Source organism: Lytechinus pictus, chromosome 19 (assembly GCF_037042905.1).
Source record: "Lytechinus pictus isolate F3 Inbred chromosome 19, Lp3.0, whole genome shotgun sequence".
In the NCBI taxonomy this organism is placed as follows: Eukaryota; Metazoa; Echinodermata; class Echinoidea; order Temnopleuroida; family Toxopneustidae; genus Lytechinus; species Lytechinus pictus.
The window spans coordinates 412,441-556,619 of NC_087263.1; the positions used below are offsets into that span (position 1 = coordinate 412,441).

Sequence of the window (144,179 nt, forward strand, 5' to 3'; positions counted from 1 at the left end):
TTAACAAAGATCGATGGTAAAACCACCACCCCAACTAGTTCTTGTGATGATTTATTGCACAGCAAAAACGGTGGTGTTAACCAGTCACTGTGTACATAGAGGACCACACCAGTTATTTTACATCGGTGTTAAATTGGTGATGTTAGTTTTACACATATAGGTGTTATGGTTGTTACATTTACACTCTTTGGTGTTATGTTCAATCTCTAGGGTGTTATTTAACACCTCGGGATGTGGTCCTCTATTAACACCAATTGGCGTCAGTTTTGACACCACAGTGTTTACAGTGTGCATAGGCTTCTTTCTTCAATTCCATTCCAGCTAATCGATAAGCAAGTTCACAATTTAGCTCATGATCATCTAATCTCAAATGACCTTTTTAATTTTCACAAAGATGAGCACTACATCTCTTTAAGGCAAAACATTCAAATTCTAAGAACGGAAAACGAGTGACAAGAATAGCACTTGAAGGGTAAAGTTTGGAAAGCTGTTTATTTTATTTTATTGTCTGCTTTTGGCACATTTGACTAATAGTTTGGGCTACTGTCATATACCAGTGGTTATGAAGAATTTGGGTCTTCCACACGTGAATCTTGAATCATCATTGTAATGATGGTTGCTATTGTAATTGTAATCGTGACTGTGATTAACGTTCATGATTCTAATCATGTTCTAGTTTGGTTTCACACGTGCTATGTATTCGTCATTAGCCTTATTTTTTTTACTCCAATCATCATTCAAATTACGATTTTATTTACCGTGTGAACGGGTGGTTTGTTACTCTTCAGCTTGGATGTGATTGAACAAATATTTTAAAAGTAATATATGAAAAATCATCAAAACACAATTAACAATGTCAGTGAATTTGAAAACCACCTTCATCAATTCATGGTTTTTGACCTTTTACTGCTCTTGCGCAGTTAACTACCATGAACAGGCCTAACAAATCAAGTTCAAGATTACAAAATTATTTTGGCTCACAAATAGTTTCAAAGGTTTCTCTCAAGAATGATTATTCTTTATTCCTTCCAACCACCCTTGAACTCATTAGAATAAATTTGAAGCAGTCGGAGTACAATGCTCAATTCGTTGCTGTATTGAGAGATGGGGGGGGGGGGGGGGGGAGAAAGAACATAAGGGGAAATTCAGATTTAGGGACGCACCATTAGATATCCAAGAATGGGGGGGGGGGCTGGAAGTCTTTCCAAAAAACACATTGACTTGCTATATGAGCAAAAAAAAATTGACTCAGAGTAAAAAAAACAATAACAAAACTTGGCCCACTGACAAATCATCTGAAGGGGGGGGGGGGGGGGGCTTGTCTCAATGAAGTAAGGAAAAAAAAATACTCAAAGAAGAAAGGGGAGAAAATTACATCAACCCAAACTTCCAGCCCCTCCCCCCGGTATCTAATGGTGCGTCCCTCTACAATAAATACACAAACTGCTAAAACAAACATCACCTCACTGAGATTCTTCCGTGTTTTTAAATTTTAATTTAGACCATTTTTCTATTAAATGTTCCAAGTATTACGTGTATTATAAATTATCTACTTACCTGTATAGATGCATGCGTTCAATGTTCTGTTATGTATCCGAATAAAAGAATAGGCTACAATAACTAGTTTAGTCCTGTATTTCACTTATTAGGCCTATTCATATTTTGTCATTACATTTACTTTGAATTGAAATTAAAAAATAGCGTGGCGAGGGGAAAGACTGAGAGAGGGAGGAGGAGGAGGAGGAGGAAGCAGGGTTGCCAGATCGTCGCTAGTCTTCACGGCCAAACTCAACAGATTTTGCGGCCAAATTCGGCCAAACAATTTTTTTCACGGCCAAATTTCACGGCCAAATTTTATCTACATTAGGAACAAATTAGGCATACCCCTATACTCAATTAATGATGCTATGTGCTTCCCTAATAGAGCCTGCATACTTTAAAAAGTATGATCTGATGTAAACCGTGCGGAACGGGTGCTGGAGCGGAGAATAGTTCGCAAAGTCGGGGTTACTAGAATACATCTCTATGGGGTATACCTACAAGTGGGCGTTGTGGCGTGCGCCTGTAACCCAAGCTTGTGGGGAAGTTACAAATTGATGCAGAGGTTCGAGGTTCGAGCCCTGGTCACGTCTTTCGGATAGTGACGTTAAAGGTCGGTCCCAGACGTAAATAGTCATATCTGATTGATACACGTCTGACAAAACTCAAATACACACACACACACATACATTGGTGACTATAATAGAGTTGGATAAAGTGTATTATCCAACTCTATGGTGACTATATCGACTCGAGGAAAACGGGCCGATGAAAGCACCATTTCGCATTTCGATCTAGTTCATCAGTTACTACCCAGCTATATTCGAGGAGCATTAAAAAGATTGAGCTTTTTTGTTTTGTTTTGCCAATAATCCCCAATAATCATATGCCAAGCTTCAGTTCATGGGGGATTTTCAAAACTCACGACGAAAAAAATTACAAGAGAGAGAGAGGGAGAGAGAGAGAAAATTAGTTGAGGAAGAATTGAGAAAGAAGAAAACAGAAAAAATAGAAAACGTAATATGTAAAGGTTGGGCTGCTTTTGATTACTTTTAATCACATATAGCCAAAAACTGTTTATTTTGCAATTACATCTTTATATGGTCATGACTAACCAAACATGTACAGCCTTCAGATAATTTCCTTACTGTTATATTTAAATGATGAATAGTATGCATATTGATATATGGACCCCCCCAACTCACCCAACGTTAAGAATATAATATATATGATGGCGAAAATATGACGATGGTGACTGGTTGCCAAATAAAAATAAAAATCCTCTCACCCACACGCAACTAATCGCGCGTTTTGAGAATGCATGCTGTGATTGCGGTCATGCGTAGACAGACATGCAATATATGCATAATTAGCTAGATCAGGGGCCCGTTTCATAAAACTTTTGACTTAATCCATGTAAAGCACACGCCGTGGCACATGCGTGCGTAGACCTGACTGCATTTGGATACATAGACCATGGATATAGATTATCTATCTCTAATGACGTAGATTTTCTGATCAAATTTTGTATCTGATTATGAAAAAGGCCAGAAATGAAAACTCAAGGCCAAGATTTCTGTTTTACGGCCAGAATACGGCCAAATTTCTTTGGCCGTGAAATTATTTTTTTTCACGGCCAAGCAACTTTTTTTACGGCCAGATTTCGGGAATCTGGCCGGAAAAAAGGCCAGTTGGCAACCCTGGGAGGAAGAGGAGGAGAGAGAGAGAGAGGGGGGGGGGGTTGAATACGCTTGCTTAGGCATGATATATTTTGAAAATATCCCTCGATCGCCAAGAATTATTTATTTTGCATAAATAATATTATAGTATATTTTCTCCCCCATTTTTCTCCTTCTCTTTCCTTAGTTCAACTTTCCATTTCCCTTTCCTTACACCCACGAGCGGATCCAGGATTTTTCGAAGGGGGGGGGGCACAAATTTGACAAGCAAAAAAAAAAGGATTTTAACCAAAAATTAAGGGGATCGTTCAGGAAAAATTTTGATAAGCAAAAAAAATAACCCCAAAGTTTAAGATATTTCGTGCACAGATTTTAATTGTGCCTCTCTAATTACCCCCTCCTTCAATCTTTCTCTTTCCTCCCTTGCACTCTAAAAAAGGTTTACCCAATGGTGGGTAAAAAGATACCCAGTATTTTGCAAATTTTACGCAATGTTGCGTTGAAGTAGCCCAATATGGGGTCAAAAAATACCCAGCAAACATGCATGTTCCCTCTGTACCCAACATTTGGTAAAATTTTACTCAGTTTTTTTAAGAGTGTGTACTCTCTCATTTCACTCCCTTTGTCTTTCTCTTTCGCATCCATTTTTCTTTTTCCCCACGGTTTTCCTTCTGTCAAAAACTACCATCTTATATAATTATACCTAGAACCTATAATTGAAAACCATATAAGGCAATGAACTAGGAGGATCTATCTTAGAGTGAACCCAAATAAGTAGTTATTAATAAAATTTATTAGTAAAATAAAAGTCAGATAAGTGGAGAGGTAAAGGTTTGAACATTATCGGACAAACATTAAGAAAGTTATGTCGTTCAGGGGGCACTGATGACGCTACTCTGGGAATCCCACATTCAGCAGATGGTTATATTTATCGATCGTGGGGAATCCCCACAATGATTTCGTCGAGCTCGTCTGGGTTGGAGATGAGACAAAATTTTACTCTTAAAAAATGAAAAAGATTAGACCGTAGATTTCGAAGTAGTCTCTGCGTAGGCAGCAGAGTATCAGAGGGGGGGGGGGGGGGGGGGGGGGGAGAGAGAGGTAGGAGAGAAAGGGAGAATTGAGTGCGCTTGTTTAAAATGCTAAAAGCATGAAATATCAAAATATGCCTCAAGTGCCATATATGGTTTATTTTGCATAAATAATATCATAGGATATCATTTTTCTCAAGATTTCTTTTTCTTCCTCATCTTTCTCTTTCCTTAGTTATTCACCTAATCCCTCCACTTGCCTTACACATTATTCTTTATGTCTACTCTCTCTTGCTTATCATTTCAACACTTATTCTTTATCTTTATCTTTTAAAGGGGAATCCAAACCACATAAAAAGTTGTATTAGAGGGGAAAAATCAGATAATTCGTTAGGTGAAAGTTTGATCAATATCGGACAAACAATAATAAAGTTATGAATTGTTAAAAGCTGTAAAATTTTGTAATCATTATACCCCTTCAAATTGGCCGCATTTGTAATGGCATAGTGATATAAGGCAAGTGTTAATCTTTCCTTATACTACAAATGGCTAATATGTCATTTTTCTAAATTTTTCTTCAAATTGTATTTTTCTTTCATGAGGACATAAAACAATATACCTGGCTTATATTTATATTACCGCCCCAGGGAAATATACGCATACATTTGTAATTCCGAAGCTTGGTTATTCCGAAGGTTCGTAAGTCCGAAAACAAAGTGAGGTTCTTAATTCCGAAGGTTCTTTAATCCGGAAACGAAATGAGGTTCGTAATTCCGAAGGTTCGTTAGTCCGAAAACGTAATGATTAACGAACCTTATTTAGTTTTCGGACTAACGAACCTTCAGAACAACGAACCTTATTTCATTTTCGGATTAACGAACCTTCGGAATTACGAACCTCATTCCTTTTTCGGACTAACGAACCTTCAGAACATCGAACCTTATTTCGTTTTCGGATTATCGAACCTTCGGAATAACGCCACAAATGTTCGGATTAACGAACCCTTTTACGTTTTCGGATTAACGAACATCGAGGTACAGGCAATTTACGTGTTTCGGAATTACGAACCTTTGGAATTAGGAAGTGTAACCGAAATATATAGGTACTTGTGAGAAACCTACAACACGGGCCTGTTACAACCGATAATGTCGCATCAACGCATAATGTCGCACCAACGCATAATGTCGCAGATTGCGACATTATGCCAAGAGCATCCGACGCATAATGTCGCAGTCAACGCATAATGTCGTAGTTTTTCTAACGCATAACGTCACATGTCGCAACGCATAATGTCGCAGCAAGTTGTTAACGCATAACGTCACATGTCGCAACGCATAATGTCGCAGTGGTATTTTCATTAGGAATCGAGCTACAGATAACATATAAAATATGCTTTTATTAAGTATTTTGATACACGAGAAAGAGAATTAAGTGATCTGGAAATCAGGATTACTCTTTGTATGGATATTTATCGGTTTATTGCCATTTCGTCTACTGCCTTTTTCCCACTATCGCATGGTCTGATATCATTTCGTCTACCATTGGTTAGTCAACTATCAACAGAGTCCAATAACCATTTCGTCTAATTACCATTTCGTCTAATAGCCAGTTGGTCTAATAGCCGTTTTGTCAATCATCATTTAGTCTAATTGTATTTTTTCAATTGTCCAATTTCCACTTTGTCCAATATCATTTCATTCATGTTCTATTTGGTCTAACTTAAGTTGGTTGACTATCACTTTGTCGAAATCCATTCCGGCAAACAATCATTTGGTATCGTTGCCATGGTCCAATCACCAATAGGTCCAATTTCCGGTATTTTTTTCGGTTTACTGACGGATGGTCTATTATCACTAAGTCTATTCATCAGATTGGCTAACAACATTCGTGATAAACCCACTTAGTCCTATTCTCTTTTGGTCTAATGACCACTTGGTCTAATAGCCAATTGGTCTAATGACCACTTGATCTAATAGCCACTTGGTCTTATTCCCAGTTGGACTAATTGCCACTTGGTCTAATTGCCATTTCGTCTAATATATTTTAATGTCACTTGGTCTAATTGCATTTGGTCTAATACCAGTTCGTCTAATATTCGGATGGTCTAATACTAGTTGGTCTAATATCACTTGGTCTAATCCTCACTTGGTCCATTATTCATTTGGTCTATATTCAGTTGATCTAATGTGCAGTTCGTCTTATTTCCATTTTGGCCAATTTCCACTTGATCTAACTTCCAGATAGTCTAACATTCATTTCGTTTACATGCCACTTGGTCTAATATGGAAAGTTTGCATGGTAACTTGTTTTCATTTTTCTGGTGAAATATTTAAAATTACTATCCGTGCGCCGGCTTCGAATCTTCACCCGTGTGCCCCTTGATATTTGAGTACATTTAGAGTGACTATATTTCCATCCCCAATTTTTAAAAATATGAGGATTTTCAAAAGCCTGTGGAGATAAATGCTTCATATTCCAGTCCAAAATGGGGTAAATTTAAGCACTTTTTTCGAGCGCTATGCATGAAAATCCTGAAGTGGATGTGGATGAGAGCGCAAAGCGCGACCGAACACTTTAGCCTATATAGTACATGTTGTTTTTTACCTGGTTGCTAAGAAAGCAGTATGATTGCTTTCCAAATGGAAATTGGCCAAAATGGAAATAAGACGAACTGCACATTAGATCAACTGAATATAGACCAAATGAATAATGGACCAAGTGAGGATTAGACCAACTGATATTAGACCAACTAGTATTAGACCATCCGAATATTAGACGAACTGGTATTAGACCAAATGCAATTAGACCAAGTGACATTAAAATACATTAGACGAAATGGCAATTAGACCAAGTGGCAATTAGTCCAACTGGGAATAAGACCAAGTGGCTATTAGATCAAGTGGTCATTAGACCAATTGGCTATTAGACCAAGTGGTCATTAGACCAAAAGAGAATAGGACTAAGTGGGTTTATCACGAATGTTGTTAGCCAATCTGATGAATAGACTTAGTGATAATAGACCATCCGTCAGTAAACCGAAAAAAAATACCGGAAATTGGACCTATTGGTGATTGGACCATGGCAACGATACCAAATGATTGTTTGCCGGAATGGATTTCGACAAAGTGATAGTCAACCAACTTAAGTTAGACCAAATAGAACATGAATGAAATGATATTGGACAAAGTGGAAATTGGACAATTGAAAAAATACAATTAGACTAAATGATAATTGACAAAACGGCTATTAGACCAACTGGCTATTAGACGAGATGGTAATTAGACGAAATGGTTATTGGACTCTGTTGATAGTTGACTAACTAATGGTAGACAAAATGTATCAGACCATGCGATTGTGGGGAAAAGGCAGTAGACGAAATGACAATAAACCGATAAATATCCATACAAAGAGTAATCCTGATTTCCAGATCACTTAATTCTCTTTCTCGTGTATCAAAATACTTAATAAAAGCATATTTTATATGTTATCTGTAGCTCGATTCCTAATGAAAATACCACTGCGACATTATGCGTTGCGACATGTGACGTTATGCGTTAACAACTTGCTGCGACATTATGCGTTGCGACATGTGACGTTATGCGTTAGAAAAACTACGACATTATGCGTTGACTACGACATTATGCGTCGGATGCTCTTGGTATAATGTCGCAATCTGCGACATTATGCGTTGGTGCGACATTATGCGTTGATGCGACATTATCGGTTGTAACAGGGCCTATGGGAAAGTTATCCTTGCCCTTTGTCATAAGTGTGCCGACCTAGTTGCCAATTTGAAATTTGCACATCCTTAGCAAGGGATCTCAACTTTAAAGCATGCCATAAGCCCGATTTCTTTCATATCCCCACCGTTCCCTTTTACTTATTTTCCTTCTTTCCCACACAAAATTTTGAGAAAAAAAAGACACTCAAATGAAATAAAACGAAGAGAAGAGATTAATTTTACTATATAAGTCGTAATATATTCTCCTGAATTAAAGTCTCTCTAAAAATATCCTACTCTCCACCGCAAACCTATCAAGATAACCATGATAACGCATAGATATGAATGGGTAGCAGTCACATTTCCCCCACTGTGTCCGCGCGGCGAGTCGAAAATAATTAGACAATACACATAAATAGGATTCCTAATCAAAATAAACACGTGCTAAGTAATAATAATAATAATAATTGGCATTTATATAGCGCTTTATCAATCTACGACTGTTCAAAGCGCTTTACAATTATTATTACCCGGTCACTGGATTCATAGCATTCCAAGCAGCCTGTTAGGCGCAAACTTGCTAAACCAACCACAATGACGGTTGTTTCCTACCGGTACCCAATTAGCACCTGGGTGAGAGTGGCAAAGTGTGGATTGACGCCTTGCCAAAGGGCGCTAGGCCATGGTGGGATTCGAACACACGACCCTCTGATTACAAGGCGAGAGTCAGAACCGCTACACCACGGCGCTTCCACTAAGTAAAACTGATTATGTTAAAAACACAAGTAAAATTGGTTCATAAAAAACGTAAAAAGTAAAATGTACAAATATATGTGATGAAACTTTCAAAAGCAGGAATCAACAGGAATTTAGACAGTCTATTATGTCACAATATCAAATTGATTTTTTTAATGCTAACTTTGTATTGTTACCATTGTGCTGACCTCATCTCCAGACGCCATTTGAATTTCAAACTGTAAATAAACCAGCAGTTTGTAAAGTCGTTTGTAACTGTATATGCCATTATGAGACGTATTTTGACCCACATCTCTTCTTCTAGGTATTGTATATACAAGGTCAAATTCCGAAAAAATGCACTCTTATAAAATAGGACACACAGTCTCATATCTCAATGTAAAATTATTGATAACTTTACCATGCACGTTTATGGCCGCCATCTTAAAATACAAAATGGCCAACACTGCCATTTTTATCGTATCTCTGGTTACAAACATCCTAGATTTACATGAACATGAAAACTTCTTAAAATTTGATCGTGTCATTTTATTAAAATTATTGGCGATTCACGTGTATCAGCTGTCATTTTAAATTCAAAATGGCCGCCATGATAGTTGGTCCGTTTTTCGTGTTCCAAGATTGCTCAAGTTTGATATACAGTGTGGTAAAATGCATTCCTTTATTATACTTTATAATACATGTTTTGTTTATAAAAGAAACAACAACCAAAAAACCAAAACAATAGTACAACTATAACTACATAAACCAATACTTCCCTTAATTTACAGGCATTAGACTACAAACATTATTAATCATTGAACATGTTGAAGGCATAAAAAATACGTTTTGTTCTTCAACAAGTCTGAATCTACATAAAGGGGCCAATAACTTAATTACTTTCAACTGAGTATAGAATGGTTTCCTCTCTTTAGACTACCGGTCTTGCTGACATCGCGATCAGCTTGTCTCATGGAGCGGGGTATAATATGAAAATTACAACATTATATATTTACATTTCAAATTCTACAATTTCCTACAATTGGATGACATTTCATGTAATATGGTCGAATACTGACAAAGATATGATTTTCTTTTTTTTTCGTTACACATCAGGAAACTTCTTCAGTACATTAATTCAACCAGGAAAGGATTCATGTATTTCAAACAACCTGCCCCCAAAAATGTTGATTCACTGTCATGGTCTAAGTTCCTTAAATAAAAAAATCAAACAAGTTAAAGAGGGACAAGAAACATCCAGCATGAAGTAAACTTGAAGATTGATAGGGTAATCAGTGCACCAATCTGAAAAAGTATGTACGAAGTACGAGCAGTACAATACATATAACGATGTAGGACAAACAACATGTGTATCACACTTTGCGAAAGCGAACAGTACACCAGTGGAAATCGACTTTTAAATATACGAATAGGTAAATTATCTTGACCTCATTAAAGGGCAAGTCCACCCCAGGAAAAACTTGATTTGAATCAATAATGAAAAATCAAACAAACATAATGCTGGAAATGTAATCAAAATCTGATGTAAAATAAGAAAGTTATGACATTTTTAAGTTTCGATTATTTTTCACAAAACAGCTATATGCACAACTTAGTGATATGTAGATGAGAGAGTTGATGATGTCACTCAACTAGAAGTCGTTGTTCTTCCAATATGAAAACAAATGCTTGGTGTCTTTGAACACATCATTTTGTTTCATAAAATTATCACTGCTATTCCCAATGGACGAAGTCGCCCCGCCTATATAACCGGCGAACTTGCCCCAGGGTGGGACAGGTTCGCCCTGCAGCGAAAATTTTCTTTATGGCCCATTTTTGCTTAAACCGTATGCATGTCCTCGCCGAACATAAGGTATATTACCTAGACCTTTACACATCCTAAAACACGACCTTCCTGCTAAAGAAAGGACGATTCTAGAAGAGCATGAAAAAAAGAGGGCGGACTCGTCCCGCTCTCCCCTACATCATGTATTCAAATCGCTGTACAGGGAGACCGATGATTTTCTTTTTAAATAGATATTAGAGCATGAAATGAGGACACTAGTTCTGCACATCTAATTCATAATAATACTTAATTTTAGAATCAATTCGGTTGTTTGTTTGAGGGACAATCATTTTGGGACCCGCTGTATAGGCTTATTTTTCATTTTCTCTTTATTTCATTTTGTTTTCATGTGATCCTAGCCAATTGAGGACAAAATTCTCATAGCCAGGACAGACTTGTGAGCAGTAAACTGTGTAGGGAAAATATAGGAAACATAATATATAGGAAATATCGTTGTATAAAATGTTAAAAGCGTTTTTACTGTGTTTGGTCGTTCTGTTTGGCTACTCTCTTGGAATGTGCCTTGCATTTAGCCAACCATTTGGTTATCTCCTTCCTGGTGAAGTGGTCTGTCAGTTTCCAGAACTCAAATGTCGCATCTACGATTAAAAAAACCCACAACATCTAAATGAGCATTAAATAAAAATAAAAAAACTCACATTCAGGAGGAGATGTGTAATGGCAAAACTTCATAAAAACATGCAACGCCTCTTATATATTCATGGTTTATTCATTCCAGAGAAAAAAAAAACCAATACACATTTGGCAGCCAATGGCTGTAAAAAAGTGTTTACAAAAATGGTTCACATAATAAAAAAAAAACAGATTCACAATAATATATGCAGTAGAGATCGTAAGACTTAAAAAAAAATTATGGATATGAGTATTAATTTCAAACTGAATAATGGAGGGTATAATTCATTTTAAATGGAATAATAATGTATTCAAAATATACCCTAATACATGTCAGATGAGTGAAAATGCACCACAGATCAATTTGCTAGAAAGATGACAGCCAGTGATTTCGATAACTATGTTGATTCGATATAGATAGATCAGATAAATATAATGAAGCGATCAAAATTCAATAAATTGAAGAAAGTTGTTTAATTAATAATAAATTGTTTCAGTTGAAAACAGTGAATAGATTAATCGTTATTTGCCACAAAATGCAAGCAGTCTCGCTTGCATTACGCAATTCATTGTAGCAGCAGTGCTGACTTTCAAAACAACTACATGTAAAATATGGATTATTTTTCAAACGGAGAGGGAAAAGGCAAACATTCATTTGATAAGTAAATCCTCATTTTGTTGACCTCAAATGACCTTTTGCCTTTTCCCCAGTGACCTGAAATAGCATTTGTCTATTTTCCGATACCCGATAACCATTATATGAAATTTTCATGGAACAGCGACTTATACTTGCAAAATTATATGCAAAGCTAAATCTGCTGCATATATACAAAAAGGATACAAAATTTTAGTTTAGTATAGTAAATATAATTAAGATTTTAAGAGCATAAATTTTAGTTTGTTTTTAAAGGACAGTAAAGAACGGGCATCTTTAATCTCATCGTTAAGGGAATTCCAAAAACTTGGACCTGTATATAAGTAAGTATTTTGTGCGAGATGCGTTCTAAGGAGGGGCAAGTGAAATTCATTTGACTGCCTAGTGGGATAGTTATGGAGGGATTGGTTTTGGGGAAACATAAAATCAAATATGCGTGGCAACAAATTATTTTTATATTTATACATGAATTGACCTAATTGAAATGAATATAATTTTTTTATTTTCATGATCTTATGTTCTAGAAACAATTGATCTGTATGAGAACGAACTGGTGCATTACATATAATTCGGAGTGTTTTCTTTTGCAAAATTAATATTTTGTCTAATAAAGAATTATGGGTATTACCCCATGCTAATATTCCATAATTAAGGTAAGGTAAAATCAAAGAGGAGTATAACATGAGTAATGTGACGGAAGGAAAATAGTGTTTTAACTTATTAATTACACCAATATTACGAGATAATATTTTGCTCACATTAAGAACGTGGGGTTTCCAAGAAAGTTTATTATCAACTATAATTCCTAAAAATTTAATTTGGGAAACACATTGTAAAGGTGTATCATCAAAGATAATTTCAGAAGGTAAAGATTCAATAGAATTACTAAATAACATATATTTGGTTTTGTTTAAATTGAGAGATAATTTATTGGCTCGTATCCATTGAGTCAAATTTAGCAATTCCAAATTCATAATCTGAACTAAGGTGTGAGGGTTTTTGTGAGCAAAAAATATATTGGAATCATCTGCAAAAAGAATAAACGAAAGAATGTCAGATGATCTGTGAAAATCGTTAATGTAAATAATGAATAAAAGAGGCCCTAATATACTACCTTGTGGGACACCACAATTAATTTCATGTTGATCAGAGATGTGATTATTTAAATAAACATATTGTTTTCTTTTTTTAAGGTAATTCCTGAACCACTCCAAGGCAATTCCACGTATTCCATAATGAGAAAGCTTGTAAAGTAAAATGTCGTGGTTAATAGTGTCGAATGCCTTGGAGAAGTCCAGGAATATACCAATTAGATGCGAATGATCATCCAAAGAATGGGCTACTTTATGCACAAAATTTAAAAGAGCGTGGATAGTGCTATGTTTTTGTCTAAAACCAAATTGAAAGTTAGTAAATATATCATTGACTTTAAGAAATTTAGTTGTTCTAACAAAAATTAATCTCTCTAAAATCTTAGAAAGAGAAGAGAGTAAAGATATAGGACGGTAATTACCAGCATCAAGCTCGTCTCCCTTTTTAAATAAAGGAATAACTTTCGCAATTTTCATTTGTTTAGGAAAAATACCACTCAAAATAGATTTATTTAATATATGTGTCAAGGGCTCAACAATAGACGATATGGTACCTTTTAATATAAAATTACTTATGTCATCATGACCAGCACTGTGATTATTATTCAAGGAGGAAGCAATATCGGTCACTTCGTAAATAGTAGTCGGATAGAAGAAAATGGAATTGGCATTAGGTTGTCCCAAGAATTTAGAAAAATGCTTATTAGATTGTGGAATTTTTTGTGCCAAATTTTCCCCTATGGTAGAAAAGTATGAATTTAAAACATTGGCGATTTCTATGGGATCTTCAATATTCCGATTATTAAATCTTATTTTAGTAATATTTGATTTCTTTTTTGAAATATTCAAGGCTTGCTTAATAACTTTCCATGTGTTTTTCATATCATGTTTATATTGTTCTAATTGAATCGAGTAATATTTCTTTTTTTCTGCACGCAAGATTTTTATTAATGTATTTTTATAAGAAGTATACTTCATTTTTGAATGTTCATTCTTTTTTATTTTGAATTGATAGTACAGTCGATTTTTTTATTAATTGAGCGCAAGAGGGAGTTAGAAATCCATGGAAGTCTGGGTGATGTTTTATAATTAACTCGATTATCATTCTTTTTTGGAATATGATCATCTAGATGTTTTTTAAATATTCTTAAAAAATTACTTAAGGATAGATCGACATCATCAGTGTTGTAAACACTAGACCAATCAACTCTATCTAAACTGACACCAAGACTAGCTAATTTTTCTGGGGTGGCCCTACGTCTAGCTGGTAGGGGATATACTTTTTTAAAGGAACATTTAAGATTAAAAAATGACATAATTGGATAATGATCAGTAATATCAGAAAGGACTATTAAGGATTCTGGGGGTGGTAATGAGTTACACAGAATATTGTCAAGGAGAGTGGCTGAGTGATTACTAACACGTGTAGGTTTAGAAATTAATGGCAAGAACGAGGCTGAGTAAAGTGTTTCAAGAAACTCATGTGAGAAATTATTACTAGCATGTTTTAATAGATCGATATTAAAATCGCCCATTACAAATACATCTTTGTTAACAAAATTAGCATTACTCAGAATAGATGTTATAAATTGTAAGAAATCATTATTATTTGAGTTTGGGGGTCTATAAATAATTCCAACTATTATATTTTTGCTATGAGGAATAGAAATTTTAATAAATAATGACTCAATAAACTCATTCATAAAATTAAGTTCGTTTAGGACAGTGAATTCAAAATTGTTGGAAAGATAAAGTGCTACGCCCCCACCCAATTTTTCTGATCTGTTATTAACAATAAAATCATATCCATCTCATGCATAAGGTAAATTTGTGTCTGTGGAAAGCCAAGTTTCGGTCAAGCCAATAACTGAAAAAAAATGTTTATTATGGTTGTCTAAAAGAATTTGAAGGTCTTCAAAATGTTTACTTATGCTTCTGATATTCATATGGAGTAAGGAAAATGAGTTTTTAGAAAATTTTTTTGTTACTTCTTTTAATTGTAATTGGGTTATATATTTCGAGGATGGAATTGGAAGTGAACATTGATTAGAATCATTGGCATAATTTAACTCCTCAGATGATAGATTAAAGTTATCTGCAAAATTATTATCATATGAGGCAGAAGAGGTATCAAGGTCACTGGATTCTCTATCAGAAGAATCATCATAAAAATTGAAAGATAAGTTATTTGTATCAGTCATTTAAAAATTTATCAGAACAGGAGAAGCATAAAACATGAACAATTTGTAAGGAAGATGGAATAATCCAGCACTTCTTAAGCAGCATCTCAGCAAGCATCTGAAGAAAGGAAGAATGAAGATAGTCAGGCAAGAACACAGATACAAACACAACACAGAACAAACATGAAATACTCTCATTTGGAAAAAAGTAACAAACGAAAACAGAAATAATATCTCTCATCTTAGGAGGTGTATAATGCGGAGCTCCAGCTTAAAAATAAATGAACTGAATTACTCTTATATGGTAATTAAATAAAATAATAAGCAATTAGCATCTACTAAAAAGTAGAAAGTAAAAAGGGATCTGCATTTTTTCAAAAAGAAAAAGGAGAAAAGATGAAAATATAAACGACAAAATGGAAAAGCAAGCATGTATATACAATTACGAACAATACAAGCGAATACAGAACAGAAGCGAATATCTACTATATATATAAAGATATGCGATAGAATATCAATTCTGATATAAGCATGCAATGGGGAAGGTATGCAAGAAAATATAAGCATATGCAGTACATGAATAGGTGATAAAATATCATTAGACAAAATAGCAAGTGAATATTAAAGCGTTTACCGAATGAAACGAGCAAAAAATATAAAAATAAATAAGCAAAAAATGGAATAAAAATAAAAAGATAAAATAAAAGTAAGGAACTTAGGTTGGGGAAAAAACAAGCAAATTATTGTAACAGATCAAGCATTAAAAGAAATCCAGTGGGATTAACAGTGAAAATTGGGATTAATCAGTAGTGAGATCATTAACTGAGCAGGCATGCATAATGTAGAATAAAGCAAATGGAAAAAATAAGCATGCATGAATAAACAAGACACTTATTCACTGTTAAATAACTAAAGCCCCTTTCACAATTGACGTACGACCTGTTTACGACCGTCTGCAACAGTTTTTTCTTGTTGTTGCACGATCGATCTCTTGGTGTCTTGCGAGCACTCGCAGTGGTTGTAGACGAACGCACGAATTTGAGGTGGTCGGAGGTGGTCGTGACTGGTCGCATCTGAATTTGAACATGTTCAAAATCCAAACGCGATCAAATACGATTGATTTACTCGCATCAGGTCGTACCATCGGTCGGGCGTTCATCGTGTGAGTGTTGTTCAACGTTGTACGACTTGGTGCGAGAGGTGACACAACTACGTATAGTCGCATTTAGTCGACTGGAGGTCGTACAACACTTGCACATGCGCTAGATACCTACAGAGACCAGTCTTGCGACTGGTTGCGATAATATAAGACTGTTGCAAGACCGATCGAAATTACGGCTTAAGCCCCTTTCACAATTGACGTACGACCATTTGCGACCTTTTGGTCGTGCGACAGGCTGCAACAGGCATCAATCGCTAGTCATCTCATAAGATCGCACAGAGGCTTTCACAGTTGCAACAGCTGTCGTACAACAAAAACAACCAGTAAACCCCGTTGCACGAGTAAGTCGCATATGCTCTTATTGTGCTCGTGCGATCACATGCGAGTGTTGCATGAGGGATTGCGAGTGGAACGGTCGCATACATGCGAATGAAATGGTAGTGCAATGTTGTAAGCCGTTGCGATCGGTCTTGCAACAGTCTTATGGCCCATATTATTATCGCAACCAGTCGCAAGACAGGTCTCTGTACATGTAGGTCGCTTGCACATGTGCAAGTGTTGCACGACCTCCAGTCAAGTAAATGCGACTACTTAGTTGTGCCACCTCTCGCACCAAGTCGTACAACGTTGAACAACACTCGCACGATGATCGCCCGACCGATGGTACGACCCCGGGTACGGCCTGATGCGAGTGAATCGATCGTATTTGATCGCGTTCGGATTTTGAACATGTTCAAAGTTCAGATGTGACCAGCCACGACCACCTCGAGTTCGTGCGACCGTCTACAACGACTGCGAGTGCTCGCAAGACAACAAGAGATCGATCGTGCAACAACAAGAAAAAACTGTTGCAGGCGGTCGTAAACTGGTCGGACGTCAATTGTGAAAGGGGCTGAACGGTCGCATACATGCGAATGCAACGGTAGTGGAATGTAGTAAGCCGTAATTTCGATCGGTCTTGCAACAGTCTCATATTATCGCACCCAGTCGCAAGACTGGTCTCTGTAGGTCTCCAGCACATGTGCAAGTGTTGTACGACCTCCAGTCGACTAAATGCGACTATACTTAGTTGTGCCACCTCTCGCACCAAGTCGTACAACGTTGAACAACACTCACACGATGATCGCCCGACCGATGGTACGACCTGTTGCGAGTGAATCAATCGTATTTGATCGCGTTTGGATTTTGAACATGTTCAACGTTCAGATGCGACCAGTCACGATCACCTCCGACCACCTCGAGTTTGTGCGATCGTCTACAACGACTGCGAGTGCTCGCAAGACACCAAGGGATCGATCGTGCAACAACAAGAAAAAACTGTTGCAGGTGGTCGTAAACAGGTCGTACGTCAATTGTGAAAGGGGCTTTACAACATTCCACTACCGTTGCATTCGCATGTATGCGACCGTACAGCCCCTTTCACAATTGACATCCGACCAGTTTACGACCGCCTGCAACAGTTTTTTCCTGCTGTTGCACGATCGATCTCTTGGTGACTTGCGAGCACTCGCAGTCGTTGTAGACGGTCGCACGAACTCAAGGTGGTCGTGACTGGTCACATCTGAACTTTGAACATGTTCAAAATCCGAACGCGATCAAATACGACCGATTCACTCGCATCAGCTCGTATCCGGGGTCGTACCATCGGTCGGGCGATCATCGTGGGAGTGTTGTTCAACGTTGCACGACTTGGTGCGACAGGTGGCACAACTAAGTAATCGCATTTACTCGACTGGAGGTCGTACAACACTTGCACATGTACTAGCGACCTACATGTACAGAGACCTGTCTTGCGACTGGGTGCGATAATATGATGGGCCATAAGACTGTTGCAAGACCGATCGCAACGGCTTACAACATTGCACTACCGTTGTGTGCGACCGTTCCCCTCGCAATCCCTCGTGCAACACTCGCATGTGATCGCACGAGCACAATAGGATCATAAGCGACTTACTCGTGCAACGGGTTTTACTGGTTGTTTTTGTTGTACGACAGCTGTTGCAACTGTGAAAGCCTCTGTGCGATATTATGAGATGACTGGCGATTGATGCCTGTTGCAGCCTGTCGCACGACCAAAAGGTCGCAAGTGGTCGTACGTCAATTGTGAAAGGGGCTTTACACAACACCTTACCTCGAGGTCTTGTTAAGGAATCCCTGTCAAGAAGGGGCTTTTGTACTAGCAAAAATAATCTATTGATTTCCATCATAATAAAAAGGGGAAAAGATATAAGCATTCATTAGTAGCAAACAAAATTTAAACAATATAATCAGGAATGCAAGTAATGAAGAGCACAATAGGGGAAGTGGGTATCGATCGGAATATAATGTACATAAACTTGGCGCTAAAATTAAAAGTATGGCAATACTCTTGGGTAAAAAGACTGATTATCTACTTGACTCCACTGACAATGATTCCCGGAGATAGAGAACTATAAGGGAGCATGGCTATGGTGAATTCTTGCATTTGAATAGTGGAAGGTTGAACAACATGTAAGACTAGGGTAGAAATGTGGTTTAACGTTAAGTACAGAATGGGAAAGCATTTGAGTAACGAAGTTGCTTTGATAGTAAGATCAAAAGAGCACGAATACATAGAATACTATAAGGTTATGTTTGATAGCTGAATGAGTTGAATTCTAACAATACAGTGAAACAAGACACTGAAGGACGGGTAAAACGATAAAGCCAAAGAACTAAACATTTATTTCAGGAATTTATGGGCTTATAGAACTTAAACAATAAATTCCTGTATCGATTAACCATGATTTGTGACGTATACATGTATGGCGCGAAAGCAAAGTAAGGGTAAGACATGGTCCTCTTCAAACCCGAGTAAGGATACAAGCAGTAAATAAATTAAGGAAATAAACATTGGACGGGAGGGGGAGGAATGATAAACAATTAAATGCTCAGAGAGATAGAGATAAATGGTCATAATTATTTATCTTAACATCAGATAATGGGTATGTTTTAGCATAATTGGTAAATTGAAATATACAGAAATTTAAGTAAAATAATTATAAGTTATAAGCTATATATAACAATTTTCTGCTTATTAATTTATTCCAAATTTTGTAAATAAGTTATTCTAAATAGTAACCTAAAAGCTTTACCCAGGGCATTTTTCGATAACCAATGCTTTATTTTTGTTTTCTCTCTCTTGTTTTCTTCTCTTTTTTCCATTGAAAATGAGAATCAGGCTAAAGAATGGCTTGCCATTGCAGGTGAACAGTAAAAAAATGAATGTGCTTATATTTGATGCATTAACAAAGCAGTAAGAAGTCAACATACACATAATTAGCGTAATTACCGTGGAAGCAGAGTAAAAGGTTTCATGTATGAGTAAAATTGTACAAATGTATCAAAGGTCTATACAATAGTTTTGCGCAGAACAGATGTCATTGATCTCTTATAATAATCACGCCGTAAGTTTATTATGACAGATGATTCATACATCAGTTACTGTATAAAACAAATGAAGGAATATGATTAAATATAAATACAATTGGTAGGCTTAAATATCATATAGATTCAGTTTGGCCTGTAAAGTTAAGAGATCAATGACACCATTACACAACATACATCAGGAAACTTGTTCTATGAATAGAAAATATATACAATAGTATAATAAGACTGACTACAGTGACTAAGAACATTTAAAGCAATTTGGTAAACAAATTTGGTAAACAATTTGGTAAACAAATAAACGTTAAAATCAATCTACTTTTAGTAAGAATATGTCTACCAGAAAGCAAAATTTTTGCTGACTTTATCTTCAACCTTTTCCTTCAGCTTTGCTTTCTTTTTTATTCATTTTCTTCTCAATCACATTTAATTTTCGTTATGACTTCAATCCGTAAATTAATCAATATGCATATACCGCATCATGACTGATAATATGTGTGCAATAAATAAATAAGTTTAACACAGGGAGACATAGAGGTTGAATTGTAAGTCATTTTGTACTATTTAACCGTTATTAATATCAAGATAAATTCTTGTTTTATCTAAAATTAAATTCGAGACGAGATTATGAGGATTACAGACTTGCCTCTTTAGAGTCTTTTCGCTATGCAGTCCAGGTGGTCCAGGCAGTACTCGGAGATCCGTCACGACCGCGTTTCCGCGTTTGCAGGGTAATTTTGGATCCGATCAGTTTTATCCTCGTTGAAACATTTTCCTCGCGGCGAAGCTTGTATGCAATAGTAGCAAGTCGTCCCCTTTCCCGCTTAAGTTTCTGCGGTAGATCGGTACGAATAGATACGCGGGCGTACTCCGGATTCCAGGTCGCTCTGGCTGCAGGATCTGTCTGCTGCTGACGCGGCTGAAACTCATATACGCACGTAGAAGGCGGTCCCGGTCCAGCATCGAAGCGAAGCGAATAATGATGGGGCAGGGATCGTTATTTCGTTGACCCTCGGGGTGTTTGTTGCGCTGAGTCGAACCAGGCAAGCGATGGGCGTTGACAATAGGGATCCTAGCGGCAGCATCGGGGGTGATTTTCAAGAAGTTAGCCAACAAGTCACGGGTGGTAGCAATAATATCCTCATTTTGTTTGTCTTGCACTCCATATACTAATAAGTTCTGCTTCCTCTGATGAATTTCCATTTGAATCAGCTTCTCCTCAATTTCGTCTTCGTGAGTTTTAATATCTTTTTTTTAGTGATGGAATCTCATTCATCTCAATCGCGGCGATTCTGTTGTCTGTAAAATTAATACTCGCTTCCAAATCTGAAACATCCTTTTTTGTCTGCGTTAAATCGGCTTTAATTCCGTTCAATTCACCGATGACAGAATCTAGTTTTCCATTGATGAGTTGCAAATTGCTGGCAAACATATCCTTTATCTCTTTCCTCAATTCAGCTATGCAGGTAAGGACTCTGTCAGAGCCCCCGTCGACTAGTATGGATTCGCTGGCTCCACTGGCGCCACTCAGGTCGATGGTAGAGGTGGAGTCATTTGCCGCGGCACGCTGTTCCGGGGCCGTATCGCTAGCGGTCGTACTCGCGTTCGGTACTTGCTCAGTACTTGGTGCGGCGGCCATGTTTTCTGGTTTATGACTCAGTTTTGATTTCTTTTTTGTGTCCAATTTCTTACTTTCCTGTATACGACGAAGATTGTACGCAGAATCCCTTGTTGACTTATTCATTGCTCATTAAGATGAAGGTTACATGAGCGTATATGGGCGTAATTCTCACAATAGTTTGATGAAATTCGGGAGCTCGCAACAGAAACGTCCGTTCACTACGATGTCATGGCGTTCATTTGCCTTTTACTTATTTTATCAGGTTTGTTTCCCCATATAAATGCATAAAATGAACAATTTGTATATCTTTCATTATTGCCTGACTTGGTTCTGGAAGTGAAAGCAATAAATAATTTAGTTTCGGTACCAACAAAGATATTACTACAGTAAGTAATAATAATAATAATAATAATAGGCATTTATATAGCGCCATCTATCTAGAAATATTCTATTCCGCGTTGTTATTATTATTATTACCCCGGCTTTAGCTCGAGCAGCCTCTCAGCGCTCATGCATTCAAGAAATTAATCCTGCCGGGTACCCATTCACCTCACCTGGGTCGAGTGCAGCACAATGTGGATAAATTTCTTGCTGAAGGAAATTACGCCATGGCTGGGATTCGAAACCACGACCCTCTGTTTCAAAGTCAGAAGACTTATCCACTGGGCCACAACGCTCCACAGAATTCTTCCCAGAATGGTTAAAGTTCTTTTAGACCATGAGACACTTTGACGTTTTATTTCTTTATTTTTTCAGTATAGTTATGGTCGACCATTTCTACTAGATGAACATAAAAATCTATACCAAGTACCTAGAGTAGTCCTCTGATACCCAATTTAATTTGCTAAGGAAGAAGTTGCTTTTTACAAAATCTATTTTTCCCTATCCATATTGAATAAGTTTTTAATATATTGACAACATTTTTTCAAAATGACCTAATATTTCCAGTGCACCTAGTCGTCAGTATGTTGTAGTTTACTATATTTTCCTTCTACATGTAAACCAATAATATCATTGGAATGTCTAACTAAAGTTCCTAATATTTCACCAGCGAGTAAAAAGAGATAGGGTGATAACGGATCTCCTTGGCGACATCCTCTTCCTATATTAAATCTTTTTGTACAAAAACTATAATACACAAGAGTAGCATAATAAAATACATGAATACATTTCTCAAATGACGGACCGAATTGAAAAAAGTCAAGGACATTAAATAGAAATTTATGCGATACACAATCGAATGCTTTTTGAAAATCAACCATTAACAAGTATATCATTGAGTTCAGTGTAGAGGAGAATATCATAAAGCAAGCGAATGTTTTCTCCAATAAAACGTCCTCTCAAAAAAACCTTTTGATTTTTATTCATTAAGAGGGGCAATACACGTTTTAAACGATTTGCTATACACCCAGTTGCACTTTTATATAATTATAACATTTAAAGTGAAAGTGGTCGCCAATTTTGTAATAAATGTCTTAGTTTATTTTTATTGGAAATTAAAGTAATCACCCCTAAGTTTTGTGATTGAGGCAAAAAAGCTGTTATTTACGCGAAATTCAAAGATCTGACCATTAATAGTTTTAGATATTTCCAAAAAAGCGAAAGAGTTCAACAGAGAATCCATCTTGCCGAGGAGATTTATTAACTATCATACTTTTTAACACTTCATACACTTCCTTTTCTACTAAAGGTCCTTCTAGTATGTTGGACACTGTTGGAATTAACTTAGGAATATTACGAAAATTCAGTATTGCCAAATCTAATCTTCGGTGTTCCTTTTTTTTCATAAAGTCTTGACTAAAATCGAAAAAAAAATCATTGGATATTTCATCTTGTACAGTGATCACTTCTCCATTTTCTGTAGACAGTTGTCTTATTTCTTTATTAACTTTTTTTTGTTTTTCCAAATTCAGGAAATATTTCGGTGGCTTTTCACCAATTTCCATCCATTTTATTTTAGATTTCATAATAATTCCAGCAATAATTTTCGAACGGTATGATTCAAGTTATGATTTTTTTATCATTAATTTATACAAGTAAATTTACCTTATCATTTGAATTCACTAGTCTTTGTTCAAGTATTTCAATATTCTTCTCCAATTATTTTTCTTTATCTTTATTTTGTTTCTTGACGAATGATCTGTAAGATATAGATTCACCCCTCAAAAGCGCTTATCAGATTTTCAAAAAATAACTGGTCATTGATAGAAAGTTCACAATTTCCAACCATTATCGTTCTCAGCGAACATCACCTAATTTGTAGCGTAATATGTTGTTTCTTTTATAGTCTTGATAATCCTTGACACAAATTGATCATCCTGTAATAAAGAATTGTTGAATTTCCATATACCAGGGTCCCGCTTTATCTTATTAAATTTCAAACTGTGGAGGACCAATGACCTAACAAAATTTCCGATTTATGGACAAGTGATAACGATTATGATATATAATGAAAAAAGATATAAGGAAAAAATCTAACCTTCCTTGCTTAAAAGGGTTTGGCTGACGCCACGTGTAATACCTTTTCACCGGATACCTGATTCTCCATGAATCACATAAATCTAAATCATTTTTCATATTGTTAACCTGATAGCTTGCTCTAGGATTATTCATATGTAAATAATTATTGGTATATTGAATCTGGTCCTGAACGAGGTTCCAATTATTAATAATACTGTATTACCCTATAATGTTCACGTTTAATGAAATGTGCCCAAATAATTTTAAAGATATGCTGAAAATTAAAGAAAACTTAACCATGGTCAAAGTTCATTGATGCTCAATGACCTTTGACCTCAATCATGTGACCTGAAACACATACATGATGTTCAGTGATACCCGGTCATCCTTATAGCAACGTTTCATGAACTAGGCAAATATTCTTCATAAGTTTTGATGGCATTTCAAAAACTTAACCTTGGTTAAGATTTGATGTTGATGACGCCGCCGCCGTCGGAAAAGCGGCGCCTATAAGTCTCGCTCTGTTATGCAGGCGAGACTATACAGTGCGTATCAAAAAAAAAGTTTACACTTAGAAAAAGTCCTGTAAAATTATACATTTGTAATATCCTGAAGATTTTCCATATTTTAACAATGGTACAGATCCATTTAAGCAAATGACGCTATAACTGTCGAAGAATATTTCCGCTTGCAATGAGTGAGCACCACTTACTTTTGAAAAGTTAGTGAAAAATGATTTGCGCAGACCTTTGAAATAGTTATGCGAATAAAAGTAGACCTTAATCATGAAGCACACATGGAATTTAGCTAGTAAAACTGATTTGAAGATATATTTTACCTTTTTTAACTTGTTTCCTTGCCCAATAGACTTCGAAGAGTGCATTTCGCCCCACCCCACACACCAAGGCAATCGTAACGATATTTGCTTTACACTGAGCTGTGATTTACATGAAATGGCTTAGGCTTGATTTTCATTTTGTTTATCATTGTCAAGCTTGGGAAAAGTGTGGAGAAACAAGTATTAAATGAAAAATGAAACGTACACCCAATTTAAATGATAAAACCTTAGTAAAAAATGCTGTAGATGTCTGATATAAACTTTTATTCAGATTCAGTTATGTCCTCAGATCCAGCTGGCACAAAAAAGGTAAAGGTTGTGCTTACTAAGTGTTGAAATTTCACTTTGGGTGGCAAAATTGTTACAAAATGCTTGAATGTATCCGTTTTATTCAATTGACTAAAAATGCAAGGGAAATGTATGAGAAATGTTTTGCAGGGTAAGTTTGATTTCGCCCTTTCCCCTTGACAAAGCGTTAAAACGAGCATTCCTGCGCAAACAGATTTCTGCGAGCTTTACAAAAATGGACAGTGCTCACTCAAGTGTAACATTCTGTAAAAACTTTTACTTTCAATGGATAGATGAGACCCAAACCCAAGATTATATGTGAAAAAATTACCCACATGTTGTATATTTTTTAATTCCCAGGGCTTTTTCAAAGTGTAAACTTTTTTTTTAATAAGCACTTTAGACAGAATCCTGTCATCCGGAGGTGTATGTATATTTCTATTTCAGAGTAGATTATCCCCCCACCATGATTTATAGAAATGTCACTACTCTGCCATGAATCAGTATTCAATACTCAGTTTTTACTCACCCATAATAATTTTCGTCACATTCAGGGATCCGATTGGTATATTAGGCCTACCCGGTGGTCCTTTCCCTGTCCAGCTGAGGGATGTTGCTAGCTCAGGGGTGATTATGGCAGACATAATATTTTGGACTGTCTCTTTATGTGATCCTCCTCCGATGCGTTTTAATTTATCAAGCTTTGAAAAGAAACATCACTTATTATATTCAAATGCTAAAAAACAGGCTCATTATTTATTTGCTAAGCTTTTGACACTTTTAAGTGATTTTGTCAGGTCTTGAGGTACAAAAAACAAGGATCAAATTAAATACAATTTTTTTGGCGGGTCGTAATTTGCGTTAATTCCTTTTTGCCACGATGTATTATTATTGTCATAATTGTCATAAGAGGGCGCTGTTTCAGTCAAGTCTGTGTGCCCTAGTACTAGTTAAACGGCGGCTAAAGGGTATAGAGATTAACATAGGTAATAATAATGATAATAATAATAGCTGGATTGATATAGCGCTTTTTGCCTGACGATACAAAGCGCTTGATATTATTGGCCGGCGCGTTTCCGTTTTACACCCTGGCGAAGGCAATCTCCGCAAAAATAGCCACAAAGCGACTAGTGAAGAGTCTACACACGTCACTGGGTTCTCTCACTGAACTAAAAATACGTATTTTTAGTTCAGTGGGTTCTCCCCATACCACCACTCTGGCTGTGGCTACACGGCCACGGCACTGTCATGAATTACATCCGAACATTGCAGTGGCGTTTGTATATATACAAAGAGGTGAAAACCTACAATTGGGGCAATAGCCAGAATTAGTTTAGTGTTATTATTCTTGTCTTATCATATAATGATAACAGTACAAAACGGAAGAGAATCTCCGATCTACAGCATGTAGACTGAGAGTTGTTTCCACTTACATAATTGTTTCATAATGATTCTAAACAATGAATTAAAACATACTAGTTATATCGGTAGGAGTAGTAGAACTGGTGTATTATCATTCATCGTTTAGAATCATTATGAAACAATTAAGGTAAAAAAACAACTGGACTTCTGATGCTGTAGATTCTCCTACGTTTTGTTCTTTTGTTATTATTCTTGTCTTGTCCTTTACTAAATTAACTTTTGCTATTGCCCGAATTCTAGGTTTTCATCTCCTTGTATACACAAATCCCACTGCAAAAGCATGTTTGGATTTAATTCATGACGGCTCTCTGTACAGTGCCGTGGCCGTGTAGCAACTGAACTCTGTACTGGCGTTCAGTAGCTGTGTTGCATATCATGCATGCGGAGGTGATGTGTATAGACTCTTCACTAGTCGCTTTATAGCTATTTTTGCGAAAATTGCCTTCGCCAGGGTGTAAAACGGAAACGCGCGCCCCGGCTATAGCTCGAGCTACCAAAACTGGCGCACAGTACATGCAAGGAATTAATCCTACCGGGCCGTTCCCATTGAACTCACATGGGTCGAGTGCAGCAAAGTTGATACAATTCTTGCTGAAGGAAAACAGACCATGGCTACGATTCGAACCGACGACCCTCTGTTTGAAAGACGAAAGTCCGAACCCCTAGAACACGACGAGCCCATGTACTAGGGATAGGGGAAGGCGGGGGTAAGTTGAGCACATAGGGGTAAGTTGAGCCACCAGCCCCAGGCCAATGATGGAAGAGTCAGACATTGTGGTGGTGCCATGTATTGATGACCCATTGCATAAGAAATATGAGGATGTGAAAATATCACATGTTAAGTTTGGACTGGGGTAAGTTGAACCAGCCAACAAAGGGCAAGTTGAGCCATGGTAATTCATATGGGAATGTAAAACAAACTTGAAAAGCCATTGATATGGAGGTAGAAAGGATCAAATTCACAAGACATATGTTTTACTTTTAGAGGATGTTAGTTTTTATAGAGAATTATTAGCAAGTGAAAAGACTTTAAATAAAAAAATTGTCATGCTGGTTCTTGTCCCATACCTTTTTACACATTTTTGTGGCTCAACTTACCCCAGAAGGTGGCCCAACTTACCCCGGAAGGTGGGGGCAAGTTGAGCAATTTGACATTTTTTTTTCAAAGGTGACGGTGACTTTCAGTTTGGGGATAGAATATTATAACATAAGGTAACAAGTGGAATGCCTTTCGACGTCTCATCTGCATCACGCGATTCAATATAGCAGCAGTGCTGACGAAAACTACTATAAAATAATTAATCACAAAAAACACCATTCATGTAGTAATACAATACTACGTTCATTGACATTTGACCTTGAACATGTGACCTGAAACTTGTCAGTGATACTTGATTACCCCTATATCCACATTTTATACACTATATCTATAAACTTTGAAAGTTATGACAGCAATCTAATAATTACCTCTAAAATGGCCAAAGTTCAATGACCTTAAATGACCTTTGACTTTGATCGTGTGACCTGAAACTCACACAGGAGGTTCAGTGGTACTTGATTACTCTTATGTCCAAGTTTCATGAGTCAGATCCGTAACGTTCAAAGTTATGATCGTAATTCAACAGGGGAGCGTTTCATGAAAGGATTTGTCGGACGTTTTATCCGACAAGTCCTGTTTTATCCGACAGTTACCATAGTAACAATGCTTCTCAGCCAAACAAAATCAAGGAAAGTTGTCAGGTCTGACAACTTGTCGGACACAAATGTTGATGAAACGCTCCCCAGATACCCCCATTACGGCCAAAGTTCATTGACCTTTGACCTTGGTCATGTAGCTAGACAAGAACCCTGCTAAGCAATTAGTTGCATGCGGGAATTATTGATATTCACGTTCATTCAGGAATTCGTGACATGTGAAAGTTAACTGAACGACGCACATTACAATAGGTTTCGGTCATATCAGGGATTAGAAAAATATATATATATGTTTATACTTAGCAAAAATACAGTCAAAGTCAGCTACAGCTGCATGAGAAACATGGAAAAAGTTATGTTTCCTCGAAACAATGCTTATATTTCCATAATTTCATTAAATAAACTTGTTTTCACCGGTTTCCCCACAGAAGCTATCGCATGGTTCACTCATGCGTGAATGAGAAATAATGTAAGTAATTTCAGATGAAAGAGGAGATTCTAAGCTTTATAATGGCAGGTCATAAATTCATCGTCAACAAAACGGCGTGTCGAGTGAGTTTGAACGCTAGCCTGTAAAACCGCTTCATTTTTATGAAGCGGTCTTTTTAATCGCTCACTCATGCGTGAATGAGAAATAATGTAAGTAATTTCAGATGAAAGAGGAGATTCTAAGCTCTATAATGGCAGGTCATTTGTCTATTGTATTTGTGATTAAGTTATGATAAATCATCGATAAATCTCGGTTTCGTTTTTTGCGGGGCGCACTGTATATATATATATATATACACAACAAAAAAAGTAAGTCCCCCCTAAATCAAATTGTTGTAACTTTTGAACGGAATTATTTTGAGATATGATATTTCTTAGGTGGTTTTCTACACTCATTAAGCAACTCCTAGAGAAAAATGAGATTTATCGGTTGAGTCATGCATGAGTAATTAAAGATTGAATTAAAAATGACCATTTTGGAAAGTCACAAGAGTCCTTTTTCAGATTGTGCAAATACAAAGTTGGGCAAAAGTTGTTGTTAGGTGAATTTTATGGTGTTAGTGCTGTTTTACTATCCATTATTTAGCCACTCCACACACAATTTTGATATCGTATGTTCATGGTTGAGTGATCACAATATTGCAGGGGCCGCAGAAGCGGGGGTGGGGGGGGGGTGGGGGCCCCCACTTTTTTCCAAAAGCATGTACAAAAATGTAAAAGTGACCATATGATTGTGATTTTTTGCATGGTCAGCCCCCCCCCTTTGGCAACCCCCCCCCCCCCACACACACACACACACTTTAAAAAACGGTCCGCGGCCCCTGTATTGTGACGTATCATCATAGGGGTTTTTGGTAGTATCCTCTACAACTTGTTAGGTCATATTAAAATTTGAAAATGTTGGTGGCTCCCCCGATTAAAGGGCCCTCCCCCATTTTTAAATTCTGGATCCACCCCTGATTTGTCCATAAATTAAACTGATCATGAGAAATTGTTAGAAAAGAATACATTTATACAGTATAAAGAGTATTAATTCCCAAGTTTTCGAATGTGCTCGCTCAACCATGAAAATGTTAAAAGTTCGGAAAATGTGTGGTGATAGAAATGATGGATGATAAAAATAACAACAATTAAAGTTATATTTGAAACCGAATTTATCCCTAATATTCACCTTATTACCCTTTAAAATGAGTCTGTGACATTGAAAATACCCATTTTCCCACTTTGATGCGTGCTCACTCATCCATAAATGAGCAAATCGATTTCATTTTTGCACAGAATTCTGCCCATAGGTTGATAAACATTGCTGCCAAATGACATTGCAAAAGACAGCCTTGAAAAAAAATTCTACCATATTGAATAAGGGGTTACTTATTCTTAAACATATGCACCCATAATGTACACAAGTCTATGAGAGAGGAAGTCAAAATTTTAACAAATATGAAATAAGGGTTTGTTTCATGGACGGTTTTTGTTACTTCTGCCAACAGTTATTTCATGAAACTTCGCACATGGCTTCAGAGTAACACTATCCAAAAGGCGCGCACACCGAAATAACAATTCGATACGGCACAGAGTGGGGCCAAGGTCTTCAACTTTCTTCTCATTTGCATAATTTTCGAATATTGTGTGCTCATTGATGCATTAAACATCGCGATTTTCATAAAAATCAAATCAAATGAACCATGCAAGGAGGTTTGTGACAGATATCCATAGTTACAAATTGCATTTTTTCCAATAACGTAAAAAAAGAGCTAATCACATTCCACATGTTCATTCAAGCGTGAATGTTTAATTAAACGCCTTTGAATCATTGAAGCATGTTAATTGGTCATGTACATAACGAAAAAGTTGATAAAAGATCAGTTTCAGTTACCAAAATGAAACAATACTTGCTTATGATATTTGAAAATCGTATTTTTTGTTTTGAATAAATGTTCATTGAACCGTGAAACGATGAATATTGTTGAAGATACTCTTCCAAAAAATAACTGTCATCATATTCTATCATTCTTATTGATAAAAATGTGTAAAAAATCCAATTATATCAAATTTGGACTTGTGTTTATTCAACCGTGAAATTTAGCCAAAAAAGTTGTATCGTCTTTTAGAAAGTACCTTTTACAAACCTTCTGACTATTTTTCATGATGAGAATGTGGAATCCGTTCAAATAAAATGGAATCAAAGTCATGATATTTGGCTTGTGACTTTTGAAAAGTGACATTTTTGCCTTCTGACGGTGCTCATTGAAGCATGACGTAAAATACGTCCATAACATTTACTCAGATGGTAGCTTATAAAATTACCTACACGCTCATGTAAAAATATATCAAAAACTTGCATTGGTTCGGAAATTATAGAATTGATGTTTGTTCAAGGGGGACTTACTTTTTTTGTTGTGTATATATATTTATATATATAATCGCTAGAGGGTGTTCATTTGTCTCGCAATCTACTATGGTCAACAAGGAAATTCGTGATCACTCTCGCAAAAAGTGTTCACTGGCTTTCTAGGAAATTCGTGATCACTCTCGCAAAAAGTGTTCACTAGCTTACAAGTTCACGAGCTTTCGAGTGCCGCTGCAACTCTTTATCAAGTGACGAAACAATAGAGAACAATAGGTGGGCATTGATCCGTTGCGTCGGTATGCGGTGCGGCCGGTAATCCGTATATGCAAATAAGCCGAGGGTATATGCAAATACGCCGTGGGTCGGCAATATGCAAATTAGACAAAATTGGCGGGCTCGCTAGTTTCCCGTGGGCGGGGGCTGACTAGCTGAGCGGTCCCTCGTTCGGGGCCGGGAACGATCGGGTCGGCGTGCACTGCCAGGTAAAGCCCCAGTCACATATAGACCCCGGACCACCCCGTACCATCCCGGATCTGATCCGGGGTGGTCCGGGGAGAGATCCGTGTTGGCGCCTTGGGCATCCTTGGAGGTCCGGGGTGGTCCGTGTTGGTCCTTGAACGTCCGGGAGGCCAACACGGCAGTTTTTGACTGTCAAAAACATCCGGCGTCATCCGTGGACTGCCGGGTTGGCAAAGCCATCGGGGATGGTCCGTGTGGCTGCCGTGTAGGTCCGTGTAGCTGCCGTGTGGCTGCCTGGAGTATCCTTGGCAGTCCGTGTTCTTTTTTCCCATCAAATCTTTACACACATGCTTAATTTATTTATGATTAAATGGATGATTAAACGATTCAGGATATTTTCTTACGCTTTGGAGATTGGCCCCAACCTAATATTTGTAAACTTAGTGCATTTTTAATATTTACCCCAACTTTGTCTGTTATTATTATTTCACATTTCATTTTCTTAGAATAAATGTTATGTACCTGTTACATCAAATTTGTACATTAAGTTGTATACTACTGCCCTGCATCGACAGTTATGCGTCATGACCTGGGCCTATCTTAATTTTTATTATGTTTTTTAACCCAAGTACAAACCATAAACAGAACACAGTGCGCTTAGAAACACCAGTAGTAAGCGCCTTATAAATGTTATGTATTATTATTATTCTATTGACTTTGTAAATTTCTTTCCTTTATTGTGATTTCAATAAAGTGATATCAAATCAAATCGAAATTAAATTTGTCGTTCAAGATTTAAAGTACTTAACAACTACTGTTAAAACAGTAAATTGTGTTGTATTAAAAAACAGCGTTTTTACTGGTTCAAAAACGTTTTAAGTTTTGATATCTTTTTTAAAAACAACATAATATAATGTTGCGACAAGGATGAGAAAAAAAGTAAATATCAGCTCATTATTATGAGAAGATTTTCATTTGCCGTGCTGGTCAATATAGCTGCCGTGTTGGTCCTTGAGCTGACGTGTTGGTCCGTGTTGCTGACGTGTTGGTCCGTGTAGCTGACGTGTTGGTCCGTGTTGGCGACGTGTAGGTCCGTGTTGCTGACGTGTTGGTCCGTGTTGGTCCTTGTAGCTGACGTGTTGGTCCGTGTTGCTGACGTGTTGGTCCGTGTAGCTGACGTGTTGGTCCGTGTTGCTGACGTGTAGGTCCGTGTTGCTGACGTGTTGGTCCGTGTTGACGACGTGCTCTGCCGGCATGGTCCGTGTAGATCCGTGTAAAGATGCCGTGTAGCTGCCGTGTTTACTTGTTCACATATAGACCCCGGACCACCCCGGACCATCCCGGATCTGATCCGGGGTGGTCCGGGGAGAGATCCGTGTTGGCGCCTTGGGCATCCTTGGAGGTCCGGGGTGGTCCGTGTTGGTCCTTGAACGTCCGGGAGGCCAACACGGCAGTTTTTGACTGTCAAAAACATCCGGCGTCATCCGTGGACTGCCGGGTTGGCAAAGCCATCGGGGATGGTCCGTGTGGCTGCCGTGTAGGTCCGTGTAGCTGCCGTGTGGCTGCCTGGAGTATCCTTGGCAGTCCGTGTTCTTTTTTCCCATCAAATCTTTACACACATGCTTAATTTATTTATGATTAAATGGATGATTAAACGATTCAGGATATTTTCTTACGCTTTGGAGATTGGCCCCAACCTAATATTTGTAAACTTAGTGCATTTTTAATATTTACCCCAACTTTGTCTGTTATTATTATTTCACATTTCATTTTCTTAGAATAAATGTTATGTACCTGTTACATCAAATTTGTACATTAAGTTGTATACTACTGCCCTGCATCGACAGTTATGTGTCATGACCTGGGCCTATCTTAATTTTTATTATGTTTTTTAACCCAAGTACAAACCATAAACAGAACACAGTGCGCTTAGAAACACCAGTAGTAAGCGCCTTATAAATGTTATGTATTATTATTATTCTATTGACTTTGTAAATTTCTTTCCTTTATTGTGATTTCAATAAAGTGATATCAAATCAAATCGAAATTAAATTTGTCGTTCAAGATTTAAAGTACTTAACAACTACTGTTAAAACAGTAAATTGTGTTGTATTAAAAAACAGCGTTTTTACTGGTTCAAAAAAGTTTTAAGTTTTGATATCTTTTTTAAAAACAACATAATATAATGTTGCGACAAGGATGAGAAAAAAAGTAAATATCAGCTCATTATTATGAGAAGATTTTCATTTGCCGTGCTGGTCAATATAGCTGCCGTGTTGGCCCTTGAGCTGACGTGTTGGTCCGTGTTGCTGACGTGTTGGTCCGTGTAGCTGACGTGTTGGTCCGTGTTGGCGACGTGTAGTTCCCGGGTTGCTGACGTGTTGGTCCGTGTTGGTCCTTGTAGCTGACGTGTTGGTCCGTGTTGCTGACGTGTTGGTCCGTGTACACTCTAAATTACAGGGATTTAAAATTAGTCCACATGGACTGTAGTTAGGGACCAATCGAATTCCGGATTTAATTGAATCCTTCAGATTCCTTTTTTAAATCTCGAAAGATTTAAATTTAATTTGAATTTAAATCATTTGAGATTTAAATTTAAGTCTTTAGGATTAAAACAAAATCCAGAAATCGATTGGTCCCTAACTACAATCCATCTAGACTTATTTTAAATCCCTGTAATTTAGAGTGTAGCTGATGTGTTGGTACGTGTTGCTGACGTGTAGGTCCGTGTTGCTGACGTGTTGGTCCGTGTTGACGACGTGCTCTGCCGGCATGGTCCGTGTAGATCCGTGTAAAGATGCCGTGTAGCTGCCGTGTTTACAGTCATCAACACTCAATCCGTGGCAAAACGATCCCGGACCTCCCCGGATCATGCCGGCATTGCCGTGTTGATCCGTGAGGGTCCGTGTCTATATGTGACTGGGGCTTTAGGGGGTATTGTGCTGTCGGATGGTTCGCATCCAGAAGTCGGGGATGTCGATCCCACTGTCTCTGTTGAAGTTGTTAAGACAAAGACGTATACTAATAGCTATTAGTATACGTCTTTGTCCTAACAACTTCAACAGAGACAGCGGGATCGATAATAGCTATTAGTTTAATCTAACAAGAAGAAAAGTACTATTACAAAATTAGTTAAGGTTAACGAAGAAATTACTGAAAATGAGAAAGAAGTTTTAAATGAAATTAAATCATTTTATACCCATCTTTATGCTAGGGAATACACGGAAGATTTTAGGGATTTCTTTAAAAATGTACCAACGTTAACATCTGAAGATTCTGAAAGATGTGAAGGGGATATATTAGAAGAGGAGTGTATTTCGGTACTGAAAGAAATGAAGCAAAATAAATCCCCTGGAAACGATGGGTTAACAGTTGAATTTTATTGTACATTTTGGGCTGAAATAAAGGATGTATTGATTGGGGCATTCAATGAAGCTTTTGCTCTTGGAGAACTTTCTGCATCACAAAAACAAGCAATTATTATTTTATTAGCTAAAGAAGGGAAAGACCCACATTACGTAAATAATTATAGACCCATTTCGTTATTGAATACAGATTATAAGATCATATCCAAAGTTTTAGCAAAACGAATTAAAGAGGTTTTGGAAAGCGTTGTATTAACAGATCAAATAGGATTTATTAAAAACAGGAATATAGGAGAAGCTATCAGATTAATTGATGATATGATTTTTCATACGTTATATAATAATATCCCTGGGTATATGATAGCAATTGATTTAGAAAAAGCCTTTGATTCGATATCCCACAAATTTTTACATCACACATTAGGTTCATTCGGTTTTGGCCAGCAATTTCGCAAATGGGTCAAAATATTGTATACAAATAGCCAAAGTTGTATTTTTAATGGAGGAGATTCTACAAGTTATTTTCATGTGGAAAGAGGGGTAAGGCAGGGAGATCCGCTTTCACCATATCTTTTCATTTTATGCATAGAAGTATTAGCGCATAATATAAGATATAATAATGATGTTAAAGGAATTTCCTTTGGAAAGGAAGAAGTAAAACAGGTTTTGTATGCAGATGATATGTCTATTTTTGTCCGAGATCTAGATTCAGTCAAAAAAGTAATAGAAATTTTAGAAAAATTCAGAAAAGTATCAGGACTTAGAGTTAATAGCGATAAGACGAAGGTTTTATTACTAGGTTCCTCCCAAGGAAAATCATATGATTTATCTTTTGGCCAAAAGGTGGATTTTATAAAGATTCTTGGTGTATTTTTTTCTTTAGATGTAGAAGTAAAAGAAAGATTGAATTATAAAGAAATATTAAGTAAAATAAAGAAGTTGTTAAACTGGTGGAAGCAAAGAGATTTAACTTTGATGGGCAAAATACAATTATTAAAGCAATTTATCTTTTCAAAATTCATATATGTGGCATCTCTCACACCAATCCCAGGATGGGTTTATGTTGAACTTGATCAGTTGGCTTTTACTTTTTTGTGGGTTGGCAGAAATAAGATCAACAAAAGAACGATGTATTTAGATTACCATCAAGGCGGCTTGTAAATGATGAATTTTCAATGGTTAATAAAGGCACAGAGAGTTATGTGGATTAAACGACTAAAAGAAAATAATGCAATGAAATGGAAACAATATTTCAATTATGCCACAAAACATCTAGGAGGAAATTTTATATTTTCATGCGATTATTTGCTTGGAGTGTTGGAGATAGCATTGCCGCAATTTTATATAGATTTGCTAGAAGTATGGATAGAGACGAAGGATTTTCGATTAAAATCTGAAACATATAAAGGAAATGAGATATTTTTTAACAATAAATTTGTACGAATTGAAGGGAAATGCATATTTAACCAAAAATTATATGAAAAAAATATTTACAGACTGAAACATATTATGGATTGTGATGGAAACTTAAGGTCATTTTCGTACTTCCAAAGACAGGGTTTAAACATAAATGATTTTCATTTGATAGAGTCAATTTATAAAACTTTTCCAGTCAGCTGGAAACGAAATATGAAAATAGATAGCAAAGAGGCTTCTCTTAGGGAAGAAATATCATTTATATCTGGAAAAAGAATTTTGTCAATAGAGGAGTTAGTATCTAAAAACGTTTATGCAAATTTTATGAAATGTAACTTCACAATACCTGATGTTTTCGAAAGGTTAAAAAACAAATATAGTTTTTCTTATGAAAAGATTGAAAAGATTTTTATGAGACCAAGACAATGTACTCTGAACAGTAGATTAAGAGAGTTTCAGTTTAAAATGTTACACGGCATTGCTTATACAAATCATCACTTGTTCCGTTTTAAAATCTCACAGAATAATCTTTGTTGTTATTGTAATAAAGAGGAAGAAACATATCGCCATCTATTTTTGGAATGTGAATATGCTTGTCTGGTTTGGGATAATTGTAAGAAGATGTTTGGTTTTATTTCGACGGGCAATTTAAGCTGGGAGGAAATTCTTGTAGGTGTAGAATTAAAGGACGAAGGAAATGAACGTTTAGTCAATCATTTTCTAATCTTTGTTAAATTTTTAATTTTCAAAGGGAGGGAAAAGGGTGCACTTATAACCATTGATGAAATTAAAAGGAAATTTAAAGAAGAAGAATGGGAAGAAAGAAGGCTGGCGCTAGGTAGAGGTAAGATGTCTCTACATTTAAGGAAATGGGAAAATCTGAATTAAAAGAATATATAGGGAGAGTGAGGCAAAGGTATATATACAACGAGAGACAAAACCACACAAAAAATACAAAAATAAATAAGTATATTGTAGTCCCTTCCATGTAGAGTATAGGCATAAAAAGGGGAGGGTGCTCCTAACCTAGGGACGGGGGGGGGGTTGGGAGGTAGAACAACACTTTTTATCTTTTTTTTCTCTCTTATCATTCATACATCTTGTTAATATTTCATTTTGTAATTGCTGAAACGCATTAGTATTAATTTCTAGTATCTTTGAAGTTTGATGTATAGTTTGTATAATTATATTTGTTATGGATTTATTGTATAATTTATAATCATGTTTCAAATAGTTTGTACAACTTGCTTATGGAATGTGAATGTTTATTTTGATTTGAGAGAATACAATAAAACATCCTTAAAAAAAAAAAAAGTATACGTCTTTGTCCTAACAACTTCAACAGAGACAGCGGGATCGAAAGCTCGTGAACTTGTAAGCTAGTGAACACTTTTTGCGAGAGTGATCACGAATTTCCTTGTTGACCATAGTAGATTGCGAGACAAATGAATACCCTCTAGCGATTATTTCAATCCGCAATAATGAACCTATTTAGTATTATATATATATATATATAACGATATTACATTCCGCGTGTTGGACATAGATGATATTAATGAGACAAAGTGGTAATGCATCGTACTTAGTTCCAACTGAGTTTATTTTGAACTCCAAATTTTCGACGTTTAAACATACGTCTTCTTCAGGGATCCATACAAGAAAGCTCACGATGACAAGAACTGAAATAATAAAATTCATGATTGTGGTAAAAAAAAAAAAAAACTTTAAATCTTTAAAAAATCTTTAAATCTTTTAATGACAGATTTGAGTCACAGAATCCAAATATCAAATTCACTATGGAGAGCTCGAGAGAGAAAGTCAACTACCTCGACGTCACACTCTATACCAGTGGGCACAAAATTGAAACGTCGGTATACACGAAGCCAACCGACTCGTTTACCTATCTCAATTTCAACTCGTTTCATCCTCGACACATAAAGGAGTCGATTGTATACAGCCAGCTCCTCAGATACAAACGCATCACGTCCAATCCTAAAACCTATGTTATGTTATAACGAGGTTTTTTTTTACCTGACTGCTAAGAAAGCACGAATGCCTGTGAGCAAGCAACCAGGGGACCGACGGCTTAAGGTCCTCTCCGAGGGACCTGGTAATGAGGATAAATGCCTTACCAAAGGGCACTAGCGCACCACTTGGGAATCGAACCCGGGTCACCGGAATCCGAAACCCCCGCTCTACCGACTGAGCTATCGCGCCTCTGAAATGAAGCTGATGCCATTAAACTTGGCAAACGTTTTATCGAACGTGATTACCCCGTTAACATGGTAAAGAAGGCAATGAAAAGGGTCGAAGGAAAAAATAGAGAGGATCTCAAAAATGAAGGTAGAATCTAGTCTGCTGGGCAAACCCCTTCACTCGAGTTAAGGGTCTGAATGTGCAGCCTACTCATGCCTTGTGAAAAGCAAGTTTTGTATGTGCTAGTCTTTGCGTGGAGGCACACTTGTTGATCAAAGTTCCAATCAGGGTCTGTGCCTGCAGACTAGGTAGAATCCCCTTCGTTTCCACATTCCACCCTCAAACTAAAAAGCTTGCCCAGACGGTTAAGAAAGAGTGGAGTGAAATCACGGCTGACAAGCATCTCACTAAGGTCATGCCAAAGGCCCCGTTGCATGCACAGAGGCAGCCTCCCAGCCTTAAAAGGTTGATCGTGAAGAGTCGGCTACCGGGACCCCCTCTACCAAAGGGTAACCAACCCTGTGGAAAAGCCCGTTGTCAAATATGTCCACACATCATAACCGACAGCTCAGTACACCTCCCGACTGGTTATGCAATCAAACCTCCCAACCACAACTGTGATTCAAGAGTCTTGGCTGGACAAATACAATTTTTATGAATAATTTCAGGATGTTTCTCACAGGTTTATCATTATTATTATTAGAGAGCTTTCGTTTTCTGTGACGTGCCATGTGAACGTACGAGATTAAGAAATTTTGGGAGCGCTGCACATGCGCGAAGTAATCTGTGACGAGCCTTCTCGTTCACTGCCCAAATCTGTGACTCGTATTTGAGGGTTTTGACGTTCGGTGTCATAGTGCTCGAACGAGCGTTTGTTCGTACATGATGACGTCATCCAATCTTAGCAAAAATGAACGAAGCCGCATCAACATTCGAGTTTCGTTGATTCAGCAGGGCTGGTAAACTGCAAATTACTGCTTGTTACCAGCTTTTCCATTACATTTAGTGTGTCCTGTTTTCAGACACTACATATCCGATAGGTAATTGATGTTCTATTTCCAAACAACTGTGTTTTTTATCGGCTTTTTGCGCAAGAGTTCAAATGTTGCACCAACAGTCACCCCACTGGTTCGTAGCGTGATGCTACGCCTAATTCTCCGGCCGAGCATCGGCCCACGGCCCGCTCGCTATCACGCTGGTATATGCTGTGGCCTGGTACGGGTATGTCGACTTAAATCGAAACTGTTTTCATCAATGTACGAACGTGATACTGAACGAGCGGTGTCACCACTTCCGGTGAACTAGGACTACGTTGCAGTCGCAGACAATCGAAAGCTCCTTATTACTCTACTCTCCTCCATACATATTAACAGTTGATTTCAAGATAGAGTGATTTGGGAGGTCATTGTCACCATATTTTATCGTAATTTATTTTCTTGATATATAGGCCTTTATCCATTCTATTCTTGCATTTTCATGATTGTGGTGGCGTCATAATAAGTGATTGTGACATAACAATGATGTCCTCACGCGTTAATTTTTACAGCCTGTGCCTCCAATATGCTTTTTTTTATTATTGTGATGGTTATGCTGTTTTGTGCGCGGTCCCATGACTACCACAATCATGAAGGTTATTATTTCAGTTCTTGTCATTGTGAGAAGACGTATGTTTAAACGTCGAAAATTTGGAGTTCAAAATAAACTCAGTTGGAACTAAGTACGATGCATTACGACTTTGTCTCATTAATATATATATATATATATATATATGTATATATATATATATATATATATATATATATATATATATATATATATATATATATATATATATATATATATATATATATATGTATACAACGTTAAGCGTTGTGGCTCAGTGGATTAGTCTTCGGACTTTGAAACAGAGGGTCGTGGGTTCGAATCCCAGCCATGGCGTAATTTCCTCCGGCAAGAAACTGATCCACAATGTGCTGCACCCAACCCAGGTGAGGTGAATGGGTACCGGTAGGAAGTAATTCCTTAAAAAGCTGTGTTTGCTATGAACGCCTAGCTTAGCCGGGTAATATAGGAGCGCATTGAGCACCTAACAAGGTGGATATGTGCGCAATATAATTACCCTATTATCATTATATATATATATATATATATATATATATATATATATATATATATACAGTGCGTCCCAGAATAAACGAAACCGAGATTTATCGATGATTTACCATAAATACATTATACAAATGACCTATCAATGTAAAGCTTAGAATCTCCTCTTTCATCTGATACCAATTAGATTATTCCTCATTCACGCATGAGTGAGCAAAAACAATTTGAATAAAGGATACCAAAAACTCATTTGGCGGGGGGTATCTGAATTTCAAAAAGAAAATCACATGCCTAAAAAGTTCAATATCTGCTCTTTCATTTGATACCTTAATCACAAACAAGTGGAATGCCTCTGGCCGTCTCACCTGCATCACGCGATTCAATATAGCAGCAGTACTGATTTTGAAAACTACTATAATTCGCACAAGATGTTCAGTGATACTTGGTTACTCTTATTTCCACGTTTTATGAACTAGACCCATACATATGCATATGATGGTAATTCAACAAATACCCCATAACGTGGCCAAAGTTCATTGACCTTACATGGCCTTTGAACTTGATCATGTGACCTGAAACTCGCACAGGATGTTCAGTGATACTTGATTACTCTTATGTCCAAGTTTCAAGAGTAAGATCCATCAACTTTCCAAGTTATGATGGTAATTCAACAAATACCCCCATTATGGCCAAAGTTCATTGACCTTTGACCTTGGTCATGTGACCTAAAATGCGCACAGGATGTTCAGTGATACTTGATTACTCTTATGTCCAAGTTTTATGAACTAGACCAACACACTTTAAAAGTTATGGCGGTAATTCAACAAATACCCCAATTTGACCAAAGTTCATTGACCCTAAATGACCTTTGACCTTGGTCATGTGACCCGAAACTTGCACAGGATGTTCAGTAATACTTGATTACTATTATGTCCAAGTTTCATGAATCAGATCCATAAACTTTAAAAGTTATGATGGTAATTCAACAGATACACCCAATTCGGCCAAAGTTCATTGACCCTAAATGACCTTTGACCTTGGTCATGTGACGTGAAACTCATGCAGGATGTTCAGTGATACTTGATTAACCTTATGTATAAGTTTTATGAACTAGGTCCGTATATTTCCTAAGTTATGATGACATTTCAAAAACTTAACCTTAGGTTAAGATTTTGATGTTGATTCCCCCAACATGGTCTAAGTTCATTGACCCTAAATGACCATTGACCATGGTCATGTGACATGAAACTCAGGCAGGATGTTCAGTAATACTTGATTAACCTTATGGCCAAGTTTCATGAACTAGGTCCGTATACTTTCTAAGTTATGCTGTCATTTCAAAAACTTAACCTCAGGTTAAGATTTGGTGTTGACGCCGCCGCCGCCGCCGCCGCCGTCGGAAAAGCGGCGCCTATAGTCTCACTCTGCTATGCAGGTGAGACAAAAATGGTCCAGAAGTAAAAAAGTTATGATCCCTCGAAACAATGCATGTATTTCCATAATTTCATTAAATAAACGTGTTTTCACCGGTTTACCACTAAGCTATCGCACGTTATAACAAAAGACTAAATGCATGGCTGATCGTCAACAAAACGGAGCGTCGAGTGAGTCTGGACGCTAGCCTGTAAAACCTCTTAATTTCATGAATTTATTGAAAATCAAGCCTTGTTTCAAATAACCAGAACTTTCTTATTTCTTGACCATTTTCTGTGATTAAGGTATCAAATAAAAGAGCAGATATTGAACTTTTTAGTCATGTGACTTTCTTTTTGAAATTCAGATACGCCCCGCCAAATAAATTTTTGGCATCCTTTCTTCGAATTGTTTTTGCTCACTCATGCGTGAATGAGGAATAATCTAATTGGTATCAGATGAAAGAGGAGATGCTAAGCTTTACGTTGGTAGGTCATTTGTCTATTGTATTTATGATTAAGTTATGATAAATCATCGATAAATCTCGGTTTCGTTTTTTGTGGGACGCACTGTATATATATATATATATATATTATATATATATATATATATATATATATATATATATATATATATATATATATATTTGTGTGTGTGTGTGTGTGTACGCTTAATTTCACATGAAAATATAATACAATTGTCATTGGAACTGGGAGAAATTAAAAAAAAATATTTCCCCGCCCTCCCAAATGAAATAAGAAGATGTAATCTAATATACATTATATGAATATAATATCACGATCAACTTGAAAAAAAAAAGGAAAAAGAAATAAGTAGGGCATAATAAACTTAACAGTCCAACCCCAAAGGGAGTCGTGCATTCAAGGAATTAGAGTTATAGTTTTCCTCTTATATTTATCAGGGCAAAGTATGCTTTGATCTAAGATCACAAGATGGTATATCTTGCAGACAGTATTTCATTTTGTCTTCTGTTTTCCAGTATTTGAAATTATGTTCTTAGTCCATGTGTTCGGGTTTTAGTAAAAAAAAAGTCTCACCAGAGCTTTTCGATAATCACGATATCCGAGAAATTCGTCATAATGCTTCAAGTCTTCTTTCGACGAAATTGGTAGCATGGCAAGAACATGCTCTTCTATGTCTTGAGCCTCTCCCCCATGCAGTGTCTGATTACGACTCGAACTAAGGCTCGGACCTTCACGTTTTTCTTCTAAAACTGCTTCGAGAATGGTCTTCACATCATTCACTCCTTCGGCCACTAGTTTAATCGATTGAACCAAATCTGGATTATCTCGGTCCATCGATCGAGCCATATCTGGAGTACCTAAGAAATGAAAGAAGTCACTGAAAGCATGTGATATTTGCTGATTCATCCATTGTCAACTTGACTCTCACAACAATAAAACAGCATTTTGTCCACAACGATCAATGCAATGACAGAAAGATGGCTTGTACCGAAATGGTGGGTAGCATAGGCGGATACAGGGGGGGGGGGGGGGGGGGTTGGCGTAGAAAAAAAAGGAAAGAAAGAAAAAAAAAGAAACAAAGAAGGAAGGAGAAAGAAGAGGAGGAGGAAGACGAGTGAATGAAATAAGATGAGGGGGAGACTTGGAAAATAAATATACACAACAAAAAAAGTAAGTCCCCCCTAAATCAAATTGCTGTAACTTTTGCTGTAATTATTTTGAGATATGATATTTCATAGGTGGTTTTCTACACTCATTACGCAACTCCTGGGGAAAAATGAGATTGATCGGTTGAGTCATGCATGAGTAATTAAAGATTGAATTAAAAATGACCATATTTAAAAGTCACAAGATTCGTTTTTCAGTTTGTTCAAATACAAAGTTGGGCAAAAGTTGTTTTAAAGTGAACATTATGGTGTTATGATGCTTTACTATCCATCATTCAACATCTTCAGACCAGATTTTGATATCGTATGTTCATGGTTGAGTGAGCACAATGTATTGCAGGGGCTGCGGAAGCGGGGGGGGGGGGGGTGGAGGGGGGCTTCAGCCAACCACTTTTTTCAAAAGCATGTACAAAAACGACCATACGATTCTGATTTTTTGCATGGTCAGCCCCCCTCACTTTTGGCTCAGTCCTCTCCCCCTCACTTTGAAAACCGTTCTGCGGCCCCTGTATTGTGACGTATCATCATAGGGGTTTGTGGTGGTATCCTTTACAACTTGTTAGATCATGTTAAAATTTGAAAATGTTGGTGGCTCCCCGATTATAGGCCCCTCCCCCATTTTAAAATTCTGGATCCACCACGGATTTGTCCGTACATTCAACTGATCCTGAGAAATTGTTAGGAAAAGAATACATTTAGGTAGCATAAAGAGTATTCATTCCTAAGTTTTCGAACGTGTTCGCTCAACCATGAAAATGTTTAAAGTTCGGAAAGTGTGTGGTGATAGAAATGATGGATGATAAAAACAACAGCAATTAAAGTCACATTTGGAACCAAATTCGCCCCCAATATTCACTTTATTACCCTTAAAAATGAGTCTGTGACATTGAAAATACCAATTTTCCCACTTTGATGCGTGCTCACTCATCCATAAATAAACAAATCGATTTCATTTTTGCACAGAATTTTGCCTATAGGTTGATAAACATTACTGCCAAACGACATTGCTAAAGACAGCCTTGAAAAAAGTTCCACCATATTGAATAAGGGGTTACTTATTCTTAAACATATTATGCACCCATAATGTACACAAGTCTATGAGAGAGTAAGTCAACATTTTAACAAATATGAAATGAGGGTTTGTTTCATGGACGGTTTTTGTTACTTCTGCCAACAGTTATTTCATGAAACTTTGCACATGGCTTCAGAGTAACACTATCCAAAAGGTGTGCACACCAAAATAACCATTCGATACGGCACAGAGTGGGGCCAAGGCCTTGAACTTTCTTCTCATTTGCATAATTTTCGAGTATTGTGTGCTCACTGATGCATTAAACATCGGGATTTTCATTAAAATCAAATCAAATGAACTATGCAAGGAGGTTTGTGACAGATATCCATAGTTACAAATAGCATTTTTTCCAATAACGTAGAAAATAGCTAATCACATTCCACATGTTCATTTAAGCGTGAATGTTTAATTAAACGCCTTTGAATCATTGAAGCATGTTAATTGGTCATGAACACAACGAAAAAATTGAGAAAAGATCATTTTCAGACACCAAAATGAAACAATACTTGACTATGATATTTGAAAATCGTATTTTTTGTTTTCAATAAATGTTCACTGAACCGTGAAACGATCAATGTTGTTCAAGAAACTCTTCCCAAAAATAACTGTCATCATATTCTATCATTTTTATTGATAGAAATGTGCAAATAATCCAATTATAGCAAATTTGGACTTGTGTTTATTCAACCGTGAAATTTAGCCAAAAAAGTTGTATCGTCTTTTAGAACGCACCTTTTACAAGCCTCCTGACTATTTTTCATGATGAGAATGTGGAATTAGTTCAAATAAAATGGAATCAAAGTCATGATATTTTGCTTGTGACTTTTGAAAAGTGACATTTTTGCCTTCTGACGGTGCTCACTGAAGCATGACGTAAAATACGTCCATAATATTTACTCAGAGGGTAGCTTATAAAATTACCTACACGCTCATGTAAAAATATATTTAAAACTCGCATTGGTTCGGAAATTTTTGATGTTTGTTTAAGGGGGGACTTACTTTTTTGTTGTGTACAGAATCTATCATGTCACTTTATAATTTTTCGCTCGCGATTCGCATTTCCTGTGATTGTCATATCTTGTAAAATATGGAGTTTAAGTATCAAGTTTGGAAGTCATATTTCACCTCGGAAATAGAACTTTCATTATTTTATGTGATTTACAAATTGATTTTTTTTAAAGTGATTTGTAAAATTGTCAGTTTTATGGTCTGAATATTGACATATTCTGCTGGCGCTGCGCGCTTGCAGATTTTGATTAATCATTTACCTGTTATTTCCGTGTATTCCATAAAGTTTTCAATATATCTATTTTCAGGTCTGATTGTGTGGGCGCGTCGTGGTCTAGTGGCTCTGATTCTCGCCTTTCAAACAGAGGGCCGTGGGTTCGAATCCTAGCCATGGCGTGTTTTCCTTCAGCAAGAAATTTATCCACACTGTGCTGCACTCGACCCAGGTGAGGTAATAAATGGGTACCGGCGGGAAGTAACTCCTCCAAAAGCTGTGCGCACGAGAATCGGTAGACTAGCTTAGCCGCGATAATATAGGAACGCCTTGAGCACCTACAGAAGTAGCCTCTTGTCAAGGCCCTGGCAGCTGCTTCCCGAGCGAAGCGAGGGACTTCCTAATTCGGGGGGGGGGGGTCACCAAAAAGCTGGCACAATGCAACTTTCTTACTTAAAGGTGGGAGGGGAAGAGGACTAGAAGCGAATTAGGCCTGGTCTGGCGAGCTCGGAAGCAACCGCTCGACAAGAGGCTACTACAAAAGCGATACGAGAAGCCGACGGAAGCTATTGTGTTATCTCGAATGACATACAATTGATCGCTTTGTAGTCGGATTCACTGGATCAGTGGCGTACCGTGGGTAACGGCATTGGGGGGGGGGGGGGGCACCAGCAAAACATTTGAGTCAATAAGTGAGCGCGCGAAGAGCGCCCAGTTGCCAGGTATACTGACCTGATTGAGGCATTTTAAGGACAGTGCCATTAAATGGATATGTCTCTCATTTGTCAAATAATGCGAGCGCGAAGCGCGAGCTTAAAATTTTGGATATTCAGACCTAAAAAGGGAAATTAAAATCAATCTTTTGTAATCAAATCATGATACGTACCTGTCTCGCTAAATAATGCGAGCGCGAAGCGCAAGCTGAAATTTTTGTAATTATTGACCCCAAACAGGAAGATTTTAAGGACTATATATTTTAGGAATCCATTATAAGAGTATATACATCTCACCAGTCATCTAATGCGAGTGCCAATAAGCGCTTGCTGATTTTGTTAGAATTACATCAAAACATGCACATAAAGCACTTGGAATCTTGATTAACATACCCATCTCACTAATCACATCTTGCGAGCGCGGAGCGCGAGCTGAAAATTTAGGAAATTCAGACCTGAAGAGGGGCACTTTAAGGCTTGTTTGTAGGAATTCACGAAGACCATACGTAGTTCACTAACCAAATGATGCGAGCGCGTAGCGCGAGCTGAACATTTTTGATATTCAGATTAGAAAAAGGGACATTTTAAGGACCGATTCTAGGAATTCATGGAGAGCAGACATATATATTTTTTACCAATCCACTACTTTCGGTAAACAGACAATGCGAGCACCAGGAACAATGAAGACATAGACCCTGAGCAAGTTATGTTTCATAAAGTTATGAAAAAAAAAGTTTCTTATGTAATATAACAAAACATAATTATGATATTATGATATATTTTAAATTTCCCGATCAGAGAATAGCTGGAACTGACGAACTTCGAGGCGGTCTGAAACCAGATGCATAACTTTCTCTTCTCTTTTAGACTGGTATCTGACTGTACCTTTGCTTTCATCGTTAAATGGATATTGATGCCACATAAACTTTCACAACTGAAAGAATGGCTGATCGTTTTCTTGCAATTTTCTTTTACTGGCATTGCTATTGTTTAATGCCTGTAACCAGCCATGCACTGACTGATCCATTTCTTGCAATTATCTTTTACTAACATTGCTATTGTTTAAAGCATTTAACCACTCATGCATGACTGTTCACATGAAAATTTCTTGTCATGCTGGAAGAGGAATATTGTCTGGTCATGTTGACATACAATAATTTGCCTTTAATAAAATATCTATATGGAATATTCTAACTTTTATAAGTGTCCAAGAACTTTTTTTGCTGATTGTAGATGATGATGAAAATTATATCATACTCATAATCATTATCATCTCATGTACATTTTACAGAACAATAAGTTGGTGACCTTGTAGCTTATAATGGCCGAATGGCGGGGTTTCATCAGAATAGCATTATTATGAAGAAAGGAACAAAAATATAATGTGATATAATATATATATTATATTATATTATATGTAGTATAATGTAATATAATGTAATATAATGTAATGAGGGCACGTATCTGGTTAACAGGTTTATGCCTCTTTTGAATTATTTTGAAGTACCATTACCAACGATATTGAACTTAATGAAAAATAAGCAAATAATTATCGGGATAATTATGCGGTTTGGGGAATTCCAAAAGTTACAAAGCCATTAATTTTGATTAATTTTGTTATGAATATTTTGTTTAGTTATTTCAATAGTTAGTTTGGAGACCAGTTAGATATAGTTTGATAACACTATACAGGTTTATTGGGTTCCATCTTGGTGGCATGTAGACGAAATAAATGTTAGACCATGTAGAAATTAAACAAAGTGGAAATTAGCCGAAATGGAAATTAGACCAACTGCACATTAGACCAACTTAATAATGGACCAAGTGAGGATTAGACCAACTGCACATTATACCAAATGAATAATGGACCAAGTGAGGATAAAACCAACTGCACATTAGACCAAATGAATAATGGACCAAGTGAGAATTAGACCAACTGCACATTAGACCAACTGCAATATAGACCAAATGAATAATGAACCAAGTGACGATTAGCCCAACTGGGCATTAGACCAATTGGCTATTAGACCAAGTGGTCATTAGAGAAATTGGTAGACCAAGTGGTCATTAGACCAAAAGAGAATTGGACTAAGTGGGTTTAGCCTGAAGGTTGTTAGCCTATCTGATGATTAGACCAAGTGATATTAGACCAACCGTCAGTAAACCGGCAGCACCCCTGGAATTCCAGTAGATGTGACACAACGAAAAAAAAACGTTACTAAAATAACCTTCATTTTGTAGTGAAATCCTATTTGTTTCTTTGCTTGTTAAATTTCTTGGTACCAAAGTGACCTTCATTTTATAGTGAACATTTTTTTTTCTTCAAATTTACATCTGAGGTCCCTGTAAAAACCGTTCCCAGGGCCCTGGAGGAGGCATTGTTCTAGTGCACAGAAAAAATAGATATTATGGCAAATCAAAGCCTTCTTCTAAGGAAGCTAGTTCCCCCATTCCTTTCTATATTTTGACTATATAGAAAAATGTCATGTTTCTGTAGTCCTCATTGTGGCAAAAATGCGTCTTTAGTACCTACTTGTATTAAGTAAAGCAAATTTTAGTTTTATGGAACATCTGTTTAATGGACAGAGGAGACGTTGATCTGTAGATTTCATGTTATTAAGTTCATTAGATCCTATTCCACAAAGGAGCCTGCATGTCGAAAGTATCACATCTCATTCCGCATTCGACTCTATGTTTCAACTAGGGTCCTATTGGAACTCTCCACTGGAGCAAAACGACATTTCTTCTACAAGGAAAAGTCACTTCATTTTTTTTCATTGATTTCTTTAAAAACATAGAGGGGATGCTCTGCCTGTCTGCAAGTTACAGGTAGAGAAAATCCGGCACATTGAAGCATATCCAACATCGTGTGCCTGTCGAAGTACCCCCACAATTCTCCATATTATTATATTAGATAAACGATCCTGGAAAAGAATATAGGAGGTATCATTTCACAAGTTGCACGTAGAAAATTCATGGAACAGAGCGTACTTTCATGGTTTCCCACTCATTTCCATATTAAACTTTTTAACCCCCATTGGGGCAAAAAAAAGCAATCCTCTTAGTTACCATGGCTAGCTATATAGTAAAGTAAAGGCACCTTTTCCAATAGAACCTCTTCATATGTTGTATCACATTAGAAGAAGATAGTGGAAAATGTACCAATATCCATCTAAATGAAAGAATACATATACAAAAGCACCCCTTTTACAGAAAGGGGCGTTATTAAAAGAATATTTTTAAATAGACTTATAGAGTCAAAGGAAAGTGATGGGGTTACTTTGAAAAACTCCGTAAAATAGTAAAGGATATAGGCACCCATGTACCAGAACGTCTTTTAATGCAACCTTTAGAACAATGTATCCTCTGTCTTTTTTTCAATAGATCAGCGGAAATTATAGAGATAATTTCGAATAAAAATTATATAACTGTACTATTGAGAAAGGTGTGGGGAGTACCTCCGAGAGGCTCCCAATGGGTTAAGGCTTTGGTTACCTGGACGTCATTGCATGTAACATGCATAGCAATGTTTTATTTTTCTCGATGCATAACAAGCAACAAATTGACAGAATATAATGTCACAATGATAATAATAATAATACAAAGTATGAACCAAGCATAAACAAGAAAAGGTTTGAAGTGTAGAATTCCCTAAATAACATCGTATGTAAGTAACCCGTTTAACTATCAGGGCTCAACATAAGCATTCATAGATACCAGAACAAAAGTTAGATCAATACAAACAGATACAATAATGCCCCTTTCTGTCTTTTTCTAATTTTTCCAAGAGCAGGAGAGGTTTCATAAAAAAGTTGCTTTGCTAACTGTGGCATCGCAGCGTTTAGGAAACTCTATAAAAGGTTTAGACTACATGTATCTTTAACTGTGGGCCCAACGTTTGCAAAACATCATCCCCATGTATCTGTTAGAAGAGAATCAAATTAGTTGATACATGCAATTAAATATTGTCTTGAACTATGTAATTTTACAAATTGTAATTAGCATAATATGAAATGTTGTACAGTTGCACACCCAATAAACTGTTCTATCTGTATTTACTTTTCTCTTCATGTCATAATGAACGTTAACTTTAGTTGTGAAATAAATTTTAATTGGGATCAGGTATAAACTGCGAAAATGAGCCTTTTTATGTATGAATTTGCATAATGTATGATAATTTAAGCATAATTTATGCAAGTTAGACGACAATATGGATGGATAAACAGCTAATTGGTAAATGCTTTCTTTTCCTCCATCCACAGAAAGTTAGTACTGAGTAAAATGCCTAATTTTGGTGATTAAATTTGTATTTACACTATTCATGGAATTAGTATAGGTTAACTCATTAATATGTATTTATGGTAATAAGCGGTCATTTGCATAGATGTAGTGAATTCCTTGTGTCTGAATACTTTCTAATAACCATATATTAACACATATATCATTATTTATTAAGATTAGATCATTCAAAATCACACAAAATGTTAATATGGTACTAATTTGCATAATTTATGCAAATTATGCACTAAATATCACAAACAAATGAATTTAACACAAATGTTGAATATTACAAAGAAATAGTTTTCTCATGTACAGCTTCTTTTCCTTTCATAGATTGTCTCGAGTAAGACATATTTTACTGTTAAAGCGGTTTTCTGATGTTCAGAGCATCCTTAAAATGTGAACGAGGTTGAATTTTTAATGAATTATACTAATGACGTAGTCTTAGGGAGATTAAAAATGTAATAAAAATCATCGATTTCAGTTATTCTTAAACCACTTCGCTCAAAGATAGGGCATCAGACTAAACACTTTTATATTCATTGACATTTCAAAAGAGATAATTATTGCTACTGTTTGGAGATAAAGACTTTTCAGATTAACCAGATATCTACCTGAATTTGAACTTAGAAAAGTTTGATAACCATGTGATAGGCTTACCTGATGTTGGGCCACTTTTCATCTTCTTGCTTGGTGATTCAGTATAAAGATCCGTGTTTTTGCTACGTTATGAATGACACATAGGGGAAATGACAATATACAGCGCGTCTCAAAAAAAAACTATACACTTTTGAAAGGGCTTCCAAACAAAAAATATGTCACTTCGGGGAGAAATATCTATATACAGTGCGTATCAAAAAAAGTTTACACTTTGAAAAAGCCCTGGGAAGTAAAAAACATATAACATGTGGGTATTATTTTCACATATAATTGTGGGTTTGGGTCTCATCTATCCAATGAAATTAAAAGTTTTGACAGAATGTTGCACTTGGGTGAGCACTGTCCATTTTTGTAAAGCTCGCAAAAATCTGTTTGCGCAGAAATGCTTGTTTTCACGCTGTGTCAAGGGGAAAGGGCGAAATCAAACTTACCCTGCGAAACATTTCTCATAAATTTCCCTTGCGCTTTTAGTCAATTGAAATAAAACGGATACATTCAAGCATTTTGTGACAATTTTGCCACCCAAATTGAAATTTCAACACTCAGTAAGCACAACCTTTACCTTCTTGTGCTAGCTGGATCTGAGGACATAACTGAATCTAAACAAAAGTTTATATCAGACATCTCCAGCATTTTTTCACTAAGTTATTATCATTTAAAGTGGGTTTAAATATCATTTTTCATTTAATACTTGTTACTCCACACTTTTCCCAAGCTTGACAATGATTAACAAAATGAAAATCAAGCCTAAGCCTTTTCATGGAAATCACAGCTCAGTGTAAAGCAAATATCGTCACGATGGCTTTGGTGTGTGGGGGAGGGGTGGGGCGAAATGCACTCTTCGAAGTGTTTTGAGCAAGGAAAGAAGTCAATCAAGGTAAAAGATATCTTCATATCAATTTTACTAGTTAAATTCTACGTGTTCTTCATAATTAAGGTCTACTTTTATTCGCATAACTATTTCAAAGTTCTGCGCAAATCATTTTTCACTAACTTTTCAAAAGTAAGCGGTGCTCACTCAAGCGGAAATATTTTCGACATTTATATCGTCATTTGCTTGAATGAATCTGTACCAATGTTGAAATATGGAAAAATCCTCAGGATATTACAAATGTGTAATTTTACAGGATTTTTTCAAAGTGTAAACTTTATTTTGATACGCACTGTGTATGGAAAGCCAATAAAATCAACTTTCAGATGACACCAAAAAGTTGGAAAACTATTCATGCTTGAGTGAGCACTACCCACTTAAACAAAGGGTATGAAAATTAGGGTGGGCAGAAATTAGCCTTCCGATTTCTTTCAGTTTTTGAGAGGCAAGTCCCTTGGAACTTGCAAACTTGAGGGTGTTGTGATAAATTAATGGTCATTCATTATCAGTTCAAATTGTTAGAGCAAATTTCATGAACTATCAAACTGAAATTTCATGCATCAGTGAGCGTGAATTGCAATCTTCAGTGTGCACATCATTTTAACTTTACAATGTGGATCTCAGCAGTGTGTTCATTGGAGTCAGGAGAATGTGGGTAAGATTGGACTTCAGTGGGTGAAGTAAGCTGATGGGAAAGTGGTCAACAGAACGTTTAGCCTCCCTCCTATTACAGGTCCTTACCTCCCCCTGTTGAGATTGAGACTGATTGCTATTACATGTACGCATTAAGTCCGGACTGTCAATTTGATAATAAATTCTGAACATAAAATCATCAACTTTTACCTATCAATCATTCAATCAACAATTTGTTAGTAAATCAACTCAATCAATGGGATCAATCAAACAATAATCTTTTTCAGTCAATTATCATTCAAACATTCAACTTTTTCAATAGATTATTTCATAAATCAACATAATTAGTCAAGTTCTTGATAATCATTCACTGGAAAAGAAAGACCCATCAACCATTAGTCACTTGGCATTTAAGTATTGAATACCATTCAGGAGAAAGAAGGGGGTGGAGGGTGGGGTGAGTACATGATTTGTTATTTGTAAGAAAACACAAAGAGGAATGCCCTTTTAACCCAGTCTTACCCTATCTCACCCCCTTGCAGGTAACAGGTACCATCACATTACTCTGACTCTCACAAACACACTTGCTAAAATCCACATAATAAACTAAAAATGCTACACTAAAATAACAAATCTTGTTTACTCATGCATTACATTTCAATTTAGTAAGTCATTAAATTTGCTTAAGAAAACAAAACTGATCTTAATTCATCAGTAATTTAGCATAACACCCTTAACTTTGCAAGTTCCAAGGGACTCATCTCTAAAAAAAACTAAAAAGACTTATTCCTGCTCACCCTAGCAGAGGCTAGTCTCTCAGGAGGGGAGAAAGGGGTAGAGAAGGGGGGGGGGGAGGGTGGTTAAGTGTTCTGTTGACCCTTATCCCATCAACCTACTTCCCCCACCTTATTCCTATTTCGTCCCTATTCTGACTTCCATGAACACATTGCTGATATCCACGTGAAAGAGTTAACAATTGTATTTCATGTTCACTCATGCATTAAATTTCAATTGAATAATTCTCGAAATTTGGTCTACAAACCTAAATTGATAATGCTTGATCATTGATTTATCACAACACTCTCAACTTTGCAAGTTCCAGGGGACTCGCATCTCAAATACTGAAAGAAATTTGAAGGCTAATTCCTGCCCAGCCTATTTTCTATACCCTTTGTTTAAGTGAATAGTGCTCACTCAAGCATGAATAGTTTTCCAACTTTTTGGTGCCATCTGAAAATTGATCTTATTGACTTTCCATATATGTATTTTCCCCCAAAGTGACATATTTTTTGTTTGGTAGCCATTTCAAAAGTGTATAGTTTTTTCTGAGACGCACTGTAGATGGAAATAATGTAGGTAAAATTCTACAGGAGTGATGTTGACCAGACCTAATTATTCTTAATAATTACAAAAGATTATAACTCGATATGGATGAATAAATGAAAGGATAGAAAATGAATGCAGGAATGAACGGATGAATGATTGAATAATTGATTGAATAGATGAATTACAACAGCTTAGAAAAATACGTTAAAGAACAAGTCTATCTCAACCAAGGGTTGATTTGAATAAGAGGAGAACAATTCAACTAGCTTAACACTGAAAATTTCATCAGAATCGGGTGTAAAACAAGAAAGTTATGACACTTCAAAAGTTCGCTTAATTTCACAAAATAATTTATATGCTCATCCTGGTCAGTATGCACATGAGAAGACTGATGATGTTATCCACTCACTATTTCTTTTGTATTTTAATATCTGAAATATGAAATATTCTTATTTTCTCCGCATTGTCAAGTAAAACAAAGATTAATTCCTCCCTGAGCATGAGGAATTAGCATTGTTATGGTTTATTCAAGTTGGTCCTTACTCTCAAATCTGTAAACAATGAAATATTGTATATTTCAAACAAAAAAGAACAAAATAAATAGTGAGTGACGGACATCATCGACTGTCTCATTTCGCATGTCCCTTAATTGTGCATATACTGTTTTGTGAAAAATAAGTGATACTTTAAAACGTCATAACTTTCTTATAATACATACGATTTTGTTTAATTATTTTCAGCGTTTTGCCAATTTGATTTTTCTCTATTTATTCAAATCAACATTTTCCGGGGTTGATTTAACATTTCATCTATTTATTTAATCAGTTTCATTGTTTTCATGAGAAGTCCGTTCATACGTAAATGAATGCTATATTGCTCGTTGCTAAGCATGGGCGGAAATCTCCCCCAAAGGTAGGGGGACTAGGGGCGGATCCACACGATTTTCCAAAAGAGTGGGGCATATTTTCGCCCGGAAAATTTGAGAAGCAGAGACCGACGGTGCTCAACTGCAGTTTAAGGTAAATGCTAACGTATATACCGGTATCGTATCGGTATCGTATCCTGTGGCGATCGATGCACACTCTCAATAATAATTATGGGCGTGTGTGGGGAGTGAGCTCTCGAACCCTTTCCGGTTTTTTTTTATATTATAAATTTCATTCAGTTTAATCAATGTCGAGCAATCAATTTTCTGCATAGCTATTGTATGATTTTGTGAATTTATATTGGTTATTAAGTGTTAATTTTTGTGACTGAATTTATCCACTGTATATCATATATGTTAATACCATGACATGTACGATTGTTTGTACTATGGATAATTATTTGTCTATTGTGAACAGTGTTTTGTTAATATTGATTTGTAATATTTTACAATGTACCATTACTTTGAACTGAATGATTAATAAATATTATTACAAAAAAAAATAATAATAATAAAATAATAATAATAATAATGTCCTCCACTTTCCAAATGGTAGGAGGGGCACGTCCCCCTGGGATTTCCGCCCGTGTTGCTAAGGGATATAGTTATCCCCGCTTACCTTTGTAATACAAGCAAAAATATTAAACTCCGTCAAGCAATATCAAAGAATTATTTTATTTTTCATTATCATTTTTTTATTTATTTATTTTTTTTAACAATAAACTTATTCGACTAAACGGGCAAATGCTATTTGATGAAAACTTATTTCTTAAAAATATATATAAATTGCATCATATTGTTGACAAAGAAGGTATCATCAAATCTCCTAGAGACTTTCTGAAAATGGGTTTAGATGGAAATGAAATAAAGTTTTTGAAAATATTCCAGCAACATGGAAACACCTATTGAAGAAAAAAGACAACTGTGAAGACACTGGTCTAAATCTAGAATTTATATTTAATGGTAAGATTAACAGTTTACAAAACGTGATATCCAAGAAAATATACAAGGCACTTTTAAGTATTATATTGGAAAAATCGTATGCGTTTAATAATATAGAGAAGACATAATTTCTCCGAAAAAGATATATGTGCTATATTTTCAAGACCCAGAAAATGTACTCTAAGCAGTAGGCTTAGAGAGTTTCAATTTTAAATGCTTTATGAATTAATATACACGAAGAAATATTTACATTTATTCAAAATTTTCTCAGATAGTGAATGTTCATTTTGTGGGAATACTGAAGAAACTTACGAGCATCTGTTTTTCTCATGTGAAAAGACGAGAGACTTATGGATAGATTGCGGTAACTTATTCAATATGTATGAAATAAAAAATGCCAGGTGGGTGGATATACACATTGGTGTTAAGCATGCTAATATAGGGAAGGAACAGATAATTAATCACATTATTCTTTTAATAAAATATCTGATCTTTGTTTACAGCAGGACTAAAAAAAGACCACCAAGTCCCAAACGAAATTAGAGAGAAGATATTAGAAAATGAACGTGAAGAGAAAATTTTAGCAGTAACAAGGGGTAAATTATCAAACCATAAAAGGAAATGGGAACATTTCCTTACAAGAGTATATAGAGGCGACAGAGCTCACGAGATTATGTTCGTTCATTATGGTGTTTTTCTTATTTCAGACGGGACGCGGCATCATATGCAAGGGTGTACGAAGTGTGTGTGTGTTTGAGGGTGTGAAGTGTGGGGGTTTGTGGATGGAAGGGGGGGGGGGGCAAGGAGGGGGCAGGTGCAACGCATATACTTTTATAAGTTTTTTCTCTGATATTTGTTTGTTAAAATCATCTGGTAGTGGTACGATGCAGTCTTAGAATATTATTTCATGATGTGCATAATGTATACTAGTTTAAGAAATTTATTTGAATTATTATTTACAATTGTTACTTGGTAAACAGCATTGTATGAAATTTGATTTGAGAGAAAAACAATAAAACATCTTTTAAAAAAAGTAAAAAAAAAAAATATATATATCTATCTATATTATTTATATTCCGAAATTGAAATAGGATCCTACATGTATTATTTCGATTTTGAATGATGTATTTTTTTTACATCATAAAAGACCAATAATAGTAGAAGGGGGGGGTGGACATTTGATATTGTGTCCCCCACTTTCCAAATGGTAGGGGGGGGGGGCACGTCCCCCCTGGGATTTCCGCCCGTGTTGCTAAGGGATATAGTTACCCCCGCTTACCTTTGTAATACAAGCAAAAATATTAAACTCCATCAAGCAATATCAAAGAATTATCTTTAGTTTCCTTTTACAAGAAATTACCAGATAGAATGGAACAATTAACTATATTGACTGAAACATACTTGGATCTTTTGTTGGGCCGATTTTTGTCCGTCCTCCAATTCTCCCTTCGTTTTTCTCCCGATTCCTCTCCATCAGATCTCGTTCCTTGTCTCGGCATTTTGAGCTAGGTGCATAATGTTCAAAGAAACATGATTGTTTTGTTGAACAAGTATTTTTTCATATGTATTTCTTTTGGTTTAGTTCAGAAGGCATAATTTGAAGACACCTTAGAAATTTACGTTGACTGCAAAATTGGCCTGTTAAAATTAGGCAGTTATCTACATGTGCAGCGAGCATGTTTGGAGCTGTTTCGCTGTAGTTTTTTAGGAAAATGAGACCGTGAGGTTTCATTTCTGACTTTTTGAGTTATTGGTACTTTCCGCCAAGAAAGTGAGTAAAGTATGAGTTAAACAAGATCCATTTATGTAATGTACAAATGTGAAAATTTGGAACGGAAAGTGTACGAGTAAAGTGAAAGTTTTAACGCATGTTTAAAGCGCCCATTGCAAGCGGCTAGGTTCAGTGCTTGTATTTTCTTTTTAGTGCGGTAATGACAAAAGACAAAAAAAGATTAAAAGTCAGTTATAAGATACACTTTCTATTCTGAATCTGCACATTTAGTTTATAAACTAAGGGTTATGATACATGTAAAATGATAAACAGAAGCAAGATAATGTATTTGTTTTAAACTAGTCTGTAAATTATAAACAGACATAAGCCCAAGAAGTAATTTGTTTTTAAACAGAAAATGAGATGAACATTTTCAGGCATTGTGTTAGATGAAGAGTATGCATGAGAATAACAAACAAAATTCCCATGCTTCGTAAAAATAGTGAGATTACAGTTCAAAAGCAAGAGTCGATATTTATATTGAAGATAACACATGTGTGTTCTTGCTCGATATCTAGGTTAAGAATATTGTGAGAAATACACTCTTTGAATTAGTTGATTTTTAATAACAGACATTGCTCAAACCAAAAGTAAGGTTTTGTGAAAGTAAAGGATTTCCAAATTTAGGAAAAACATGATTATTTCTGAAAAAGGATAAATTATGCACCAAACATTGGCATGTTTTGTTTTTATAAGTGCAAACTGCACAGAGAGGAAAATGCAAATATTAGTCTTCTTTCAGACGTTTAGATTTGTCTTTGGCAGATTTTGAATGCAACAAATATGCATCATTTTCTAATTGCTTCAGTCATTTTTTACTATGAATAATTGATGCAAGTTGGCTCATGTTTACGGTAGGCATTTGAGATTCAATGTTAACCATTGTTATATTTGAGGTGTTTGTTTACTCATGATGTCACAAGTAGGATATTTGGAGTTCTCAGATTGAGAAATTTAACTAAAACTCTAACTGAAACAAGTTAAACAAGGAAGACACCTGTTCAGACATAGAGGATTATTTTTACCAGCAATATTCAATTTATTTGTCAAGTAATTAATGCAAACATGACATCATGAAAGTAAAAGCAAAGACTTCAGATCTTTTATAAACAATTTGATTCAGACTGTAAAGTCAAATATGCATTTGGTTCATGACAATTTAGGAAGTTATGTAAACCACGTAACATTCAGTGATACATTTATGGTCTTGAAACTGAGGATGTTTTTCCCTCTTTTTCTTTTAACTCCATAGATTGAATAAAACACAGTTACATCGGTTCTTCGGAGGCCAGCTCAGTTGACCGTTGTATACTTATACAATCCCAAGCGGAATTTGCCACCTGTAATCGTTCCTTTTCGTCAACGATCCATCAATTCAATTTTCTCGAAGTCATCCTGAGGTGCTACGGGAAAGTGACAGAGAAGGAAGCATGGATACTACTGAGAGCTTGAAGATTAAGAGAAGGACGGCTAAGGGCAAGCTGACAAGAATGGAGAAAGCCCTTAACTTCCAGATGGAGCAGCACCGTCCATCATCAGAGGTAAACGATGCCTTTGAATCATACAAAGCAGCGTATGATCAAGTAAATGATGTGCACGAGAAGTACACAGCAACCATTTTGGATGACACCCAGTATGAAGCAGAGGAGAAATGGTTAGACGTAATTCAGGAATCCTTCTTGAATAGGCAAATGGAGGTGACTGACTATAGCAAAGATGATGTAGAGTCAAGTAGTCCATTGGATGAAATTCAGATGATGCAAGCTTCTAGTGTGTCTCCATTGTCATCCATTGTCAAGTTAGAGAAAACTAAATTACCAAGGTTTACTGGAGATGTTCGTGATTATCATATTTTCAGGAAGGACTTCATCCATATGACAGAAGGCAGATATACCAAGAGAGATATGATTAGTTTACTCCGATCCTGTCTTCAAGGAAAGGCCCAGGAGATGATAAGAGGTATCGGTGAAGACTTTGACTCAGCTATTGCATATCTCGACTCAATATATGGGGATCCTAGATTTGTCGCAGACGCAGTAGTCTATGATTTAAACCAGTTCAAGGGTTTAAAATGTGGAGAAGATGCCAGGTTCTGCGATCTTGTCCATCTAGTTCGCAGAAGTTATCATTGTCTACAAGCAGTGAATCGTCCACAAGACATGGACAATAGTCAAGTTCTTGCTCTCATTGAACGGAAGATGCATGTCGATGATAGGAGAGTATGGTTCCGGCACTTGGAGCAAGATGGAAAGCCAGCATGTTTAAGTTACCTCATAGAGTGGATGACATCTGAGATGAAGTCTCGAATGAGAGCCGCAGCCCCAGTGCGTGCTGAAGAGAAGAAAGCCGGAAAAGTGTTTCAAGTCAGCAGTGTCCAGAGTAATTCTGCTAAGTCAGATGTTATGTTCTTCAAGTGTTGGCTTTGCATGACATCAGATCATTGGACTGACCAGTGCAAAAAGCTTCTTAGCATGACCCAGTCTGACCGTTTGAATGTGGCTAAGAAGAATCAAGCCTGCTTCAGCTGTCTTAAGAAGGCGGGCAAGGATCATAGAATGAATACCTGCAAGAGAAGAAAGCAATGCAGTGAAGTGACTGGAGGTCAACAATGCAGATACTTCCATCATCCTCTCCTTCATAAGTCAGAAGAACAGAGTAACACTGTGGGTGTAGCTATCACCACCAATACAGATACACTGTTGCCAGTTGTTACTGCTGAGATAGTTTCTCCCAGTAAGCAGGAACGGATTGAAGGAAATGTACTACTCGACTCCGGATCACAGTTAAGTATCGTGCGACAGGAAGTAGCTGACAGACTGAGACTGAAGGGAAAGAAAGTCTCGGTCACTATCACCAAGATTGGCTGTGATGAGGAGCAAGTCCAGACGGAGATATATCGATTCCCTGTTCAAGCTATTGGTAGTAACCAAAGGCATTATGTGACTGCGATAGGACTGCCCCACATTAGCAATGATATTTCTGAGGTACCATTGAAGGAAGAATGTAAGAAGATGCACTTAAGTCCCCAAGAAGTGCATAGGAAGAGTGGTGCAATTGATTTGCTAATAGGATTGGACCATGTACAGATGCATGCAGGTCAAACCAGACAGGGAATTAAATGTATCGCCCGCAAGTCTCCAATTGGATGGGTGGTGTTTGGACCTCTCAGCACCAGACAGCAGTTACCAAGTAGAGTACTCCATATGCAGGTAACCCAAGTGACTGATCTGACAGAATTTTGGAGTACAGAGAGTATGGGTGTTGAGTCTTCATCCTGCCAGTGTTACCCACCCAAACTGAGTAAAGTAGAAAAAGATGAATACGATGTTATCAATGCTTCCTGCCAGAAAGTAGGACGTCAGTGGATGATCCCTTATCCTTGGAAAAGGGATCCGAGTCATCTACCTGATAATAAGATGCAGGCAGAGAGGATGCTTGCTGGAACTGAAAAGAAACTGGTCAGAAATCTTGAGTATGCAGAGGCATACAGCAAGCAAATGAAAGAGATGACAGATATGGGGTTTTCAAGAAAGTTGACTCAAGAAGAGATGAAGAACTATCAAGGCCCGGTGCACTACATCAGTCATCATGCCGTAGTCAGGCCAGAGAAGAAGTCTACCCCCTTACGAATTGTTTTCAATTCTTCCTCAAGTTTCCAGGGTCATTGTCTTAACGACTACTGGATGAAGGGATCGGATTTGCTGAAGGATCTGTTTGGAGTTCTGTTAAGATTCAGAGAGAGACCTGTAGCCATATTAGGTGACATATCCAAGATGTACCACCGTGTCCTCATTCCAGAAGCAGACCAACACGTGCATAGATATCTCTGGAGAGACTTGAATGTGGAACAAGAGCCAGATGTATATGTCAAGACAGTGGTAACATTCGGGGATAAGCCTGCCCCCGCAATGGCCCAAATAGCTCTCAGACGCACTGCAGAGGAAGGGAGAGCTGCATATCCGGAAGCTGCAAGTGTAATAGAAAGGGACACTTACATGGATGATATATGCACATCAGTGTCTACCGTTGAAGAAGGTCGTAATCTCACACACGACCTGGATGAAGTGTTGGATACTGGCGGTTTCAAGGTCAAAGGCTGGATATCAAATGTCCCACTGAAGGAGGAGACGGTTCCTGAATGCCAGACAGAGACAAGTTTGCTAGAGAATTTGACGGAAGAAAAGGTGCTTGGAGTTGTGTGGACCCAGCAACAAGATGAGTTCTCTTATAAAGTCAAAGGAGAGAACTTAACTCAGCCCAGTGAGAAGCAGAGCTCTGTGATGTGGACGAAGAGACGAATCTTGAGTCGCATTGCTAAGGTATTCGACCCGATTGGTTTTGCTGCTTCTTTCTTAGTGAAAGCTAAGATAGGAATGCAACGGCTGTGGGAGATTGGAGTCGGATGGGATGACGAGTTACCAGAGGAGATAAGTGCAGAATGGGATAAACTCTTCAATGAGATGAAGGCTCTGAATGACGTGAGGTTCCCAAGAAGTTTAACACCATCACAGTCTGAGGTGTACCAATGCTAGTTGTATTCTGTGATGCATCAGAAGAAGCCTTCGGAACATGTGTCTACATCAGGTGGAAACTGACTGATGATGAATATGATGTTAGATTCATTGCTGCCAAATCCAGAGTGGCACCTCTCAAGAAGCTAACGTTGCCACGTCTAGAACTACAAGCAGCAGTGATGGCGACTAGATTGTACACAGCTATCAAAGAAGAACTTACTCTTGAGCTTGATAGTGCTGTATTCATGACAGACAGCATGATCGTTCTTGGGTGGATCCGAAGTAAAGCTAGAGCCTACAAGCCGTTCGTGTCTGCCAGAGTGGGTGAAATTCAGACAAATTCGAACCCTTCTTGGTGGAGACATGTACCTGGAGAGCAGAATCCTGCTGATGATATATCCCGAGGCATCCCTCCTGAGAAGCTAACAGAGAGATGGGAGAATGGACCAGAATTTCTCTACTGGCATGAGAATAGATGGCCAAGTATTGAGGAGACTCCTGATAGCAGAGAGGTAGAGAAAGAGAAGCGTAAAGTTCACCAGGTGGCCTTAGCAGAGATTCAGTCAGAACCCATCGACTGCAAGAAGTTTTCTAGATGGAGGAAACTTGTTAGAGTTACAGCTTATGTTCAGAGATTCGTCAGAAACTTGAAGGCGAGATGTAACAAGGCACCAGATACTGACATTCAGCCCTCTGATAGTAAGCAAATCTCACCATCAGAGCTAGAGAATGCAGAGACTCTTTGGATAAAGAGAGCACAGAGAGAACTACATGATAGATACAAGAAAGGAGAGTTCAAAACTCTCAGTCCCTACATCAAGGAGGGAATCATCAGAGTCGGCGGCAGGGTAGGAGAGAGAGTTGTTTCATATGATGAAAGGCACCCAGTACTGCTACCACATCAGCACCACATTTCGACACTCATAGTTAGCTACTTTCACGAGCAAGGTCACGAAGGGGTAGCAACCACGGCCGCAAAAGTGAGACAGAAGTACTGGATTGTGGGAGTTCAGAGGATCGCCAAGACTGTGAAGTACAAATGTGTGGTGTGCAGGAAATCAGAACATAGAGTAGAATCCCAGTTTATGGCAGATCTTCCTAGTCATCGTCTAGCACCATACACACCGCCGTTCTACTATACATCGTGCGACTATTTTGGTCCATACCAGGTTCGAGTTGGTAGAAACAAAACAATGAAGCATTACGGTGTGATCTTCACGTGCTTGAATACGAGGGCAGTGTATCTAGATGTCGCTGTCGACTGCTCAACAATGGAGTTTCTTCAAGTATTTCGCAGATTTGTTGCAGTCAGAGGTTACCCAGCAGTCATCTACAGTGACAATGGTACTCAGTTTGTGGGAGCCGAGAAGGAGCTTCGAGCTATGGTACAAGGCTGGAGTGAATCTCTGCTGAGAGAGTTTTGTGCCGAACGAGGAATCCAGTGGAAGTTTGTGACACCATCTGCGCCACATCAGAATGGATGCGTCGAATCCCTAGTGAAGAGTTGCAAGATAGCGCTACGCAAAGCAATCGGAGATCAGATCCTTCGTCCCTTTGAGCTACTTACCTCTTTGACTGAAGTCGCAAATTTAGTGAATCAGCGCCCTATTGGCAGAGTGCCCAATGATCCAGACGACGGTTCCTATCTTTCGCCCAATGACATGTTGTTAGGACGCGCATCTACATCAGTTCCACAAGGACCATTCCGGGAAACGCCTAATCCGAGGCATCGAGTTGAATTTGTACAGAGAATCATAAACTCTTTCTGGAAGGCCTGGAACCGAGACGTATTTCCTCTACTTGTTCCAAGAAGAAAGTGGAATGTCGAGAAACGCAATGTTCGCGTTGGTGACATTGTTTTGTTGTCAGATCCTAATTCCGTTCGCGGAAAATGGACACTAGGTAAGATAGTTAACGTCTATCCAGGGTCAGACAACAAGATAAGAAACGTTAAAGTTAAGACAAAGAATAATGAATATCGGAGACCAGTCACAAAAATAGTGGTATTGTATCCTGTAGAAGGTTACAAGGATTAAACTTGATTTCAATGTTTATATGTTTATGTAAATGGGAACAAAGTGCCCATTGGGGCGGTGGATGTTTTGTTGAACAAGTATTTTTTCATATGTATTTCTTTTGGTTTAGTTCAGAAGGCATAATTTGAAGACACCTTAGAAATTTACGTTGACTGCAAAATTGGCCTGTTAAAATTAGGCAGTTATCTACATGTGCAGCGAGCATGTTTGGAGCTGTTTCGCTGTAGTTTTTTAGGAAAATGAGACCGTGAGGTTTCATTTCTGACTTTTTGAGTTATTGGTACTTTCCGCCAAGAAAGTGAGTAAAGTATGAGTTAAACAAGATCCATTTATGTAATGTACAAATGTGAAAATTTGGAACGGAAAGTGTACGAGTAAAGTGAAAGTTTTAACGCATGTTTAAAGCGCCCATTGCAAGCGGCTAGGTTCAGTGCTTGTATTTTCTTTTTAGTGCGGTAATGACAAAAGACAAAAAAAGATTAAAAGTCAGTTATAAGATACACTTTCTATTCTGAATCTGCACATTTAGTTTATAAACTAAGGGTTATGATACATGTAAAATGATAAACAGAAGCAAGATAATGTATTTGTTTTAAACTAGTCTGTAAATTATAAACAGACATAAGCCCAAGAAGTAATTTGTTTTTAAACAGAAAATGAGATGAACATTTTCAGGCATTGTGTTAGATGAAGAGTATGCATGAGAATAACAAACAAAATTCCCATGCTTCGTAAAAATAGTGAGATTACAGTTCAAAAGCAAGAGTCGATATTTATATTGAAGATAACACATGTGTGTTCTTGCTCGATATCTAGGTTAAGAATATTGTGAGAAATACACTCTTTGAATTAGTTGATTTTTAATAACAGACATTGCTCAAACCAAAAGTAAGGTTTTGTGAAAGTAAAGGATTTCCAAATTTAGGAAAAACATGATTATTTCTGAAAAAGGATAAATTATGCACCAAACATTGGCATGTTTTGTTTTTATAAGTGCAAACTGCACAGAGAGGAAAATGCAAATATTAGTCTTCTTTCAGACGTTTAGATTTGTCTTTGGCAGATTTTGAATGCAACAAATTTGCATCATTTTCTAATTGCTTCAGTCATTTTTTACTATGAATAATTGATGCAAGTTGGCTCATGTTTACGGTAGGCATTTGAGATTCAATGTTAACCATTGTTATATTTGAGGTGTTTGTTTACTCATGATGTCACAAGTAGGATATTTGGAGTTCTCAGATTGAGAAATTTAACTAAAACTCTAACTGAAACAAGTTAAACAAGGAAGACACCTGTTCAGACATAGAGGATTATTTTTACCAGCAATATTCAATTTATTTGTCAAGTAATTAATGCAAACATGACATCATGAAAGTAAAAGCAAAGACTTCAGATCTTTTATAAACAATTTGATTCAGACTGTAAAGTCAAATATGCATTTGGTTCATGACAATTTAGGAAGTTATGTAAACCACGTAACATTCAGTGATACATTTATGGTCTTGAAACTGAGGATGTTTTTCCCTCTTTTTCTTTTAACTCCATAGATTGAATAAAACACAGTTACATCGGTTCTTCGGAGGCCAGCTCAGTTGACCGTTGTATACTTATACAATCCCAAGCGGAATTTGCCACCTGTAATCGTTCCTTTTCGTCAACGATCCAATGATAATGATAGTAAGCATCATATAGCACGTAATACAGATGTTTCTAAGTGCGGCATTACCCTGGCATGGCTACCCTGATCGGGCGCATCACGATCAAGGTATTCCTTTCGATACCCATTTAATACACCTGGGTGAAAAGTGGCAAATGTAGATAAACACCTTGCCAAAAGACGCGGGTGCTACGGTGGTATTTAAACCCCGGACGTTGTGGTTCAAAGTCAGGAGACACAACACCTGAGTATAGGAAAGTACCAAATAAATCCCCAAAGCCACAACACCTGAGCCACAACAACTCTACAAAACATGACACATGTACGCTATAATTATATTGATATGAATCCCTATATCACACGACGTATAAAGCAGGGATCATTTCTTGGTCCATTGTTATAACAATATGAACGATTGTCAAAATTGTTCTTGCAATCTTTCCCTTGCCTGTATAGCTGTGTGTGTGTATTTGAGTTTTGTCAGACGTGTATCAATCAGATATGATTATTCACGTCTGGGACCGACCCTTAACGTCACCATCCGAAAGACGTGACCAGCGCTCGAACCTCTGCATCAATTTGTAACTTCCCCACGGCTTGGATTACAGACGCACGCCAGAACGCCCAGTTGTAAATGACAAATTAGTCTTCCTAAAGAAAAATAGAAACTTCACTGAGAGAAGGAGCTAGAATTTTCACACAAAATCGGCTGTTGAGGAAAAAAAAAAAGATTTAACGGCTACTACACTTCTGTAAGATATACATTTTAGATGAAACTCGAGAATAATTCATATTATTGACTCTTTACTAAATTCAGCCTTGCTTTAAGAATCTACAAGCCTATTTTATTAGATTTTCTTATTTCAATTTATTTAGCCACATCTCTTATTTATTTTCACTTGTCCTTACCCTTGTCCGAACCATTGTTTTGCAGGATTTTCTGCTTTTATTCGATTGGATATACAAAATGAATTTACAATGCATAAACATAATAATATGACATAAAGTAAATGTAACCAAGTGACAAATTTATGACAGGAGTTAGATATAAATACAGTTGTAATAAGCACACCATAATGGGGAAAAATGCAGTGGCAACCTACATAAGAAAAAAAGCCTGAAACACAGCAGCCCTTTCCTCGGCATACATTAATCGTATGATTACCATCCTGAGGATGATAGCAAGGTAAAAAAAATGTGGCTTAAGTGCAGTTGTCTATATTGTTATCATAAACCCTTCCCCGTGTTATATTTTTTCCTCGTACAATACAAATTCGAAGATTGTGACACGTTACAACCTGACTTATTAATGACCTTATTAATTCCTATAAAACAGCCACCCATACCAAAATCAATCGCTGATCAAGTATCAAGATTTTATGATTAAGTTTCCATATTTTTAATGAATATATCAACACAGTGCATAAAAAGCAGGTATGTTTAATGAATATCAGTATTAATTTCAGCAAAATAGAAAAAACAAATCTGTGGATGGATAATTTGTATTTAATTGGTGTTTCATAAAGCTGTTCGAAAAGTTACTCATGACTTTATAATATATTAGCACTAAGTGTGTTGAATAAATTATGATATGTTTTCAAATAGTTTTAGTTTAAATTTCATTCGTTTTAAATGACAAATCCAGATCGGACCTGTTGGATATTCAAACCCTATAGATCTCTTTCTAAATATCATATGATTTACATTCAAATCTAGAAATTACATACCATCTAACTATGCCAGTTTATAATTTTCACTGGCGTAAATCCCGGGGATATTGAAAGGCATCGTTGACCCCCGGCCTCGGTGACCCGCCCCGCAATTATTACCTCTGCCATTAATATATACCTTTACCATTTTTACCTCTGCCATTATACTTCTGTCATTTTTACCACTGCCATTATTACTTCTGCCAGCATTACCTCTGCCATTTTTACATCTGTCATTATTACTCCTGTTATTTTTACCTCTGCCATTACCTTGCAATTGCAATACAACCTTAATTAATAAAATATTCACGATACAAAAACGAGCAATTAGGGTGGTTAATCAAGTTGGTTTTTATTCCCATACAAACCCATTATTTTTCCAAAATAAAGTACTCAAAATTTCTGATATATATGCATTTCAAGTTGGTATATTTATGTTTCAGCTTTCAAGAGGTGAATTGCCTGATACATTTGTTTCTATGTTTCAAAGGAACAATCTAATCCACACATATCCCACCCGGCTAAGTGACTCCTATCACCTTCCGCGTACTCGCACTCTCCTTGCTCAAAGAACTATCGCATTTGAAGGGCCCAGGTTTTGGAACGATCTTCCCGATGATATGGTACATAGTGCCTCACTTAATATATTCAAACGTAAATTGAAAGCGATGCTTATCAATTCTTATAATTTCCCTTTGTAAACTTTTATATTCATGCACTTTGTTAATACGCTCTGGCCGAGTAATGAGTAATAAATAATTGTCATAGAGTGGCGGACTCTTTTTTATTTATTTATTTTTTTATTTTTTTTGTATTCCTTACACAATCGTCACATTTTTGGCATTACTTTGTTATAATCAATTTACTTACCTGTCCTCTCCTCATTAAGACCGATTTTTTTTCTGGATCCTGCAGACTTAACAAGCCTTGCTTTTTTATGCAGGTTCCCTCATAGTCAGTGGCGTACCGTGGGTCACGGCATTGGGGGGGCACCAGCAAAAATTTCGAGTCGCTCAGTGAGCGCGCAAAGCGCGCTCAATTACCAGGTATAGGCCTATTGACCTTATATAGAGACATTTTAAGGACTGTGCCATTAAACGGATATGTAATGTATCTCATTGATCAAATGATGCGAGCGCGAAGCGCGAGCTGAAAATTTTTGAAATTCATACCTAAAAAGGGTCAAAATAAGCTATTAAATAAAAAATAAAAAATACGTATCTGTCTCGCTAAACAAACAATGCGAGCGCGAAGCGCGAGCTGAAATTTTTGTATTTATTGACCCCAAACAGAGACAGTTTAAGGATTATTTTTTAGAAATCAAATAAGAGAATACATATCTCACCATACTCATCTAATTTGAGTGCCAAGCGCTTGCTGATTTTGTTAGAAAACATGAAACACCTTTTGTAGTCATTGTAATCATGATTAGAATACGCATCTCACTAATCAAATATTGCGAGCGCGAAGCGCGAGCTAAAAATTTAGGAAATTCAGACCTGAAGAGAAGCATTCTAAGGCTTGTTTGTAGGAATTTACGAAGACCATACGTACTTCACGTACAAAATGATGAGAGCGCGAAGCGCGAGCTGAATTTTTTTTTATATATTGACCCCAAACAAGGACATTTTAAGGACTATTTCTTTTTTTGAATCCATTAAGAGTATACATATCTCACCATAGTCATCCAATGCGAGTGCCAAGCGATTGCTGATTTTGTTAGAATCACATTCAAACACATGAAGAGCTTTTTGTAGTCATAGTAATCATGATTATCATACGCATCTCAGTAGCGCTAAGTACGAGCTGAAAATATAGGAAATTCAGATCTGAAGAGGGGCATTCTAAGGCTTGTTTGTAGGAATCTACTATGACCATACGTATTTCACTAAACAAATGATGCGAGCGCGAATCGCGAGCTGAAATTTTTTGATATTTACATTAGAAAAAGAGACATTTTAAGGACCGATTTCAGGAATTCATGAAGAGCAGACAAATCTCATCAATCCACTAATTCGAACGTAAGCATGAACACGAACAAGGATTTTTTTTATATACAGACCTTAAAATGGGGCTATCACTTTAAGTAGTCATGAAAAGAAGCATATGTCACTACATAAACAGATAAAACAATAATAACTCGAAGTGCGATGATATATATTTGGTGCATATTGACTTGAAAACAGGACGTTTTGGTACAACATGATTGTACATGTATATCTCGTTAAACAGACAATGCTAGTACCATGAATAATGAACAAATAGGCCCTGAGCACATTATGTTTCATAAAGTTATGAAAAAAAAAATTCTTATGTAATATAACACAACATATAATATATTATAACATTATAATGTACAATAAATTCTTCTTTCCCCCTACGTTTCTTTCTTCTCCCTCTTTTTCTCCCTTTTCTCCCGTTTTTTTTTTTTTTTTTTTTTTGCCAGCCGATTGGGGGGGCACGTGCCCCCCCCATGCCCCCCCGTAGTTACGCCACTGCTCATAGTTCACTCTTTTAAATTGTCTTTAATTCCAAATCGCTATTTTCTTTAATTTGAATTAATTGTTATGCCTTGTCAGATTTGTATTCTCATAAGTTTTCTGATATTGTTTCATAATTTTGTTTGTACTCAAATCAAATCAAACCTTTGCAATTTTTACCTCTGGTAAACTTACCAAAACGTGCAATAATTTACCAAAATGTGCAGTAACATAGCCCACTTCGACTTAAAAGGTCAAATCCACCCCAGAAAAAAATGTTGATTTATATAAATAGAAAAAGAAATAAATTTCAGCATACAGCTGAAAATGTCATCAAAATCGAATATGAAATAAGAAAGTTATAACTGTCACATTTTAAAGTTTCGCCTTTTTTCATTAAAAAAGCGATATGCACGATTCAGCGACATGCAAATGAGACAGTCGATGATGCCCTTCACTTACTATTTCTTTGGGTTTTTTTTTATTGTTTGAATTATACATTATTTCATTTTTCACACTCTAAAAAACGAAGATCTACGAAGAGCTGTATAGTGACTGCACTTCGGAGTGCAGTCACTATACACGCTCTTCATGCTCTTTAAGAGCTAAATTAGCTCTTTGTTTTTTAGAGTGTACATATTGACAATAAGGACCAACTTGACTGAACCATATAGTATAATGCTAATTCCACAGGTTCAGAGAGGAACTGATCGTTGTTTTACTGGTTAATGAGGAGAAAATGAGAGTATTGCATATTTCTTATGATAAAATACAAAAGGAATAGTGAGTGGATGACGTCATCAGTCTCCTCACTTGCATACCGACCAGGATGTGCAAATAACTGTTTTGGGGAAAATAAGCAAACATTTAAAATGCCCTAGCTTTCTCATTTTAGACCCGATTTTGATGGAATCTTCACTGAACATGCTTGTTGTATATTTCTCTTTTTATTGAAATCAACTTTTTGTTGGGCTGGAATTGTCATTTCAGTGTTAAAAATATGTGATATGACAGTTTATTTGGGATGAAACACATGCTTCGCCCAAATATTACATTTTCTTAAAAAGAAAAAATTATTTCTTTTTAAATTTGGATGATGTAAATGCTTCGCCCAAGTTCGTAATAGTTCCAAGTTATGATTGAAGACATCATCAATAAAGACTTCAACGCTGGGAAACAATATGATGTCTATGGTGTCTATTCAGTATTCATGTAGGCCTATAGAGTAATATCAACGAAGTGGTATCAACTTGGAAATCGTTTTCATGGCCCAGGAGTGATTCTCAAAAAACATTATACACCAAAATCACAATTTCAAAAAGGCTATATTTAGTATTCATTTCCTCTTGGGATTTCCCAAATTCGCAATATTAGAATGATTTTCATGTAAACAAGCTATGTCATACTAGACTGTGGTGGAAAACCTGAATGGAGTTAAGGGTCTGAAAGTGCAGCCTTGTGATCAAAAGGCCTTCTAACTAAATTGAAAAAGCATGTTTTGTATGTGCTAGTCTTTGCGTGGTAAAAAATGCTTCCCCCAAGTTCGTAATAGCCAAGTTATGATTGAAAACATCGTCAATAAAGACTTCAACGCTGGGAAACAGTATTATGTCTATGGTGTCTATTCAGTATTCATGTATAGAGTAAAATCACCCAAGTGGAATCAACTTTGAAATAATTTTTCATGGTTCAGGAGCGATGACATTGGAATAAAGAAAAAACATTATAAACTCACAAACTTGATATTAAAATCAGTATCAATATCCTCTTGGGATTTCCCAAATTCGGAATATTAGAATGATTTTCATGTAAACAAGCTATGTCATACTAGTCTGCGGTGCAAAACTTCAATGGAGTTACGGGTCTGAAAGTGCAGCCTATAATGCTTTGTGTTCAAAAGGCCTTCTCACTAAATTGAAAAAGCAAGTTTTGTATGTGCTAGTCTTTGCGTGGAGACCCACTTGTTGATCAAAGTTTAAATCAGGGTCTGTGCCTGCATGCTATTTGATTACCATATATTAACCCTGACAGCGGCGCCTAGAGCACACCGCGGACCCGATGCGTGCGCTCTATCAGTTGCTTGTTATATTTCATATCACATTCCTCTTATGAATATCAATGAATATTCTAGATAAACGATCGGTCAATTCGTAATCATATGACAAAGTTTAATTTCAATATTAAAAACATCGCTGCGAATAGCTCCATTTAGTTTTCTTCCAGCTCCTTATATTTTTCGATATACTTTAATGGGGAGAAATGCGCATGCTCATGCTCGATATGTTCTCTCAACGTTGAATTGCGCATGCTCACTGACTTTGTCTATAATTTTATTAATAATAAAGTTATAGTGGGCATTTAATGTGAAAAACTGATTATCAAAAAAAAATTGTTTGATTATAGGTGAAAATGTCGTGTGTCGTACGGGACTCAGAAATGTCCCGTTCACGCAACATTTTCCCCTCTAATTCACCCAAAATGGATAACGTGTTTTTGTTGGTTGCCATTTGTTTGTAGGACCCAGTATTACCACAAAACATATCGAAGTTCCTCGTTTGTTTGGACTGTAGGTTGGAAAATGTTGCGGAAATTGCTGATTTTTCTAGAATGAAATCGCCCAGTAGTGGTTGTGGTAGTAGTTAGTAGTAGTAATATCATTGTATTATATTTATTTTCCATTCATAAAAACATGCAAAATACAAACAGGATACAAGATATGTGGAGCGTTGTGGCCCAGTGGATTAATCTTCGGACTTTGAAACAGAGGGTCCTGGGTTCGAATTCCAGCCATGGCGTAATTTCCTCCGGCAAGAAACTGATCCACAATGTGCTGCACTCAACCCAGGTGAGGTAAATGGGTACTGGTAGGAAGTAATTCCTTAAAAAGCTGTGTGCGCTATGAACGCCTAGCTTAGCCGGGTAATAGGAGCGCCTTGAGCACCTAACAAGGTTGCTATGTGCGCAATATAAATACCCTATATTATTATTAATTACAAAATGAAATATAAAATAAATACATATGAATGGCTGGATTGCCCATTCAGAGTGGTAATTATTACCACTCTGTTCTGCCTATAGGGGCCCAGAACATAATAAAATAGATCAAATTGTATTATAAACATCATTAACAACAGAATAGAACATTGTTAAACAAAATATATAGTAATGAAAGCTAGACAATATTATAGACATAAAACAAAATTTAAAGTTGTGAGTTCAAGCTACAAGTAAATACACCCCACCCCTTCACGGCAAAACAACGCGTTGCTCAGAGATCAATGTAATTTGAAATCTTCGAGCTCAAAGAAGTAATAAATGTTGTTAAGTTTTTGATAAATTTCATATCAAAAGGTAAGTCATTATATAGGCGTGAACCTCTGTATATAAACATTCTACGGCAATTTTCTGTATTTGGTTTGGGTATAATTGCATTACCCACGGTTCTTAAATTATCTGGGTAATTACAATATTTAAATGAATCTGCTAAGAATAATGGAGCCAGGCCATTCAATGATTTGAATACCATTCTTCGTGATTGTAATGACCTCCATTCGAGTCGTTGGTGTATTTCTCTATTAGATAATCGATTTTGCGGTTTAACATTCAAAATAATACGGCCAGCTCTGTTCTGACTTTGTTTGAAGACGTTCAATATATTTCTTATTTGTGAATTCGTATACAATATCAGCGTAATCAAATAAGGGAAGTATATAACTGAATTATACAATAATTTCAGTTACGAAAGACAAGCTTATTAGTTTTTTTTCACAGTTCTTCAATATGGGTATCCCACTTTAATTCTGGATCGAGATACATGCCTAAATATTTAACAGAGTTAGATTGCTTAATATATATTTTAACATTTATATTTGCACATTTTGATAACATAATATTAGTTCAAAAAAGCATAGAATTTGTCTTATCAACATTAAGGCTTAGTTTGTTGTGGCACAGCCAATCATATATGTTATGTAGATCAATAACTATGTACTATTCTATCTCACTGATATTTTTTTCCAGAAATATAAATAACTGTGTCGTCTGCATACAGATGCAGTTAACAATATTTTACATGTTTATTGATATCGTTTATGTATAGTAGTAGTATAACAGAAGAAGAGGAAGGAGAAGAAGTAGTAATAGTAATAGTAGTAGTAGAAGTAGGAGAAATAGTAGTAGTAGTAGTAGAAGTAGTAGTTTTCAGTTTTTATCATATAAAATGATAAAGTTTTAACCTATAATGATAAAAAGACAACACAAATTACTGTCATAATATAATGTGATAGTCAATTTCAACGACAAGAGTACGTACAACAATTACATAATAATATTATAAGGTCATTATGTGAGAAGTATCATATCATTTTCATGCTGTTATTGACTAGATAGGCTAAGTCTTTTCAATGTCGATGTAACATGTCATTTTCACTTCTACAATTTTCACCTTGGCCATTATTTCCTATAATGCCTTGTGTTCAAAAGGCCTTCTCACGAAATTGAAAAAGCAAGTTTTGTATGTGCTAGTCTTTGCGTGGAGACCCACTTGTTGATCAAAGTTTCAATCAGGGTCTGTGCCTGCAGACTAATTGATTACCGTAATATTAACCGTGACAGCGGAGTGCTCTATCAGTTGTTTTTTATATTTCATATCATATTCCTCTCATGAATATTCATAAGTATTCTAGATAAACGATCAGTCAATTCGTAATCATATAACGAAGTATAATTTCAATATGAAAAATATATTTTTTTGTTTTATAGTTTTCTTCCAGCTCCTTATATTTTTCGATATACTTTAATTGGGAGAACTGCGCATGCTTACTGACTACTACTACTATAGTAGTAGTAGTAGTAGTGGTAGTAGTAGTAGTAGTAGTAGTAGTAGTAGTAGTAGTAGTAGTAGTAGTAGTACATGTAGTCGTAGTAGTAGTAGTAGTAGTAGTAGTAGTAGTAGTAGTAGAAATAGTAGTACTAGTTTTCAGTTTTATCATATAAAATGATAGTTTTAACCTATAATGCTAAAAAGACAACACAAATTACTATCATAATATAATGTAATAGTCCATTTCAACGACAAGATTACGTACAACAGGTACAAAATAATATTATAGGGTCATTATGTGAGAAGTATTATATCATTTTCATGCTGTTATTGACTAGATAGGCTAAGTCTTTTCAATGTCCATGTAACATGTCATTTTCACTTCTGCAATTTTCACATTGGCCATTATTACCTCTCCCATTATCTCTGACATTTTTACTTCTGCAAGTAGGGTAAAGTAACACTTAAAAACTTTTCCCTAAGTAAAATGATTAAAAAAAAAGTCATTTAGACCACCGTATAGCATAGCTGATACGGCAAAGTTTGGCAACCTACCAAAACGTGTAATAATTTACCAAAATGTGCCGTAACATGTGTTAAGAATAAGTGATATGACTTTTTTTTTTTTTTTTTTGGGGGGGGGATGATGCACATGCTTCGCCGAAATATGACATGAGAAAAAAATATCATTTCTTTTTAAATTTGGACGGTGCAAAATGCTTCGCCCAATAATTGAAAACATCATCAATAAAGACTTCAGCGCTGGGAAACGGTGTGATGTCTATGGTGTCCATTCAGTATTCATGTATAGAGTAAAATCAACCAAGTGGAATCAACTTTGAAACAATTTTTCATGGCTCAGGAGCGATGTCATTGGAATAAAAAAACAAACATTATACACTCACAAACTTGATGTTAGAATCAGTATTGATATTACTCCTCTTGGGATTTCCCAAATTCGCAACGAATGATTTTCATGTAAACAAGCTATGTTATACTAGTCTGCAGTGCAACACTTTAATGGAGTTAATGGTCTGAAAGTGCAGTCTATAATGCCTTCTCACTAAATTGAAAAAGCAAGTTTTGTATGTGCTAGTCTTTGCGTGGAGACCCACTTGTTGATCAAAGTTTCAATCCGGGTCTGTGCTTGCATGCTAATTGATTACCATATATTAATCCTGACAGCGGCGCCTAGCACCCCGCGGACGTGATGCGTGCGCTCTATATCAGTTGCTTGTTATATTTCATATCACATTCCTCTTATGAATATTAATGAATATTCTAGATAAACGATCGGTCAATTCGTAATCATATGACAAAATTTAATGTCAATATTAAAAACATCGCTGCAACTAGCTCCTGACGTATAGTTTTCATCCAGCTCATATTTTTCGATATACTTTTTATGGGGAGAACTGCGCATGCTCATGCTCGATATGTTCTCTAAACGTTGAACTGCGCATTGAGAAATGAAATAAACCAAACTGGAAACTAGTAGAGGTAGTCAGGGGCGGATCCAGGCGAAAAAAATTGACAAGAAAAAAAGGTCTTCAACCAAAAATAAAGGATATTTCGGACCTGAAAAATAATTGACAAGCAAAAAAAAAAAGAAAAAAAAAAGGTCTTCAACCAAAAATAAAGGAAATTTCGGACCTGAAAAATTATTGACAAGCAAAAAAAGAAAAAAGAAAAAAAAGGTTTTCAACCAAAACTTGTGAAAATTGCAGAAAAAAATTGACAAGAAAAAAAAGGGCTTCAAGTTCCGAAGACGGGGCACACCTCTGTTTTTCATGGCATTTTTACATTACAATTTTTTTATTTTGCTTCTCAAAAGGGAGGTAAGTGCCCCCTGTGCCCCCCCCCTCGGATCCGCGCCTAGAGGTAGTCGGTCTAGTAGCATCAGCAATAGCTTGATCTACGATTTGTTACACAGAAAGTATGTTATGTTTGCATTAAGAAATCATAACAGTATTATTTATAAAGTCACATTACAACACTGAGATGAAATGTCATTTTGAGTATATTCATTATCAACATTAAATCTTACATAAATACTTATATTTCTGTGTTTTTTTAAGCCAGATTGATCAGAGTAAACACGACCAATATATTTCCCCCAAATGTTTTGCGAAGCAATATGAGAAGCTTATAGGCCTAATCCAGTCAATACAGTATATACAGTTGGTCCTTAATAAACATAATTGGATCTAACTTATAATCCACAGTCAATAAAGTATGTACAGTTGGTCCTTAAGAAACATAATTGGATCTAACTTATAATCCACAGTCAATAAACTATATACAGTAGGTCCTTAAGAAACAAAAACTTGGATCTAAGTCTTTCTTCGAAAAGGGAGTTATGAGACACATAGAAAACAAACTACTTTGCAGGGAATAATTATAAAAATCCATTAATATAATTATTAATCAGGCCATAAAATAATAGGCCTACAGAATTCAATCGGAAGTCCATTAAAGCTCGTGGATAGTGTTGGTAAAGGATACAAAAATTCCACTTGAATGGATCTTTTCCATTGAATAACAATCGCTGATAATAGTTCAATGAGAAATTGACAGAATTTCTTCTTGGAAATATTAAAATTTTAAATAAACACTGAGAAATGAAATCATTTTCCTCGCTGAATTTAAACAGCATTTTGTTGAATTTACGAGCACTCACATAGCGCCCACTATCGTCCACGACTGATTTCCCCCCTGTTCGTCGATCGCTGGCCATTCCACTTTTACCAACCCGAAATATCCCTGCGAGCGTAGTCTGCTAACTCCGTGTATACGCTCGCCAGTCGTTGTTATAGCATGATATCCGTCGAGTTTCTCCCCCAGCGAGTTCGGCGAGGAGCACAGTACAGGCAACGGTAACATTGTAAACAAAAATATGTGGACTTACTTACCCTTATGCTGTCCCTCCAACCTGTAGTTCACATGTTACTTAAGTTTGTTTTGACGTTCATGTAAACGTATATTCATGAAAACGTATTGGAGATGTTTCTGTGAAAATTTTGGCTACAAATTTCCTCGTGCGACAAGATGCAAGATTGGTTGAACCACGGGATACATTGCACTTTACTGCGACCGCCATTGGCCACGCTCGCTAGCTGAGCAAAACATTCACGTACATATTTTTGCGGGTACGACATTATCTTTATGGTGTACGATGATTGTGTTCATGTTTTTCACGTCATATTTCAACGCATGCATTGGGGAAGGGAAATTGGAAGAAAAATGGAGAAAAGAAAGAAAGGGAAAAGTAAACAAAAGGAAAAAGAAAACAAGAAAACAAGATAAGGAAAAGAAAGAACATGGAAAGAAGAAAGGGAATGAAAGAGGAAAAGGAAGCGACTGATGTCGGCCTATATACTACAGTGAGAAAGATCAATCGCGAAATACTAATAAATGATGGGGATTAAAAAAAAAATATATATATAAGAGATTGGAAAATAGAACAGGTATTTATCTCGGGAATGGGAAGGAAATGAGGCATAAGGAAACAGGAAATTAGAATGGAACAAGTTAATATGATAGCAGGGGCGGATCCAGCTTTCGCCAATATGGGGGGGGGGGGATTTTTCATCCATATTTTCCACGATCGACTGCTATAAGCGGGGGGGGGGGGGGGGGGGCTGGGCACTTTTTTTTTCCAAAACCGTGTACAAAAACGTAAAAATTACCATAGGATTGTGATTTTTTGCGTGGTCAGCCCCCCCCCCCCGACTTTGAAAACCGTTCCGCGGCCCCCTGTAACAGTCAGCTGAGAGCTGAAATTTTTTGGAAATGTCATATTTTTCCTGAAAAAAAAAAACGTTCTGAGTAATGTTTTTTATCCTGAGCAAGATTCGTATATCTAACTAATAACTACTGCGAACATGAATGTGAAGTGCGAGCCTGATAGAAAGGGACCTGTTCTAAATTGCAGTATAGCCATGACGATACGTAGGCCTATTTCACTAAAATCGAATAATGTGAGTGCGGAGTGCGAGTCGATCATTTTTGACATTCAAACCAAGAAAATTGACATTCTAAGCATTTTTTGTAATCCTGAACTGGATAGGTATCCGGGATATGTATATAACTAAACAATACGAGCGCTAAGCGCGATGGGAAAAAATGTGAGATTTAGAGCTAAAAACGGGGCACTATACTATAGCATGACTAGTATTCGTATCTTGTAATTCGTGAAGATGGGTATAATTAGGTATCTTCCTACATCTATATTGCGAGCGCGAAGTGCGAGCAGAAAATTTTTGATATTTTGATCTGAAAACGTCAATATAAGCACTAGTTTCAAACAATGAAAATGAAAATTGTAAATCGGAGTTGGATCGCACTTAAGATTCGAGCGCGAAGCGCGAGCTGATATTCTAAGGACATTTTGTCATCATATGAAAATGGTAATTATCTTTCTATTAGTCTCCCTAATCACGAGATGAAACTTGTCGACATTCTGAAAATAAGACAATATAATTGTTGGGAATTCATGAAATTGTTATCTTATTTACTACTCTGATAAGCCCGATGAGAGCGAGAGCAAGTTCGGAAAACTGGATATTCTTAGCATTTTTGTATTAATGAATAGAAGACATTGGTTGATACATCTTTAACAATTAGTGCAAGCACAATCACGAACCGATAAATTGTCATGAAAAGGGATTTTGAATAGTTTGTTATAGAGTTACATTTCTCACCAATCAAAATGCGAGCGCGCATCGCTAGCTGAAAGGTTTTGACAATGACCTGAAAAGGAATATTTTGAGAATTTATGGAATATATGAGAACTAGAGAATGGGTACTTGACAAATAATGCTGCTAGCTAGCGCGTGGTGTGAGCTGCATTGATAATGAGACATAAAACGGATTACGGCTGCACATTAAAAAAAAATGTAAATCGAACAAAATAATAACAGCTCGATGTCCGAGCTGAAATAGGTTTTGTATATCACACACACACATAACTATATATACATATATATATATATATATATATATATATATATATATATATATATATATATATATATATATATATATATATACACCATATCGGTCTATTGAGGAAGATTTGTATCTCGACATCAAACATGCGAGCGCGAGCGAAAAACGTAAATAATGATATGAAAGATTCTTTTTTTCCAAGCCTTCCCCTCACCTTATTTTATTTACTTGACTTTCTCCTCTATCCCCCATTCTTTTTCTCTCTTCTCTTTTCCCTTTTCCTTTTTTTTTTAATTTATTTTTTTCTTTTTCTTCCTTTTTTTTCCCGCTTTTTCCACCACTATAGGGGGACCCGGGTACTTCGCCCCCTGGATCGGCCTATGCGATGAAACTGAATTGAAAAATGAAGAGAAGGGATTAAGGAAAGGTGGAATTGGGCCCATAAAAACACATCCGGATTGACGATCGAGGATTATTAAAAAAAAGAACGGGAGGAAAAAAATGTGATGACGTATGTGCCATGAAGTCTGGAATAGCTTGCTAATTTTTTATTGCTGAATTTCGGCGAGGTTTCGGGGGTACCACCCCAGCATTATATCCTAGTTAATGTTAAATCCTAGCCAAAGAATTTGGGGGCATACCCCCCCCCCCCCATTTTCGCTTTCACCGCCGTATATGTATGGGTGTCCAGTGTCGGTCTTCACGGGGTTGGATAACTGACACAGTTAAGTTTGGTCCCTGATGGGAGTATTTATTTTTTTTTACATTTAGGCATATTATTTATCAATATCATTATGATTATTTTTTTTTGAGGGGGGGGGGGGGGTGGTCAGTTCCATAACCAGTCTTAAATTTGTATGGGGGACAGAATTGCACAAAAGGATAAAATCATTACTAGAAAAGCTGCGAGCGAGCATTTTTGTTTTACCAGAATAATTTGTACTTATTGACTAGTCTTGAAAAATGAATATTTTAGGGCAGTTGATATCCTCTTGAACATGTTGAACAGATTGTTATGTCGCTCAAGTCAATGCGAGTGCGAAGCGTGAGCAAATTTTTTGTTTATATTATTAACTATTTTTTTTTAATTATCTATCCCTTCCCCAGGTTTATTATACTTTCTTCCTTCTTTTATAATTTTCTTCCCTAACTCATCTTTTCATTCCCTCCCTCTTCTTTTTCTTTACTGAGCTTCCCTTTTCGCCGCCAATAGAGGGAGGGTGGGCCTAAGTGGCCGCTTCACCCCCATGGATTTGAAAGCCTTGCCTATATTAAACATAATGATCCTGTCTTCATTACAGAATATTTTCACTTTAAATTTCCAGAAAGGCGGATCTAGGGGCGAGGGACCGTCCCCCTTTTTGGCGTAGCAAAAACAAAAAGAAAAAAGGGGGAAAGAAACAAAAACGGAAAAGAAGAGGGAAAAGAAATAAGTGAAATATGAGGAGGAAGACGAATGAATAAAATAAGATGAGGGGAAGACTTGGAAAATAAAACAAATCTTTTATGTCACTTTATAAAATTTTCGCTCACTGTTCATGCTCGCATAGCCTGGTAGGTGATTTACATATCATGCACAATATGGACTTATTTTAAAGTCAATATACAGAACATACTTCAGCTCAGTAATCGAACTTTCATTTCAAAAGTTACAAATTGATTTTTAGCAAGTGTTCTGTAAAAATGTCACTTTTATGGTCTGAATATTAGTATCTTCTACTTGCGCTGTGTAAAAATTGATTGGTTTATAGGTAGGCCTTTATAACTATATTATTTTCTAGGTCTACCTATATACGCTCGCGCCTCGCTCTCGCATCATTGTTCAGTGATATACCTATCCTGTTCACGTTTACAAAAAAAGCTTAGAATTTCCCTTCTTTAGGTAAAAAACATTGCGCTCGCACTATTTTATTGTTGAAACATGTAACGCATTCATTGCTAACTGCAAGAAGTCCTTGACAAAAAAAAATCTTCTCACTTTTCGCAGTAATTATTTGCATACACAATTTGTTCAGGACCACAAAAATTGCCTAGAATTATCAAATTTTAGGACAAAGCACATACAATTTCAAAAACAAAATTAGTTCGCGCTTCGCGCTCGAACTATTCAGATAAGGTATGATATTATTATATATTCATGCTGATTTTCAAGAATAAAGGTAGAGAGGTGCACTGTTAGGACTATACCCCTTCAAATAAACATGCACAAATCAACTTCGAGCTGCCGATCGGGGAAAATATGGCAGAAACATATATGATCCGCCCCCGATCAGCGAAGGCTGGATCCGTGTCTGTATCCGATATATTATTTGTAAAGATGCCTCTACAAAGGAGCTATGGAGTTCTTTACTAAATTGTATTTCTGCTCAGACTCGTTAGAAAGGTGCAAATTGGAAACTTAAAAATGACCATGAACCCATTGCCATTTGGCCAGGGTATAGGTGCATGAACAACTTTTGTTTCTTAGCAATCGATTTATGAGTAAAGTTGATGTAATTTCTAGTCAATATCAAATTGGAAAGAATGTGTCAGGCAAGCTCGCCAACAATAGTAAAAAAAAAGTTCTTATAAAATTTTACGTTGTGAAGAAAGTTTGAAAATGGTCACTCGTTTCGTGTTAGATGTCAAGTATGATTTATTGGAACGGGTAAAATGAACATTGAGCATTGTCACAGCACCTCCAGTAACAATATAGATCATCCTCCGTGGCCAGGTCCATGATTATTTCAATGCACTATATGAATTATGTTGCAATAATTTAGGCCGATAACGCAACATATTTTTTTACAGCTTTTCTCTCATAAATACAGTCCGATTTACAATATCCGGATATTTATCCATTTTATAATGAGGGACGTACGTATATGTGCATGACTTGTTTGTCAAGTTAGAAACGAAAATTTGCAATAAAGTTTTGAAGGCTCCATCTTTGTCAGAACAAATTCCCAACGACGCGATCTAGCTCCCCCCCCTTCTTCAGTCCTTTCTTTCTTTATCTACTAATTTCTCTCTTGCATTTTTCTTCTCGTTCTCAGTTTGTTCTTGCTTATAAATGACTTGAAAATCAGTGCTTATAATTAAATCATTGTCCCTGCAATTTTTGCACCGCGCACATGGTTCAATGTATAAAGGTCCCGTCCACCCCAGAAAGTGTTGATTTGAATCAATTAATAGAGAAAAAAATCTAACAAGCATGATTTTGAAAATTTCACCAAAACCGGATGTGAAATGAATGCAATGAAATTGTTTGAATTATACAATCTTAGAGATTTGAAAATAAGGACCAACTTGACCATTAAAATGTAATCCACAACGGTTATTCCACATATTCAGGAGAAAGTAACACTTTTTGTCACATTTCAATGAGGAGGAAATTAGATAGTCATATTTCATATACAAAAAGAGGTGTATGCCGTCATCAGTCATACAGAACAGGATGTGCATATAAATTACTGTTCTGTGAAATTATGATCATAAAAAAATCTTACATCCGATTATTATGATAATATACTACAGTGAGAAAGATCAATCGCGAAATACTAATAAATGATGGGGATTAAAAAAAAATATATATATATATATAAGAGATTGGAAAATAGAACAGGTATTTATCTCGGGAATGGGAAGGAAATGAGGCATAAGGAAACAGGAAATTAGAATGGAACAAGTTAATATGATAGCAGGGGCGGATCCAGCTTTCGCCAATATTGGGGGGGGGGGGATTTTTCATCCATATTTTCCACGATCGACTGCTATAAGCGGGGGGGGGGGGGGCTGGGCACTTTTTTTTTCCAAAACCGTGTACAAAAACGTAAAAATTACCATAGGATTGTGATTTTTTGCGTGGTCAGCCCCCCCCCCCTCCGACTTTGAAAACCGTTCCGCGGCCCCCTGTAACAGTCAGCTGAGAGCTGAAATTTTTTGGAAATGTCATATTTTTCCTGAAAAAAAAAAACGTTCTGAGTAATGTTTTTTATCCTGAGCAAGATTCGTATATCTAACTAATAACTACTGCGAACATGAATGTGAAGTGCGAGCCTGATAGAAAGGGACCTGTTCTAAATTGCAGTATAGCCATGACGATACGTAGGCCTATTTCACTAAAATCGAATAATGTGAGTGCGGAGTGCGAGTCGATCATTTTTGACATTCAAACCAAGAAAATTGACATTCTAAGCATTTTTTGTAATCCTGAACTGGATAGGTATCCGGGATATGTATATAACTAAACAATACGAGCGCTAAGCGCGATGGGAAAAAATGTGAGATTTAGAGCTAAAAACGGGGCACTATACTATAGCATGACTAGTATTCGTATCTTGTAATTCGTGAAGATGGGTATAATTAGGTATCTTCCTACATCTATATTGCGAGCGCGAAGTGCGAGCAGAAAATTTTTGATATTTTGATCTGAAAACGTCAATATAAGCACTAGTTTCAAACAATGAAAATGAAAATTGTAAATCGGAGTTGGATCGCACTTAAGATTCGAGCGCGAAGCGCGAGCTGATATTCTAAGGACATTTTGTCATCATATGAAAATGGTAATTATCTTTCTATTAGTCTCCCTAATCACGAGATGAAACTTGTCGACATTCTGAAAATAAGACAATATAATTGTTGGGAATTCATGAAATTGTTATCTTATTTACTACTCTGATAAGCCCGATGAGAGCGAGAGCAAGTTCGGAAAACTGGATATTCTTAGCATTTTTGTATTAATGAATAGAAGACATTGGTTGATACATCTTTAACAATTAGTGCAAGCACAATCACGAACCGATAAATTGTCATGAAAAGGGATTTTGAATAGTTTGTTATAGAGTTACATTTCTCACCAATCAAAATGCGAGCGCGCATCGCTAGCTGAAAGGTTTTGACAATGACCTGAAAAGGAATATTTTGAGAATTTATGGAATATATGAGAACTAGAGAATGGGTACTTGACAAATAATGCTGCTAGCTAGCGCGTGGTGTGAGCTGCATTGATAATGAGACATAAAACGGATTACGGCTGCACATTAAAAAAAAATGTAAATCGAACAAAATAATAACAGCTCGATGTCCGAGCTGAAATAGGTTTTGTATATCACACACACACATAACTATATATACATATATATATATATATATATATATATATATATATATATATATATATATATATATATATATATATATATATATACACCATATCGGTCTATTGAGGAAGATTTGTATCTCGACATCAAACATGCGAGCGCGAGCGAAAAACTTAAATAATGATATGAAAGATTCTTTTTTTCCAAGCCTTCCCCTCACCTTATTTTATTTACTTGACTTTCTCCTCTATCCCCCATTCTTTTTCTCTCTTCTCTTTTCCCTTTTCCTTTTTTTTTTAATTTATTTTTTTCGTTTTCTTCCTTTTTTTATTTCGCTTTTTCCACCACTATAGGGGGACCCGGGTACTTCGCCCCCTGGATCGGCCTATGCGATGAAACTGAATTGAAAAATGAAGAGAAGGGATTAAGGAAAGGTGGAATTGGGCCCATAAAAACACATCCGGATTGACGATCGAGGATTATTAAAAAAAAGAACGGGAGGAAAAAAATGTGATGACGTATGTGCCATGAAGTCTGGAATAGCTTGCTAATTTTTTATTGCTGAATTTCGGCGAGGTTTCGGGGGTACCACCCCAGCATTATATCCTAGTTAATGTTAAATCCTAGCCAAAGAATTTGGGGGCATACCCCCCCCCCCATTTTCGCTTTCACCGCCGTATATGTATGGGTGTCCAGTGTCGGTCTTCACGGGGTTGGATAACTGACACAGTTAAGTTTGGTCCCTGATGGGAGTATTTTTTTTTTTTTACATTTAGGCATATTATTTATCAATATCATTATGATTATTTTTTTTTGAGGGGGGGGGGGGGTGGTCAGTTCCATAACCAGTCTTAAATTTGTATGGGGGACAGAATTGCACAAAAGGATAAAATCATTACTAGAAAAGCTGCGAGCGAGCATTTTTGTTTTACCAGAATAATTTGTACTTATTGACTAGTCTTGAAAAATGAATATTTTAGGGCAGTTGATATCCTCTTGAACATGTTGAACAGATTGTTATGTCGCTCAAGTCAATGCGAGTGCGAAGCGTGAGCAAATTTTTTGTTTATATTATTAACTATTTTTTTTAAATTATCTATCCCTTCCCCAGGTTTATTATACTTTCTTCCTTCTTTTATAATTTTCTTCCCTAACTCATCTTTTCATTCCCTCCCTCTTCTTTTTCTTTACTGAGCTTCCCTTTTCGCCGCCAATAGAGGGAGGGTGGGCCTAAGTGGCCGCTTCACCCCCATGGATTTGAAAGCCTTGCCTATATTAAACATAATGATCCTGTCTTCATTACAGAATATTTTCACTTTAAATTTCCAGAAAGGCGGATCTAGGGGCGAGGGACCGTCCCCCTTTTTGGCGTAGCAAAAACAAAAAGAAAAAAGGGGGAAAGAAACAAAAACGGAAAAGAAGAGGGAAAAGAAATAAGTGAAATATGAGGAGGAAGACGAATGAATAAAATAAGATGAGGGGAAGACTTGGAAAATAAAACAAATCTTTTATGTCACTTTATAAAATTTTCGCTCACTGTTCATGCTCGCATAGCCTGGTAGGTGATTTACATATCATGCACAATATGGACTTATTTTAAAGTCAATATACAGAACATACTTCAGCTCAGTAATCGAACTTTCATTTCAAAAGTTACAAATTGATTTTTAGCAAGTGTTCTGTAAAAATGTCACTTTTATGGTCTGAATATTAGTATCTTCTACTTGCGCTGTGTAAAAATTGATTGGTTTATAGGTAGGCCTTTATAACTATATTATTTTCTAGGTCTACCTATATACGCTCGCGCCTCGCTCTCGCATCATTGTTCAGTGATATACCTATCCTGTTCACGTTTACAAAAAAAGCTTAGAATTTCCCTTCTTTAGGTAAAAAACATTGCGCTCGCACTATTTTATTGTTGAAACATGTAACGCATTCATTGCTAACTGCAAGAAGTCCTTGACAAAAAAAAATCTTCTCACTTTTCGCAGTAATTATTTGCATACACAATTTGTTCAGGACCACAAAAATTGCCTAGAATTATCAAATTTTAGGACAAAGCACATACAATTTCAAAAACAAAATTAGTTCGCGCTTCGCGCTCGAACTATTCAGATAAGGTATGATATTATTATATATTCATGCTGATTTTCAAGAATAAAGGTAGAGAGGTGCACTGTTAGGACTATACCCCTTCAAATAAACATGCACAAATCAACTTCGAGCTGCCGATCGGGGAAAATATGGCAGAAACATATATGATCCGCCCCCGATCAGCGAAGGCTGGATCCGTGTCTGTATCCGATATATTATTTGTAAAGATGCCTCTACAAAGGAGCTATGGAGTTCTTTACTAAATTGTATTTCTGCTCAGACTCGTTAGAAAGGTGCAAATTGGAAACTTAAAAATGACCATGAACCCATTGCCATTTGGCCAGGGTATAGGTGCATGAACAACTTTTGTTTCTTAGCAATCGATTTATGAGTAAAGTTGATGTAATTTCTAGTCAATATCAAATTGGAAAGAATGTGTCAGGCAAGCTCGCCAACAATAGTAAAAAAAAAGTTCTTATAAAATTTTACGTTGTGAAGAAAGTTTGAAAATGGTCACTCGTTTCGTGTTAGATGTCAAGTATGATTTATTGGAACGGGTAAAATGAACATTGAGCATTGTCACAGCACCTCCAGTAACAATATAGATCATCCTCCGTGGCCAGGTCCATGATTATTTCAATGCACTATATGAATTATGTTGCAATAATTTAGGCCGATAACGCAACATATTTTTTTACAGCTTTTCTCTCATAAATACAGTCCGATTTACAATATCCGGATATTTATCCATTTTATAATGAGGGACGTACGTATATGTGCATGACTTGTTTGTCAAGTTAGAAACGAAAATTTGCAATAAAGTTTTGAAGGCTCCATCTTTGTCAGAACAAATTCCCAACGACGCGATCTAGCTCCCCCCCCCCTTCTTCAGTCCTTTCTTTCTTTATCTACTAATTTCTCTCTTGCATTTTTCTTCTCGTTCTCAGTTTGTTCTTGCTTATAAATGACTTGAAAATCAGTGCTTATAATTAAATCATTGTCCCTGCAATTTTTGCACCGCGCACATGGTTCAATGTATAAAGGTCCCGTCCACCCCAGAAAGTGTTGATTTGAATCAATTAATAGAGAAAAAAATCTAACAAGCATGATTTTGAAAATTTCACCAAAACCGGATGTGAAATGAATGCAATGAAATTGTTTGAATTATACAATCTTAGAGATTTGAAAATAAGGACCAACTTGACCATTAAAATGTAATCCACAACGGTTATTCCACATATTCAGGAGAAAGTAACACTTTTTGTCACATTTCAATGAGGAGGAAATTAGATAGTCATATTTCATATACAAAAAGAGGTGTATGCCGTCATCAGTCATACAGAACAGGATGTGCATATAAATTACTGTTCTGTGAAATTATGATCATAAAAAAATCTTACATCCGATTATTATGATAATATACTACAGTGAGAAAGATCAATCGCGAAATACTAATAAATGATGGGGATTAAAAAAAAATATATATATATATAAGAGATTGGAAAATAGAACAGGTATTTATCTCGGGAATGGGAAGGAAATGAGGCATAAGGAAACAGGAAATTAGAATGGTACAAGTTAATATGATAGCAGGGGCGGATCCAGCTTTCGCCAATATTGGGGGGGGGGGGATTTTTCATCCATATTTTCCACGATCGACTGCTATAAGCGGGGGGGGGGGGGGGGGGGGGGGGCTGGGCACTTTTTTTTTCCAAAACCGTGTACAAAAACGTAAAAATTACCATAGGATTGTGATTTTTTGCGTGGTCAGCCCCCCCCCTCCGACTTTGAAAACCGTTCCGCGGCCCCCTGTAACAGTCAGCTGAGAGCTGAAATTTTTTGGAAATGTCATATTTTTCCTGAAAAAAAAAAACGTTCTGAGTAATGTTTTTTATCCTGAGCAAGATTCGTATATCTAACTAATAACTACTGCGAACATGAATGTGAAGTGCGAGCCTGATAGAAAGGGACCTGTTCTAAATTGCAGTATAGCCATGACGATACGTAGGCCTATTTCACTAAAATCGAATAATGTGAGTGCGGAGTGCGAGTCGATCATTTTTGACATTCAAACCAAGAAAATTGACATTCTAAGCATTTTTTGTAATCCTGAACTGGATAGGTATCCGGGATATGTATATAACTAAACAATACGAGCGCTAAGCGCGATGGGAAAAAATGTGAGATTTAGAGCTAAAAACGGGGCACTATACTATAGCATGACTAGTATTCGTATCTTGTAATTCGTGAAGATGGGTATAATTAGGTATCTTCCTACATCTATATTGCGAGCGCGAAGTGCGAGCAGAAAATTTTTGATATTTTGATCTGAAAACGTCAATATAAGCACTAGTTTCAAACAATGAAAATGAAAATTGTAAATCGGAGTTGGATCGCACTTAAGATTCGAGCGCGAAGCGCGAGCTGATATTCTAAGGACATTTTGTCATCATATGAAAATGGTAATTATCTTTCTATTAGTCTCCCTAATCACGAGATGAAACTTGTCGACATTCTGAAAATAAGACAATATAATTGTTGGGAATTCATGAAATTGTTATCTTATTTACTACTCTGATAAGCCCGATGAGAGCGAGAGCAAGTTCGGAAAACTGGATATTCTTAGCATTTTTGTATTAATGAATAGAAGACATTGGTTGATACATCTTTAACAATTAGTGCAAGCACAATCACGAACCGATAAATTGTCATGAAAAGGGATTTTGAATAGTTTGTTATAGAGTTACATTTCTCACCAATCAAAATGCGAGCGCGCATCGCTAGCTGAAAGGTTTTGACAATGACCTGAAAAGGAATATTTTGAGAATTTATGGAATATATGAGAACTAGAGAATGGGTACTTGACAAATAATGCTGCTAGCTAGCGCGTGGTGTGAGCTGCATTGATAATGAGACATAAAACGGATTACGGCTGCACATTTAAAAAAAATGTAAATCGAACAAAATAATAACAGCTCGATGTCCGAGCTGAAATAGGTTTTGTATATCACACACACACATAACTATATATACATATATATATATATATATATATATATATATATATATATATATATATATATAAATGTGTAAAGTTATACATGTACAACAGCTTTGGCAACTCTTTTTATTTAAATATTGTAAAGAAATGGATGAAGAGAACAATATATATATATATATATATATATATATATACACCATATCGGTCTATTGAGGAAGATTTGTATCTCGACATCAAACATGCGAGCGCGAGCGAAAAACTTAAATAATGATATGAAAGATTCTTTTTTTCCAAGCCTTCCCCTCACCTTATTTTATTTACTTGACTTTCTCCTCTATCCCCCATTCTTTTTCTCTCTTCTCTTTTCCCTTTTCCTTTTTTTTTAAATTTATTTTTTTCGTTTTCTTCCTTTTTTTTTTTCGCTTTTTCCACCACTATAGGGGGACCCGGGTACTTCGCCCCCTGGATCGGCCTATGCGATGAAACTGAATTGAAAAATGAAGAGAAGGGATTAAGGAAAGGTGGAATTGGGCCCATAAAAACACATCCGGATTGACGATCGAGGATTATTAAAAAAAAGAACGGGAGGAAAAAAATGTGATGACGTATGTGCCATGAAGTCTGGAATAGCTTGCTAATTTTTTATTGCTGAATTTCGGCGAGGTTTCGGGGGTACCACCCCAGCATTATATCCTAGTTAATGTTAAATCCTAGCCAAAGAATTTGGGGGCATACCCCCCCCCCATTTTCGCTTTCACCGCCGTATATGTATGGGTGTCCAGTGTCGGTCTTCACGGGGTTGGATAACTGACACAGTTAAGTTTGGTCCCTGATGGGAGTATTTATTTTTTTTTACATTTAGGCATATTATTTATCAATATCATTATGATTATTTTTTTTTGAGGGGGGGGGGGGGGGGTGGTCAGTTCAATAACCAGTCTTAAATTTGTATGGGGGACAGAATTGCACAAAAGGATAAAATCATTACTAGAAAAGCTGCGAGCGAGCATTTTTGTTTTACCAGAATAATTTGTACTTATTGACTAGTCTTGAAAAATGAATATTTTAGGGCAGTTGATATCCTCTTGAACATGTTGAACAGATTGTTATGTCGCTCAAGTCAATGCGAGTGCGAAGCGTGAGCAAATTTTTTGTTTATATTATTAACTATTTTTTTTTAATTATCTATCCCTTCCCCAGGTTTATTATACTTTCTTCCTTCTTTTATAATTTTCTTCCCTAACTCATCTTTTCATTCCCTCCCTCTTCTTTTTCTTTACTGAGCTTCCCTTTTCGCCGCCAATAGAGGGAGGGTGGGCCTAAGTGGCCGCTTCACCCCCATGGATTTGAAAGCCTTGCCTATATACATAATGATCCTGTCTTCATTACAGAATATTTTCACTTTAAATTTCCAGAAAGGCGGATCTAGGGGCGAGGGACCGTTCCCCTTTTTGGCGTAGCAAAAACAAAAAGAAAAAAGGGGGAAAGAAACAAAAACGGAAAAGAAGAGGGAAAAGAAATAAGTGAAATATGAGGAGGAAGACGAATGAATAAAATAAGATGAGGGGAAGACTTGGAAAATAAAACAAATCTTTCATGTCACTTTATAAAATTTTCGCTCACTGTTCATGCTCGCATAGCCTGGTAGGTGATTTACATATCATGCACAATATGGACTTATTTTAAAGTCAATATACAGAACATACTTCAGCTCAGTAATCGAACTTTCATTTCAAAAGTTACAAATTGATTTTTAGCAAGTGTTCTGTAAAAATGTCACTTTTATGGTCTGAATATTAGTATCTTCTACTTGCGCTGTGTAAAAATTGATTGGTTTATAGGTAGGCCTTTATAACTATATTATTTTCTAGGTCTACCTATATACGCTCGCGCCTCGCTCTCGCATCATTGTTCAGTGATATACCTATCCTGTTCACGTTTACAAAAAAAGCTTAGAATTTCCCTTCTTTAGGTAAAAAACATTGCGCTCGCACTATTTTATTGTTGAAACATGTAACGCATTCATTGCTAACTGCAAGAAGTCCTTGACAAAAAAAAATCTTCTCACTTTTCGCAGTAATTATTTGCATACACAATTTGTTCAGGACCACAAAAATTGCCTAGAATTATCAAATTTTAGGACAAAGCACATACAATTTCAAAAACAAAATTAGTTCGCGCTTCGCGCTCGAACTATTCAGATAAGGTATGAGATTATTATATATTCATGCTGATTTTCAAGAATAAAGGTAGAGAGGTGCACTGTTAGGACTTTACCCCTTCAAATAAACATGCACAAATCAACTTCGAGCTGCCGATCGGGGAAAATATGGCAGAAACATATATGATCCGCCCCCGATCAGCGAAGGCTGGATCCGTGTCTGTATCCGATATATTATTTGTAAAGATGCCTCTACAAAGGAGCTATGGAGTTCTTTACTAAATTGTATTTCTGCTCAGACTCGTTAGAAAGGTGCAAATTGGAAACTTAAAAATGACCATGAACCCATTGCCATTTGGCCAGGGTATAGGTGCATGAACAACTTTTGTTTCTTAGCAATCGATTTATGAGTAAAGTTGATGTAATTTCTAGTCAATATCAAATTGGAAAGAATGTGTCAGGCAAGCTCGCCAACAATAGTAAAAAAAAGTTCTTATAAAATTTTACGTTGTGAAGAAAGTTTGAAAATGGTCACTCGTTTCGTGTTAGATGTCAAGTATGATTTATTGGAACGGGTAAAATGAACATTGAGCATTGTCACAGCACCTCCAGTAACAATATAGATCATCCTCCGTGGCCAGGTCCATGATTATTTCAATGCACTATATGAATTATGTTGCAATAATTTAGGCCGATAACGCAACATATTTTTTACAGCTTTTCTCTCATAAATACAGTCCGATTTACAATATCCGGATATTTATCCATTTTATAATGAGGGACGTACGTATATGTGCATGACTTGTTTGTCAAGTTAGAAACGAAAATTTGCAATAAAGTTTTGAAGGCTCCATCTTTGTCAGAACAAATTCCCAACGACGCGATCTAGCTCCCCCCCTTCTTCAGTTCTTTCTTTCTTTATCTACTAATTTCTCTCTTGCATTTTTCTTCTCGTTCTCAGTTTGTTCTTGCTTATAAATGACTTGAAAATCAGTGCTTATAATTAAATCATTGTCCCTGCAATTTTTGCACCGCGCACATGGTTCAATGTATAAAGGTCCCGTCCACCCCAGAAAGTGTTGATTTGAATCAATTAATAGAGAAAAAAATCTAACAAGCATGATTTTGAAAATTTCACCAAAACCGGATGTGAAATGAATGCAATGAAATTGTTTGAATTATACAATCTTAGAGATTTGAAAATAAGGACCAACTTGACCATTAAAATGTAATCCACAACGGTTATTCCACATATTCAGGAGAAAGTAACACTTTTTGTCACATTTCAATGAGGAGGAAATTAGATAGTCATATTTCATATACAAAAAGAGGTGTATGCCGTCATCAGTCATACAGAACAGGATGTGCATATAAATTACTGTTCTGTGAAATTATGATCATAAAAAAATCTTACATCCGATTATTATGATCATAAAATAATGATCACATACAAATTTACATCCGATTTTAATGAAATGTTCAGTGCTTGGATTTTTCTTTTTATTCAAATAAACCTTGGAATGGACTCCACCGACTCCATTGGACTTCAAGTTCGTTCAATCGATCGCTGTGCTTCCTTCATGTGGATACGAAACATATTGGACGCTTAGTAGCAGATCAAGTGACCGTTTGCCATATTTTTACACATGAATATGACCCCAACCCCCCAAAACACGTTATAAAAATCATATATTCATTCGAGTCTCAACTCTCAAGTATAATTAAGAAGCACTATAGCGTACCTACGGGGGACAGTCTGCCCCCCCCCGGCGACCTACAACCCATACAAAGGACGTATCCCTGCCCCCCCTGACGAGCTTGAAAGACCTTTTTGCCCCCCCCTGACCCTGACGAGCTTGAAGACCTTTATTGCCCCCCCCTGACGAGCTTGAAGCCCTTTTGTGTTTGCTTGTCAATTTTTTTCTAGTTCGAAATAATTTTTTGTGATTGAAGACCTTTTTTTTTGCTTGTCAATTTTTTTGGCGGACGGTTCCCCCCCCCCCCCCTGTGGAAAATCCTAGGTACGCCACTGATAAGAAGGTAAAATCTGCGCACATCGATCACTGAATGTATGAATAGAGATCTGAGAAGTGAGACAGATATTCATAACAGTATAACATTCGGTGACCCATAATATGGCGTCAGTGCCCCCCCCCCCCCATTGCCAGTTATAAAGAGAAAGGGGGAAATTGAAATATGGAGAAAAATATGACGATCGAGGCCCTAAGTATATCGACGTTACACCCAACCCACATTTCTTTTTTTTGGCAGGCCTAGTTCGTGAAATGGCCTACATCCAGTCATGGAAAAATATATACCCAGTTGTTGTGGGTCCGGACAGGTTGTGTGTCCGGACGATCAATTTTAGAAAGTCATTTGGAAAAATTTACAAGCGAAGTTTCATCAATTTTTAGTACAAAATGTTAGGAAATATTATAAAGAACAAACAAGAAAATGATTACAACTATTGAATTTAAATTTTTTGTGTAATCCAAAGACAAAAAAGAAGGCTTCAAAAATATAAAGTGTCAGGACACCCGACCCCCATCCTACTTTCAAACTGAATGTCATTATTTACATAACTTTATCCAATAATTAATTACAAGTTCATTACTATTTCCATAGGATCGCCAGTTTTCCAAAATTTGACACTGACATGCTGAGTTTTAGTTAGAGCTCGATTATCTTTGGGCAGGAGATGAGTTCATGTCCATAGGTCCATGCCCTGACAGAACACGAGAGAAGTAACAGCTTCATGGAACAACCATGAAGCTATAGCTTCATGGAACAACACAAGTACAAACCAGTGGACTGAACACCTTTTACTACTGTTTCCATGGGCCATGCATATGCGCATGGTGTAGGGCAAATGTGTTTTTGACCTCCTTAGCCTTACGTAACCTGCAGTGATTCTTCAACACAAATACACACATCCCTGCCTCGCACACACACACACACACACGCACGTATCCAGGCCTACTGTGTACTATACTGCAAACACACATAGCCAAGGCGCATACTGTACTAGTCTATAAATTCAGACACAGTTTACCCAAAGACGGTTTATATATCATTTTAGTGAGAAATCAATACATTTCCAAAACATAAACAGGATGCATAATCTTGGAATTTCCTTTGTAAAGGTTTCTTTATGTTGGTTTTATTTCCCTTTTTTCTCTTGATTCATCAGTATCATAGAACAAAAAACTTTTTCATCATTCGATCTGAAACAATTATGAGCCGAGACTAAAACGCGGGAAGCCAGAGAAGAACCCAAAAGATGTTTTTTTTTTTTCCAATTCTGTGCTAGTTGTATTCATTCTGAATTGAGTTTTATAAATTGTTCCCGTGTTATATCGGCAGTTAGAGAGCATATTTATGTGCAACAGCGTATCACATCGTGGTTCCACATATTTTTATTTTTTATATTTTTTTTTGAAATGGGGACGATCGGGTTTGTTTATCGAAGTCCCAGCCAAGGCAAAAGCAAGCTGCAAGGAAGGTAGGAAAACAGTGGTGTTGCATGTATGATGTGAATGTGCGGAACGTATACTGATTCTAATAGTAATATCGATATGCATCGAGGCTTTTTAGATCTAAATTCTGCTCTGCCGTTCATTGTAATGTGATGCAAGAACATCAGGTAAACGCAATGCATCAACGAGCTTTGTAAAACTGACTGAAAACTCAATTGTGCAGCGGACTACATTATCGTTCTCGCGTAGCACACGCACGGCAGCAGCGGTGATGCGCACTGTGGTGACCCAGAAGGAAAAACCAGTACGGCTGGACCAGTTACACCAGTAAAATTTAATTGGTAACTCTGGAAATTGGAACAAAATATACTGGTCTGCTATAAGCTGGACCAGTAATTTTTTGATGGTCAAATTTAACTGGACCAGTATAATTTTAACTGGACCAGTAACAAATATACTGGTCAAGCTAACTGGACCAGTAATAATTTTACTGGTCCAATTGAACTGGACCAGTACAAATTGTGGTGGACCAGTAATTTTACTGGTCAAATTATACTGGACCAGTACAATTTTTGCTGGACCAGTAATAATTTTACTGGTCAAATTAAACTGGACCAGTACAATTTTTGCTGGACCAGTAATAATTTTACTGGTCAAATTAAACTGGACCAGTAATAATTTTACTGGTCAAATTAAACTGGACCAGTACAATTTTTGCTGGACCAGTAATAATTTTACTGGTCAAATTAAACTGGGCCAGTACAATTTTTGCTGGACCAGTAATAATTTTACTGGTCAAATTAAACTGGACCAGTACAATTTTGGCTGGACCAGTAATAATTTTACTGGTCAAATTAAACTGGGCCAGTACAATTTTTGCTGGACCAGTAATAATTTTACTGGTCAAATTAAACTGGGCCAGTGCAATTTTTGCTGGACCAGTAATGATTTTACTGGTCAAATTATACTGGACCAGTACAATTTTCACTGGACCAATAATTTTACTGGTAATTTACTGGCGAAATCAAACTGGACCAGTACAATTTTTGCTGGACCAGTAATAATTTTACTGGTCAAATCAAACTGGACAACTGATAATTTTACTGGTCAAATTATTGGGCTTATTTTGCAACTTTCAATAGTTAGCCGGGATAGCAATTAAAAAAAAAATCAATAAACTTGAACAGGTCAGTTTTGCTGAACAAATTTAACATATGCACTATCTTAAACCTTCAAACACAAACTTTGAATAAAAATAATGGATAATTGAATCACATATATTTCACTTTTTTATTTTCCCAGGTGTTGAAATGTTGCCAATATTTAGTACATGATATAAATGCTCAATGAATACAACAGATTTACACAGGCAGTTTGAAAACAACCAGAAAAAACAAAACAAAAACGAATACAATATCTTTACATGGCTTGTTGGCAAAAATGTTTGGCACATTTGTTCATAAACAGTCATGCCAAAAGGCAGACACAATGTCTTGAAAGCAAAGAGCATATGTAAAGTTACTCGAGAAAACTTCTTTCTGACAGGAATGTATGCTATATGGCAGTCTAGAAACACTGTAAATAACTTGATAGTATATATAAACTATATAAACTAGAAAACTTATGATACACTATATACAGCGAATTTTTAATAATTGTTCAGCATCTGGGCAAGAATACAATGATAATTAAGTACTCGATTCAACTCTGGATTGATTTCTTGGTAGGGGAGAAAGGGCAGAGGTAAGGAATCATGCATTCATTTAACAATTTTGTTATCAGTCAAGAAAGAATACCTTTAATTCAAAATTAGAAAACTAGACGTACATGGCTTGTTGAAAAACTGTAAATGAAAAAAAAAATCTTGGTCCTTTGTAAGTTGAAAACACTGGAATCATTCATAATGAATGACAAAATATGGAATGAAAATGGGTATTGTAATTGCATGATTTTAGAATGCTCAATGGAGAAATATGACTTGTTGGAAAAACATTTGAACATCAATGGGGCACGTGTAACTATTTTAAATTGTAAAGAATAGCTAAACATATTAAAAGAAGTCATGATAAAAAAATCACTGAGAAAAGGTCAAATTGGCTATAGATCATATCAAGGTAAAAAAAAAGAAACACAAACACAATGTTAAAATGAAAAGAGAACAATATCTGAGTACCCTTTAACTACATCTAAAGATTGAGTGAATACCATTTTAGTGATACTGTATTATAGAAAGCTAAGAAAACAACATAGAAAAACATAAAAGCCAGGCCTGGTTATGGTTAAATCCATTATTTCATTATGGGTGAATGACTGAACTGCGCCGACTCTACTTATTGATAATTATTAAAAACATAAACAAAATAACAAGTACCATACTGCATTGGAGGTAGAGGATAGTATGAAATATAGCACACAACAAAATCTTAGCAGCTGCTTCTTACATATGAAAAAAAGGCAAGTTGGGTTTCTATTGCATTTGAGGTACAGTGGAACTTGGTATTTACAATCTACATGAACAAGGTAAACAAACTTACATTCCCATATCACTATCAGCAAATTTATTTCATTTTTTTAAAACCTTTTCTTCAGTTGTTCAGGTATTGCACATCTTTGATGTCAAAATGTGTGCTTCAAAATTTGAAGAAAAAAAAACATTTTGTAGGTCAGATCTATAGTTGCAACAAAAAATATGATTCAGCAAATATAAATTGAATTGGCCAAATATGATGAATCAATATTTATGAACGTAACAATGCAAGAGCAACTAAGGCCCTGTTTATACCAGCCTCCATGAGTCCAAAATACGCTTTTTTTTTGGGGGGGGGGGGGGGATGTAGAGGGATCATGAGGCTTAACAATAGAAGATTTGAATAGGCTAATATTAACCAAGCAAAATATTTGACCATTTCACACATGTTGGATGTCATATCACCTCTTTTGTATATTATAAAATTACAAGATGTGCCTGGAGGGTACTAAGTGTCAAACAGTAACTCCTGACTGCAATTGAATATTATACCAAACAAGCAAAATTCGTTAAAATCAAAGACATTTATCTTATTTTTGCTTTATATACAGTTCTCTTCCTAATGAAAGCTGATGATGTCACATCTATACCTTTCACTTTGCATGCTATTACATTTTAACCATTCTGATTGATTGCTGGAAGAAAGTAAAATAAAGAATGACTTCACATGGCTGTTTCTAATCAATATTTAGTTCAGAAAAATACTGTAGTTTCCATCTTTTTTTTTTATCGGCAAATTTTGATTAAATTTGACTAGTTTGTACTTTTTCAAATCACCTGAATTTTGTCAAGCTAGGACAGAACGAAGCGCAGACCAGGGATGAAGACATTACAGGGCAAGGCAACTCTGCAAATTCACTGACCAAGAATATATAAACCGAGAAATTAGAGATTTGTCAAAACATTAACGTCATGTTAAGTAATAATTGAGAGAAAAAAAAACACTGAAAATTTAATTGAAATTGGATGTAACAAGGAATTCATGACATTTTCAAAGTTTGTTTTTTACGCACAATTTCATTCTAAACTTCTCTCTCCAAACCAAATGATTTGAACATTTGACAGTTTTATCATATTGTATGAATACAGTATTTCTTTTTTCAGATTTGACATTTAACTCTTCATCGAATCACATATGGTTACAAAAATGGCAATTTCAAATGTTCAAGGCGAAATAACCCTTAAAATAAGATCATATTTCGTAGAACATAGAGATGAAATATTGAATTTCTATTTTATATCTGATTTTGATCATATTTTAATTTTCTAAGATCTAATATGTGAATATTTGAAATGCAGACTATTCGTGGTTGAAGAGTAATCCGCAACTATACTCGTGTCCAGGACTCATGTAAAATTGGAATGGAGATACTTGAATACAAATCACAATGATTATTGACCCTTTACCAAAGCTAAAGATACAGTTTTAAAGGACAAGTCCATACACCTGACAGTTTATTTGATAATAGCACAATTAAAATGTCATCAAAATAAAGAGGTAAAAATAAGAAAGTAATGACATTTGTCAAAATTTAATAAAATTTTCACAAAGCAATTAAATGTCCAACACTGAAATAGAAAGACGATAGTGTCACACACCTCTAACATTTTCAGTAACTTAAGTTTTTTCTTGTTATTGAAATCAGTTCATGTTTTTGCTAATGTTAGTGGACTTCCCTGATGAGTTATGACCTGTTCAGATCCTGAATCTTCTCTGATATGATGGCATGAAGCTTTCTCATTTCTTTTGTTAGATCCTCTCCATCAATACCTTTGTTCTTTAGGTGATGGTTGTAGCAAGCTGAAGAAAAAAGAAATTTAAAAAAATTAATGTACACATTTTAAAAACTATAGAACGCCGGTTATTTATAACTCACTAAACACAGTAAACAAGATGATGTTTGTGTTAACAAAGATCTCATTGCAATATAAGGTTTTACCTATAGATAATGGGAATAGAAAAATGCTTGGAACATGAAATTGGTAATACTTGTAGACATTGTTTATGGATAGATCAACATCTTCATATCTTGTTTTTCTAATACAAATTTGAACCCCAACCCACAAAAGTGAACACACACCAAGCTCCTCAGCCCCTAAAATTCCCATAAAATGCATGCTTAGGGGCAACCATTCTTTCTAGAGTTGACTGTCGCCCCAAGCAGTGGCCCCAAGATCTGTTCCAAACAATATTTAGGGTTATTTAGAAAATCAATATTCTAAATGTGGCAAAATATTTGCTTTTACAATACATAACTTTTTACTCCTAAAAAGTAGCCCTTAAAGTTAAAGAAATGATCCCCAAAATTCTGCAATTGCCCCTATGTTGAAAAGAAATATAGCCCCTGAAAAAATAAAATTCCTACCCTGCAATAATACTATAACCAGGAATCCAATATTTGACTCTGCTCAGTCAAATTTTTGGGGATCATAGAAATCTGTTAAACTAAAATGAAATTCAACTGAGAAGATTTAATAATATATTTCGTATTTGCATGTTCTGATGTAAGATAATGTTTTGAGTAACGTGATTATTCCTAGGCACAGGTGACGCCACACAAATAGTACTACTATTCATCTTATGGAAGGTTGACTTATGCGGAGTCTATCTGAATTTGTTATGAATCTCACCTCTCACTGCTTGCAACTTAACAGGAGTCAGGGGTGCCTTCACCTGCGCCTCCTTATTTCGGGGATTTTTGCGGCCATGAACGCTTCGATCTTTAAGGACTCCAGATCCCCAAATCATGACCGCCAACGTCTTAACAAACATCGAATGAGATCGTTGGCGGGCCAATAACTCCCACTGCTGACCTGTCAGCGAGACATTCTCTCCGAGGGAAACCTTATAAAAAAGTTAGCAAAAAAGAAGAGTTACCAAGATGTCATCATTAATTCACATCCACAATTATCTTCTTGAATTGGTATTACATAAATGTGCCAGTGTTACACTCTCATTTTCTGACAGATCAACTGAAAGCAAATTCTTCATTGTATGTGCATAAATTTCAAAAGAGATAGGTTTAACCCTAAATCTCCCGGGGTATTTTGATTCTTGTCATTCCCGAGGGGGTTATTATGGCCCCTCCCCTTAAGATCTCAGCCGCGGATTGCGCGATCACAACGAAAATTTGCATGATTGTAGAGAATGACGTAATCTACGCAGTTGCATTGGTAAATTTCACTGAATTCATATATTTTTATTTTATATGAATTAATAATGCTAATTTATTCATGAAATCATACTTTTTGCTCTGATTCACTAAATAAAGCTCCTAGAATGCTATTTTTTGGGTGATATTCTTTATAGAATTCCTAACAATTGTGAATGAAAAAAATTCTAGTACCAAGACCGATTTCTTATGTATTTGATTGTTTTTTTAATTTCTTCGTTTTTTAATTGTTTGTTTATGGAAATCGTTCCAGACTTAATTCTGATCATAAACATGAAATCACGTTTATGAGCAATTTTGGGTCTGACATGCATTTACACAATGTTGCGTCACAAATTTGGTCTCAAAATTTGCGCGAGATTTGAAAGTAAAAAGTCAGTGAGCGGCGAGGTCAAAAAATTTTGCGCAGCAGATATATTGCCAAAATTGTCGAGGGGGGGGGGGGCCATTATGCCCCAAGGAGAATTAGGGTTAACACCGAAAATCATAAGCCTACATGTATCTCCCAAATACATATCTTAACAGCAGATTTGATTTGTCTACACCATTTAAACTTACTTTTCCATCTACTGGAATGAAGAGATTCTCTTCGGTCCTTGGCTGAGTTGGTTCTGCCATGTTTTCCTGGATCAAAGCCGGGGTAGCAGTCGGGGTAGCAGTTGGGGTAGGGGTAGTTTAAGGGGCAGCCGAGTCTGCTGAAGGGGCAGCTGAGTGTAGGATGGGCGTGGAGGTAGATGGACCAGATACCGTCATCCTTGACTGTTTTGCTAGAAGAGGAAGAGAGGAGCGACAACTCATGAATATTTGCGACTTCGTTACTGCACCATTAATTGATGGAAAATGGAAGATATTCGGTGACAATAAGAATCTCATACTTGATGGCATGATCCATGCTGTACATCTGAAACACACCAGAATTTACAATGAAAAGGATGAATTTACACTGATAGTGATTTACAAGCCTGATTTTTGGTAGACATCTCTGAGATGCATTTAGCTTACCAGCATTCCCAGTATGCTCTTTACTGTGGTTATTGACACCAGTCCTCATCCATTTTCAAACTTTGATTTACATCTCTAATAAAAACATAAATCAGAACAAAGTGAAACAATCCCTTTAAAAGTGAAAAATGCTTCAAAAACAAAAGCCTTACCAAATAAATCAAGGATCTCATTTTGGAGTCTCATGTTTAGTTCAGTCACCTTCTTGACTCTTTCTCTGAGCTCCACATTCTCCTTTGTTTTGGCCTTCAATTTTGTCTTTAACGCCCCCAGTTCCGCTGCCTGTTGAGTACCGGTAGCTTTGCCTTTGGTGCCACTTGCCGCTTGAGGTAAGACCAGCGGCTTCTTATTAGCAACCAATTTCTCCATGATGGAGCTAATCTCCTTATTTCGGGATGCTACTTGCTGTTCAGCCTGTTTTTTCTGCACATTAAAGCAATTTAAAAAAAAACTATATTTGTTACATCCTACAAAATTGTTTGGACAAAGACTTTAAGAGGGTTATAGTGCCAGCATGTACTTGTACACAATTTGGAAAAAAATAATAATAATAATTTTTTATCAACATATTTATACCAAAATCAAAGGGAATCCAACCCAAATAAAAAAAACTCTGGAGGAAAAAGGAAAATCAGACACGTTGATATGTGATTGGCCGCATATATGATGTCATAGTGACATAAGGAAAGGACTACCCAACCATGTACTCCCAATACATAAAATGTATTTTTTTCTTCAAGTTTTACTTCAAATTATATTTTTCTTTCATGAGGACATGAAACAATACTACCTGGGTTACATTTAGATTGCTGCCCCAGGGGAATGGGTACTTTGGACAAATCCACACACCCTTGTCATAATTTACTTTTCAAGTTGCCAATTTGAAATCTACATAATCTTAGGTTTCTAAATTTTAAAGCAGCCATTAATTTTGAATTGCTTGTCCAATTTATTTCAAACTTTCACCATTCTACTTTATTTTCATACGTTCCATACTTCCATCACAACATTTTACGACCAAGGCTGGATTCCCCTTTAAGGATGTTAAACAGTTAAAGTGAAATCCATGTCATTTTCACCAAACTTTGCACATAGATACTTAAGAACCTGAATATTCGAAATATGCAAAAATTAACATAGGTCCATGTGCATGATTTTTTGCTGTAGAGCTTCAAAGTTCACCCAAATGGATGTTCTTAAGAATTGCGCATTCAAAAGAATTTGGCATTTTTAGACCTCGCAAGATCACTGCAATGAGTGTGAACCCATTACTCAGTCAAAATACATGAAAAAGTCATCAAATTTCGCAAGAGAGTTAATAAGTATATCGTTAGAAAGGACAATCTATTTATAGTGCTATTTGTTTGCAATTTTAAGTCTAACAGTAACAGCACTGTCCGTTCTTAAAAATGCCGTAAAAGATAACAAAAACTCAATCTCAAAAATGTGAAATTTAAATACCGGTAATAAATGCTGCACTGTACTCAAAATCCATGTAATTTTCACCAAAATTTTCAAAGTTGTAGAGGAAGGTATACATAAGAGGAGCACAAATTAAAACATAGGGGTTCATGTGCTTGTTTTCAAACTATCATTTTTATTAGAGCAAATGTGCTTTTTAAAACACAAAAAATGCGCCAAATGCGTTGTATCTCTGTGAAGAAAAAAAATAAAAAAAACACTCTAGATACCATTTATTCAAACTCGTCATATTCCTGATATTTGGCAGCACTGCAGAGTAAAGTATTTTGAAATTGTAGAGATATTTTGAAAAATGGTCCATGGAATAATTCCAGTTTTTTAGCTTCATGAAATAATGCATCGGATCTGCAGTTAGAGTGCAGATGATGAGAAAAATCAGCTCATACCCGCAGCTAATTAATCAATAATCACCTGTTCATCCACAGTGACGTCAGCGCGCAGAGTGTAAAATATATGCAGATCATGATGCGCACAAACATAACTGTGGAACGTCCTTCAGTCTTCAAGAGCTTTGATCATTTAAAGACTGGCATATCAGTCTCCCAATTATCTCTAAATGCACAAGATATATATTTCTCATCTTGCCTATTTAAAGTTGAGTCAAATCCATCTGAACTGCATTAATCTTTTTCCAAACTATATGGCTTAATATAACTAGATGATTTGTTTCTTAAGTATTTCAAGTGGGTTAATTAGAATGTAATGCATAGATGTCTTAAGTATATGTATTACTTGTTACCTTTTTTACTTGAGCAAAGTCTAATGTTCTCTTTGCGGGGCAAACTGCTGCAACACCTTCTTCATCGGAAGTTTGCTCAACACTAGTGTCAAGGAGGCGCCGCTTTCTAAACACCACTCGTGTCCCTTCTCTTATACACTTTTCCAGAGCCTCCATAGAATCTGCAAATAAATTCAGGTGTGTAATTAGTGCCTAGTCCGTACACGTACGGTTGAATACAATGTACATTGGATCCTGATGATTTCCATCTGGATCTAGTTTGATGGTCAGATCTGGTGAAGTGGGTGAACTGATTGAAAATAGCAACATACTGAAGTTTGTAAATGAAATCATAAAAAACCTGAAATGTTTTAAATTCAATTTATTTCATGATTTTCACATACCGGTATTTTTAATGAAACTGATATGAAAATGCAATTTGAATTTGCATGCAGGTTTGCTCAATTTTCTTGCTTGAATTGATTGGATTCAGCGGTTGTGGGATTAAATATCCAGTGCGCAAGATGAGTTGAAGCAGGATTTAGCATTGAGGTGAGATTCAAATTTATTGGCAAATGCAAGTATTTCTTATCGGGCACTGCTCATGATAATTGCCGCCCTCATACGTGTCATGGTGTGTGTGGGGGAATGCAATGGAAGCCCTGGCTGGCTGGCTCCATGGTGATTAAGCACATTGGTGAATAACGTAAACCTCCTCCTAGCTCCACTCATCTGAGAGTCACTTCTACTCTATTCTCAAGCTAACTTGCCAAGTTTAACTTTGACAAGAGACCAGGGTCCCGTCTTACAAAGAGTAATGATTGATCCAATCAATCTCAATATAGAATTCCATCAATGTCATATTTTTTTCCTCTATGAAATTTGCTCAAGTCCTTTGAAAACAAAGAGAAGTATACACTGTACTTAATTTTTGTCAGGAAAACATTAAATGTACATGTATGAATAGATTCTACACATCATTTTAGATGTTGATGTTGCTGGCTTGCCATATTTGATTGGATCGATCACAACTCTTTGTAAGATGGGCCCCAGACTTCAATTTAATTTCAACATTTATTTTCCAATGATAAGTCTTAATACTATTATTAATACAATTTCAAAAAATTAAAAATACAGGAGGTAGCAACTCTGTAAAATAAGCAGTGCTTGTGAAGTTGTGTAGAGTGCACATGCACTGTGACAAATATCCAGGCAATAAATACATAGTAAATCTACATTAGATACACTCAATGGCTCATTCTATGAACAAGGCCTGATATTATAACCTTATTCTCTGGTACTCCTCCCCGTGTGGTGAAATAAGGTTGGCAATGTTTGGCTTATTTTCTCTTTTTCTTTGGAGTTTGGGACAAATGCTTGATTTTCTGACACTGTCAGGTTACATTACAGCTATTCAATAACTCTGCTCAAGTAAATATGATAAAACTTTAAATTATTTTTTCTTAATTAAAAATAGAGATTGAAAAACTACTACAATTGTCTCTTGCCATATCATTTCTCACCAAGAGGGCGTACACAAAATCATGCCCAAAATTCAAGTTTTCGAGCACTTTCTCTGGTGAATACAAAAATTACTCCCAAGTTACTAATGAAAAATAAATTGCAACTGTATGGAAACTAGTATTTTGGGTCACAAAAATGATATTGTAATGATTTTTTTAAAGTGTGTGCTGTGTACAGCAGATTGGCATACCATACCATATAGATTCCACAGGCAGTATAGAATTTTGAAATGAACCCTGAGTGGGGCAGGGCTACATCATGCATACTCACGTGATAGTTTCAATATTTGGGCCTTGAAATACTGCGGCTCATCGTCATCCTCTCCCATGTCTCCCTCCATCTCAACATCGCTGTCGTCAGCATCCTCATTCGTCCATTTGATCATATATGTCTTTTCTGTGTGGTGAGTTTCTGCATCAAATCTTTTGATATCACTTAGTGGGACGATCTTCAGCTTGTTGTCATCCAAGTACCGCACGTAAGCGAACGAGTATTTGGCCATCGTCGGTGGTGCCTTTGCCTTCGGTCGAACGGTCGCAGTACTGATGCTGCTGCTGCTACTAGTACTAGTAGTACTGCAGGTAGCACTAACTTTAGAAGTAGTGCCGCTCTTCTTTGACGTCTTCATGACGATATTAACACAGCATTAACACAAATAAATAGAATAGAAAATCTACAAATCACAGACGAAAAACGTGGAAACAGGCCCCAAAAGAATCGGAAAATTGGCAATTCGTAGACGTACGTATCACTCGATGGATGCTTGAACGATTTTGAATAAAGGCGCAAATTTGGTTGAAACAGGCTCGATCGTTTTTTTGACGATACGGAATACGCTAAAAATATAAAAATAAAAATTATAGATATAAACGAATACAATAAATAATATTTATTGCCTTATAAAAAATTTTAATTTTGATATTTATCAGAATTTTAATTTATATATACATATTTAGTTTCTTATTATTTCTTTGCAAATCGTAACATCAAATTGCGAGACGAACTAAAAAAAAATCGCTGACTGCAGCAGGGGCCCGTTTCTCAACACCGTCATAAGTCTAACTTGTTGACTAAATCGGAGATAGTGAGCTACTTGTCCGCTAACCGTTTCACGAAGCCCTCTTTACCAAGATCGGGTACAACAACCTCACTAAATATTTATGACACCTCCGGACCTGTCATAACTTCTTTCTTAATGACGTAGTGGCATCACGTGGGTAAACTATGACATGCAAAAGTGCCTAGAAATTCTAACATTATAATCTTACGTAATCAATCATAGAGGTTGAAATTACATCACAAAACAAGTGGGATAATGCATTCAAAGATGGTTGTAATACAAAGAAACTATAAAAACTGTTTATGAAACGCCATAAAACCATTCATTTTGAAATAGTAAAATAATTTAATCGATAAAGATTCTACCACGTCAGGCCATCCATAACTGGACTCGTATTTTTCGTTTTCAGACCCCTATTAACATTTAGATAAATTCTATCTCTAATTTATGTATATATTTTTCAAATCGTATTTTTCGGTATCAAAGATTAAAAAAACCTTTTGTTAAAATATATTTTGATGATGATTGGAATCGTGAAAGATCGTATAATTATCATCATTTTACAAAGAAAACCATTATGGTTTACTTTCGTAAACTATTAAAATTGGATATCCCGGGGGTACCCATCTCAACGTCCACATGTGATTTCTTAGTCATGAAATAAATTATTAATAATTTCATTTTCTCAGCAATTGAATGCTCCAGTCTTCATGGTCTAAGTATGTATGATCAGATGATGTATAATTTACCTGTGCTATTATTTTGAAAAGCTGTATTTCCCAATTCATCACAATATTTGCAATTTTGTCATAATTTTTATTTTTGAAAATTATGCTATTTTGTGACTAAGGCTACGTCTCGTCTGCTCTTTTTACCGATAGTATCGATATCAAGGTATTCAAGTTAGGAAGCCTTTCGAGAAACAGGTTTAGTAAGATTGGAACTATCTCCGTGGTTGATGGATAAAGATATGACTAACTTATCCAGGTGTTGAGAAACGGGCCCCAGAATTTCTGCTGATGCAGCAGAAGTTCCGATCACCAATATAGAATATTAAACGTCGGTCTACATCTTATTAAATAATTTTTTTTTTTAAATAAAGAAACATGTATTTTTTTTTCATGGTAATAATATTTTTTTTTTTTAATTGACGCTCAAATCTTGTGAAAATAGGTAGATTTTTGAAATATAATTATAACTTTTTTGTTAGAGGTTAGAACAGAATTACGTAATGTATCCGGTTAACGTTGCGAATATGCGCACGTACGATTCAAATGCGATTCAAATACATTCATCTTGGCGCTGAAATTTTGACGTTTTGGATTTGGCAGGACCGTTTGTTGTGTGTGGCGTATTGATTTTATTTCGTTACTGAACTAGTGATTCCCTAATTCAATCGGGAGATATCATATTCCCATTTTACCTGCTGATTCTTCCATCCACCATGCCAAACAAACGAAAGTATAAGCAATACCTTGAGCCGGAATGTGCAAGTGATACTTCAATACCACGCACCACACAGTGCAGTGGCGTAGACAGGTTCGTACACCTGGGGGGGATGACTGGGCTGCCAACGGTAGTGAGGGCGCGACGCGCCCGAGCGAGGGAGCGAAGCGACCGAGCGGGGGGAGGGGGGTGTCCCCCCTCCGACGGTAGGGAGCTTTTGCAATTTTGAACTTGAAATCGTGCAATCTGATGCATACTTAATGAGGTAAAATAACACACACAAGCGCGCACGCACACACACACACACGCACACACACACACACACACACGGGTGCGCGCACCACACACATACTACGCCTTGAATGGACAGACATACATCGACAAGATCTACACACCGTGGTATACGAATACAGAATGGACTGACACATAGTATACAAATATACTTTGCCTTGAGAGTTTCTGGTTAAAACTATGGGCAAGAGGTGACTCCAGAATAATACTATTCACTGAGGGGCGCAGCCCCGAAGTGAATGGTACTATTGGAGGCACCGAGGCCCATAGCTTTAACCAGAAACTCGAAATTATGGCAGAGTATATTTGTTTTATATTTTGGATCAAAAATTTTAAACAAAAGGGAAAAAACAGAATAATGGCTTACATTTTATCCTCTCTTGTCATTCTGATGGTCCTGTGCTCTTTTCTTAAATAATATCCAATTTTAATGAAATCCAAGTTTTAATAGTTAATGAAAATGTCTGAAAAAGTCAAAGCATAAACTGTAGTCTAAACCGAGCAGACGATCGAATGTTTACAAATGTCTTTATATCAAAAGCTTGCGCTAGATTATCGCAGGTGATCGGTGATTGAAAAACGTAGCCGCGACGTCGCGAGAGTCGCCCATGGTAAGAGCTCTCGTATACCCCGCTGAATGTTGGTGATTTTGATATCACGCGCATCAGGCGTATGGCGCCGTGACGTCATTTCCCCAAATAGTTTTACTATTTGAGGAAATGATGTCACAAAAATGACGTAATTTTCCCAAATAGTATGCCTAGCTGCCAACATTCCAAAATAGTTGAAAATACACATAATCACGTGAAGCTCTTTTAGCCAATGACCGGATGATAAATTTTTGATCCAAAATATAATATTGCATATTTTTAGCGCGTCCCTTCTCTCCCCGCACGTAATGCGCACATAACACGGCGTACGCTCGTAATCCGCATCCCTGATTTTCAATAGCTTCTTTCACACGTTAAAAGCCAATCTTGTGGTTATCTTGTGGTTTGCAATCTTAGAGGTATCTTGTGGTTTGCCCCATTTGAACGCGCAAAACTCGTGGTTATCTTTTGGTTTCCACAACACGAGATTGCGCGCACTGCAAAATATGCGCGATTAATCTTGTGGTTATCTTGTGGTTTCCAAACCACAAGATAACCACAAAATACTTGTAAGATTTTCTTTTTTTTACCGTCTGAATTGGCTTTCACCGTGTGAATGCGGCTAATAACAATAAACACAATTACAATAATGATGAGGATTATTATTATCATCATCATAATTATTATTATTATTAATATTATAATTGTTATCATTATTATTATTACTATTATTATCATCATTATGACTTATTAAGTAACCAAATATCATTCCCCAAAACCTGGGGGGGATGATTGTACATGCCATCCCCCCCACCTTGCGAGGTGGGGGGGATGCATCCCCCTCATCCCCCCCGTTGTCTACGCCCCTGACACAGTGGAGGCTCCGGGACGAGAGGCCAAGGGCCCCGGCGGGCGGTGGAGGAGAAGATCGACGTGACATAGGCGTAGCACTAGCAATCGGCAAGCGACAACGGAAAGGCACTGTCGACTCAGGATCAGAATCAGACATGCGAGGTGAGTTCTCAAAGTCAAAATTAACTAGATACGGTACATGTAACGTTAACTTATACATTTATAGATTTAAAGTAGACTGTAGGCCTAGTCGAGTTTAACACAGTTATTGAGTTAAAATAAGTGCCAAACAAAGCCCGCCTTAGCCTTAGGGCAGTTAAGAACTTAAGCCAAAGGCAGAGAAATTGATGACTTCACTAAATTTGATGACCTAACTTGACTTCAGTCTTGACTCGTTTACAGTTGCAATTTATATTTTATAGCTAACCGTGGCGTTGGTGGGGGATATATTTCACATTTCACTGTTACTATCAAGTATCAATACACTTGTCTTGTCATTCCGTAAATGCCCACAATCATGATGATTGATGGCATAGAACATCTAGACAGCTGGCAGCCGTCTGTTTTGAGGAGTTTTTAAACTTTTTTTATTTTTCTAATTTATCCTCGTACACAGACGGCTAGCTATCGTGCAGCCACCATTAGGGGACTTACAATGCAAAATCCCCCCGTCGGGGCTCTTCAATTTTTGTCTTTAATTAATAAAATTTTTGAAAATTAACACGACTGAAATGTAAATCAATATTCCCTTTTGGCATTAATTGCCAAAAAACAAATTGCCTGCGATCATTTTATTTGTCCATTAAAGTTAACAATCATTGTTTTAAAAAAAATGTGATATCTGTCATGAAATTGATTAAAAATTGATTAGAAAGCGAGCTCACAAATTTCATCTATTCACTACAGATTTCAGAAATATCCCACATAAAGCGCATCATAGATGGGAGACAGGAAAGATGGCCCCTGGAAAGAGTGCAATAGGTCCCATTACTCAGACTGTACTGAGCTAAATTCTTGCCATAGGGTTGTGGACATTTTGACCCGATACCAGATCCTAACTCCCACCCAGACTTGTAACTAATTTTGATTCAGTTTCGAACTTAAGACCTTATATTAAAATAATAAAATTTCATTTTGAAAAATATTCCTATTTACAGATGAATCTAGTTATGACCCTTCTTCAGAAGATGAAGTGATCTCCAATACTGAACAGCAGCCAGATGAACGGGATAGTGATGAGCATGAAGTTGCAGCAAACTACGATGGTACACAAGAGATCGAAGATCCCGGCATTACATCAGGTAAAGACATTATGATTATGATAATATAGATTAAGAAATTGAAATATTTCAGCATTTTGCTTGTTGCATTCTACTCTCTGATTTTATTTTTTGTTCATTTTTGTCTCACCTGCATAGCAGAGTGAGACTATAGGCGCCGCTTTTCCGACGGCGACGGCGACGGCGGCGGCGGCGGCGGCGGTGGCGGCGACGGCGGCGGCGGCGGCGACGGCGACGGCGGCGTCAACACCAAATCTTAACCTGAGGTTAAGTTTTTGAAATGACAGCATAACTTAGAAAGTATATGGACCTAGTTCATGAAACTTGGCCATAAGGTTAATCAAGTATTACTGAACATCCTGCCTGAGTTTCATGTCACATGACCAAGGTCAAAGGTCATTTAGGGTCAATGAACTTAGACCATGTTGGGGGAATCAACATCAAAATCTTAACCTAAGGTTAAGTTTTTGAAATGTCATCATAACTTAGAAAATATATGGACCTAGTTCATGAAACTTATACATAAGGTTAATCAAGTATCACTGAACATCCTGCTTGAGTTTCACATCACATGACCAAGGTCAAAGGTCATTTAGGGTCAATGAACTTTGGCCGAATTGGGGGTATCTGTTGAATTACCATCATAACTTTGAAAGTTTATGGATCTGATTCATGAAACTTGGACATAATAGTAATCAAGTATTACTGAACATCCTGTGCAAGTTTCAGGTCACATGATCAAGGTCAAAGGTCATTTAGGGTCAATGAACTTTGGCCAAATTGGGGTATTTGTTGAATTACAGCCATAAATTTGAAAGTGTGTTGGTCTAGTTCATAAAACTTGGACATAATAGTAATCAAGTATCACTGAACATCCTGTGCGAGTTTCAGGTCACATGATCAAGGTCAAAGGTCATGTAAGGTCAAAGAACTTTGGCCACGTTGGGGGTATTTGTTGAATTGCCATCATATCTCTATAAGTGTATTGGTCTAGTTCATAAAACGTGGAAATAAGAGTAACCAAGTATCACTGAACGTCTTGTGCGAGTTATAGTAGTTTTCAAAATCAGCACTGCTGCTCTATTGAATCGCGTGATGCAGGTGAGACGGCCAGAGGCATTCCACTTGTTTAATATTGAGATGCTGCATATGAAGGTAGCCAAATTATTGAATACTTTTTAAATGCTTGATTCAGAGGTCACTATTCCTGAACCAAAATAGCAAATGAGTATCAATTGAATAATGAAGGTCAAGGAAAGAAGTTGTAGCAAGCTATTGTACCATGAGAAAGTCTTTATCAGGTTTAACTGTCACCGTATCATCGTATATCTAGATGATAGCTAAAGAACAACCACACCACACTGAAGATCACCAATACATGTAAGCTCATGTGGGGCAGACTCAGTCTACATTTTTAGTACGAAAACATGGAAAACTTCCCAACATCTGGCTGGAATGATTCCATGCTTATTTTGCTCATTTCTCAGCAATTCAATCTTTCATGCAGAATCATATGGCACATGTACATGTACAAACATTGGAGGGTTTTTTTCTGATCAAAACCTTACAGAGATTTTTATCGAAACTGTAATTTACCTGTAAGATTTTATTTTAAAAAAAGTTGCATATTTAGAATTACACCAAAATAAAGATAATGCACTGTATTTCCTTTATCAATGTTTTGAAAACGAACAATTTTTTTCCTTTGAAATTGGTATTTTTTTATTCTCTTATCATTTTTATGATTTTTTTATGAAAGCTATCATTTATCTTTGAGATTTTATTTTCAGGAAAGTTTCATATTCAGAACTGCTCCAAAATAAAGAAAAGCGAATTTGCACTGTATTTCCTCCATGAATATGTTAGAAATAAATATTGTTTTCTTCAAAATTTGAATATTCCAATTTGCAGATGAAGCCAGTTATGACCCTTCTTCAGAAGATGAAGTGATCTCCAGTACTGAACAGCAGCCAGATGAACGGGATAGTGATGAGCATGAAGTTGCTGCAAACTACAATGGTACACAAGAGATCGAAGATCCCGGCATTACATCAGGTAAAGACATTATGATAATGATAACAAAGATTAAAAAACAGGAATTATTTCAGCATTTTGCTTGTTGCATTTTACACTGTATGATTTTATTTGTTATTGTTAGTCATTTTACAAACTTAAAAACTAGCCTGGAATGCTGCATTTGAAGTTAGCTAAAATGTGAAATATTTAGGATTACACCAAAATAAAGGGAATGCACCTGTATTTCCTTTGTCAATGTGTTGAAAACAAACAACTCTTTTCCTTTAAAATTTGTATTTTTTTCTCTTATCATTTTTATTATTTTTTTTTATCAAAGCTATCATTTATCTTTGAGATTGTATTATCATTAAAGTTGCATATTTAGAATTGCACCAAAATAAAATAAATGACTCTTTAAAATTTGAATATTCCAATTTCCAGATGTATCTAGTTATGACCCTTCTTCAGAAGATAAAGTGATCTCCAATACTGAACAGCAGCCAGATGAACGGGATAGTGATGAGCATGAAGTTGCAGCAAACTACGATGGTACACAAGAGATTGAAGATCCCGGCATTACATCAGGTAAAGTCCAGTTTCTGCATGTGAATTTTTTTTTTCATGTAAAAAAAATCAGGCCACCGCAAAGCAATAGAAAAGTGATTTAAACGGCCATACAGGTCTTCAAGTAAAGAATCCAGGGGCACCTTCAAAATGTATTTTAACAGCAGTTTGTACATATTTATCTTACGTGTTTAAAATTTTTGGACCTTTTAATAGATTTCATTACGAGTTAGGAATTTGATGACACTTGAGGTAGTAGGTATGCTATGGTCCCTCAACCCAATTTGGTACTAATGCAAAACATGCATCTTCATGGTCCTCCCAATGGTATTCCAAATGGATTATGGGACACAATTCTAGTTCATGGCAATGCCAACAAGCCCATACTCAACCCTTGTAGTCCCATAAAAAACTCTTCTATAAATATCACTCAAAATCATGGTGAAATTACAGTAATGAGAGTTTTGATTTATTTTTAATGTAGAGCTTAATTGTTACTCAATCTATATGGAATATCACTTGTTGCCAGTGAATGCCTTGCTAGTGTCTGTACAAGAATTTTTTCTATATTGTATTTGATTGATGTAAATACTTTAAAGGCTTGTACAAATTCAACTACATGTTCATTTTGCTTCTGTTGAAAACTTAATTGCAATATTTATGGAAAACATCTTTATCTGTCTGCATTGAGGTAATTTGTTCTATGTCAAGTGGTGTTTTTTGTGTCTTTCCTTAATTTGGATGCTAATGTCCCTATGTTATGCTTATTTTCTCAGATTCTGAAGAAGTAGAGACTGATTCATCCTCAGATGAAGAAAGTGATGAAGAAATCGGTCAAAATAATGGATTTGCTGATTTGCTGGAAGAGAATGCGAATGTGCCCCTTTTCCATGGTTTACAGACGTCAAAATCAGAAGCACTTCTCATGATTCTTTCGTTTGCTATGCGTCACTGCTTGTCATCTGTAGCCCTACTCCATCTGTTTGAATTGTTCAATGCCATTTTTGATCGAATCATCTTCAGTTCCACCAAAGGAATTCTGAAAAAGATTTTTGGAAAGGAAAGTCTACAACTTAGCTTTCATTTTTATTGTTCGTTCTGTTTTAGTTATGTTCAATTATTTCAGCCAGATAATGACCCCATTTTACCTTGTCCGACTTGTAATGAAGATTGTTTTGTTCGGGATTTAACTCAAAGTAATTTTTTTATCACTGCTGATTTGACCAGTCAAATTCGCACACTACTAGAAAAGAAAGATATTGCAAGAAATCTCTCCTACAGGCACACTCGACAAAGGACACCTGGAAACATTGAAGACATTTATGATGGAAGTTTTTATAAAGAAATGTCAGCAGAAGGTAAACCACTGAACAACAATCACAATTTGTCATATATAATAAATTCAGATGGCCTACCTGTATTTAAATCTTCTAAATATTCTCTTTGGCCCATCTACCTTATGATCAATGAGCTACCCCCAAAGATGAGGATGCAAAATTTAATACTTGCTGGAGTTTGGTTTGGTAAAACAGAGCCAAAAATGGAAATGTTTCTAAATAAATTTGTTGATGAAGCAAAATTACTTTCTACTGAAGGAGTATTGTGGAGTCAAGAGGATAGATTAGTACAAACCAAATTGTTTGCTCTGTGCTGTTGTGTTGATGCTCCTGCCCGCGCATCCATGCAGAATACAGTGAGGTTTAATGGTTATTTTGGATGTGGCTTGTGTTTTCATCCGGGCAAACTTGTTGATCGAACTGTTAAATATCCTATTGATGTATGCGATTATGAAGATAGGAAGGACAGTGATATGTTAGAGGACATGATCCAAGCTAGACAAGAAGGTAGGAATGTAAGAGGTGTTAAAGGTCCTAGTGCTTTCATAAATCTGGAATATTTTCCTATATCATGGGGTTTTCCGGCAGACTTTATGCACTGCTTGCTTTTGGGTGTTGTCAGACAAATAGCTGAATTGTGGTTTTCTTCTGCAGGCTTGCCTTATTATATTGGGTCTCCTAGAATATTATCTGTGTTAAATGACCGTGTAAAGTCAATTAAACCCCCTAGTTTTGTTGCAAGGGCCCCCCGAATAATATCGGATAGGAAATTTTGGAAGGCCACAGAGTGGTACATGTGGTTGCTTTTTTATAGCTTGCCATGCCTGAGTGGGATTTTGCCAGATATTTATATGAATCATTGGGTAATTCTTGTTCAAGTGTCATTTTTACTACTTCAAAAATCTATATCTCCTGAAGAGCTCAACAGAAGTGATATGCTTATGGTTTCTTTTGTTGGCAGGATGCAGATCTTGTATGGATCTGCAGCCATGACGTTTAATGTACATTCTTTATTACATTTGCCAAAAAGTGTTAGTATGTGGGGTCCTTTGTGGACTCACTCTTGTTTTCCTTTTGAATCTTTTAACTGGCGTATAAAGCAGCAGTTACAAGGGTACAGAGGTATCATTACACAGGTCATGCGCAAGTTTCTGGTTTTGCAGAATCTTCCAAACTGGGTAGAGATTTACTCATCATCACCTTTGCCTTCTGACTTTTGTAAATTAATGTTGAATAAAAGAAAAATAGAAGACACAATAGCTGAAAGATTTGGGAATATATATGTTTTGGGAACTGGTAAATATCGTGATATCACTAGGCAGGAAATGGATGCTTTGCAGAGAAGTGATTTATATGTCCAAGGGTGTAATGGAGTTCAAGAATTTCAAAGAATGTATAAGAATGGAATGTTTTTTTACTCTACAAAATACAGGGTTCAAAGTATCCATAGAAATAATAGTCTTATGTTACTCCCAGACCAGAGAATTGGAGAATTACAGTGTATACTGAATTATAATGAGCAATGTATTTTGATTATTAAAGTCATGATCATTAGAGAAGAATTCCCTTTTGTAGACCCAAACACCGGGTGCAAGTCACATTTGAGAATCACAAATAACTTTGAACCAGAGATCCAGATCTTTCCTGCAAATGCTGCACTAGGAAATTGTGTAAGCATAGTAATAGATGGTAATCGTTTTGTTGGAAGATTTCCTAACTATGTATCAATCAATTAAATACAGGAAGTGAGTAGTTTATATTGTTTCTGAAAATTTTCCCATTTTCGCTCTACTTTGATTTATATTTTTCTTGAATACAATTCCAGACCTAGCTCACATATTCAATAGTACATCAATACATAATCAATACTTCTACAGGAAGTATAAACGGAAATTGTGTGTTTACTTACTCCAACTTTCTTGAGGAAATATTACTCATTTTCTTCTAGCTATTAAAACCTCTGACGCACACTGATATTAGGTTTTTTTTTTATTCACTACATTCCTCCACACTAGCCGGTCCTCTCCCCCATTCAGTGTACAGTTATGACATATTGGTTGGTTTCAGATTTACTATACTACATCAGTTTTCAGAGTTTAATCTTCATCTTCAGAGATTAGTCACCATTAGACTGTTTTGTTATTTTTCATCAAGTTATCATCTTGAATAACTATGAATATACATCTTGTATTCTTCAAATATGCTGGTTGAAAGTAAAATACAATCCGACAGCTACATAATAAATTATATGCATTTTATTTTGTCAAAAATCCTCATTTAAATCAGTGTTACATGACAATTATTACCAATCACCATTCATTGAATTTGAAGAAGAGTATCGAATTCCATTACTGTAGTTATTTTTTTCATAACGTGGTCCAAGTACATCAACTTTGATTGCAAGATGTTGTACCTGAGGTAATGCAATAATAACATCATAACTACAGCAAGTTTGACCAATGTTCACTCCGAATTGAATATTAAAGCGCTTCTTAAAACATATGGAATTTCATGGAGCTCAATGTACAATGGAAATGTATTTTCTGACACATTAAAAGTTGGCATTTTTCACTTCTCAGGAAATAAGTTTTGTGGTATCACCTCCTAGCTTGCTCCTCATTTTTGTGTGACTGCTACACTTTAGTTTATGTAGGATTTTACAGAACATAGTTCAAAGATTTTTTCTTACAGCAGAAATGCTAATAAAACCTGAGAAGTATTATTCCTTGCTTCTTTGTACATGTCATTGTCTAATAAATTTAAGGAGTATTGTAGCTGATTTGCAAGATTTATTTTTCTTGCTCTTTGGCAAAAATGAGCTGCTACCATAACAACCAGTTTCAACACATTGAAAAGAAAGTTTATAAGGATATCATGATGAAAGGAATTATTATATGTCAGCCTACTAGTGATTTGCGAATGAGGCATATTGAGGTTTCTTTTATTACATTCGAAAATATATATGGTATATTCCCTGGCTTAAATTGCTCAGTTCTGTTGAGCAGGTGATCATTTTCAAGTTGCAAGTATTATCAATATGTAAATAATGTGGTCATACATGTATGTATGTGGTTGGAAAAAAAAGTTTATATGGCATTATGAAATCAAAATACATTTTTAAATGCCTAGAAAATTATGATTGGCAATATTTTGGAGAAAGGCAATGTTTGTGCCAAATTTAATGATGATTGTATATTAGAGCTCATCAATGGACAGACTACCAATTCCTCTGTCCCACATACCAACTTTTTTTAAATTAATTGAGGTTGTGTAGCAAATAGCTCCAGAATCAAGTCCATAGATTTTTTTACAAGATTTAAACGTGCGAGTCAGTCTATTCACAACGGGGGAGGGGGGGGGGGGGGGGGGGTCAATCACATTGTGGAAATAAAGAAATTACTTGATGGAATAATTGCAGCCACGTGCATGTCTATTTTGACTGAACAGGGTACTTGTATTCAGTGCATTCTCTGTGTGTGTGCAATATGCTGCTGATAATACATGTCTTAACTTGTATATTATTAATCCTTGTCTGTGTTTACTGCTCGAATTACTAGTGCCTGCACACTTATGTATGTTTGTTTTTTATTGTTCGATATATTGTACTTTTTATATTTGGTTTTATCACTGATCTGACAGAATCAATTAAATTGGAGTAAACTAAATACTTTTTGTTAAATGTTTTTACTGTTTGTCAACAAAATTCTAGGCAAACCTACCTTATACCTTAGCTTTTCATCCCATTTTTTGTATTTTCTTTGTTCAATAAGCCTCTTATGGATTCAGGAACAACATGAAATGACAAAAATTATCCAATTAATTGAAGAAATTACAATACTGTACAATAGGAAAATGCGAACATTGCATTTTCTGAAGACAAAACAAAAAATAACTAGACTTGTTATTAAACCAAAGAGCTGAGTTACACCTCATGTATCAATGTTCAATTCATTTGTTACACATTATGTAATAGAATAGCCCATTGACCAAATAGTGTAACTGGTTACTGGAGTATACCAGTATTATACTGGTGTACCTGGGATATCGCCCAGTGATATACTGGTGTTGCTGGAATAACCCAGTATTATACTGGTGTAACTGGGATATAGACCAATAATATACTGGTACAAACCAGTATCATACTGGTGTATGAGCTGCAGATTTGAACTGGTTTCCAGTTGAGAATTGGTTTTACTGGGAATATAACTGGAGACCAGTTATTGTCAACTGGTTTAACTGGTCTTGAGAACTGGTCCCGAGATTTGTAAACTGGTTTCCAGTTGAAAACTGGTTTTACTGGGAATAAAACTGGAGACCAGTTATTGTAAACTGGTTTAACTGGTCTTGAGAACTGGTCCAGGAGAATTTCAGGAATCCATGGGATCACATACCATTAACAAACTGGAAACCAGTAATTTCTTTTACTGGGACCAGTATAATTTTACTGGTACCAGTATAATTTTACTGGTACCAGTAAAAATTTACTGGAAACCAGTAAAATTTTTGAACTGGTCTAACTGGTTCTTCCTTCTGGGGACTGTGCGTTTCAAATCTGGGTATCCCGGCCGAATTAATTCACACATAAAAGAGCATAATTTATCATGAAAAACACCATTTCATTTCATATCACTTACATCATGACTGTTTTAGGGCATACACATTCATATTATATACAAATTAATTAGAATGGTGACAGGCCGATTTCGAGGAATTTACCAAAACTATCCACCCTCTTTAAAAACTTCATCTTCGTAGGTTATAGGTCCAACTAACATCAAATATTCATTTTTTTTATAAGGGGTTTCTAGAATTTCTTTTTCCTCGTCAAAATGGGTTCGGAATCCCCAGTTTATCAGATTCAATGTTAGATGGAGAACCATTTCAAATCGATTGAAAATATTTTGCCTCCTTGTTTTTAGGTCTGTGAAACCCGTTGTTTTCTTTTGGCGGTCAATCCTCATTTGCGCGGGCTTCACGCCTCTCTAGCCAATCAGCACGCAGCAGTCGATGTCGTCAATAATTCAGTGATCAAAATAGTCATTACACCCACAGAGCTAAATACATGTAAATCGGAATTGTCATTATTCTTAAACTACAACCAATATGTTCATATACCATCTTAAGGTATCAGAATGAGTTTTTTTTTTCAATCTAAAATGTTCAGTCGCTTCAAAATGCTGACTGCCCGAGTACAAATCTGTACTCATTATGTCGGCCTACATACGCGCCACAACTAACAAGTTTTCTAGTTTCAGATCTCTCAACAATGACCAAATGTTACAAGAATGATGGGATATATACAATTTAAAATATAATCCGACTTCGTTTCATTGGCTTAGATTCATATAAATGTTTACATATAGATCATATTCTCACACTGCACAGTCTGACAGTTCTTTATGATGATAACAAACGATAGAGATGAAACACGACTATTTGTAATTAAAAAAAAAATCAGTAATACAACTTGTGCGAGGAAATAATTTTACAAATTAGCGATTTGAAATATTAACGGGAGAAAAGGAAGAAAAAATGATAAGTAATTCCTTACCTTGAGCATATATATTGAAAACAATCAAACTTTTTGCTTTCCGAGATAAATGAAATAGGAGTTTCAGTGCAGCGGTGCTTTTTCAGGTTCAGTCTAGTTGAATGTGCTTTTCTGTGTGCTAATAACTGTTTTTTTAACTGTTAAAGGAAAACACTAGGCGTTGACGAACTGTATTTTACAGCAGCAACAGCAGAAAGTGGTTCAAGCTTTTTAAGGATCAATGTCTTTACTGATACAACCTACTGGGAACTTCCAAAAGTAGTATTATCAAATAATCACGTAAGCAACAAGAGTTCGAAATGAACTCAGTGAGGTTCCTTCCTTGTATTTCCGTTGGTTCCACCCCGATATTTGAAAACAACTCTGCAGGACAAGCTCACATCACACCTATCGCATGGCAAGTTAAGAGCGACTTTCGGAACGACTGGTGAACCTTTCTTACGCGCTAAATAATCACCAATTAACATTTTCGTGAATACTATTTGCCACAGAAAAGGATCACCCGTCGTTCTAAAAGTCACTCTTAACTTACGAACAGCTTTATGAAACACCACCGGGGAATCCCAGAGACAGTTGATATTGTGTAATCTTTGGCGCCATTTCTTCAGGGGTGTAGCAGGTGCGGTTCGGGGGGGGGGTAGGGGATGAAGCCCCTCCCCCCGAAAAATCAACAACGCGTTAAAGCCCCCCCCCTCAATTTTCTACCACAAAGAAAAAAAAAAGATATATAAATTTACTATATAAGCCCTATATGCCTATTGAGTAAGGCGTCAAGTGCTCTAAAATTAGAGCTTTTACCATTTTGAAAAAAGTGGTGGCTGAAGGACCCCCAGCACCCCCCCCCCCGCTTCCGCGGCCCCTGCACTGGGAACTTCCAAAAGTGGTATTATCAAGCAGGGGCCGCGGAACGGTTTTCAAAGTGGGGGGCTGACCATGCCAAAAATCACAATCATATGGTCATTTTTGCGTTTTTGTACACGGTTTTGGAAAAAATTGCGGGGGGCTGAAGCCCCCCAGCCCCCCCGGTTCCGCGGCCCCTGTCAAGTAAGCAACAAGAGTTCAATATGAACCCAGTGAGGTTTCTTCCTCTTATTTCCGTTTGTTCCACCCCGATATTTGAAAATAACCCTGCAGGACAGGCTCGCATCTTTGTACATTTTGTTTTGAACAAAATATCGGCGAATGCCAGTGACGTTCTAATAAATTCAATTCAATTCAATTCATCTTCTGGGAGGTGTTTCATAAAGCTGTTCGTAAGCTAGAAGCGACTTTAGGAAAGACTAGTGAACCTTTCTTACGTGCTAAATCATCACAAAGAACATTTTAGAGTACACCATTTAGCACAAGAAAGGATCACCAGTCGTTCTGAAAGTCACTCTTAACTTAGGAACAGCTTTATGAAACACCCACCGGGGAATCCCCGAGCAGCCGAGACAGTTAATGCATTGTAATCTTTCGCGCCATTTCCTCAGGAGTGCATTAGGCCCGGGGGGGGGGGGGGCAGTCAAATGTATTTCTGTACACATGCGCGACCAAATGATTTCCAAATATCCCCTAAACGAATTTTTCTATGTGTGCAAAATAACCCCCTAAACAAGTTTTTCGCGGGCTTTATTAACATATTTTGGCCTCTAAACAAGTTGTCGCCAGAATATCACCCGCGAAAAAAGCTTGGGGGAAAAACATATCCTAAACACGTTTTACTATTCTTAAAAAAAGCTTTGCAAAATAAAGCATACCCTAAATGCGTTTGACCCCGCGATTGAATAATATAGATATATGGACTGCTTTGAGAGGCATGGTTGTTTCTAGAGGCTCAAGGGGACTGCAACGCGACTATGCCCGAGGGCATGGTCTGGCCGATGCGGTACCCGCGAGCCGAATTGAAACAACCATGTCTCGAATATAAAAGCAGTCCATATATATTTTATGAACCGAATTATTAAACATAAACGTTAGGGCCTGGTCTAGGTTTAGATCTAGTAAAACTAAAACAAAAAAGCCTGCCCCTGGCCTAGGCCCAAAGCTAACGACTTTAACGTAAGGTCTAGGCCCTTACTTAGCCCTGCCCTGAAGTTAGGTCTCAAAATCGAATATCAAAGCAGTTCCCGAGCAGTTTATACCGATAGGCCCTACTGGGCCTAGGCTAGATATTTTTAGGAACCAAATTGGGGTCTGATTCTGAATAGGGTCTAGGGCCTACAGTGTAGCTAGATCTAATTAAGTTCAGTCTTAAAATTTAGACTAGAGTATAATCTAACGTTAGATCTAGTCGACTAAACCTACGTCCTAACGTTAGATCTAGAGTCTACTCTTAACTTCTAATCTAACGACAATTAACATTAGATCTACCCGTCCTAACGTTGTCGTTTGTCAATACCTAACTTTCCCAGGCTAAGGTTAAGTAACGACTTACTGCGGCAGCCCGAACACGTACTGTGTTCGGGCTGCGTTGTGATTCACCCCGGCTCACCAGATCAAACCAGATGAGCATCGAGAATCAATCAAAAATACATAAAATTGCACAAAACTGTTACAAAGGAATCAATACATACTTACAACTTAAGCCGCAATATGGGCGGCCCTCAAAACTTCGAAGCAAAAACGTCGGAAAATTTTGCCGGTGTGCATTAAAAGTCGTTTGTACAGGAAGCTTCTTCTTCTTCTTCTTCTTTCCTTGGTTGGCAACCAGTCAGGATTGACTATTTTTGCCACAGCTTTTGTTCATTTTCAGTAGCTTATTATAATTTTTTCCCTTCTCTCTTTTAATATTTTTTTTCTTTTTCCTTCATTTTCTTTTCTGTCATTTTCTTCTTTTTTTTTCTTCTTTTTCCTTTTCATGTTATTTTTTTTCTTTTCTTTTTTGTCTTGTCTTTTCTTTTTTTTCTTTTCTTTTCTTTTCTTTTTTTTCTATTTTTTTCTTTTTCTTTTCTTCTTATTTTTCTTCTTTTGTCTCTTTTTTGTATTCTTTTTCTTTTTTTCTTTTCTTTTCTTTTCTCTTTTTTCTTTTTATTTCTTTTTCTTTTTTTCTTTTCTTTTCTTTTCTTTTCTCTTTTTTCTTTTTATTTCTTTTTTTTCCCCTTCCTTTTCTTTCTTTATTTATTTTTCTTTTGTATGCGTTCTTATTCTTGCAGCACGTTTGATATTCTTCTGCTACAGTAAGCTGCAACAGAGAAAACAAAAGAAAACTGGATTTGTGGCCTGATAAAACTTCAGGTTTCGGGAAACCGAAACTAAAGTATGAGATGAAAGTGCAAAAAACAAACAAAAACAAAACAAAGACAAAACCAAAAATTTGAAAAAAGAACTAAACAAACCAACAAATAAACAACGAAACTTCTCTCTTCATCCTTATCTCCTTTCTGTCCCCCTGACAAAACGCCAAATTAAAAAAAAAAAAAACTCGGATAATTAGCAAAAGGAAAGAAAGGAGGATATTTTTTTTTTTTTCCCTCATTCAGATTTATATAGTCGTTTCGTTCTGAGCACGAAACGGACTAGTGCAGATTGGGATTCTACCTTAGTACTCTTTAAGAGATCCATTATTTTTTGGGGGGTTGATAGATTTGTTTCTGTAAGTAGCATGGCTCTCTCTATTATATATTTGGAACATTTGATTAAGAAATGCTCAACTGTTTCAAATTTTTTAGGCTGACATGTATCACAAAGTCCCGTGGGGTGTATATTAAGTCTTTTTAAATCGTAGTTCAATCCTATTACGCCAAAACGGAGTCTGTGGATAATGGTTTCGTGGAATCTAATTAGGGAACAAAAAAATGGAGAATTAACAGTGGGATGGTATAATTTGAGTAGGCGGTGGGATTCATTCCATCTTTTTTGCCATTCTAGATTGTATCTTTTGAAAATGAGATGTTTTATTTCTGTTAAAGATAATTTGTTGTTGATTTCGATTTTTTTCTTCAATGCATTTTTTGCTTTCATGTCCGCCATCTCGTTCCCACTAATACCGCAGTGGCTGGGGATCCATTCAAAGTTTATATCTATGCCTAAATATGTTAGATTTGTTAGTAGGGTAAGAATTTCTGAGACAAAAGGTACTTCTTTTTGTTCTGATATTGCTACGAGGGAGCTTAATGAGTCACTAAATATTACTACTCCTACGTATATATCAAGATTTTCTAACCAGTGGAGGGCTAAGATAATTGCTGCTAATTCAGCTCTATATGATGAAGTATAATCAGTGAGGCGTTTAGACTGGGAGTAATGGAAAGCTGGAGCGTAAAAGGAGGCAGCACAGGCTCCAGTGACGGGTTCTTTGGATCCATCTGTGTAAATATGGAGTTGATTTGACCATTTTGAGTTAATAAGATTGAGGCTTTTTTGTTTTTGGTATAATGGATGGTCATGTTTTTTTAATTCCTTGTTCAGTTCTGCTGAAACCTTCGGGCGTTGAAAAAGCCATGGAGGAAAAGCGTATATATATGATTCTACGGAATAGTTTATTTTTTCTGCTCTGATTCCAAAAGGTTTATTATTTTTTTGAGTTTTGGATAAATCGAATTGCCAGCATGGTTTTATGGAGGATCGATATAGCCTTTTGACGAGGCAACGAGATAAATTGATTTTTATCTTCGTGCTAGCAGAAAACAAAAACAAAATAAAAATAATAGCCTAATCCTTATAAAAACAAAAAATAAAATAATAATCGATTATAATACGTTTATAATACGCTCTTCCTATTAATTTCACCCTGTTTATTCACTGAGGATCCTATAGAAATATACTAGAAGTCTTTGACAAAAGGCTATCGTATGAGGCATGCGAGAAAGGGTAATATGAATATTCATAAGTCTAACTTAGTGGCGTAATTTCTTTTTCGATGGTTTGGCTGCGTGGCAGCCAGTGAATAAATCACTATTTTAACGGCCTTTTGTTTTTATTCGATTAGCTTCTTTTCATGTAATTTTTTTCTTCATTCTTTTCTCGTGTTCTAATGTTATTTCTTAGTTCTCCCTCGTGATTTCTTTTCACTTTCTTTATTTTTTATCCCCTTTTCCGTTTTGTTTTTATTATTTTCATATTTTGTTCATCTACTTTTCGTTTCGTAGTTGATTTTCTTTTCCTTTCTTTACTGTTTCATTCTTTTCTTTTTGACTTTTGCTCTTTTTTCTTCGTTTCTTGTCTTTTCTTTTCCCTTTCGTTTTCTTTTTTATTCTTTTTTTCTTTACTTTTCTACCTATTGTCTCTATATTTAAATTAGTTTCTTTATCATCTTTTTTTTTCGAGAGAGATTATGCACGTGGTGTCGCACATTTTTTTAAATATGCATAATTGAAAACAATTGATACACCTTGTGAGTAAAAAGATAATTTGATAGCCTATTTTATGTGGTTTGTATTGACGCTTGAAATGATGAAGCCTATTCTTTGCAAATAATTTATTTCCTTGTATTATATTAAGAAGTACTAGTAATTTGATATCATTTCATGTTTGTATTTGAGTATTATTCTATTGTTGTAAATTGTTGTACAAAATAATTATTCAGCCTTTGGCTGCGAGGCATGTTTTTAACAAACCATTATTGAATTGATTTTAGCCATATATATGGCTGCTATTTTTTCAAGCATTCAGCTTACGGTAGCTGGTCTCTGCATTTGAATTCATTTGTTATTGTTTACATGAATTATGTCTATATCTTCTTATAACCATAGGCGGCGGAAGTGGGGGCGGGGGGGGGGGGGGTATCCCCCCTAAATTTTAGGTGGGGTTACGAACCCCCTAAATTTTTTGTTGATAACCTTTTTTTTTTTGCTTCAATTTTTTTTGCTTGTCATTTTTTTTTGCTTTTCAAAAAAATGTGGTGCCCCGTAAAATTGTTGGCTTCCACCGCCAACTACATTGTCACCGTTGTAATTTGATCATTATATTGATTTTAAATAATTGTTATAAATTTGCAATTTTGAATAAATGCAGAAATACCTGCTTTAAAAAGAAAGAGAAATGCTCGCATATATGACGTCACAAATAAAAAAAAATAAAACTCTATTATTAGCCCGGGGGTGGTGGCTCAACTTACCCCGCCTTCCCCTATATATATATACATTTTTTTTTTTTACCACAACCGGCTGGATACGTCTTTCTCAGGCAACATCTTCCCACTAGCGTACCTACTGCCCCCCCCCCCTTACGAGTCACACTCACAACCCATGCAAGGGACGTGTCCCTAGCTATGCCCCCCCCCCCCGATGAGTCACAACTGATCCCTGACAAACCACCATAGTGGCCCCCTCCTTTGAAGTTGAATACCTTCTTTTTTCTGCTTTTTTTTTGCTTGTCAATTTTTTTCTGGTGCGAAATGTCCTTTACATCCTGTTGAGGATCATTTTTTTTTCCTGTTTTTTTTTTCTGGTACGAAATCCTTTAGGCCTATTTGTGGTTTAAGTCAAGACCTTTTCTAGGCGTGTCAAATTTTTGGGCGGACGATTTTGCCCCCCCCCCTGTGGAAAATCCTAGGTACGCTACTGCATCTTCCTCTTATACATTTTTAGTTCTTGTTTTGCGACATTTATATATTTAGAGCATGAATTATCTAAATTTTCAGCTCGCGCTTCGTGCTCATAATATTTGATTAGTGAGATGCATATGATAACCATGATTACAATGACTACAAAAAGTGTTTCATGTGTTCAGATGTAATTATAACAAAATCAGCAAGCACAATTGGCACTCGCATTAGATGACTGAGATTTATACTCATCATAGATTCCTAAAATATATAGTCTTTAAAATCTCCCTCTTTTAGGTCTGAATATAACAAATTTTCCGCTCAGTATAGCGTTGTCCTTAAAATGTCTTTATTAGGTCAGTATACCTGCGCGCACACTAATTGACTAAACAAAAATTGCTGGTGACCCCCCCCCCCCAATGCCGTGACCCACGGTACGCCACTGAGTGTGACATCAATTCCCATTGTTTGTATGTTTACGAGCATTTTTCATACCATGTGTATTTTGGTAGAGCACGATGAAATCCCTCTGAAACACTAATTTGGTGGGAATTGGTCCATGGTGCCTTGTCGTTTATTTTCACTTGGACTGGTCTACTAGCCATTTCGTCCAGTTACCAAATCGTCTACTATCATTGGTATGCCATCAGTCTACTACCCACATGGCCTAATTGCCATTTCGTCCACTCACCATTTTGTCTAACAACCAGTTGGTCCAATAACCATTTAGTCCTAACCATTTGGTCTAATTGGACTAAGTGTTAATCGGTTAAAATTATTGGAACTAAAATGGATATTAGACCAAAAGGTTATGAGAGGAAATTGTCATAAACGAACAGGTGATAAGACGAAGTGAAGATTGGAATAAACGGTTGGAGCGAAATTTAGATGGAATGTTAATTAGACTAAATTAAGGTAGACCATGTGGGAAGTGAACGAGTTGGCAGTAGACGAATTGGAAATTTACCTTAGATATGACCTCATGAAATATGAATACATGATTTGCCCCTTTGTAATCTAGGAACCAGTCCAACGATTTATTGACTTCAATGGGGCTAATTATGTATACCTAATTTTATGGCCTAATGTAACGGGATTCGTTAGGTCTTAAAGCCCCTATCAGCCTATATGCCTACGGACCGATTCCCACCATGTTTGGATGTGGAGGTATTTCATCATGCCCTACCAAACTAGGCCTATAAATCACTCAAATTCGAAGAAGAAAAATTTCGTGACGTCATCACTTTGGTACTCTATAATTTTATTTTATCTAGTAGACTCCAGTAGATTTATAAATTGGGTCACTTGATTTTCAACTGGACCAGTACTAACAAAATTGGATGGTGCTGTTTACGTGGTTTAGTTATTTGCATTTTTTAAAAGCAATAAATCATACTTTAGAGTGACAATGCAAAAGATTCTGAAGAAGTATGTGTAGAGACTTAGAATAGGCCCTATATTTCAAATTAGAGCAGAAATATTAATTTATGAACCATCTATTCCATCTCATTTAGAATTAGCTTCACGGTACCGTACGCCATGACGTATTTTTCTTTACTTGGGCAAGTGTTGGTCCTAAAAAGGACCACCCAATCTCTTTAAAAAATAATAAAAAAAGACGTGTTGCATTTTGACCAAGAAAGATCAGTATGGAATCCAGTTGAGTACTACTAGATTAGGACACAAGTAATAATATTGTGACCAGTAACAAACTCCAGTAGACTAATATTATATTAAGACCACTTTAATTTCGAGTTAGTAATTCAAGATCAGTTTGACAAGTGGAATTTCAACTTGTAACTTTTTAAATTGACTGGTCTAGCTTAGTTGATCCAGTCTAATTTCATATGGACAAATATACGCGCAGCACTGAACCAGTAAGACAAGTAACCAATGTTGCAATTTCCAGATCGAGTTACCAGTTGAAATTCTACTGGTCAGACTGGTCCAGTTTAAACTGGTTCTTTGTGATTTATTACTTTCTCCATTAGTTTGTGATGGAGGGCAAAGCACGTGCTCTTTCCGTAACCCGTTGGGAGAATCACGAGACTGTCATTTCCTCTCTGGGCCTCTTCCAGGGCCTGTTTTTGAGGCACCTTTAATTTTATTGCAAATTCTTCTTCAAGTTCCTCCATATTTGCAACGCGAACTACGTCTCTGACGTCAATGTCGACTCAATATTGACCTTGCTTCTAACTTATTACATCTCTAATTTAAAAAAAAATGTATTTTGTAAACGCAGTCATGTTTGTTCATAATATACAGATTGAGATAAATATAATTTTAATGAAATGAATTCTTCTTTAAATAATGTTTTTTTTTCTATGTTAAATGCAAGCAAGATTGATATCCATTACTGAAATACCTAAATCGCGATTTATTTGAAAAGCAAGTTCGTGATTCGACCGAAGTTTTCTTATCTCTTCTTGTAATGCATATTCATTAACCTTAACAGTGACGACATCTTATAAATATTCATGTTGCGCATGCGCATACATGTTTTTCATTCAATTCAACATGGCGATTCGTACGAAATCCGAAAATTGATCCTCTATTGTACGATTCCATCGAATTTTCGTAATTTTAAGGAGAACGTATCTTGAACTCAGTTTGTTTAGGTAAGGTCAGTCCTAACTGTCGTATTTTTGGTTTCGTTTTATCATCCATGTTTTTGTAATTTAGCGATTAATCTAGTGCATCAGTGCACTCCGGTGAGAACGAGTGGGAGCGTTCAGGACCTCGACACTGTCTAAAGACGTCGTGTCGAGGTTCCCGGGGCAAAGTAACGACATGAACGAGTTAAACGTTTATTGTTAGAAAGTGCAGTGACCGTCTAATCTTTTCACCTGACTCACCTTCTGCGAGCATGCATTTGAGCGAACTTCCCCAAGACTTGATGATTGATATACATCCGTTATGTCCTTAATAAGCTAGTTTTATTTTCAATAAATGCCATATATTTTGACAGGAATTAACAAGCAAAAGTCAAAGATCGGCATCGTTCCATCGATGTGTCATATCCGTTGCGCGCACTTGCGCAATAAGCGCGTAAATGCCATAGAGATGTATACTAATTACGCTAGAGTGCGGAGTCGCCATAGGCGCGCGTACTTAACGTCTGTGATTGCGCGGAGCATGGTCGGCCATTGCTCGATAGGTCTAGATTCGCAAAAGTACCCGGATGTACACATAGCTCGTACGTTGTAACGCTGAGAAAAGGGATGCTGTCTCCGGCTTTTATCTTGAAGAAACGAATCCAACCTCATTACAATTGAAAATATGAAAGACAAATTGTATCTCAATAAACTATTAGTGTGATTACATGGGAATTCTGCTATTAATTTGTCTTTTTATCTGGATTCTCGGGATGAAATTCTCTATACAGTGTATTTACGATTACCTGCCACTGATGCCTGTTAGGCCTATAGATAATAATATATAACAGTATTGATAATATGACATAAATAAGTAGAAAAAATAAAACATACAACATTAAAAGTAAATTTTGACAATCATTTCAAAAAACAGTGATTTAGCCCATCTTCTCCGGACTTCCCTATCTTTGGCTTTAATGATACATCATCCTTTGGCACATTCCTTCGTCCACTTGATTCCGTGTTCTCATGACCAATTTTTTTATGATGGATATAATTTTGTAAATTTAATTCATTTCAACTCTATTCGTTTCACTTCACCTCAATTCATTTTTTTTTTCATTCAAACATAATACAAAGTAATATATATCGGATAGGCTCTACAATTTTACACACTCTTAAAAATGTTGGGCAACATACGGTCCACACAACAATTGGTTAAAACTTTATCCAATTCTGGGTAGTTTTACACCAATAATGTGTGCTTTGGGTGAAAACTACACAGTATTGGTGTAAAACTACCCAGAATTGGATAAAGTTTTAACCAATTGTTGTGTGGACCGTATGTTGCCCAACATTTTTAAGAGTGCAGATGAATATTCTTATCTCGTAAAAAACCAGTACGCCTATAAAATTGAGCATCAAATGACCAACTGCATGAAACTTGCATTAATTTGTATTAAGTATATACTAGTTTGTTTTAAATGTACAATAATTTGTATAAGTGTTTTGATCTTTGATTACTATTTTATTAGCAAGGTATAGAGTATTTAAAGGGCATCTTATTAATTTTACATCATGGTGAGCCTCCCGTTACACCATCAATGGTAAAACTTTATTGGGTTTTCGGTGCACTTGTTAATTTTTTTTCTCATAGGATAAATTCCCTAAATCTGCAGGCCTATATCGCACCGAAAATGAAATTGTTCAAAATTTGTTGCTTTTAATACCCTTCTATTTAAGTTAGAATCGGTTTATTTTATTCGCTTTTTAGGGGGTGGGGTGTAATTAAAGTGACATACGCACCCGGAAGAAAATTCACAATAAAAATAAAAGTATAAAAGTACAGGGGGCTCGACTGGACCCCTCCCTGACAGGTATCACTTGAGGTTAAAATTAGGATCACTCAACAGCCAACAATAATTGTATTATCTTATTCCAAGTATTTGTCAGTTTTACAATAGGCCTATTATTGCTTAATATGTTTGGTTTTTGTACTCACAATTTTGCAAAACTTTTTTTATTTTAAGTTTTATTAAGATTGCAATAGATGTATCTCAGGATATTTGTTATCAATTGGTTTTATACACTCAGTTGTAGTAATAATATTCTTTGTAGTATAGTACAAATTATAATTATAACTCACTCCCGCTCTGTTTCTTCTCCTCTCCTCCTTCTTCCATACCTTAATTATTATTCGATCCTTGATTTGTTCACATAAAAATTAGTCAAATCAAAGGATTAAACATCAGCGATATGTCAACAGAGTATTTCAGCCGATCAGTATATTATTTCAGCCGGGGGGGGGGGGGGGGTCAAGTCTATAGATTTTCCAGAAAATCAAAGAGAAACTCTTTTATGTTGCGTTAAACACGCATTGTAATTTGTTTATCATGTTATTTGCAAGGCAATACTGTAAACATAATTTCCCCCATTAGGCCTCCTGTACATTACAAAATTGTACAACTGCATGCGTGTTTTTGATATGCAAATTTTGCTGTCAACAAACTTTTCTACATTGATTTGCACGTAAGAAAGTAATTAAAATGATCTGATGGTTGCCAACATTGGAAATCTAAATAATGATAACTTATAGATTCATCAATTTATTAACTGGACCAATGCGTAAATAATTTTCAAATATTATCAATAAAAAGTAATTTTATGACTCACGAGTTATTGTGATGACGGTTACATCGACATAAATCCATGGGGAAAAGGAGTTATGCCCATATGATTTCTATGTGTAGATCTATATACATGTAGCCTATATATGGAAAATAAATGATAACAAATATTCTAAAAAATAAAGAAATAAATTATCAGCATCATGGTTATTATGAAACTACTTGAAAAAATGCAATTGTGTTTTCTATCAATATTGTGTCTCAGATCAGGCGCAGATCCAGGATTTTCCAAAAGGGGGAGCCGGGGGTGGATAATTCAAGGGGGGGGGGGGGTACACTTGTGTTTTAACGGCATTTAACATTACAAATTTTAACTGTGCCTCTCAAAATTGGGGGGGGGGGTACAAGCCGGATCTGCCCCCTCCCCCTTAGATCCGCCAGTGTCTCAAATGCATTAGACACTGTTATATGGCCTGTAGGCCAAGTTAGGCTTTCTTGACTAAATTTCTGAGGTCAACTTGGAACACCATGCATGTTAAATTTGTTAAACAGGACTCCCTAGAACAATATGCCCAGGCCTACATGTTATTTTTAATATTCATCCCTTCGAAATCATTAGAAAATAACAGTCACATTAGTGTATCGAAATGTTATGACCAAAACAAAAACAATTGGGGATGTCTATCATTGGCCTGTATATAGGCCTATTATGCGCTATTGATATTCATATAGGCCTACAGGCATTTTTGTTCTCAGTTTCGTTAGATTTTTTGTTAATTTAAACTGTAATTCTGTACATTCAATACTATTTAACTTTTCCATTTGCTTTCGCGCTCATATGTCATCATTTTGTTCCGTTTCTGTGCTATCACTCTACATGCCCCATAGGTACTGTACGCGCATGGCAGGCTGCGAAGACCTATCGAGTAATGGCGGCCGGTCTCCGCGCAATCACAGCGATTTGACGAAGTACGCCCTCTAGCGTTATTAGTATATATCTCTATGGTAAATGCGCGAATTGACTAAAACTTTCGATCAAATCGCGCGGATATTTATGGTATCCGTAATCACCGCAGAAAGCAACATTTTGCATGCAATCAAATGGGGATTTCAGCAAAATTTTGCTATGCCCGTCGTTAAGGGGTGGATCAGGGGGCAACGGGCAGAAATCTTGTTAACTATGCCCGTTGCCCTTGGTTACCACCTTAGTTTGTTGTTTTGAAGGCATGGTCGTTTACATGACCTCAGTTTCGACCAATCAGAGGAACGGATTATTCGACATTCTTAAAGAGAGGTTTATAATTAATAATAATGATAATTAAAGATTTCTATAGCGTACATATCTGTCGATGACACTCAAGACGCACAATAAACTACTCATATAAAACAGAAACAAAATTAATAAATACACCAAATTTGAACAAATTGACAAGAAATATATACACAATCAGTTGGTAGTGAAAATAACAAGCAGGCCTTATCATACAACAGTTAATTGACCATTGACCAGTCTTTCAAAACCACCTTTTTTGAAAATCGGTGTTTTTGGTACCCCCCGGGGGTATTAGGTGCGGTTCTAGGGGGGGGGGGGGTGTTGCACCCACAAATGAAATAACGCCCACAAATGTAATAACGCCCACAAATGTAATAACACTTTACCCACAAATGTAATAACACTTTACCCACAAATGTAATAATTTCACCCACAAATGTAATAATGCACTTTACCCACAAATGTAATAATTTTTGATCGCCCACAAATGTAATAATGACTTTACCCACAAATGTAATAAATTTGAAGGGATTTTTGGCGAATCCGTTCTAAACTAAAATCTTATAGTAATGCGTTCATATAGCACAAAAGTGCAAAGTCTTTTTTCCAGACCCGGTTTATTAAACATTATAGCACAGGTCCAAAGTCTTTTTCCAGACCCGGTTGTTTCAAAATTATAATATATACGTCCAAAGTCTTTTTTCCAGACCCGGTTAATTCAAAATTATAATATACGTCCAAAGTTGTTTTTTTCAGACCCGATTAATTCAAAAATTATAATGCAAGTCCAAAGTCTTTTTTTTCAAAACAGGTTGTTTCAAAAATTATAATATACGTCCAAAGTCTTTTTGCCAGACCCAGTTGTTTCAAAAATTTTAATACACGTCCAAAGTCTTTTTTCCAGACCCGGTTGTTTCAAAAATTATAATATACGTCCAAAGTCTTTTTTCCAGACCCAGTTGTTTCAAAAATTATAATATAAGTCCAAAGTCTTTTTTTTAGACTCGGTCGTTTCAAAAATTATAATATAAGTCAAAAGTCTTTTTTCCAGACCCAGTTGTTTCAAAAATTATAATATAAGTCCAAAGTCTTTTTTCCAGACCCAGTTGTTTCAACAATTATAATATAACTCCAAAGTCTTTTTTCCAGACCCAGTTGTTTCAAAATTTATTATATAAGTCCAAAGTCTTTTTTTCAGACCCGGTTGCTTAAAAAATTTTAATATAAGTCCAATTTTTTTTTCCAGACCCGGATATTTCAAATATTATAATATAAGTCCAAACTAAGATACGATAATGATATTCCAGTGGAAAAAAAAGAATCGAGCTTAGTCTTTTCTCCAGACCCAATTAATTAAAACTGGTGGAATTAATGTCTTTAATTGTTTAATTGTTTCAACTTATACGGCGTATATTGTGAATATATGCGCTTAAGAGTAAATTGAGAATCAAGCATAATCTAAACTAAAAACTAAACCCTATAGCAATGCGTTCATAGCACAAAAGCGCAAAGCCTTTTTTCCAGTTAAAATATAACATAGTTAAAATATAACATGGCGATTTCGTAACGACAACACGTAAATCCGTCTCTCCTGATTTGTCAAACTTTTGAGGATTTAATCTGCACCTATCCGGATATAAACCTACGTATTCTAATCATAGGACATCTACACATCCACGGACTTAATATATTGGAATAACAATGTCGTATGATCTGCGAAAATCACAGAAAGCAAAAGGCTTAAAACCCACCACAGGACTACCACCAGGGGCAGTGCAGAAATCCAGCTACAAGAGACCAAACCCTTTCTCGCCGAAAGCTCCGGCTGAGGAGCAAGCTCTGAATTCAACCTCAAGTCCCAATCCTGGGAAACAGAGCCACTCAGCCACTCCCAAAGACGTCATCACCATGACAACAGTCGCCGGCGATTCTCCGCCCGAGCAAGCATTCCAACATGAATACAGCTCGTTTATCACAAAGAAATTCGAAGAAATGCTTGATAGGGCGGTTGGCCGTCTCGAGAAAAAGATTGAGGGAGTTGAAATTCTTCTCGGAGCTTCCCTTGAATTTGAAAGACAAAGGGTTAACGATCTCCAGGACAACCAACACCGCCTTGAAGCGAAATTAAAGGCCTTAGATGAAGAGGTAACCAGACTCCGCGCCGACGCCGACAAGGGCGAGGTAGCCGCGAACAAGAGCGAACGGTTTTCGAGAAGGAACAACATTCGTCTCGTCGGGATCGATGAATTCCAGCCAACGACAGGTCTTGACGATAGTGGATCATCTTCTCAGCTTCTAGCAGCCTCCCAACCTCATCAAAGTGAAGATTGCATCGCGTTAGTAGAAGAAAAGCTACGATCCCTCTTCGGCATCAACACGAATGTTGAGCGTGCTCACCGCGATGGTAGGAAAGTTGCTGGTAAACCACGTCACATTCTTGTGAAGCTCTTATCCTACCGCGATAAAGTTGAAGTGATGAAGAAAGCAAGAAATGTCCTAAAAAATGAGAAGTTTTTCATCATCGATGATCTCACTAACGCAGATCTTCAAGAAAAGCGCAAATGGGCTAAGCAAGTTCAGGCGCTCTATGCCCAAGGTACAAGGATGCGTTTCTACGCCGGGAAGTGGCGCGTCCGTGGAGGAGATGCCTATAATTTTGAGACCCCATCCCACGATGTCTTACGTAATTCAGCATCCGGTGAGGAGTAGTGAGTAGATTACTCTTTCGACCAACCAGGTTAGTTAAACCTCCTGATGTCACTTTCACGGCTCATTTTGGCAAAGGCGTGTATGCATTTTACTCTGTCACCACCTCAGCTTAATGCCTTCAGTTTTATATCTGACTTGAATTTATCATATTCGTTTCTTCGAGGTATATAGATGCGATCGTTTTTTTAATATTATTATTATAAAGCCACATTTTCGTTTTCTTATTGGAGTAACTAAATACCTCTTATTATGTTTATACTTCATTCCATCTCGTTGAATTTTATACAAAGCTCTGCAAACTGAGATAATCTTGTCATAACAAGCTTGGGAGAAGTGGGTAATTTTCTCCATAATATTCAATAACATATTTGAGCAAGAAAATGGTTCAAAACATGGGTTTTTTGCAACCTTTGTCTTATAATAATAGTTCAACATGCAGTTGTTACTCTTGGAGATGAGCTCTTTATTTCACGACTGAAATGTGATTTTCCCCCTCTCTCTTTGGATAGTAGGCTAGGCCTACACACTTTGTTCTGCTCCTGGCCGAGCATTAGCTCCATCATCATTTCCACCTTCTCTATGTGTGTTTTTGCCTGGATAATTGATTTTTAGTAATCTTTCGATCACAACGAATACAATCGAGTTATGTTAATTTGTTGAAACGATGTGAATCTGAAAGTTTTCTAGTTGTTTTCTTTTTACTTACAAGCACTGACCTTGACATTCATTTTTCCATTTAATTTCCTGTCAATGAAAAAGCATCATACGACAGAATTCCTTTAAAACACATTTACCTCGGGTCATAGCGTTAAGCATTAAATTTTCAGTTGCTGACTGTACAGTACCAATCTTCTACTGCTACATGATGCAGTTTGGGGATGATTGATCTTTTTTTTATTATGCTGGCATAATCAAACTGTATGTGGATATATAACGAATTGAGTTACTGTTTTTAAAACGAGATTGGTTTGGTACATTGTGCCTTACTTTCCATGTTCCTTGATCCTTTAAGCCGTTCTTCAATTGAAAATATAATGTATTATACAATCATTAGAAAGAAAAGGTTTTATCAGTCAATTTGATGCTTGCGACAGTTCAAACGAAAATTTCACTTTTTTCACAATTGGTAGTGTTGTCTCTTTAAAACACTTTTCATTTGTTACTGCCTGTGCATGAGTGAGTCCAACCCGACCTCTTTCCCTCTGAGCGAATGCGCATCTAGAGAGCTATGTTTATATGTTTCCGGTTGGACGCACTCCTTTCTTGTACATTATTCTTCGAACGACATTGCGATCGGACATGTCAGAATTGTGGTTGTCATGTTGAATTAATCCTGTCAACCTTGTACATGTGGAACCATGCACGTTCGGCGATCTCCCCTAATTAAGCACATATTTCACCTTTAAATTGTATTTCATGTTACTCAACTAAGAGATCTCAGTTGTGTGATGAGCGGCATGTAACACTTTATTGGGTTATCATCATGTTGTTTTGGTTTATTTAGGAAATGGTAACAGCCGTGCGCATGTTGCAAACAGCTTTGGGTTTTATTTGTTAGTAGGAGCATGGCCCTACTAATAGGTCCATGGTGGGAGTCCGTCTTCGAGTGTTAAGGGTTGCACTTTGCACTGCTGACTTCAAAGTACTCTTGTAGCTTTCCACAAATATATTTTTTGTGTACAATAATCATTCATACTCAACCTCATAACCCTCAGCTTGAGGTACTGAACTATATTATTTTCGATTTATCTGTTATCAACCCCTAAATTGAATTCAACGCAAGGATCAATTGCAAATTCAGTCACGTTTCCACGTTATGCTGCTTCATATTCCGGTTCTCTCTCGTGTAATTGTCAACGTTAGCAAAGTTGATCAGAGAGTGGTTCAAATTATAGGGATATGTTTTTCCGCAATGTTTCACTTTAATGAGAATGTCCCATTTTTTTTTCCTGATAGAGTAATTAGCTACCAATTAAGCAGTGGCTCTGGCATTTCGACTAAAACTTGATGTTTTTAGTTTTACTGAATTTTCCCTGGTAGTAATGTAGATACCTTGGACGTCATATCAATATATTTATATTTATATATATTGATATTCAATCTTAAGTTTGAGTAATTTTTAGATCGCAATTCTACGGTTGTGCCGGCTGAATGCAGTTAGTCAATATATTGTACACGAGGATTCATCCACGTTCGGCGTTTTCGCCTAACACAACTATACCTTTTTCTCTCTTTTACTTTGTTTCAGGGAGCCATTTCATAAGGCTGTTCGTGGGCTGCTCGCGGCCGCGCGCACGACTGGTGGCACTATCTTCACGTTTCTTTTGGATATACCCACAGGGTAACTTTACGGATATACCCCTCATTTATTATTTATTTATTCATTTATACCCCTCATAATTGCTGATTTTCTCATGAAATGGTAGCCAGTCGTGTGTAGGCCATTGGCAGCTCCGACTAGCCTTCTGAAACAGCCAGCTGTTTGCTTTCAGAATCATAACTAATTGTTTTCTTGAATTATTATCTTGAAATATGTATTTTTCTGTGTCGATCCGGCTTACGCAACCTCACACTGTCAGTTCGAGTAACGGAATCATAGTGTTATTTATATTGTTTTAAAAAGTATGGTTTGCAAATGGAAAAAATATTGTTTTTATATTCAATTCGATGTAAACATGCGATCTTGCGTTAAGCATCTAAACATTGGTAATCAATTCTTGATCGAAGATCACATAATGACTTCTACTATGTTAATTTTCTCGTGCACTACGTTTATTCAAGCGTACGTACGTGAAAAATCTGTTCCACGAGGCTCCGATGTTCCATGTGTTTTTGCCGACATGCAAATATCTTTTCAGTATTTTAAATAAATATTTTCCAGTATAGAAGGCCTATTTTACGATTTTGGACAATTTGATATTTCCACATATGAAAAAGATGACTTCACTATTAAAAAAATAATAATAATAAATACAAAAAAGTGCAGTCAATCTATAAATATATCGTGTTTACACGAACTTAATAATATGATACAATATTTCATGCAGTGATACATGTTTTTGGTCAATATGGCGGTGCATACGACTATTGGTCCCTCGTCCTCGTTTTCTCTCTTCGCTTGAATTGACTGTATATCTCTTTTGATTGTAACGTGACTCCATCCATGCGCAGTATCTTTACTGTACAACATTTTTAACTTGTTTCCAATCGATTATCTTCGGTATTTTTTTTAAATATATAAATGTACATTATAGAGACCAAATAATCTGTAGTCTCCGTCCGCTTGTTGGTTGATCGATCTCTTTTGCTTTCTATCGATCATCTAGGCTTAAATCCTGTATTTGCTTACTAGTATACGGTTTTCTCATTTGTACTTATGTATCCTCACTTGTTTTAATTATGTCATAATTTTACTGGAGAGACGGATACTGGTTGAACATTTGTTGTCTATATTTTTTCTTATTTTGTTCACTTACGTTTTGCTTCCTTTCTCTCTTGGTTTTTTTTCATATTTTGTTTTTGTTTTGTTTTGTTTGTTTGTTTGTTTGTTTTTTCTGTAAATTATTTAAAGGTAGTTAAGTATATGGCATAGTGTATTCTATTCGTTAGGTACTATTGTTTAATTCCTCCCCTTTTTTAATGACCGACTTAACTAAGTTTCCATTTAGCTTCTTGAATAATGATGACTTGTTGTCTCTCTCGGCGCAACGTGGCACTACTCAAACATTAGATAATCATGAAAATTCCAATTACGATACACACATACGAAATTTTATGAATAACAATACCGCTGATCTTAATTACAATTTCGATTCCAATGATCAATGCGGGCAGCTCGTTACGTCACAATATTTCACAGAACAACATTTTAGATCATTCGTTACGTCAGACAAAGCCGAGGAAAACCCCTTTCTTCTCCATATAAACATTCGCAGTGCAAGCAAAAATTTTGATAAACTTAAGTTATTTCTAGATAATAACCAGTTTCCGCAATCGTCATTCATTGGTTTAACTGAAACGTGGTTCTCGGACAACCCATGTTCCCTCTTCTCACTCCCTAATTTTAATTTGATTGTTAATAATAGAACAAAAAGACCAGGGGGTGGTGTCGCACTTTACATACCGCAACAATACGACTATACTCTTATAGCTAACATGACCATATCTAACGATGTTTTAGAAACACTTTTTGTTGAAATCAGAAATCCAAGAGGTAAAAACTTTATGCTAGGTGTATTTTATAGACCTCCACATTCAAATGCCAATGCTTTTTTAGAAACCCTGAATGAAATTTTACTAAATCCTCTTTTGAAAAATAAAGATTGTTTTTTTATGGGTGACTTCAATATTAACTTAGTAAATTGCAACTCTAATAGCACCTCGCAAGAGTTTCTTGAAATGTTTCTATCACATTCTTTTTTGCCCCTTATTACGAAGCCGACAAGAGTGACGAATAACTCAGCCACTATAATAGACAACATTTTCAGTAATACAATTCGACAAAATCATAAAGCTGGTATTATTCTTAGTGACATCTCTGATCACTTTCCAATTTTTGCCAAATTATCTACGAATAAAAGTGTCAATAAAGAAACATTTAATCCTACATTCCGAAAGATAACTGACGACAACATAACCAATTTGATTAATAATTTAAACATAACAGACTGGTCTACTGTATATGACTCCTCGGACGCTGACGACGCATACAACTGTTTTATTACCATACTTACCTCTTCTCTAGATACCCATGTTCCCCTTACAACCAACAGAAGATCAAATTATAAAAAGATCCCTATCCACCCTTGGATTACTAAATCACTCTTAAGATCCATCAACCGCAAGAACAACTTATATTATAAATACATAACTAAACCAAGTGATACATCTCGCTACAAGTACACTTCATATAAAAACACTCTTACATCCTTACTTCGTATTGCGAAAAAAGAATATTACACTTCTCAACTCGATTTATACAAAAATGATATGAAGAACACATGGAAAATCATCAATGGTGCATTAAACAATAAGAAGAAGAGTTCTTCAATAACAAAAATAAAATCAAACAATACCATCACTGATGACAATAACATAATAGCAAAAGAGTTTAATTCATATTTTTCACAAGTTGGCAACAATTTAGCAAGCAAAATCCCTCAAACGAATAAATCTTACAACAATTTTCTCGACAACCCAAACCCAAACTCCATTTTTTTTAATCCCACAAGTTCAAGAGAAATCATAAATATTGTTAACAGTCTGCAGTCCAAAAAGTGCCCGGGGTTTGACGGTATTTCCAACCTCCTACTTAAGAAAATTATTTTGGCTATCGTCGATCCTTTGGTGCATATATTTAATATTTCTTTGAACACAGGAAGGGTACCCAGTCTTATGAAAATCGCAAAAGTAGTCCCTCTTTTTAAAAAAGGAGATAATCAGCTCGTCTCCAACTACCGTCCCATATCATTGCTCACCTCGTTATCAAAAATTCTTGAAAAACTTGTCCATACACGAACTAGTACGTTCTTTAAAAATTACAATATCTTTTCGGACTTTCAATTTGGGTTTCGCGAAAATCACAGCACCTCGCATGCAATTTTATCTTTCATTAACAAAATCACTACTTCCACTGACAAAGGTTGTCACACTGTCGGTATTTTCCTGGACTTCTCCAAGGCCTTCGACACCATTAACCACGAAATTCTTTTGTATAAACTATCTCATTACGGTATTAGGGGGAAGGCCTTGGAGTGGTTCAAGAGCTACCTTACAGATAGGACTCAGTTTGTATCAATAAACAATCACAATTCATCCAACCTTCCAATTACATGCGGGGTACCACAGGGTAGCTTACTCGGCCCTCTTCTTTTTATCACTTACATTAATGACATCCACAAAACTTCAAATTTACTTTCATTCATACTCTTTGCTGATGATTCCAACATTTTCTTTTCTCATGATAACATAAACCAACTTATTAGGATTGTTAACTCTGAACTCATGCATGTGACTGAATGGATCAAGGCAAATAAACTCTCACTTAACTTACAAAAGACCAATTACATGCTATTTAGTAATAGAATAAATAGTTTGCCCGACAATCTCATTTTTGATAACACTGTCCTTGAAAATGTTTCTGAAACAAAATTCTTGGGTGTACTTATTGATAATAAATTATCATGGAAACCACACATCGACAATATATGCAAAACAATCTCAAGAAATATTGGAATTATCAACAAGCTCAAATTTTTTCTTCCATCTCGTACACTACTTACACTATATCACACCTTAATATTACCATACATTAATTACGGTATTTTGGCATGGGGTTGTGCAATCCAAACACAATTACAAAGGATACTTTTGTTACAGAAAAAAGCACTTAGGATAATATTTCATACACATTTCAGATGTCACACAGATAAATTATTTTTTGAAAATAAAATCCTTAAAGTTAATGATATATATTTGTTCCAACTCGGCCAATTTATGTACAAACTAAATAAAGATGATCTCCCCGCAATTTTTTCAATTATGTTCTGCAAAAACTCCTCTGTACACGATTATCCTACAAGACAACGAAACTCCTATCACCTACCTCCAACCCGAACTTTACTTGCAAAAAATTCTTTTGTCTTTTCTGGTCCCGTATATTGGAATTCCTTGCCCAACGCCTTTAAGGAATCCCCAAGCATCACAGTTTTTAAACATAACCTTAAAAAGATGCTTATTAGCCAATACTTTACACAAACAAGTCAATCTACCATATAACCAAAACTATACACAACAAAAACTTTTTTTTTTTAAACCTCCCAGGATACAACTTGCCTGCCGACCTTTTCCCGCACCTGCCATGCTCCTCTTTGCACCTCCAATTGTACCTGCACCCCCCCCCCCTCTCTCCCTACATTTGCTTCTCAGTTCCTCCCTCATTATCACAATTATTGTAACCATACTGTTATTATTTTTTTATTATTATTATTACTATTATCACTTATTCTAATTTGTGTTACTCTTTCGTTGTTACCTTTGATATTTTGTATAGCCTCCTTTTCCCTCCTTTTAAACTGTCTCCCGTCTCTCCTTTATATTATAATTTTGTAATATACGTACTGAAACTAAGTTACGGGGGCTTGCCTCTCATACAAGCTTTGCTTTTCTTGGCAAGCCCCTCCGTTCTGTTTTATATAGTCATTATAGTCAAAGTTACTTTAGTTAGCATTAGTTCTCATTGTTTATACCTTA

The 144,179-nt window shown here is 36.3% G+C and overlaps 7 protein-coding genes and 1 long non-coding RNA gene across 9 annotated transcripts in view; 4 read left to right on the forward strand and 4 right to left on the reverse strand.

Annotated features, from left to right (window-relative positions):
• LOC129282469 (interferon alpha-inducible protein 27-like protein 2A) overlaps positions 1-1,255 on the forward strand; it is a 15,810-nt gene extending 14,555 nt beyond the window's left edge. The window contains exon 3 of the mRNA XM_064113834.1: positions 1-1,255. This exon is cut by the window's left edge and continues 620 nt beyond it. The gene's annotated coding sequence lies outside the window, so the exon portion shown is untranslated.
• A 7,169-nt stretch (positions 1,256-8,424) lies between these two features.
• On the reverse strand, positions 8,425-25,586 carry LOC135157597 (uncharacterized). Its single transcript, XR_010296594.1, has 3 exons — positions 25,414-25,586; positions 18,404-18,462; positions 8,425-11,150 (listed from the first exon to the last, which is right to left on the reverse strand). It is a non-coding gene; the product is annotated as an uncharacterized LOC135157597 (long non-coding RNA).
• A 7,193-nt stretch (positions 25,587-32,779) lies between these two features.
• LOC135157649 (uncharacterized) lies at positions 32,780-57,592 on the reverse strand. The gene is made up of 6 exons (XM_064114031.1): positions 57,493-57,592; positions 51,395-51,456; positions 42,854-43,137; positions 34,559-34,575; positions 33,593-33,748; positions 32,780-32,891 (listed from the first exon to the last, which is right to left on the reverse strand). The coding sequence occupies exons 1-6, from the start codon at positions 57,588-57,590 to the stop codon at positions 32,780-32,782; spliced, it is 729 nt and encodes a 242-aa protein (XP_063970101.1). The 5' UTR covers positions 57,591-57,592.
• Positions 57,593-57,666: 74 nt separating this feature from the next.
• On the forward strand, positions 57,667-64,875 carry LOC129255891 (uncharacterized). Of its 2 annotated transcripts, none has more exons than XM_064113976.1 (2): positions 57,667-57,871; positions 59,115-63,494. In XM_064113976.1, the coding sequence occupies exon 2, from the start codon at positions 59,293-59,295 to the stop codon at positions 62,392-62,394; it is 3,102 nt and encodes a 1,033-aa protein (XP_063970046.1). In that variant the 5' UTR covers positions 57,667-57,871; positions 59,115-59,292; the 3' UTR covers positions 62,395-63,494. The 2 variants fall into 2 exon arrangements, with proteins under 2 accessions (XP_063970046.1, XP_063970047.1); XM_064113977.1 differs by having other exon boundaries at positions 57,741-57,862; positions 59,115-64,875.
• LOC129273917 (uncharacterized) lies at positions 62,556-64,412 on the forward strand. The gene has a single exon (XM_054910790.2). It carries the CDS (start codon positions 62,556-62,558, stop codon positions 64,410-64,412), a length of 1,857 nt encoding a protein of 618 aa, XP_054766765.2.
• A 33,789-nt stretch (positions 64,876-98,664) lies between the features above and the next one.
• On the reverse strand, positions 98,665-106,936 carry LOC129283777 (uncharacterized). The gene is made up of 6 exons (XM_064114022.1): positions 106,543-106,936; positions 104,770-104,930; positions 102,701-102,971; positions 102,105-102,313; positions 101,005-101,218; positions 98,665-100,174 (listed from the first exon to the last, which is right to left on the reverse strand). The coding sequence occupies exons 1-4, from the start codon at positions 106,898-106,900 to the stop codon at positions 102,222-102,224; spliced, it is 882 nt and encodes a 293-aa protein (XP_063970092.1). The 5' UTR covers positions 106,901-106,936; the 3' UTR covers positions 98,665-100,174; positions 101,005-101,218; positions 102,105-102,221.
• Positions 100,059-102,164, reverse strand: LOC135157650 (BEN domain-containing protein 5-like). The gene is made up of 3 exons (XM_064114032.1): positions 102,105-102,164; positions 101,005-101,218; positions 100,059-100,174 (listed from the first exon to the last, which is right to left on the reverse strand). Exons 1-3 carry the CDS (start codon positions 102,162-102,164, stop codon positions 100,059-100,061), a joined length of 390 nt encoding a protein of 129 aa, XP_063970102.1.
• A 3,500-nt stretch (positions 106,937-110,436) lies between the features above and the next one.
• On the forward strand, positions 110,437-119,493 carry LOC135157631 (uncharacterized). The gene is made up of 5 exons (XM_064113978.1): positions 110,437-110,673; positions 111,669-111,812; positions 113,703-113,846; positions 114,249-114,392; positions 115,148-119,493. Exons 1-5 carry the CDS (start codon positions 110,448-110,450, stop codon positions 117,442-117,444), a joined length of 2,955 nt encoding a protein of 984 aa, XP_063970048.1. The 5' UTR covers positions 110,437-110,447; the 3' UTR covers positions 117,445-119,493.
• The last annotated feature ends 24,686 nt before the right edge of the window (positions 119,494-144,179 follow it).

Coding starts and splice junctions, on each gene's coding strand:
- LOC135157649 (XM_064114031.1), bottom strand. CDS start 57,590: ATGCCGAGACAAGGAACGAGATCTGATGGAGAGGAATCGGGAGAAAAA. Junction 51,457..57,492: donor CGGCCCAACAAAAGATCCAA/GTATGTTTCAGT, acceptor TTCATAACGTAG/CAAAAACACGGATCTTTATA. Junction 43,138..51,394: donor GAAAAGTGGCCCAACATCAG/GTAAGCCTATCA, acceptor TTCATTTCTTAG/GTACTCCAGATATGGCTCGA.
- LOC129255891 (XM_064113976.1), top strand. CDS start 59,293: ATGGATACTACTGAGAGCTTGAAGATTAAGAGAAGGACGGCTAAGGGC.
- LOC129273917 (XM_054910790.2), top strand. CDS start 62,556: ATGGCGACTAGATTGTACACAGCTATCAAAGAAGAACTTACTCTTGAG.
- LOC135157650 (XM_064114032.1), bottom strand. CDS start 102,164: ATGGCAGAACCAACTCAGCCAAGGACCGAAGAGAATCTCTTCATTCCA. Junction 101,219..102,104: donor TCATTCCAGTAGATGGAAAA/GTAAGTTTAAAT, acceptor CTTTTTTATAAG/GTTTCCCTCGGAGAGAATGT. Junction 100,175..101,004: donor TAAGTTGCAAGCAGTGAGAG/GTGAGATTCATA, acceptor TTTTTTCTTCAG/CTTGCTACAACCATCACCTA.
- LOC129283777 (XM_064114022.1), bottom strand. CDS start 106,900: ATGAAGACGTCAAAGAAGAGCGGCACTACTTCTAAAGTTAGTGCTACC. Junction 104,931..106,542: donor CCAAATATTGAAACTATCAC/GTGAGTATGCAT, acceptor ATTTATTTGCAG/ATTCTATGGAGGCTCTGGAA. Junction 102,972..104,769: donor ACTTTGCTCAAGTAAAAAAG/GTAACAAGTAAT, acceptor TTTAATGTGCAG/AAAAAACAGGCTGAACAGCA.
- LOC135157631 (XM_064113978.1), top strand. CDS start 110,448: ATGATTGTACATGCCATCCCCCCCACCTTGCGAGGTGGGGGGGATGCA. Junction 110,674..111,668: donor ATCAGAATCAGACATGCGAG/GTGAGTTCTCAA, acceptor TCCTATTTACAG/ATGAATCTAGTTATGACCCT. Junction 111,813..113,702: donor AGATCCCGGCATTACATCAG/GTAAAGACATTA, acceptor TCCAATTTGCAG/ATGAAGCCAGTTATGACCCT.